Here is a 143,571-nt window from a genome sequence, read left to right on the forward strand (position 1 = left end):
GATTTGATCGGTTCAGTCATGAAGTAGTCGAAGCACCCATTTAGGTCCCAGAAGAAGATGATTTGACGAAATAATGGCCAATAAAGTCATGTATGATCAATACATCCACAATTCCTTTTTTAATGTACACAGAGACACTAAGAGGATTGCACTTTCACGGAAAGTCTCATTTATGAAAATGAAAAGCAAATAGCTAAATCTCCACTTTCACAGTTTCCCTTCTCATTCAAGCTCTGCGGGGAAACCGTTCGCATTGGGGCCGTAAAATGAAAAGACAAAAAGAACGTCGAATGTGTTTCCTGTATGAGAGATAGAAGGGTCGAGATGAAAAAAGTGAGTGAATGAGAGTTGCAAGTCACTGTCTTTACTACAAAGTGGACCCGCAAATCATTTTGTGATGAAGAGGAAAGTTCTGCCAAAAATTGATAAAAAGGGAAAACGCCGTTCGAAGCTGTGTAGAAACCGCCCATGAGTAAGTTGAGAATAAAGAAAAGGAAAGGCAAAATGATAAAATAAGACGAGGACCTAGCCGGTTAATACCTTAGGAAGTTTGGAGGTCCTCAAGCAACCCGGTCGTGCAATTCCATAAATTCCAGTGTGAATAGCCAGCCACTCGCGCGTTTCTCTTTTTTGTTGTTTTTGAGAGTCTGCGATGTTTCACACCGCCTTCTCTAATTATTGGTCACAACGTCTCAAAGTACCTTAACATTTTTCATGAATGTGGTGTATGGAATAAATGCAGTTTTTTCTCTGGGTTTCAGTACTTGCCAAGCCAAAGAAGTCTCGTTCGCTACAATACTTCTTAATAATGTGTGAGTATCCAAAAGTAGTCGCGAAATCTGAATGAGAATGGGACCTCCCAGGCATGAAATGTGAAAGGAAGGTGAACGAACGAGTGATGTCTGACAAGGACATGTTCGAAGAGAGAAAACATGTCTCTATGACTTTATTCCCAAGCAGTCGTTAACAAGAAGAGATAACGATCAGTGCCCATTGCAGCACTCCCCTCGCCTAAATGTGTCCACAGTTAAAGGTGGACGGCACGTGAGGGATTTTCAGCACAGAAAGAGATAGTAAGAAAGTAGGGAACTTGATGAAGCTGCAATATCCTCGAAAAAAACAACGGTAATACAATTTTTTTTACAAAAAGAAGATTGATTAGTTGCACCAGAACATTCCATAGCTCTACTAACGTACCCAAGCCAGCAAAATTGGCTCCAAAATTATGCTGCTTTCCAACCTATCTTTTCGTTCATAATGTACAGTATAAAGAGCCCAAGTGGGATCGGAAGATTCACTCGAGTACTGTGATTTCAATTAATATTCGTATTTGAAGTAAAATAGTCAACTTATCAGACGCCGTCGTTGATTTCGTGACAATTCAACGAATGTGTAGGATTTCAGTAACACATAAGGCTGACGACAACCAGACGATGCCTCCTCACGCTACGAATCTGTTAGCAGCTGCAATCCGGTCAAAATGACCCGACGTGTGGTACGTGGGCGATTGTGTTCGTGAGGATCCCTTTTGGGTCAGAATGGGATGCGAAGCCAAGCAAATGTTGCGCTTATTGTTGCCTATTCAATGGTGAATTAGATGGTGGTAGTTATGAGCGTCGTGTTACTGTAAGCGCATCCATTGACACACTTCGCTTGAAGTCTAGTCGTCTTGACAATATGGTACTAAGAGAGAGGAACTCTCCTTACTTCTTAAGGTAAAACTACTGAAAGTGGGTGAATCGACTCAAAATAAGCTATCAGTGGTATGATAGAGTCATAACGACATGAAGCACGGTGCAGTCGCGTAAGCGGCTGCGCTCGAAGCGGTGCGGTAGAAAAAGCGGTTGAAATCGAAGTAGGACCATTGCAAACTGCGGCGAAGAATGGTGCTAGCAAAGTTCCTCCCTCGATCCTAACCGCTGCGCTCCACCGCACCGCTTCAAGCTCAGCTGCTTACGCAACTGCACCGTGCTCCATCACATTATGACCCTACCAAATATATGTATACCGATTCAGAATAAGCATCAATTATGATCGTATTTACTTATTTATAGTAATGAAAGCCAAAAGAAGCAGTGGAAATTTCGTGTGAAAGCCACTTAACTTTGTACTAATCACTCGGCCGATGAACCAAGGCCAATGAATAAATCCGTTCTTGCAAAGGATTTAAGGAGATGATAGAAATGTTCTTGAAGCTCCATGAAGCTCGGCATCTCTCATCATTTTCCACTCCTTGAATCTCTTTCACTCGTGATATGATACTGTCATATCAGACCTTGATGATGCAGCTCAGCTTGCTGTTTGCACTCCGAGTGAGCGTAACTTCATTTAGAGGTTGAAAAGAATTGCGCTTCCAAAACGAGAAAGAAGACAAAAGAAGTGACAAAACTTGTTGGAACATTACAGAAAGAGGAATTCGGGACATGCATGCAAAGTGTTAAGGGGAACACTAGATATAAGCTGTAGACTCCTGGCTGCTGCGAGGAAGCCACAAACTTTGAAAAATACTTTTCGAATGATGAAACATGACATTTCTTTCCCTATAGTCGGATTATTTGGTGGTTGTTGTTTTAAATACTACTGTGTAGGAAAGCGGATAAATTTGAGGATTGTAGAGGTGGAAATGGCCAAGTGGAGGAATGAGACCGTCTCAATCACTGCTGTAAAAACACATCATTTTTGACCTGCTCGATTTAATATTCGAGAAAAGTCGCTGTTCAGCGCAGCTCTCCGAAACATTCTTGATCTACGGCAAGAGCTCGCACAGAATCACCAATTCGTCGCTTTTGCAAATCCTACAAGATTTGGCTTCCCTCCTGAACCGACTGTCGATGACGATTTCAATAATGTGCGGCAGCGTGAGGAAACGGAGAAGTGTTGGCAAGGTTCTTATCCTCCCTCTAAGGATTTCACTTATCAGGTTGTGGGTTTTGGCGGTGGGCTGGGAGACATCACTTTTCAGCAGCATTCGGGCGACTTCCGAAATACAGCAGTGCAGGTCGCATGTGACGGATACGCTCAAATGCCTCGCTGCGTCTGGCAGCACCATGTAGCAATCAGACTCGCATACTCGGCTCGCCATGCAATTCATTGAATGCAAAAGAGACGGTCCTAAACGGTGTAGCGTAATGTAATGTAGCGCGGTTGAAAGTCAAATCAACTACGATGAATTATAATCGATCAAATGATTTGCGGTATTTGCAGAAAGCAGCAGGAGGGGTACGGTCGAGACTAAAATTGGAACAGCAGTTCTTCAGGAAAAAATTTAGCCAAAGCTTATATGATTTAGCGAACGTATCCGTCTTTGAAGGCGGAGTTTGGAACCTTGTTCCTAGAAATGAAACAAATAAGTGGCAATGAATCGCGAAACACTTTCCACAAAAAAAGAGTACCAGAGGATACTCCCAGCAATGCACACACTTTCACACTCGCCTAGACGAGTCCACTGTTTCTAAATTTTTGTGGATTTTTCTGCTATTCTGGTTTTTATACGTGGAAATTACGTGTCGCAATTTACGTGATTGCTTAGATGGTCAAACATCGAAATTTTCTGTGAAGGGTTCCTTAACCACTAGAGAATGCAGATCTTCATGAAAGCAAATGATCTTTCAATGGTTCAATAGTTTTATAGTGCAGAAAAGACTTTCGAAACTGTATTTGAGATATTTGGATACGAAGTGAAGCTGCTACAGGTCCAAACTACAAGAGAACTCTTTTTCTCGTTTCCATACCGACGATGTTCTATGCTCAGTTGCAGTTTTGATACCGTAACGGGTGAATTTGTGTATTTGTAGTTACGTTCCATCCCATCACTCATAATGAGGAATTTCCCATGATGATGGCGATGTATGAAGTTTAACCATAGAAAACCAGATTTTTGTTCGAAAACAGTAAGAAAAGACCGTTAAAAACACGACGATTACCAAGAAAACTTTTGGCGAAGACGAACTCTCAAATGACAACCGTCGATTGACTCATGACCATCAGTTCGAATTACAGAAAGTTAATTTCCTATTTCCGTTGCCTGCTCGTCCTTTAAGATTACAGAAGTGCTTGAAAACAACACGTGAGTTCGACGAATCACCGTCTCTGCCGATAGTAACCGAACACGCCCTCACTGCCGGTGTGGGGATCGTTCTTTCCGTTTGAAAGTCTGTAATTTACTGCAACGAGAAGGTAAGTATGCAGACTGCACTATCCTTTTTCTGGGAGCAAATTAGAGCTCGTACAAGTCCATGAGGGATTAGGAAACGGCAGGCGAAGAAGGATAGTAAAGGCGCGAGGGGATATGCACTTAGTCAAGTCTTTACTTGAAGTAAAATTTCTCATCTTATTAGCAGCGCTTTCTATGTAAACAATTTTCAGTTATAAACCTCTGTCAAAAACCTCCGTTTGGTTGGGAATTATGTCCTCCAAAATATCTCAAGGATATTTATTACATGTCATTCGACTCAAGTGACATTCTGTAGCAATGCGGTGGTTCACCAGCCCCCCTAGTCGGTGCGCTTGGTCAGTTTGTTTTCCTGTTTGGGGTTCTTGCGTGCTGTATGTTTAGAAGAATATCGGAGCTTGGCAAAGAGAAGGCAGTCTGGTGGGATTTGGCATCAAAACCCTTGAAGGGTTTTGAGGCCTTTGGCTGCTCGCAGAGTTAAGAGGGGCTCGAACGCGCGGCTCTTAACTCTGCGGGGAGCCTTTGATAAAGACGAAGTTGTCGAAACAGAAGAAAGCATGAATCAGGTTCACAATGCAGGATTTGTCAAAATGAAGCAGCATGAAGAGTTCGACGGAAACGTTGCAATTTCACCCCTTTGCAAATTTTTCAGCAATTTGTTGAGAACGAAAGAAAATCAAGCGAATGTATGACGTTACGCCCTTTCGTAGTTATTTCTACAAAAAACAAACGATAAGTTTGCAAGGAGCTGGAGATGCATCAAACATCGTGACTACAGATTTTAGGATTTTTCAATCTTGCGTCGTTTTTTTTTTTAAATTTTATTTCTCTTCGTATTAAGTGTTTTTCTATGCATTACATACCAGTCTTAACTATTTTAAGTTGAATAATCTATGTTTGAGTAACATGTGCTGACGTAGAGTGGGATTTCCGAGCGGATCAAAATTTCTCTTCTTCTCTTTTTATTGGAGACCGACGTTGTCGAGAATGGCATTTTCGATCTGGATGATGTTTTTGCCGAAATAAAGCGACTGACGTTATCCAATCCACTCAGGATGCGCCACATTTACCTCAATTTAGAATCGTTTGAGGTTTACAAACATGTAATTAGCCTATATAGCGACTTGTAGGAGCAACCCGATGTATTCAGTCAGTGTTTTTGTTCTCCCAGACAAGTCAGATACCAATTTATTATTGAATAACTTATTATTCAATATACTGCAGAGGAATGAAGAGCTTGGCTGCACCAGGGCGGCTTCGAACTTCCGATCGATCGTGCAGACGCAGCGTAACCTCTTACAGACTGCGCTACACCCGTCCCTTCGGCAAAGCGGCATCAGCAACTTGGTCGAAAGTTGGGAGGAGGAAGTAAACAATAATGCACAATGAACAGTTGATTAAATTGTTATAATATTATAAATGATAATTGTGGTATTCTGTAAGGGAAAGTTTTATAAAAAGAGCTTTACGAACTCACGTTACAGTCCGGTAAAATTTCGTTCATTCATAGTACAAGAAGTATCTCCTTGGCTTTTTTTTTACGATTTACTGTAGGCAGGTGCTCAATATATAGTAGACAAAAATAGCGGCTAAGTTTTAATTGTTAGCAAATTAAATTGTCAAAGATTATAGACATTAGTGCGGTGCAGCTTTTGCAAGCACGCGAATAATACCTCACGAATGGAAATAGGCGATAATTAGCGATTTCATGTAACAATTTCTAGATAGATCTAATTGAAAAGAAGTACAGCTGCTCTGCACTACTATAAAGCACAATTTTCTAATTATGTAATGATAAAAAATCAAAAAGTGAAAACTTATTTGTCAGCATAACTACCCGTTTTGCACGCAATGAAAACTGAGCAGCTTTAACGGGATTCCCGGCAAACAAAAAACAACATTTAGTTGATGACTGTAGAGAGCGGAGTTCTTTCTTAGGAATAGCCATAAGGTCTTATTTGAGAGCAAGCTGGAGCTAACATCTAGTACATTCAAAGTGGGCAAATTTTTTTTAGAAAATCTGCTTTATGAGGGCACAAGGATGTTGATCAATTTGACATAGTGTATTACCGTAAAAGATCGGAAATATTATAGATAGAGTTCTGAAAAAATGTTATAGTGCTTCAGCAAGGAACGCAAACACAGCAGACATATTAGTAGACAGTTATGCGGAGTCATACCTAACATATCGCAACCACCTTATCTGATCTGTCATAGCCATTGTGGTTCTCCTGATCAGATCATGGGTGATCTTTGCTCATTGACCTTCTGCTTTGAATACGTCATGTATATCTTGTGGATGCGGTATTCCACGGTTTTTTCTATTCTGGAGGACTGGACATCCTTTTGAAGGAGTTTTCGGAAATCACCACAATCATTCCTTTTGAAATGATTTTACGAAGAAAAAACTAATTGTGTCACCAAAGCCAGGCACATTTTGCTCTAGCATATCGGCCACAGAACATTAATGTTATGTATCTTTTGAGGGTCGAAGATTCGCTGCAAGCACTTTTTTCAATGAAGGTTCTTCATTTGCACGTGTTCTTGAAATTCTCACAAGGATTCGCTAATACCGTATTCTTCTAAAATTACCTGTAATTATTCTACTCTTAGCATTTCAAATGAATTACAGAAATCTACTTTAATTGGCTACAGATTGTTGGGCTTGCATTTCCTATTGATGGACTAAAAATCACACACTAAAAAAAACTACGGAACGTGGTGGGTAATCCAAAAGGGCAAAAATAAAGGAAATCCGTTTTTATTCTGACCATCCTACCACTCCTAACAATTGATTCCATAATTATGAAAATGTGGAGGCAGCCCACTCTGAATTTTGCGCGCGAGGGAGAAGTCGAGGACAGATAAGGAAGCATGTGTGATTCAAGACAGATAATGTAGTAGATCAGGGGGAATGAACTCAGGAGAAAGAAGAACCGCTGTGAAGCACCGAAAAAAGTGTCCTATTTCGACGATGTTTACAGAACGTTCGAAAGCACGAAGGCGAAAACCTCGTCAAGCTGCGGAGTGTCCACGTAACCTAGACCAACGGGTAATCAATCATTCAATCATTCAATAATATAGTAGCTTTCGAAGGCATCGACGGGCGAAGATCTCATTCAGCGGCCAAACAGATTCGATTTCGAACCTAGAAAACGAATTCATGCTGTTCTCGCCGCAATGTCCGTGGGAGAGAATATATGAGGAAGGACAAAAAGAGGGTTCCTGATAGGGTGAAGTACTAAGCTAGCGGCGACAAAATAAGGAACATACGATAACTGCGACGAGTGGATTTAATTCATCTGAAGGAGACTGCTTGATCTCTCGCGATAACACAAAAAAGGCGCTGCAGCCTTATTACCACTATATATTCTATCATGTTATGTTTCTGACTGGAATGGACGTTTTCGACATGGATATTTCGTCAACTGTGAAGCTGAGAAATAAATCCGGCATTTGTCGCTGCTCCGACTTCCGGTATTGATGAAGAACTGTGGTCTTTCATACAATCCTTGATATATCAATCTTATATCTCCATGGTTATTGGTGCTTCAACACCGACCGGAAATTTCTTGCTATCACATTTGGTCAAGAAGGTTTGATTGCTACTTCCTCTCTTTTTTCGAAGCACACGTTTCTTTCCACCCAAATCCTGAATAGGGTCAAAACGTGCGCTTGTGGAGGGAGTAGCGCCAGTTCCGAAAATGAAGTGAAATATATGCCTCCGATATTCAAGAGCAGAAACACTTAGGAATTACAAAGGACTTGAGATATGTTTCTTCGGGATTTCCTTTTGGAGTGTGAACTTCCAAGGACGCAAACGTTCTCAGAGTTAAAGTGCATGCTCATGTATTTACGTAATTTTGAATATCAACACTTTACATAAGTCCGTCTGGCACAATATTCAAAATGACAATTTTTGCTGCCTTTATTTTTAAATGAATGACAGATACTACAAATGGAATTTGAAGTGAATGAAGTACTGGAATGTCAGCAAAGTGTGCGAAAGTTTCTTGAAAGTTGTGAAGCTCTTTCCGTAATTTCATCGTTAATTTAGCAGTATAAGTTGATCTACAATATTACCGTTGGGCCAAACACACAACAAAAACAATGCGATTTTTTCAACCGCGTTGGACAAGTATTTTGTTTTTATCACTCGCAAGTGAATTCCGGAAGAGGGACATTGGAGGTCCACGAAAAATATGGAAGAAAATTGTTGAAAGTAAAAGGAAGCATGTCGTCTTTTATTGGGTCAATCTCTATTTTGAAAGGTGAAGAATATCGCACGCACAGTTTGAGTAATCACCGAATCTCATGTCGAAATCCCCTTGAAACGCAAAACGCCAGCGAGATTGACGGCAGCACTTTAATTCACTTTAATGATACTTTAGTAGTAATTTTAGATCCCTATTCTTTCCAGATTGAATGTGCCCAAAATTTGTGGATGCGATATAATGTGACTGGCGCAATTTGAAATCAAGACATCCACATTGACCGAGATGAAGAACCTCATCTAAATGAAATTCTCTGAAATTTAATGTTCGGAAATAAATGCAGCATTGCGACTTATCCCAGCTATGATCTTCCGCAGTAATAAAGAGGAGGATTTGCTATGTGACCCTTACTGTATCACGCTCAGATTTTCTAAGTACTTTGTGTTCTTCTTGCATTAGTATGTAACACCAAAGGCGGGTGTACCGCAGCCGCTAAAAGGTTCCTCTGCGGCTGCACGATTGATCGATGCTTCGGAACCCTTCCGGTCCCAACCAAGACTCTCATCAATCCATGGTCGACGAATTGGTGCTAGACTTGTCCGGTAGGATAAAAACACTGACTTGACACATCGGCTAGCCCACGCAAATCATCGCAAGGTTGCATGCGCGTTCATAGACCTCAAGCGAATTCTAAATCCAAGTCAAGCGCGTGGGCGCATCCTTAAAGGGATTGATCAACGCCGTGCACTTTATCCTTTATTTAACTCCGGTAGGAACAGTTGTTATCACATTTTTCGAAAACACTATTTATATTTGCTGGTACATCTTCCAGAAGTGCAAAAGTTCGACTTTCCTTGAATCTTGGCATAGAGATTTCAACTTGTTGATAGTCGAATTTAAGCAACAGCCAAGATTGTTAACAAAATTTATTACGGCTAACGAGCTCCGAGCGGAGCGATAGCACCACGCGGATATCCGCTAGCATCACGGCGACGCGGCTACTAAGGCTCTGACGAAGGCGACAACGCCGAAACGTTAGCCGTAATAAATTTTGTTAACAATCTTGGCTGTTGCTTAAATTCGGCTATCAACTATTTATATTATTATTACTATTTATCAAAAACTTAAAAGTGTAACAAGCAAAACGTGCGGCTTCTTCCCTTTTCCGAGGTTCTTCTGTTCTTCAACTTCTAATGTTGTATATAATCTCTGGTTAAGCTGTGAAGATCCTGCGCAGCGTTCGTGCGAGCAAGTGAAACTTCGTACTTTGATTAAAAATATGTATTGACCTGCACGTGCATTCACAAATCTCATGCGATTCTGAATTGACGTCGTAGGCGTAAGCGCATAGGGGTTGACTCCAACATCATGCACGTTATCCTTTATTATTTTTAGAACTTGAAATCTATGAACTAAAATGTAGACGTGAGGTATCACACTTTACAATGAAGTAGGATCTTCCACTGACGCAACTGTTCTCCTGAATTAACACTTCAGCTGCTTGTTTACATGGATTTTACATAATAGCACACGGTTCACTACTTTCGAGCAAAAAATTTTTGTGCTGGAATGATCTAATCCTCTCCGTGTGATTAGAACGTTTCTAATGCGAAAAGACTCTTGCACTTTTCGGATGAACGCCGCAGTAGTTTCAGGGGCTCTTAAAACTTCTCATCAAAAATAAAGAAGAAGAATTAAGGGCACCTCGGCGCTAAGAAGCATACGGAAGATTTTGCAGTTGTCTTTAGTCATGCTGAAATCATCTCATGAAACTATTCCATCTCATTTTTTTTTCGATTCCTATACGAAGTACTCGTTCTAATCAGTATATGTATTGGATCATCCCATAAATAAAAAAAAGTGTTCTACAGTTCCTTCGTTTTTCAAAGTTAAGACCAAAATTTTTTGTTTATTCAAAGATACACCCCGTCCATCTACTGATTCCGAAAAAATTGCTTACATTAAAGATAACAACAAAAGGGATATACAACTGATTTGCGAGAGGACAACAAACCATGTTTCCTCTAAGATTCGACGAAATAAAATTCTTTACGCTGTCAGCAGACTTTACTAACTTCTGTCATTTGGAATGTTTCTTCTTTGTTACAGGATTTGGAACCGTTTATACGAGGACTATTGTCGGTTCCTACACAGGATCGTGCACCAATACTTCTTGGTTTAAGTGAATAAAGACCGAAAATACGAAAGCATACAATCGAAAACAGCTTACCTAGATCAGCTGTGTAGATCTATTCCTCCGTAGAAACGTAACAAATACGCGTACAATCTTATGAAATTGAAAAGAAATACAGAATGTGAAATTGTCTTACGTGATTAAACAACGAAAATAGGGTTGTGGACAGCGCTCGCGTGTGAGTTCGCGCGAACTCATTCCTTCGGCAGGAGCAAGTCGTCCAATATGTATGAAGGATCGAGTTACCGAATATTTTAGCTACCATCGCGACCAAGAACTACATACGACTCTATGAACAAACAATCATTCGTGTAATTGGCAACCAATAAGAAATAGAAAATTACATAGATGCGACCTGAAAGTATGGGATACAATCGCATTCGCAAATATGTAACGGTGGACAGGTACACCAAAACCACCTAAAAATATCGATTATCAGTGAACAGCTTCAAAATGTCAAAAATGTTGCGTGATGATTCTGCAAATCTTGAAAACTAACACATTTATTTGAGCACTGATACTTCGAGCAATCACTCATGGCTGTGCAGGAGTAGTACAGGAATTTGTAGGGATTTAGTCAGTGGTTCACTTGTTGAGGTTTCTATCCGACAATTACCTGTCTTGTATATGATTAACAACGCCAAAAAACCGCACAAATAATTAAAATAATAATATTGCGTCTCAATTAAATAATGACCACGCCGCATCGTTTTAGCATTAGACAGCAGTTTTTCTAAGAAAAGGGTAGTTTAGAAGCGGGTGGGTGTAGTGTAGCGGTTAGAGGTTCCGCTTCCTGCACGATCGATCGGAGGTTCGAATCCGCCTCAGTGCTTACAAAGCCCCTCACCGGGTCGGCTAGCCACCGCATTGTATAGGCCAGTTACGTGTTCGTAAACCTCAAACGATTCTAAATTTAGGTGAACGTGCGGGCGCATCCCAAGCGGATTGATTAGCGCCAGAAACTTCATCCTTTAACTTTATCCTTAATTTTAGGAGCTAATTTTGACCGTTTCTGGAATACGATCATGTAATTTGAAAAAAGTTTTCAACGTTAATAAACGTTGCTAAAAGCACCGTGGTGCAGTGCGGAAACTACAGATAAGATCTACAGTTCGAATTGTAGACTACGGAAACCCGGCTGGTTCCGCTCATTCTTTCCTATTCGTTATTTAAAAAAACTGCATGGAAACCAATTAAGACTATTGAGTACACACTACAATTAAGATTAGAAAAAATTAAACCGAAAACCAATTAAGCGCCATCGACAGCCTATCCATGTGGGAAGTGTTCCAACGTACGCCGCGGGGAACAGAGAAGGCCTACGGTTCGGTCAAACAAAAGTTGCCACGTCGTTCTTCTGTGTTTCGGTTTTTCACAAATTAATCATCTCAATCGTAATTATATCCATTGCGAATAACCTCAAAATCCGACGGATCTTTTCGAAATCAAAAGATGCGCGATTCAATACAGCGCTTTGATGCTTCGAAATCTGTTGATATTGAATGAACAGCTTGGTTTTTTTTTTTGCAACTGATCCATTTCAAGAAATAAGGCATCACGTACATACAGCAAATACGCATGTAAGAAAAGCCTGCGACCTACAGAATTTGATAGTTTTTTTTTAAACAGAACCATTTTCGGCGACAAAAAAAAACCCTTCTGAAAGTGACAGGAGGAACAGAAGGATTAGTGGTGAAAAATCATTTCTTCTCGGCTTACGTAGAATACTGTGCAGAAGTATCAGATCTGCCAAACATTAATTAGTTAAGTAAGTTCACTCATACAGCTGCAGCTCTACAGATAAGCACCATCATTGACCGCCCCTTAGGTTTTATTTTTTCTTTCAATGAAACCCCTATTGTGTAAATTAGCTCTCATATTGCAATTTGGGACAGAACTGAAATAGAACCAAATGTTGACATATTGCAAGAGAAAACAAACCGGGTATGATGAGAGAAGTAGGTTCTCTATCGGGGCTAGGTCCCACCTTTTGAAAGATTGTTTCAGAGTGCATCAAAAGCGAAATCCACGCTCAAGAGCAAGCTCTTAATAACTGCTGATGTAGAGTTCGGATAAAAAGGATAAAGTCACTGGCGTCTCAATCCACTCGGGATGCGCCAACGCGTTTTACTGGAATTCGTAATCGTTGAGGTTTTGGAACGCGTGTTGGCCTATATAATGACTTGCTTGGGCTAGGCGATGATCAAGTCAGTGTTTTGTCCTCTCAGACAAATCTGGTACCAATTTATCGACCCCGGAGGGATGAAAGGCTTGGTTTGCACTAGGGCGGTTTCGAACCCTAGACCGTGTGGCTACAACGGATCTCCAACCGACTGCGCCACACCCGCCCTGATATAGAGTTAGGACTGTTTAAATTACTGCACAATAGTACTTGCATAAAATCCTAGGAATGGAAATGTGTTGAAACAGGAAAAACTGCTCCCAGACATAAAAGTTTACGAGAAAGTTGTAAGCGGTCAGGAAGTATGAAGGCAAGATCCACAAACGCATGCGATTGTTTAGACATCTCAGAATGATGGCAAAAGCAATCTATCTCATCTGTGGACATATTTCAGAATCCGATCCCATGCCGCACCTAGTTGCATCCTGCTACTACCTACCTACTACCTTCACTACCTTACACATCATGAGGTTGGATGTAAACCTCAAAAAAAGGGGTCTTAAGGTTGTTTGGCCTTGTTAATGAAGTAATCACAAAAAAAACACTTATGTTTAAGAGCAACGGAAAAGCTCTGGATAAATTTAGACACGTACATGTCAGAGAATGATGTGCAACATAGGATTCTATTATGAGAGCGAAAACACACCCAAGTCAGTGTTCCCCAGTTGGCGGTCGTGCATTGCTAACAGCACCACCCAGCCGAGCAATTTCATCAAGAAATACAAAGCGATTGGCTCCGATCCTTATTCTTACTAACTTTGAAGCCAAGAACAACACTTTTCCAGATGGACCTGTGAGAATTGAGTACACGACCGTCAGCAGAAGAGACTTTGCTTGATTCTGTGCTACGTGCATCGTCATTTTCGCATCGGCGTACTCGTGTTTTGAAAAGGACTCCAAAGAAAATTGACGCTACGTTTATTTCAGATTTCAAGGCTGCTTCTCCGGAACTTCCTGAAAACCTACGTGATCTCACGAAGACCGTAAAAAATAGAAAAAAGGATCGAATATGTCTTACCTTTAGTACTATTTCACAAAAATCTGAACAAGAGAGAATTTTTGAAAATAAACAGTCATTATGTGCGCTCCTTTATCGTTTACGTTTACGTTCCTAATTCCACGTGAGTGCTAAATAGATGAGACGAGAAATGCTTCTAAATCAACGAAAATTGCAAACAATCCCGATCATCTTCATTACACTCTCAAACGCGCAGCACAAAACTGCATCCAAATGAGAATCACTTCCTGAGAACGCGAAGCATTAGTAGAGAGAATCACTTGCATTTACAAGACCAGTAGAAGCTTCCCATAGTCCATTCCTCCGCGATAGAGTCATGCATATCCTTTATGACGAGAAAACTTCTCAGGAAAAAGTGATTGAGTCGCTAGAGCGACCTTCACCGAAGAAGAAGATCGCATTAAATTTTGAATAGGTTATTCGGAAGAAGGGAGAAAGAGAAAAAAAAACATGACGACCTTCCTCGTACAAACGTGAAGTGCTCGCCATCCTCTTCCCGTGCGATCTTGTGGGAGAAGAGAGAAAGGTTCTCACGGTTAGCAAAACATCGAGAACTTCACGAAGGTGATTTTCATGTACAGAACCGTACGGATCAATCCCGCTCTTCTTGATTTTGCCGGAGATACTCACCCGACGTACGTGTAGTCAATAATTGAAATACTGCTTAGAGAAATTAGTATTACAATGAATACAAATTAAAGCTACAAAATTTTCTAACAAAAGATCAACAAGCAAAAGAACACGAAACTCTGATGACGAAGTCGCTATTTATAAAAGTGTGCTAAATTTTTGAAAGCCACACATTTACGTGCTAATTATGAAGATGATAAAACAATCAGTTTTAGAAGAGCATTATCAAGCAGTGCGAGAAAGATGCGATAGGTATGCTGCAAGACAGGTAGGAAGAGGAAAATACTTGGTAATAAATTCACTATAGCTTCGTTTAGGCAAAGACAAATACCAGGAATTTGGGAAGTCAGAAAAAAGGAGTTGGTAAGATATGGACATGGGTAAGATTTGAGAAATCGGAGAAAGGGAAGAAGGGAATAAAAATAACGTTTGAACCGAGTTCTACAGGTGAAAGCAGCCAACAACTGTTAGGTCGTTGTATTTATACGTCATTCTTTTGCTTTTCAGAAGAATCGTACAAAATGACGCGCAATGACGCCCAGATACAATCGCAGGAGTTCGGAGTAGCTGTTCGTTGTTTGCTGTTCGGTCTTCAATGTTCCGTTGCGCTTGAAAATCCTTGTTTTTATTCCCCTTGCCTTCGAGGATTGCTGTTGTCCAGCCTTCGGAATGACTAATCGCTAAACCACAACCACCCACTAATGGTAAGTAACGAGTAAAGAAACAGTAATATGTATACTTTTCTTCACCCGTATTTTTTGAGTTCTTCATTGTGTTTTGAGATCCTTAGAAAACATTTTAAGATGGAAGAGCTCTCAATTTATGGAAGTTCTCCCATGGAAGTTTCCTGGGTGTTACCTAGTATAGGTGCCATAACCAATAGAATGCAGAAATCGCGAAATGTTGGCCCAGCTGTGTTATGTTATGTCATGTTATGATCATTTGTCTTAACTTACTTTAAAAACTCCTCACACGTTAGGATGATTTTTTGATTGTGATCATCGAATTGTGCTAAAATAGCTTTGCTGAATGCTTTGTGCAAAACGCGGAAAAAGGTAACGACCTCAATTCACCTGGGCCGTCTTGGCGGGTCTTGAGAACTGACAGGTTGTCTCGTTGACACTCACTTGATGTTTTGCTCCTTCTGAAAATCGCCTCTAATCGCTTATCTCCAGAAATCGAGTGAAGAGGATCGTGAGTGTATTTAATAGTTGTGAAGTGAGACACATGAGACGCACCATATCGGCACTCATTGAATTGCGTGAAGAATCGAAGAGATTCAGATATAACTGAAAACAATTGTCTTCGATACGAAAGAGGAAGAACACTTCTAACTCCTCTCTTTCCTCTCCCCATAGTCATTGCGCCTGTGAAATTGTATATGGCCTTTTCAACCACAGACAGCAACAAAAGTAGTTTCCTTGTCTCCTGGGATATGAGAGTGTTGATTAGTTGTACCAGTTTCCGTCGATGACAGCAATTATATTAGGCTGATAAAAAATCCTGAATAAGACTTCATCCCATTTCAAGGACTTATATCACAATGAGATATCCATCTACGAAATAGTTCCCATGCCACTTATAGAATGGGTCCAACGATCCGACAACATTCCGACTCCTGCGGCCGAGCCATATGGCGGCGAAGAAGTGGCCCACCTTAATTCCGATTTCTGACTGATCGCTGAAGATATTTTTGTTGCATCGAGCTTGAAAACGATGCTTCAAGGCACGAAAAAGAAGGAAGTCGAAGGGAACTAGGACTGGGGAGTGAACAGCATGGGATAGCACTTCTCATCCGAGTTCGGCAATCTTCAAGTGGTCACCTTCGCAACATGATATTTTCATGAAATACATTTGGACATTGCAGGTGAATAGCATCGGCAAACTTTTGGAGCCGACTATCGTAAGCCAGTTTTAGTCTGGCATGCAAGGATTCGAGAGATAGCGCTTCCTGGGAATTCTGCCAACAATAGAACAGATTCTTTATCTAGATTAGTTCACTTTTTAGGTCTTTTTGAGGTCGTTTTCCATAGGGCAGTCACTAAAAGTCATGTTTGTTTGTGGTGCCAGTACCTAACTCTTCTCGCCAGCGACAATATCCTTGAGAAATTCGTTCCTGCGGGAAGAGAAGCATTGATTTTCACACAAACACGCACAATTATACTTGTGCTTTGTCCGAATCACGTAGTTCGTACGGCACCCATGTCGAGACATCTTTAGGCAAGAAAATGGTTCGCGGTGGTTTCCTGGTTGTACCCAGGTTTCGTAAAGTTTTCTGGCTGCACCCAGGTTTCGTAAACAAGTTACGAGTGACGGAATTGCCACCGCAGTCTCGTTGTCCAATTCAGTAGAGTATGAGGTATGCGCCCTAACGATGTTCCTCCGGAGCGGAAGCGCTGAGCAACGATGAACCGTTTGTTGAGATATGATGACCCTCTGAATGCTGGGCGGAGTTGCACGGTGGTGGTTCTTGGAACCTCCTACCATGTTCTAGAACGGAATTATTTAAACTGGTGCTATAAGAAATTCCAAAAAAAAATTCATTGAGGACCTCTCCGAAACCCAATATTTTGTCATTGACGCTTCCGATATTACGGTTAGAATTATCGCATGACGAACAGATAATTTCAAATCATACAGGGTGAATTGGAACGTGATCCGTGAAAAGGGGAAAAAATAGCTTTGTGGTTCAGTAGCATGGCTTCGCTGCCTGTGTGTGCCACATGAGACTAACAAAAATACATAGTGTTAAAGGTTTCACTCATCATCAGTTGTCCCCACAAAAATCATTCATGAGCGTTTTAATAAATCGCTCTATGTTGTTCTATGATTGTTGTAGAACTGGAAGACGTTCTCTCGTAAGTTTTTATTCATTCGCTCTAGATCCGTGTATACTCTTTTAAGCTTCTAAGCCGCACGAGTTCTACGTTCAGCAGCAGCCACGATAACGATTGTCGCATCGGCGAACCCGAAACCACTGACTCCAGTTGTCATTCGTAGGACGATTGCGACGATATCTAGAACAGAGGATTATTTGTGACTACCAGTTCCCATTAAAAAATGTTCTTGAAATTGTATTCATAAATTGATTGAATGAAAATTTTAATGTTTTTCTGTGCCACATCGTTTCCTAATCCGGTTTCTGTCTGTCATAGGACTTTACGAATCTCTCGCTTTTTAGGGTCCTACGACGAACTACCGAGATACCTTGTCCATTGGAATACCATGCCATGTCAGCATATTTATATTACATTACAAAATACATCTTTTTAAATTCACACAATATTATCCATAGTAAGATTCGAACGACATTAAGCACGGTAGCGACATGAGGTTGCGCAAGCGGCAGTGCTCGAAGCGCCATGGTGGAGCGCAGCGGTCAACATCGAGGCGGGACCATCGCAAACTGCAGAGAAGAATGCTGCTAGCGAGGGTCCCACCTCAATCCTAACCGCTACGCTCCACCGCACCGCTTCAAGCGCTCACGTTTACGCAACTGCACCGTGGTTCATGTCGTTTTAACACTACTATATGATATCTGCTACATATCATTCATAAGGGATAAAGGATAAAGTGTGTGGGGTCAAGGAATCTGCTTGGATACGCCACCACGTTCACTTCAATTCAGAATTTTCTAAGGTCTACGAACGTGTAATTGGCTTATACAATTACTTGCGGGGACTAGCCGAGCTGTGTCAAGTCAGCGCTTTTATCCTCCCAGACAAGTCTGTTACCAATTTATCGACCCCGGAGGGTGAAAGGCTTGGTGAACACTAGGCGGATTCGAACCTCTCCGATCGATCGTGCAGGAAGCGGAACCTCTAACCGCTACACTACACCCGCCTTTATATATGGCATATCATTCATGGTATGTTATTATGCCTTTTTTGCCTCTTTTGCTGATTTTTCAATTAGGATACCATCCCAATTCTATACGATAATATTGTAAGTTATATTACTTGTCGTGGTACTGGGCAAATGTTTAACTCAAGCACTTCGATTCTGAATACCCTACCTTCTCGTGACTAATATCGGCTCTTTCAAGATCAAACCGGCAGGGAGCTCGTTGTTAGCCAGACATTCATACAAATTCCACACCTAATTGAATGATTAGTGCATCTAAATTGATTCTGAAGAATTTTTTTACTTTCCGACTCACCTGTCCTCTCACAACTTTCATTTGATTGAATACCAAGTAGCGACTGTTTATGTGGCGGTGACGGAAAAGAATCTAAATGTTCTTGAAGGTTCACTCACTGGTAATGCAAAATTGTTTGAAGTTATAGATGGACAATGTCTTTGCAAGTTAAGAATTGGATATCTCAAAGGTGTACTCACGAGTTTTTAGGTTTTTAAGAGCTAGGGCTTCGCCGAAGTAGAAGAAGTCTGGATAAGAATTCCTACCTTGAGTTCATGGCACAGATCGTGAAGAAATGCTGGGTTAATTGATGATAACAGGTGATCACGAAGAACTTGATTCCACGGCTAAAAACGGATTTTTCTTGCATTTTCAATAAACATCTGACTTGTTTCGTTAGATTAGTGAGTGCAGAATTATTTCATCATTTTTGATAATTAATTGAGCGAAATGTGGCGTTGAGAAAGGTCATAGAGAAAATAAACTATTTTTTCTATGTAACTTGTAGTAAGGACTCCACACTTTACTACGGTACGAGGGCTGACCACTTGAAATATAGTGAAGAAGGTGCACAGCTACTAACTTCAGATCTCTCGTGCCTCCCCCAATCTTTTTTCATTAACATTCCATCATATTCCGATTTTATGTTACGGAAAATTGCTACTCATCAATTGTGCAAATAAACAAGCTGTGACGTTTGCTTCCTGTGACACACCCATTTCCCCTTTTTACGCAAACTGTCGCCGACCAGTGCTACCTTTCATAGGAAAGGAACCTTTTTTTTTATTAATCTTTTCGTAACGCGGTGCAATTTGGAAACTTTGTGTGTGCACTTTTTACGCTATAGAAAGTGTATGCCGAGCAAAAACGGTCCTTAGCGTTGACGTTTTTGAAAAAGCAGACGAGTAAACAGGGCCATTTATTGAACAGAGCGACTGCAGCTGATTTGACTGTTTCAAAGGCTTCACCCCACGAATCTGGGGTGGTGCGGGTTTCAAGTGAGTTATGCCTATACGGGTCGTAGACTGTAGGGATTCCTTCCATTTCACCCTAATTGCCGTAAAAAACGGTCCGGAAGATGCGGCGCGTGCACAAGACTGGCGCGCTCCAAGCGAACTCGACGTAGAAAATGGCGCCCCCTAACGCTCGAAGCTGCATCTTCCGTGCCGTTTTTCTGCGGCAATTAGGAAGAAATGGACGGAATCACCCTCTTCCTCATAATCTACGACCCCATATAGGCATAATCCACCTAAGCTCGCACCACCCCACATTCATGGGGTGATTTCTTTAAAAGAATGTTGGGAAGTTTGTAGACTTCCAACTAACAATCGCATTTCTATGGTGACCAAAACTGTGTTAGAAATAAAAACCATGAAGAAGAACTCTAAAAGTGGTTGATGACGAACCTGCTGTGCCCATCTGTATTCGGTCCACCGGAAAGGAAATGTTCTAAATCTGCTGACACATTCGGGATGCTTGACGGGAAAGGCGAGCCCGTTGTCGATAGCGGCCAATTCGATCACTTTCCCTGGCACATGGCTAAATGGATTTTATACTGAATGTTCTGACCAAGAAATGGGACGACACAGCATAAAAGTTGTTTTAACTTTAATTCTTAGTCTCCAAAGGCTACCAAATGTTCGAAAGAAATATGATTCTGTAGTCGAATTCAAAATCGAAATTATCATACAACAGTCCTTCCTGTTTCCGCAAGGGGTCAGTAAATGCAAGGAACGGATTTTCACAAGTGGTCACAGGGGTGTAAGTAAGTACATACCACTTAAATCCGTATTATGATGTGTCCATTTTGGCTTTCTATCTACACTGTCCATTTGTTGCACGTCTATACTCACCACGTATTTGTCGCGCTATTTTTTTGTCTTGTAACAAACCTTATGACAGCTCGTATAATGCACAACATGGAGAGGATAAGACGTCTGACGGTAATCAATCCGCTTGGGATGCGCGACAGCGTTCACGTCATTTCAGAATCGTTTGAAGTTTACGGACGTGCTTAGCCTCTACACTAGCCTAGCCTCCACACTGGCTTGCGGGGCTAGCCGATGCATTAAGTCAGTGCTTAGACAATTATGGTGCCAATTTATCAACCCCGGAGGGATAAAAAACTATGTTGATGCTAGGACGGTTTCAAACCATCCACCGATCTTGCAGTGGAACCTTTTGTCGACAGCGCTACACCAATCCTTAAAAGGCTACCACTTGATAAATATTTAAATAGAGATTTTGCGGAATGCATGGAAAAATGTGGCCCCAATTTCAGTCTCATAAAACTACTTTGTTCCTGAATGGAGGCGACGTCTAATCGGCACTGTTGTTCTGTTTCATAGATTGAAATTGCGCACTAATCTATTTCTACTTCTATTACTTCTCTTTGTGAACTACTCCAGATTTTCTTATGCTCCATTTCCTTCGTTTAAAGGCATCACCCCACGAATCTGAGGTGGTGCAGATTTCAGGTGGAGTATTCGTATATACGGAGATAAGAGAGGGGGGTGATTCCGTCCATTTCTTCCTAATTGGCGTAAAAAACGACCCGGAAGATACGGCTTCAGGCGTTTTGGCGCACTATTAGGAAGAAATGGACGGAATCACCTCCCTCTCCGTAGTCTCCCATCTCGTATACGAATACTCCACCTGAAATCTGCACCACCTCAGATTCGTGGGGTGATGCCTTTAAGCGAAAATCATGCCTTCTATACTAGATATTCTGCGCCGGTAAGCTCTATTCTAAAGAAGCAAAGCAAAACGTCCCTGCTTTACGCTTGTACGAGGACGCTTTCTGCAGGTCAACTTCAGATTGAAACTTTATTCGGTTTCTCCTTCTACCAATTGTCGGATATGGTGGTGTAACTCAATCTGTACAATAATCTGTTTAGCCGGACTCTAGATCTTTGATATAAGCAGAAAGAACATACCGTATTAAAAGATTGTCCATGTGTCTATCTGTGTTGCGTATTATGTAATCGAGCACGATCATTTTTTGAAACAGGTATTTGAATCTGAAACAAGATGTTTTTTAACTGCTTTACTGTTCCAACCAACAAACTCAAGAATGTGAGGACCCTCATAGATCCAGAACCTACGAAAAGAAGTTCCCATCAACTTCTCTTCATAGGTCCTGAACAAATTTTTCTATAACAGGACTAGTTCAGTGAATACAGCGAATGTGGACTTTTCCCATCCGCTGCTATTCACGCACTTAAAAGCATCACCCCACGAATCTGAGGTGGTGCGGATTTCAGGTGGAGTATTCGTATACGGGATCGTAGATTATGGAGAGAGGGTGATTCCGTTCATTTCTTCGTATATGCCTTAAAAATGGTTCGGATGATACGGCTTCGAGCGCTCCGGTGCGCTATTTTCTACAACGAGTTCGATTGGAGCGCGCCAGCCTTGCACATGCACGCCATCTTCCGGACCGTTTTTTACGGCAATTGGGAAGAATTGGACGGAATCACCCACCTCTCCATAATCTACGATCCCGTATACGAATACTCCACCTGAAATCCGTACCACCTCAGATCCGTGGGGTGAAGCCTTTAAAGTGCGAGATGTTGCTTCTTTGGCTATCCTTCTTTTCTTAAGCTCGTCTTTTCTCCATACAGTAGAGATGAAGTTTAAAAAAACTTCATGGTTTTCAGGAGTGATAACTTTTATAGGACTTTATGACTTTTTTCCAAATAACATAGTAGACTGCGCGGTATACAGTAGACTCGTCTCCTAACCTATCTTCTTCCTCCGCTGACAACAGTGTTGGATCATATTCCCATCGAGAAAACACTGCTTGCGCACTTTCATAGCCTTTCACGAAAAGCTGAAATATTATCTTGATCAGTGAATATATACACCTTTTCAGTGCACCGAAAACAATGGAGAATTCGAAAATTTTCAGCGAAAGCAAAGATTCGGAAAGATTTCACCTAATTTGCGCACCTGAAAGCTACCTTCCTTAGGTTTGATTTCGTAGCGACCACAGCAGCGGGAGTAGAAAAACGAAGGAGAAGCTATGCGAACCACTCTAGTTTTTGGCACTATGTGAAGCTAGAAACAAATATTAATATGTTAAGAGTAGTTATGACGGAAAAATTACAAAATCAAGATCGTGGAGAAGCACGGTCGCCTAACTTTGACTGAAATTTGAACATCTATATACAGAAACGTAGCCAAGAAACAGAAAAAAACAGGGAAGACGCAAGTTGGAAAGATTTAGAAGATTTATTTGACATAGTATAAGGAATTCTTGTCCTTCTAACTAACCGCACGGGATTTTGATTACCTACTTGGAACGTCTTCGAGCTTGGGTAGTCAAATATTGATTCTTATATAATACAAATACATCGTACACAAAAAAGAACGTATTAATTTAACAAGAGAAAGGTTCGCAAAGTAACGCAAGAAATGCAGATTAAATGAAACGGAAGAATGTTCTCATAGACAAGGTCATATACACGTTTCTCTTTATATGCGCTCTTAACTGCAGAGAGGATTTCAGAAGACGTTCCACAGAACAAAGAGATTCTCGTGAACAGTTCAATTCCAATGTTTAAAAATCATTTTCAGAAATGAAAATGAGAACAGTGAGGAATCACTCTAGAAGTTAAGTTGAAGGCATCACCCCACGAATATGAGGTGGTACGGATTTCAGGTGAAGTATTCTTATACGGAATGGGAGACTACGGAGAGAAGGGTGATTCCGTTCGTTTCTTCCCAATTGCCGTAAAAACGGACCGAAAGATACGGCGCGTGCACAAGGCTGGCGTGCTCCAACCGAACTCGTTGTAGAAAATAGCACACCGGAGCGCTCGATGCGGTATTTTCCGGGCAATTAGGAAGAAATGGACGGAATAACCCTTCTCTCCATAATCTACGATCCCGTATACGAATACTCCACCTGAAATCCGTACCAACCCAGATTCGTGGCATGCTGCCTTTGACTACCAAACTGCAGCTAAAAATAGAGACTGTGCTCTCCCCTATCTAGAACTAGCAAAATTGCTCACAAAACATGAACTACTGTGGAAAAATGAGCAATTTTTGGAAACTCCTTGGTTTTTGACCTTGGTCTGATCCTTGGTTGATTACAAATTAGATTTTCGAACCACCGACCTGAAGCATATCGTCGACTATGCTGGCTCCTGTCTCCGACAAATACCCATTATTTGGAATCAAACATGCTCTTCCAAAACAGCAGAAACAGAGCACCCTTAACGGCATTTTTAAAATCCAATTAAGCATTAACACTGCTACACATATACGAAGCACTCACGATTGGGAGAAATGTAAAAAATTGCAGAGAGAAAAATGTGATTTAAGTTCACAGGATGTTCGCTCGTCCCTTCTTTGTTCGTGACATCTTAGAAAATGCTTACCGGAAGCCAATAGTTCTGTTTGGTGTCTTGATGCGCATGTCACACAAAACAAGACTGCAGTCTCGTCATATGAGGGTTGAAGGCATCACTCCACGAATCTGAGGTGGTACGGATTGTATCCAGGCGGAGTATTCATATACGGGATGGGAGACTATGGAGAGGGGGTGATTCCGTCCATTTCTTCCTAATTGCCGTAAAAAACGGCCCGGAAGATACGGCTTCAAGCGTTCTAGCGCACTATTTTCTACAAGGAGTTCGACTGGAGCGCGCCAGCCTCATGCGTTTTAGTATTCGTATACGGGATAGGAGACTACGGATCCCTCCTCTCCCTAGTCTCCTATCCCGTATACGAATACTCCACCTGAAATCTGCACCACCTCAGATTCGTTGGGTGATGCCTTTAAAGTGTCTGGTGTTGGACGATCTCTTTGAAAACAATATATATATATATATATATATATATATATAGAGAGAGAGAGAGAGAGGGAGAAAAACGACTTTCATCGTTTTGAAATTGTAGAACATGACTAGACATGCGAAGCCGCCAACACAGTCGATGAAAGGCCCAATAAAAAAATTTCAGAGCTTGGCTGGCGCCCGGTTGCCCTTGCGCAGTACTCGCCAGACCTTACACCACCGGACCACCTTTTTTCGGCTAACTAAACATCATCTGCATTGATGAAGATTCGAAAAATACGACTTCAGTCAAAACAAGTTCAAGTCGAGTCTGGAAAAAGCAGTCGACTCCTTTTCTGCGTCGCAACCTCGTGAGTTCTGGCAAAGGGCATCAGTGGTTTCCCCAGCGAACGGCCGAAGGTTATAGTTGTCCACGGTGGATATATAGTTCCAATTGTTTTAAACAGAGCTGTAATTTCAAAAAAAAATTGGCGCAAGACTCTCCGAACAACCTAAGCCCTACACTTTACTAGTTGACAGTCTTATTTAAAGGTGCTGAAGTAGAAATCCGCCTGATCCGTCGAACATCAAAACTACTTTCATTCCTCAACAACGAGCATCAGGATAATGTGGACATAATCTTTCAGCGAACTCTTCGATTGAGATAGAGATGCAATAGAAAAAATTATCTTGGATGGAACGGAAATTTTTCAGGGCTCTCAGATTTTTGGAAAAATTCCAACCAATGCATCATCAATTGATGCCACAAATAAAGACTTTAGTTATTTTTGATTGTATTTATGTTTTCTCGTTTTGTCAACGAGATTAAAGGCAGCATACCACGAATTTGGGGTGGTACGGATTTCAGGTGGAGTATCCGTATAAGGAATCGTAGATTATGGAGATCGGGGTGGTTCCCTTCATCTCTCCCTGAATCACTGCAAGCAGCCAGCCCCTGAATGCTGTTTTGTACGATGCCTTTTGCAATTGCAGCTCGCCACAATTGCACGCGTAGCGTTTCTTACTGCCTATCGGAGCAGTCCGAATTGATTTTCGACGAATCGCAGAGCGGAGGCGGCGCAAGGGGTGGAGCGTTGCAATAGATGGCGTCGTATAAAACAGCATTCTGGAGGTGGCTGTCTGCAGTGATGCAGGGAGAGATGAGCGGAGCTACCCCCATCTCTATAATCTACGACCCCGTATATGGTATATGGTATATCCACCTTTCGACAACCTCGCCTTTATCCAAGACATGGTTCGAGCTTTTTTGATACAATGCATATCCCATCAGGCTCCTCCTCTCCCCTAGCCAAGCTTCGATATCGTTCTGTGTACACCACGCAAGAACTCCAAACAGGAGAGAACAAACTGACTAGCCTTACTGACTATCGGGGCTAGTGAGCCACTGCATCTCACAGAGTGGTAAATGGCAAGTGATATCTTCGCATCGTGCCGTATTTTACCGAAATGTTGTCTGGAGGGTACCCAGGAACTGCTTATGGGACAATCTTGTAGCTTACAGATTGTTACGAAAGAAATAAAGGCATTAGTAATAGATTAGTGCTCATTTTGGTTATTTATGTGAATTCCTGACTGAAATCCAGAATGCTTCCTGGCAGATATATTTTCTAGAAGAAAAAAGAAGAAATATTTGTTAATAAGTGATTGGAAGCTGAACTTTTGAATCATCTCAAAAGTAAATTCTAGATTTCCGACAGAAATCCATCCATGAATAACAGAAATGAGTGCTTATCAATTACTAATGAATTTATGCCGCTCGTGTCACTCTCTGGGCTATAAAATTGTCCCACATGCAGTTCCGTAACACCATCCAGATATCTCTACGTAAGGATAATGCACAGTGCGTAGATCTCATTCACCTTGGGACAATCTATAAGAGCGCGGTGGTTCACCAGCTTCGCTGAGTCAGTGAGATTGGTCAGTTTCTTTTTTTCCTTGGAGTCCTTGCGTAGTCTACTTAGATTGATAACGAGGCTTGGCAAAGATAGAGGAGGACTTTGATGGGATATACATGGAATCAAAGAACTTGAACCATTTTCAGGCTTTTTTAATGACGAATTTGTCGAAATATCAGCCCAATAATAAAGTTTCATCAAAACCTCGTTCCCATAACAAGAAAACATGAATACAGTTCCCAATCCCGAGAAGGAGAGATCACTTGGATATTGTGTAATCTGAAATCTAATAGACAATTGCCTGTGCTCACCTTTGGAAAAATTTTGGCCATTTGGGATTTAATGCCGCGAAAGGCTCTTCGTCAGAAGGCTTGAACACAGCAATATTCTCCAAATTTTCGTCTCGTATGAAATAAGAACCTCAAAATTTGAGTGTTTTCATGCGTTTCAAAACAGCTCGATTGCTGAGGTAACTTTTTATTTGGAATTTTGCGACGGATCATGTTTCCTGGTGTGCTTGTGGGCAGGAACACGGCACCGAACATTATAATGTATAAGTCAGGAAAGTGGATCGACGCCGAACATCGACAACTGCTCGGTAACTTTTGTAGAGTAAGATATGAGAAAGTTCAGTGCTTCCTGTGAGAAAAGGAGCTACATATAACGGCAGTTATGAGCGGTGTTTTACTTCTACTTCAGCAAGGTTGGCGCAGCCCACAGCCTCATTTTTTATAGGAAGTACAGTACATATATTTTACAAAGCAGCACTAAGAATGGATTTTTTTAATGTGTTTTCGTCCTCTCAGTGATGTGAGGACGATTTGAGGAGGAATGAGGATAAAACTGTTTCAAAAAATTGTCAATTCTTCACTTTCTAACTTATGCGTATCTGCAATACAACAATTATATGAATGTAATCCACGCGTTTACATAGCCATATGATGTGTTGTGCTCGACAGGTTTCGCCATAGGTGTGAGGGCATTTTTCTTGAGGAACTTCCTAGCCAGCCTCAAAGACAAACACGCACTCACACTTGCGAGGAGCGGCAAATAAGATCGAAGTAGTTATTGAAAATAAGCCATGTACTGTTACCACATAAGCCTTAATTAGCTCTCAGCTTTAATTGAAAATTTCTACCACCTACCTGAACTCCCAACGGGAATAAGAATGGGATGTATTCCCTGCTGAAGCGCCTTTTGAGCTTCCCAAAAAACATTTTTGAACTCCTCATCTCCGTATGGACTATAAGCAAGGAAGGTGGAAATTTTTGAATTGTATATGCATATATATCAAATTAGCACTTTAAAGTCTCCTTTGACAACGTAGTTTTTTACTTACTAGACATATCTAAGCAAATAAATCAATTAATAAAACAAAGAAAAATATTTCCCTTGAGATGTAAAACTGGCGGTGTTTGTAACTTGGCGAATCCACGAAAAATGTGAGTGACTTTATTAATGTTTCATAAGAATGTGTGTTTGGATGGTATCAAGATCCAATTGATTCTTGGAGATTTTGTGGCTTATACACATCGGCAACAGCATTGTTTATTTTACTTCTATGTAACACATTCGAAGAAATATTCACCTTAAAAAGAGCCAGATACGTCCATTTCTATTCCAAGTCTCCTCCTCTTCCTATTTCCTACCACTATTAGCTTTCTTTCTGTGTTGAGATCGCCAGTGTTCTCTTGCAGAAGAGGAAGAGGTATAGTTGAAAGAAGGAGAAAATAGTTCCCACCCTTCGCCCCGCCCCACGCTTTGTGCCGCCGTTTGTCTACTGGTTTCCTCCGCCGGGTTTAACGATAAAGGCGGAGACATGGTTATCAACTAGATCATTATAAAATCCTTGTTCTCATGAAATTTGTATGAGTCATTGGGGATTTTTTGTTTATGACAATGCGAAAACATTCTAACAAGCTCAAAGCCCATTCTCCATTTTGGTTTCAGTTGAAGCGTAAAAATCGCGTAAAAATCAAAAACAAAACATTAGCAGAATGAATAATGCACGAGGAAATTGTATTTCAACATCTCCTTAATGTACTGGCCTTTATTTTATTTCCAAATATGGTAGAATATTCATGGTTTTAATTCATTGTACAGGTGGCCCAGGGAAATTTGAATGTAGTAGCAGCCCGAGCGAGTCAGTATATAGGTGGGAATGGTATCGTTCAGTATGCAGCTACTTGCAATTTAGTAACTACGGACTAGTAGATCGGTGAACAACGTGCGTTTGCTACGAAGTCTCATCGCAGAAATGGTGATAGTGCGACAGCCACTCAAAGGGGAATTCCGACTTCATTACAGTTTAGGACGTCATACCTGCGGCTTGCTGTGACCAATTTGCTGCGTCATCACTGAATGGATGAATGAATGAATGAATGAATGAGTGAATGAGTGAATGAGTGAATGAATGAATGTTGAAATGGTGAAGAACCAGTATAAAAGTTATGAGAAAGTTCAGCCGTTAAACAGCAGCCACACTATTACCATTTCAGTAAAATGACTTCACAGCAAATGCTCGTTGTAAACCGATCCATGGGTCCATGATTACTAAATAACAGATGGTCGTTTTCTGGAAGATGCCCACCTATAAAGCAACTTTTCAGACTCGCCACTACTGCATTCAAAATTTTCAAAAAAAAACTACTACATTCAAAATTTTTTTAGGCCACCCTGTATCTGTCGGTCCACCTCTTTCGTCCATCCACATGTTGACAGCTCTTTATTACAACACAGGATCTCAAGCCAGAAATAAAACGAAAAAGTCCGGTTTTTTCCCAAAAATTTGGACGGAAACCGTTGTTAAACAACTGCGTTTGATAGAATTTACAATCAGTACCATTGATTTTCGCAGGAAAACTACTGCAAAACGTACTTGGGCCTTTCCGATACCACATATTCACAACTTTTCGCCTCTTCCGTTGACACAGATAAGAACGAATTTTCCTGCTGCGTATTTGTATGAACGACTGATTTGTGTGGCGAATTTTGTCGTATAGATTTTACTGTCATATGATTTGGAGCTGAAAAATCAATTACGATTGTCAGTTGTAAATAGCATACTGAGTATGTAACGTATTCTGAGCGAACTCCCGAGTTCCCGAAACCGCCTTGTTGTTTACCGTATTGAGGTAAATGTTGCAAATATTAACTTCTCTGTTCTGTTGCAAAGAACTACAGCTCACGAAATGTCAATGATGGCACCAATTACCTTTATCTCCTTCTTTAAACTCAAATTTTAGAAATTATTATTCCCCCTTAATGATGTCGAGAAGTTCCGTCAAATTTAAAGTGCAAATTGTCAGATTCCTATGCAATAGACAGAGATCTGACAAATAAGCAGAAAAAAAGCATCTGGAGAACTTCTTCATCGTAAACTCCGAATGTACCGAATGTATGCAACTGCTTGACTACGATTTGCCTTCAATTGGAGTAAAACAGTTGAAGAGGAAGTGCGCGAGTGTATTGGGGCAGAGATGTTATGCTCATCCGGCGCCCAACACTGTAGCATACATGGGAAAGCGATCCTTCTACACTTTCACTAATAAGAAAAATGGTGGCACTTCGTACCAAACATTTCATGTTTTACGCCGACGTTGCTAGAGTGACAGAATTTTAATTTCTCAAGCTATAGAGATTTTCCAAGCTCAGCTCTTCAGAACTGTGACATTAATGGTCCAATGGAACCATTTGACTTTACAAAAACAGAAAACACCTTCGTTTTGAAGAACAAACCTTCCGATTGCATTTTGATCATGGGCATAATTCGATGCGTCTATGATAAGTGCAATTTCAAATGCGTACAAAGCCAGATGTCCGGTTAAGACTTCAAACAAGTTGCAACAAACAGAAACGTATGCAAAGACGTATCTTTATATTGATTGCGACTTAGAGTTTTAGGTTTGTGATAGTTATAGTCGGGCCAAAACGACATGAAGCTAGGTGCATCTGGGTGAGCGACTGCGCTCGAAGAGAGAATTACTGCATGGTAAGAGGGACCATTGCGAACAGCAGCAATGAATGGTGATAAAGAGTCCCCCTTGATACTAACAGTTACACGTAAACGCACCGCTTCGACCGCTGCCATTTGCGTAATTCTACCAAGCTCCATGTCGCTTTGACCCGACTAGACCCAGTCAAGAAAAAGCGGGTCTTCGATTGCACTAAAATTGTTCTATAGGCCCCATTCAATCTGCATGAACGAGATTCTGCTTACTCAACCAATTCTTATCCGCTTCGAAAATACGGCCTTTCCGCCCGCGACCAGTTCTGCACTGGCCGGGTTTCATGTAGATCACCAGTGCCAAACGATTAACCATTGGTGGTGTCGTCTTCTCATACCGTATTTCTTACAGTTGTACATAACCAATACATCACTTGGATTATATTCTTTCTCGAAATATCGTTGACATTTGCTACTAGATCAGGTGAATGTGAAGAAGATATCAGTCCATTGCTACCACTAATTCCATTCCGCTGCGTCGCCTACTCAGCTATTCAGTACCAGTCGATTGAACTATCACCTCCAAGAATGGGAATGCAAGTTGATAGTTGAGAACCATCTATGTGTTCTAAGAATGTTTTTGGACTCCAAATCCAGCTTGATTCGAGAGTTTTGAAGTGAGCCCAGCCATCAAAAGAAGCCATTAGCCAATGTTTCAATTTAGTGTTTCTATTCTCCCAGATCAATTTGGCACCATCGACCTCGGAGGGATGAAGGGCTTGGTGAGCGTCAGGGCGGATTCGAACCTCCAATCGATTGTGTAGACAGCGAAAGTGTGAAGGGATCACTTCAGGACTTTGCTGAAGCGGCAAGCACCATCAGTTCCTCAACTTGGGCACGTTGATAAACCGGCATATGCGGTTAGCGAGGAACCACCGACCGAGTCGGAGGTTCTGGTCTGTATCCAAAAGATGAAAAATGGAAAATCTAGTGATGACGACGGGACCGGCACAGAAATGCTGAAATATCTTCCTCCGTCTGGGTTTTATGAGATGATAAAGTTCGTCCGTTCAATATGGATAGACGAAAGGATACGTGACTAGAGACACGTTATCATATATGCTCTCCACAAGAAGTTATCCGTCACGGACCCTAGGTATTATCGAGGAATCTCTTTGCTGCGTGTTATGTGCAAGGTATAGGAGCGGATTATCCTGGACCGACTCATTAAACATCGCGAAGAAACGACGCGCGACGAGCAAGCCGGCTTTCGTCCTGGCCGATCTACGATTGACCAGGTGTTCATCGTCAGGAGAGTGATCAAAATCTGGCAGCGGTATTCGAAGCCAATGCAATTAGCGTTTCTGGACTCTGAAGACGGTTTCGGCTATCCATCGCGGCTACGCGCTCCGCGCCGATGGAGTACCAGGAAAGCTCGTTTGCTAGCTTGATGACACGAATCAAGGAACAACCGCTGCAGTTCGAACGCCAGCCGGATGTACAACACCGCTCGAAGTGGTAACTGGATTAAGACAAGGAGCAGTGGCAGGACCCTGTTCACTTTCGCCACCGATGGCATTGTGCGAAGAACAGTGGATCAGTGTCCTGCCGATATCATTCTACCACCATCAGGGCGCCCCTTGACCGATCTCGAGTACGCCGAAGATGTTGCTATGTTCGCGGAATGCAGTACGAAATTTCAACATGTCGTCATCCTTTCGAAGCTGGCTGCAGTCTATGGACTACGTCTACTCCCAGATAAATACAAGCAGATGTGGATCTCTTCAAGGCTTCGAACGGGAGTCGGGGTGGACGAACAATCGATAGAAATCGATCGTCGATGAGTTCTGGTAACCTGAGCTGTAAGATGCAGAACAACGGCAGCTACAAGAAAGATATTCAGCAGAGATGCGCTAGGGCCATTTTCACATTCAACTCCTTAACGAAATGCCTGTGGTTGACTCCCATCACCAACAAAGTCAAGCTGCGAATCTACTTATCCGCAATTTGTCCCATCATACGTACAAACCTGAGACTTCGGCAGCACCATCTACGGTGATGGAAGTGGTAACGGAACGAAAGCTGCTTATACGGCTTCTTGGCTTCTTTTTGGCTTAGGGAATGCCACAATGAAGGTGTTTACGCAGAAATTGAGGTGGTATACCGGCGAATGACACGTGGATGATATCAACATCTTGCACTGCCATCGAAAGTGGCTACAGAAAATTGTCTTCTCTTCTTTGGTCGTATATTAAGGAGGCCGGCAGATCGTCTTGTTCAACGAGTTCTGAGAAGTTTGTCGGGTTCGAGCTGGATGTAGCCAACTGGCCGAAAACGGAAGAACTGGACTGAGGTATTGAGAGGGAATCTAGGGACACTCTGCGTAGATAGGCAGTTCAGGCGAGACGTAAAGTTTCGCAGAATATGGAATAGCGACGAATATATTGATTCTGTTAAAGCTCTCGCAGCAGATCGAGAAGGTTGGGCAGAGCTGTGTTCAAGGACGGCACACCTCGGTGAAGATGATCGTGTCAGGCGATGATACCAGCCCACAGATTAAGTCAAGTAATTCAGGACCATATTGAACTGAAAAATTGGACCGGATAAAAAGGTGGTTACATGAGTTCCCCTGTTGTTTATGTGATTTCCCATATGCTATGCGATGATGAATACATTGTAGGAACAGTTGGACCCCTATTTGTACGAATTAAAGGACACCTGGACGGCTGCGAGTGCGACATTAGATGGTCGTAGGGTGCGGCGTTATGACGGAAAAGATCGCGTAAAGCCCTGGATCTACTCCAAGAGCCCAAACATGAATAGCAAAGAGGGATACCTCTGTGACTTATTGGAAACTCGCACCCTATTTAAGGCAACTATTTGGTTGCGCTAGTCACCATGGGTATCTAGAAGCGGCAAAAGGGTCATCTGATCCTAAGCTGTGCGCTCCCATTTGTAGCTATGAACTCTAACAGTGTGCTTAGGATTTAATTTGTTGTGCTCGTTGGGCATTTGATCGGATCCGACACGTTCGTTTCCGTCTTTTCATGCTCTGAAGAAGGTGAATTCGCCGAAATGTTAGCCAGGAAGACAGGATTGTAACAACGTCGTGCACAAGTCAGCCTAAGAATATAAATATTTCCAGATTGAATTCAAGCTTACACTTTTCTGTCAAAAGTCTGGCTGTTTTAATGCTGGCGTCGTCATCGTGTTGATAAGCGGTTTGTGACTCTACTGCTACGTCACCACCAACTGAAAAGGATCCCTTCATTGTTGAGCAAAACCAATAATTCAGTCGATTTTTTGTAGCAATATACATGCATTTACTTTATTCTATAGTTGAAAGGTCATGCTGGTCAAAAAAGTTGTTATCTTTAGAGAGGGCTCACAATGTTTAGATTTTTTTTGGTGAAATCTTGCAAGGAAAAGTACGTTAATAAGACTAAGAAACGAACCGAGTGCCATAAATACACTATAAAAATGAAAAACCTAACAAGTCATTTGTTGTCGAAATAGGTCAATGTAAACAACCCTTATCCCTTTCTCCTTTGAGTAGAACTACATTGTCTTCGGGGAGCATTCCTTGAAAGCCGTCGACCAATGAATGAATGACTGGACTCATCAGCTCAGTTTTCACACATATTCACTTTCGTTGTAGAAAATCACATGAAGTAGAATTTGTGTCAACATAGAAATACAGGAATGTACGGAATTATAATTTCTGTGTTACAGAAATAAACTGACCTAATGTAACCCAATGTTAACTTACAATGTTTTACCGAGAAATGAAATCCAGAGATGTGTAGAACTTCTTCAGTACCTGTACGACATCCGTGGAATCGGGTCAAAACGACATGAATCATGAGTGTATTTGCTGTGCATTTGCGTACGCACTCGAAACGGCGCGGCGAAGGCAGCAGTTGGAACCGAGGCGGGACCGTTGCAAACTGCAGCGATGGTTGGTGCCAGCAATAGTTTCACACAACTCTTTGCCGTTACGCTTCACCGACGCGCTACGAGAAAAGTTGCGTACGCAACTGCATACGTGCCTCATGTCGTTTTGACTCTACCATAATATCATCGCTCTTATGGTGACTGATTTGTCTGTGTGTACGTTCACACATCTGTCAACTTCTACTCATACAGATTCAAATTTCAGTGCTATATAAGCTAATGTTTCCAGGAAGATAGACTTAGAATAAGTTTCTTCAAACAAAAAAAAAAGAAGTTCTGCAGAATTTTCATATTCCCTTAGTTTTTTGAAAGTTTTTGTATATTTTCCATCTGATTCACAAGTTTTTCATGGGAAATCAAGAATTCTTACATCTCAAAAATTGAACTCGGTTATGAGAAAAGCAAGAGTGCTGTGAAATGTGACTATCTTATCGCAACACTAAAAATTTTATTGCACATAAGAAATGTTCAAAATGCTAAGCGCAATGTTTTAGTGATCCCACTGAAGCATTTCTTACATTCCAAAGAGTATCTGGATGCTTAGAGTTAATAGCTCTCGTCACTTTAAAGTACAGACGGGTCGGGTGTGGCACAGTTGGTGAAAGGTTCCACTGTGACTGCACTGTCAATAGGTTGAAACCGTCCTAGTGCCAAGCAAACTTTTCAGTCGAGTTCGGGAGGATAAGAACACAGCCTTGGTACCTCGGCTAGCTTCTGTAGCTAGCCTCAATGTAGGCTCGATACGCGTTCGTAAACCTCATACGATCCTGAGTTGGAATGGACGCAATAACGAATCCAGAACGGATTAATTATCTCCAGTAACTTTATCCGTTGCCCTTTTCAAGTTACAGACATATGTCTTCTTGACGAACAAACTCATTATCGTCACCTTTCGTTTATTTTTCAACAACTTCCATAGTTTACATTTTACGTCGTTAATACAGTACGCACACATAGGATGCACCGTAAAGTGATTAGAATTGTAGAAAGAAACAGTAATAAAACAGTAAATGTTAAACGTGTTCCCAGACTTCTTGAATTATAGGACCATCAGTACGATGTAATCGAAATGTGCTAAATACTGCTCCAACAGAGTAGAAAAATGGACGGCACACGTAAATCACGGCTGTTGACCAGATGATGAGTATTTGAGCGAGTACGATTCTCACAAGAGTGAAAGTGGGCTGAAAAAAAAAACAAATCGTTGGTGTTACTTTCCGCTATCATTGATTGTATCGAGAATTATTTCAGTTATCTTGAAATGCATTCGATTCAACTTTGCTTAACATCGAAATCGAAGAGGTGTTAACAGTGCAATGCACACAGTACGGAACGTTTGAAAGCATGTACAGCCTTCAAAATCTGGTCGCACTACTATGTCTACAGTTACATATTCTTTGTCTGGAGTGAGCTTTCGCTAATTTCTAAGGATTCCTTTTCTGGATACTTCTCATGTCTCTGTATCTTTGCATCCTTAATTTACGCAGCAAGAATATAAATTTAAAATAATGCTTAAAGGGAAAACAACTGGCTTACATGGACCTTTTTGTAAAACCAAAATTTCAGAACGAAAAAAAAACGCCCATCCAGACTTTGATATACAACAAGATATCGACTATACCCTACAAGAAAAGTAGTGATTGATGATTTTTTTTTCACATCTTTCGGGTGAGGAATAAAATTCTATTCTGAGAATTGCCTTCAAACCTTCTCATTCGGTTTAGCTGAATTATTTATTTTAGGTGACAGCAAAAGGCAAAGATTTTGTCACCACCTCTGTCCTAAAAAAGGTAATCCTCAACCAACAAGAAATATCGTTGTTCTTCTCAACGAGTTCTTGACCCCATAAATCAAAAACAGATCGCGAAAATAGTCCTGTAGACTTTTGTTACAGGATGATACTGTTTTTGGAAAAGCAAAGCAAAGTATTTGCATGTAGATGAAAATATCATTTGTTAGAGTAAGATTAATCGCTAATTGATTCTTGTCACTTATTTTAGTTGCGGCTGTGGTCACTGAAACTTATCAAAAATTGCCAACAAACCTGAACAATCCATATCCTCGCAAAGGTGAACAAAGCGAAAACGAGTCCAGCAATGAACACGATGGGCAGACCAAGTATGAGAGTTAATATTTTGTAGCAATAGATCCGTGTTATTTCGAACACCTGAAAAAAAGCATCGCATAGCAATATTTGGTTCTATGACGCAGATAATACACATCTGGTCCAATGCTTCTTCTGCAATTCATACTAAGACGGTGGTTGTTTGGGTTTTTGTTGTTGCTTTCGGTGCTTGATTGGCAACAGTTTGACCAATATCTTCAGAGTTTTAAATCACGTCGCTGAGATCATAGTTCTCTTCAATTATGTAACATTAAATTAATCAGAAAGCAGAGGTACGCTAAACACTGAGGTCTGAGGCACTTCTCCAAAATTTTCTCGAGGGTGTTCAAATTCGCTGGTTCCGCTACTGCTCCGCTGAGTGGCAACGCGCTCCACTGTATCGTGAAGTGAATTACAAGAGCCGATTTGGATGAACAACAAATGGAGGGGAAAACTCAAGGGATAACAGTTAGAAAATCAAGTTGTGAGTAGAGTAACATGCGAAGTTTTCCTAAGCTTCAAATATTACCTTTTTGGAATCTTTATAGGACCTGGATACGGAATTGTTAAGATTTTATCACATCTTAAACTTCCTCGAATTAAATGAGTATAGTGGATCCAGAGGTGTGGCGAGAATCTTTCGTTTTAAGCATGTTTTGCAGTTTTTTTTTGAGCTTCTCAAAGCAGTCGTCCAGAGGACGATTTATAAAAGATACGGTAGGAGGAAACCAAGGAATGTAACGAAATTCAAGGAAACAGTTCTTCTTCACTCACTCTATAGCTACAGGTCCAGACGCAGGCAACACTGTGGTATTCCGGATCTGGCTCGGCAAAAATATCGAGAAATTTGACCTGAAATTATGGTGGTTGCTTCCCATCTTTTATCTTTTGGATCTTGGGATTTCATTAATTGGAGCTTGTTCTGTAGTTCGAAGCTTCAGGTGAATAAAATTTCAATAACTCGTTAAAAATTACTGAATGCTAACTACACAATGCTCAGTCAAAAATGAGTGAGTAAATTATAATTTCGGCTTTTTGTTTTTGAAAGCGTTTCGAACAAACCTTCAGGTCTTTATTCACGCCATTCCGGTCACGGTTCTCCAGATCCAGATGGTGGGCGATTACTTCTTTCGAACTGTCAAGGTTGAAGTCGAATGCTGTCTGAGGATTCTTTTCCTTCACTGTATGTTCTGGCATGGGCAGAGGTGTTTTCGGCTGCAACACATATATAGAATGTCATACTATGCAGTTGAACTGTAACATCAGGAAAAGGTCACATGGGTAGCAAAGTCCATGAAAATCATGCATAGAGGATACGGAGTCCTGTGTTTGCACGCACTTGCAGTAGTAGCGTCGCTAATGCTTTTGAATTGTAGATAATAATTTCGCGTTACTTAGTTTCACTACAGAATCCTTTTTTTTGTAGGGTGGGGGGTTTAAGAAAAAAATCAATAAAATGGTCAAAATTTTCCTTTTCTCTTGAACAGAGTAGTACGCGCGTGGCATGGAAACAGATTTTTTCCCCAATCCTCATTCAAGCTTCTATTTATATGGTGTGCTTTGACAATGCTACTACCGTAAATTCATTGGATTCTAAAATTAAAGTCCACTTTTTATGTAAAACTATATCCCCTAACCGGGAGCGTTGGTTTTTTTTAGAATCTACTCTTCTTTTCTCGAACGTACGTATCCATGCTCAAAGATATATCACAGGCATATCACGAAATTGATGATGTTGGGGCCTCTACGAGACAATACAGAGTTCGGGTTGTAGATCACGAGTATGAGTGTGGTCACGTTTATTTTCTTCTAATCGTCCCGAAAAATGGCGTGGGAAGCGGTCTTCGCTGCTACGAGGTACGTTGGAACGTGCCGCGTAGTAGCGAGCGAGCGGTCGACGATCAATGAGGTGCTTTCGGCGGACTATTCAAGTAAAGCCAATGAAGAGGCTGCTGAAGGACGTACAGCAAGGTGGCGCGTTCTTCCGTGCCGCATAGGAAGTAAGGCGGCCCCTACGCTGTTTTTCAGGGCGATTAGCGAGATTGAGAGTGCCCAAGTTCATGTTAGTAATAGAGAACTCAAACTCTTTATTGTCCCACAGAGACCTCGAGCCTCGATATCGTCATTTTCGTGATAGGCGCTGCCTTTAAAGGCAGCACTCACGATAAATAAATGTTTTCTGATTCATTGATTCTTTTGAGAACATTGAACCATCGGGACCGCAGCATTCGAGCCAGTAACTGTTACTTCCTTATCTCTTGCGAACAGTGATGGCTTTACTTCCCCATTGGTTTAGCTTCGTCAGAAATCTGCCCGTGATAGTTGCATTTTCGTTGGTCTTCTTCCTACAGTCACTAAATTCAAACTCTAATTAGTCTTGCGAATATGGTCTGATAAAGTCATTTTGCGTTATTTTTGTTTCTTGAAATTTTTAAAGATGATAAGAAAATAGCGGTGATATTACTAAAGAATGAACGAGAGGCACGAAAGAGACATCAGCTATCGTCTCATAGATTGATTTATATTGATTCGAACCCGATATCGTCGAGCCGCCGATCTCGTCCTGTACGCTCAGATCCTGCGTTCATTCTCATACTTGAGCTTCCAGAAGAAAAAGTAAACTATTGCTGTTTGTGGAATCTTTTTAAATCCACTGACATTCTTTGCATTTATAGGTCACACACATTGATCGTAGACGCTAAAATCAATCACTTTTTGCGAGTGAGTGCTGCCTTCAAAATCATTACGATATCACAACGGGCACATTCTCAATCCTTCTTTTTTTCGTTCCGATTCTTTCTTTTTTCTTATGCAGCCGAGTTGGGATTTTTTGTTTTGATATTTTCTATAATACTGTAACTAGGCCAACTAAAAACATTGTTTTTTTTTATCTACGATTCCATTTGCGTACTTCTCCTCTTTGCATGATTGATGGGTAGAAACAAAGGAAATAAGAAACGACAAAGAGTAGTCACTCGCACTTCCAAATAGAAATGAATTACATTAGGGCGGGGGCGGTTTGACTCGGCTGGCACTACATATTTCGCTTCCTCTGGCGCCGGCTGCACGTCGATCTGTGTCACCTGAAAAGCAACAACTCGCCAACTCTTCGCTGGAATCTCATCACTGCTCTGGAAGTGACTGTGTTACTTTCGTAGTTCTGGATACACTTTCGTAGCTTGCTTCTTCGTGTACTTCATTGACGTAATGGCTTGGAGAATTGTCGTTTTTTGAATGCCTTGGAGATATGGAACTGCCAGAACTTTTCCTGCTCATGTCTTTTGTTTCTGAAAAAAGAAATAATTTCTTACGAACGAAAAAACGACTTTCGGAGTTACGAAGAAAAACAATGATCAACAAACAAGAAAAACTTAAGACAAAGTGAAGAAATAATATATTGATCACTTTAGTTTCCATAAATTCTTCGCGTTTCGAGGATTTATTGCTTTAGATTGATGTCATGATACGCTCGAAGGCCGCTTTCAGTGCACAAATCGAAGAATTCCACGAATGACTGTCGAAGAAACATAGTTGCTACAGAGATATTCATTTCGTATCATTTTTGGAGATGGCTATAAGCTGTAAGTAATCTACAGTAATTCAAGAAATACTCAATTTTGAGTTGTATGTCGGATTTTTTTTTCATGCTAAAGCCATCTCCATCATTTAATTCATTGTTGCACGCTCCAGGTGATGAGCTAAACTTGTCTTCGCCCTTTTTCCTGAGTGTTTGAATCATTTCAATCGTGGGACTCTGCTTATCTATCCACAATAGATAACGTATCTCAGTCCTCACATTAAGTGCCAGTTTACAATTCTTTTCAGGACACACGTTCGATTAGAACGTACGCATAATGTGTGATTACGAAACGACAATTAATGTGCAACGTGTATTTGAATAGCATTAAAGGATAAATCCAATGGTTGTATTGGCATCGATGTGTTTAAAGGCATCACGCCATGGCGTTTTATGGATTTTCGTTAGAGTGTACCTATATCGGGTCGTAGATTATGAACAGAGTCCGCTCATCTCTCCCTGCATCACTGTAAACAGACGGTTCCGGAACGCTGTTTCTTACGACGTCCTCTATTGCGCCATCCTTGCGCCCCGCCCCCGCTTGCGATTCATCGAATGAAATGAGTTGCCCACCGAGGTGTCCGAGTGGAGGCGCGCCAGGGTGGCGCGCCAGGGTGGCGCGCTGCAATGGAGCATGTAGTAAGGAACCGCATTCCGAGAACGTCTGTTTACAGTGATACAGGGAAAGATAAGCGGAATAACCCCCCTGTATGCATAATCTGCGAGCCGACATAAGTATACTCCAACGAAAATCGATACCCTGCCAGATTCGTGGAGTGATGCTTTTGAGAAAACATAGAAATGTTAGATTAAGAGTATAAGATCGAGTTTGCCAAAGACAGTATGAGGCGCTGCAGTGAGGTTGCTTTGCTTAAAATGAGTTAAAGGCATCACCCCACGAATCTGACGTGGTGCAGATTTCAGATGGAGTATTCGTATACAGGATGGGAGACTACGGAGAGGAGGGTGATTCCGTCCATTTCTTCCTAATTGCCGTAAAAAACGGCCCGGAAGATACGGCTTCATTCGTTTTGGCGCACCATTTTGTACAAGAGGTTCGATTGGAGCGCGCCAGTCTTGTGCGGCGCCGCATCTTCCGGGCCGTTTTTTTACGGCAATTAACAAGAAATGGACGGAATCACCTTCCTCTCCGTAGTCTCCCATTCCGTATACGAATACTCCACCTGATATCTGCACCACCTCAGATTCGTGGGGTGATGCCTTTAAACAAATTTTGCTACGCAATGTGGTCGTCCAACTTTTATCCGTTTCGTTGAAAATACAAAACATCGACGGTTTTTGCTGTATTGCCCTGAGCCTAGTCAATTACAATACACGACATTATTGTTTTTCGCAAAAAAAGTGGCTTTCTGTTTCCAAACTTGGAATTGAAATGACAGGATAAGACTGCAAAGAACGAGCAGCGTTCGAAATTAGGTCAGGAAAACTTTTTATGTAAACATTAAAGGACATTTTCAACAACAACACAAACAATAACTGACAGGCAAATTTTGTGAAACTGTGCACGTTCTGGGAAATTGACCAGTTAGCCATTGATTTGATTAGTGGAGAAATTTACTGGTAAATTATCTGCTATTGTACATATGATCTCTACACTTCATGGAATGCTTTGAGACTCAGAAGATGAGACCGCACAAGACAGGGTCGGTAGAGAATACTCATTCTTTCTTCTTTTTCACTGCTCTAATCTTGTAATGGTAATTAATTACTTTTGTACTTTTACATGTATTAGTAATCGACTGCTTTCTTTACTTCACTGGTTTACTTGATAGTAGAATAGTTTACTCACTCAGCATATTCAAATAGCAAGTACATTCCAGCACGTCAAATGTAGACGTAGACTCAAGGGATGGAAATTCTTCTGCGGTAATAACCAGTTCAAATGTAAAAATAGAAAAATTTCATAATTTCATATAATCTTGTCGAGTCGAAGTTTGTGATTAGCTGGTATAGCATTGACGTATGACAGTATTAAGATGCTTCCTTAGCGTTATAACGAAAAGTTATCCATGAGAGCAAAGTAATTTCAGAGCGTTTTTTTCCTTTTTTCTACTGTGACCATGAATGAATTATAATTATAAGGCAATTGGTTTGCTTATTGTTTTGGTAAATATTATACATTGTAATATAATTAAGAATGAATTGAAATATAAGGTGTAAGGATGCAGCGGGGTGCAGAAATTATGGATATTATGGAAATGTTCTCAAAAATTCTTTATTTTGTGCATGACATTTGTACGAAAACGAAACGGTCACTTTAATTTTTTTAACCTCATCGATTAGGTTGAAGAGCTTATTATATATGTGAAGGTTTGAAATTGCAGTTAATTAGTACGATGATAAGTTCTGAATTAGTATATGAGTTGTGAGTGATTGATATTTTATGTAAGTACTATATATTTGAAGTATTTGTGATCATTACTATGATTCACCTTTATGGAATAAATCCTTCAGTTATGATTATCGTGGAAGCGCGATTAAAAAGAGAGCTTGAGGGTTTCGAAATATCCCGAGCACGCGGATGGAGCTCACGAGGACTGCTATCATCTCGTTAACTGATGCACTTTATTACATTAACAATATTTACACAACACTGCTGGCAACTGCTGCATTTGAAAAGATGACCCAATTAATTTAGAGTCTAATTCACAAAAGTGCAAAAGTGTTCAGAATTTGTCGAATGCTTCAAAGTCTTTAGAGTTTTCAATAAAATGAAAAAACAGCCCAAAGAAATTAGGAGAGTTGAGAAAGAAGACTAAGATTTAGTGAATTAAGCGACCAGTTTGTGGAGTTTTCACAAGCGTACATGGCGTCTGAGGAGGACGTGAAAGATAAGGACGATGCTCTGCATAGTCCTTACATTGCACTTTGTTTCTCCTAAGTATTAATGCAAAAAAAAATCAAATAAGGTTAAAATTACTTAATAAGGGAAATTAAGCAATTAAATTCCGATTATTATTGAAGGAAAAAGGGAGCTCACTGAAAGGTTCCTAGGAGCAATTATATGGGAAGTAGATCTTGCAAAAGAAATGGAGGAAAGAAATCTCAGCATATCTCACTATTTGTGGATTTGCATATCTAAATTAATGACGCCAAAAGTGACAATTTCGGGATCTCACAACGAGTAGATTGGAGTAGAGGTGTAGTTCACGCCCTTAGTGATGCAGATTAACGTGTGCGAAGGGGCCTTGCCTGATTCCATTCCCACATCGGTGCAACCTAATACAGAACTGAGCGAAATGCCGACCTCGCTGGCCTCTCGCGTTTGTGACCTTGCTTTTCAAGCACTGATACCAATTTGAGAACATTTACCTAAGTAACTAAAAAATCTTTCTTTAGATTACCTTAGAAAGCACGAACGTCTCTTGCAGATGTAAAAATTATCATCATTGTATGAAAAAACCAGTCATCGTGTCTCTACATAATAACTCTATATAACGGAACTAGGTCAATATAAGTAATGTCGATGATTACCTGAAAGCACCTTCTATGGCATAGCGATATCCGCAATCAAAAATCGTCACTGTTTCCGCCGTATTTCGCAAAGAAGAATGTTAAAACGACCATTGCTGGAAGATATCGTCTACGGACTATATATACCTGTGATCGACCGATTTCCTTCAAAGGTTGAGTCAAACCCAATCACTGGATCAGACGATGTTCCATCTCTCTTTCTCGCTTTGCCTCGATCCTCATGAAAATTCAGAATAGTAGCGATGAACACGGTTCTCCGCCCCCTCGTTCAAGCGGTCCATCCAATTTTATCTTCCTTGGCATATGCAGTGCCGGCTCTGTTCTTCTGTCTTCGACGTAGATTTGAACTTCGAATAGCCTCTTTCGTCTGCGTGAAGCGAGATGCTCCTGGCCTTTCATCTGAGCGGTCTGTGGCGCCAACCACGTCTTCTTTCTGCTTACAAAACGCCAAGGACTCCGAAGCATAGCTCGAAGCAGGTAGTACGGTGGTGTTAAAAAGGTAAGCACGGAGCCAGGTGTTCTTGGTCTTCTTCACTACATCCTCAATTCTTTTCTATGTTCCCTAAGACGCTCGTTTTCTCTTTTCGGATATTTTACACCTTTCATCAAAGTCGACCGCCATTGGTCTCGCCTGATTGATGCTTGGTGTATCAGATGAGTGTATCGCGGCAATTTTTACTTCAAGAGTATGATAATGTGCACGTGTTAAAAAGTTTTGATGGAGCAAATGATATAATCACTTACGCACGATTTAAATAAGCTGTATGGGGTTTGATTTCTTTATCAAAAGAAAAAAGAAAAACGGGGGTCTCCAAGTAAAATACTGACCCCTTTAAGAAGAAAACCATTGAATCTTCCATCAATGCCCAAGCTTCCTAGATATAGAAAAATAAACGAAAAAAAATTGCGAGGAAAAGAAAAATTTAGTTCTGTAGCCGAAATTCACAAAAAGTGCCACTAGTTCCAATTTTTATTGCTGTATTAAACGAATTCAGTCCACCGACTGAACATTTTCTAGAATTGCTCTCCATTAGATAGCTTGATATTCTAAAACTGAGAAGTTTGCTATGCGAAAGGGTCGCAAAAATGGAATAATGAAAACTTTGGGAGGCGTTCCAGGAAAGAATAATGAGACACAAAACAAACTTTCACGAATTTCACATGTAGTGAATGCAAAAATAGAAATTGAATGACCAAAAGTTAGTTCCAAGAGCAGTGAGAGGAAGCCAAGAATTTTTCATGACATTAGAAGCCGCCAAGGGTAGGAAAAGTTATCAAACCCGCAAGAAAGAAACAGCAGAAACGTTTCAAGGCAGCGAATGCTACAGAACAAGCTGAGAGAGACCAAGTACTTGTGCCCACACCCCGTTATCTTATCGGCCTCACGAAAGATTACACAAAGTTGTTGGTACAACAATCCTGTTCGCCAGAACTATAATTTTCCATAAAGACAAAAACGAATTTCTCACCAAGAAGAGAAAGACGGGAATCTTTCATTTGCATTTCAGTATTTGTTCGCTAATCTTGCTGAGATCAGTTAACCTCTGCCCAATTCATGAGTATTGCAGCTTTATATAGTTCTGAGTGACCATTTCAAGTTGTGTGAAAGGCATCACCCCACGAATCTGAGGTGGTACGGATTTTCGTTGGAGTATTCGTATACGGGGTCGTAGATTATGGGGAGGAGGGTGATCCCGTTCATTTCTTTTTAATTGCCGTAGAAAACGGCCCGGAAGATACGGCTTCGTGCGTAGCCAGCCCTGTGCGGCGCTGCATCTTCCGAGCCGTTTTTTACGGCAATTAGGAAGAATGCCGTAATTAGGAAGAACTCATGTTCTATTTACGCACCACGTACTGATAGTAAAACGATAAATCCTAAAGGGTGCCTCTGCGTATCAGGGATGAGCCAAGGCGTTTTACCACAATTACTAATCGTTGAGGTTAATCAACACGCACTGGCCCACACAATTACTTGCAGGACCAAACCATGTGTCAGATCAGTGTCTTTACCCTCCCTGACAAGCCTGGTACCAATCTATCACCTTCGAGATGATGAAGGGCTTGGTTGACGTCAGTGCGGTTTCGAACCATAGGTCGTCCAGTCAGTGCCGGACTTCTCACTGACTGCGCTACACCAATAAAACTCATTTTTGCAGAAACGTTCTGTTGTTGTTTCCGTTGTTTCTTGTTCCTAATTCTCTTTTCCCTTTTTGATATTTCAGTCTTTTTTTCCTGACGTTGACTGTAAGAAAATCTTAGTATTTCAAAAGTTGTTTGTGGGAAAATCCTTTGTTATGACCTTTCATTTGGAGATTTTGAGGCGAAAAAAAGTTCTATAAAAGAAAAGAATGGCACTCAAACATTCCGCAAAGTTCAGAAAATGCGCCAGGACACTTCGTTGCATTTTCTGACTGTTTTTTTGAAATGAAACGATGGAACATATGCATGAACCCAGTATTTCTCAGATTTGCCGTGCATGTTTGCACGACTCCGAATCCACGCAAAATCCATGCAAAACGTGAATTTAATAGTTTAGAAACTCACCTGCTGTGCTTCACTTTTTTAATTTGATAGATTTCCCGGCTTTTCGCAGAAAAATGATCTGCCAGAAAACTAGCATGTGAGGAAAGTTTTTAAAAAAATACCTTCTGACAACATTCCAAGCCCTACTTTTCCCTTTAATGAGAATCGTACACGAAATTCCGACAAACCATTTTTTTCACATCCAGTCGATCGTTAAAAACGTGTATTAGATTTTTCTCTGCAATTGTTTGTAATACAAAAGTTGGAGAGATGTTAAAGGATACGGTAATGAGTGTGGAAGGAAAGGCACACGTCAGCAATGATGTTAATGAAGAAGAACGCTGAAATGAATTAGATCCTCGAAATCAACATATAAAAGTCCTATCAATTATTTTGTATGATAGTTGTATCGAAAAGGCCAGGAAACTGTGTACGATATGCAGTTCAGACGAGCGGGCTGGGTGTGTTTGTCTGTCCCTTACGAGGCTAAAAAAAACAGAGAAACTAGGTACTCATTTAGACTGAAAACCGATGATTTATTGTAAAGGAGACTTGTCAACACTCACTAAAATACTCCGCATTGAAAGTCAACACATGTTTTATCAGAAGAAATTTTAAGCTGAGGTGCATAGATATAGCTTGTTCTGTCGTTTTCCCTGGTTTCGCGTCTCAAGCAGATGATAACGTGGTGATTAGTAACAAAAAGTGCATAGAATATTCGAAAACTCAAACTTAAACAACGTGTTGAACAGAAGAGAAGGAAATAAGAAAGATCCTATCTTTCCTTTCTCATGTTTCCTCGCACATCGACAGCTACATAGAAAAAGAGACAAACACGTATCTCATTTATTGATGTCGAGGGCATCGGAGTTTTCGTACCTTGTGAGCGAAGAAAGTGTAGTACAGAAGTACATCAAGAAAGAGTAACGTAACTAAAAGCATAGGTGTAGTACGATTTCAAAAGTGAATAGAAGTAGAGAACAGGGAACATTTTAAAATCATCTAGAATCGAAGAGGAACGCATGAAAATACTTCCTGAAAAGAATCAAAAGTTTAATGGATACGAGCTGTTGAAAGCCAAATCAAGGCTAGATTGTATCAGTCAAATGACAGAAGTGGAAAGAAATAGTAATAAACGACAAAACGCTGCACTCATACAGATGGGTCGGCAGATGGCGGCTGCACACTCATGTGCTTGCGGCGCAAACGACTAACCACCTGGGTAATATTTCGTTTTTCAAGGTTTGTTACCTGCAACTTAGTCAACGAATCAGAGTTTTCTCTTCTTTCAGACAATCCAGTACGATAGTCGCCAGTCGTCGAAGTCGTGTGTCGTCTATCTTTGAAATTGATTTGAAAGTCGCCTGTCGTATTTCTTCATGACTCTCGATTCATGTCACCTTAAAAAACATCATCAATTCTACTCACCAACATCAGCAGCTGGTGAATCAAAATTGGACGCGCTTTATGAGGAGCCTGAGAGTTTTATGAGGAATTCCACAACGAGAAATCCCACAGATTCATTGTCAGGGACTTTAAAGGCATCACCCCACGAATTTGAGGTGGTACGGATTTCAGATGGAATATTCGTATACGGCATAGTAGATTATGGAGAGATGGATGATTCCGTCTATTTCTTCCTTATTGCCGTAAGAAAAACTGTTGGAAGATGCGGCGCGTGCACAAGGCTGGCGCGCTTGAATCGAACTCGCTGTAAAAGGTAGCGCGCCGGAACCCTCGAAGCCGTATCTTCCGGGCCGTTTTTTATGGCAATTATTAAGAAATGGACGGAATCACCCGTCTCTCCATAATATGCGATCACGTATACGAATACTCCACCTGAAATCCGTATCACCTCAGATTCGTGGGGTGATGCCTTTAACGTAAAACTAGAAGGGGCTGAGAATGAGGAATACAGTACCGAAAAGTTTCAATTACAGGAACAGAACGAAAGCGAACGACAGCAACCCAAGAAAGCGGCAATCGCCTTCCCGGGCTACTGTCTGTCACTGGTCATTTCAACAAGGATTTTCTTTTCATGAAGAAAGATAATCGAGGGTGGACATTGACATCGGCCCGATTTCTCTTGCATTCTGTGAAATGACATACCTGGCATGGTATCAGTGTCGTTAGAAAACATAACGTCAGTCCGACTTACCTAATACTGGTATCCACAAAGGAGTTACATGAGCCAACTAAGCCGGCAAGACGGAAAAAGATTGTATGGTATCTACATCATCACCTGCGCTGGCGCTTCGGAAGCGACGGTTAATGATCTGGCGATGCAAGCAAAGAAAATCAAATATTATACAAGGTCATCATATTGACCGAGACGAAAGGACGCCACGTGCTAAATGATGGGTATGAAATGAAAACAAAGTTTTGTTGGTCCAGCATGAGCAAATCTACAAACAGTTGTAGTACAAGTGATGCAGGTAAATCAGAGCACCTACTTTTCTTATCGATGTGGATGTTAGATCTTTTTTTGTTCGCTTGCTATCACGAGCGTGATAACCTCCAATTTTTCTTGAGCCATTTTGCCTTATAATAACCTCTGTGGTCGATTATTCACTCTCTAACTTGAATTAACGCTGTATGGTGGCCGATTTTTAGTTTTCAGCTGCAATGATGATTCATCTACACAACGTTTTCCCCAGGCCGACCGGGAGTTTCTTTGCACTAGGATGTGCAGGACATCACAGTGGTTTATCTTACCTTCATTGAATCGTATAAACAGCTACAGAATGCACATTGTATCATCTTCGTGCTCTTCATTTCTAAGTGTTGCTTATCCTTTTACTCGCTCCCCTTTTCTGTTCTGTGCAACCTTTATCAATAATGCTGCTACTATTACCATTATCGGTTCGAAGGCATCACCCCACGAATCTGAAGATGCCGCGTGTGCACACGGCTGGCGCACTCCAATCGGACTTGTAGAAAATATCGCGCAGGAACGCTTTAAGCCGTACCTTCCGGGCAGTTTTTTACGGCAATTAGGAAGAAATGGACGGAATCACCCCCTTCACCATAGTCTCCCATCCCGTATACGAATACTCCATCTGAAACCCCGTACCACCTCAGATTCGTGTGGTGATGTCTCTAACTACCAAAGTTGGAGGGATTGCCGAATGAAGTTGCTAAGTATAACGTAGACAGATAGATAACGTCATCGGCGCATCAGGTGGCGGCGTAATTGCTTGCTCTCGCATTTTTAAAATATATCTGCATTAATCTTAGCCTTAATTAACGCTTCTTCTCCTTAATTATCCGTTTTATTGCATCCCTTGTATCCGAGGTCCTTTTTTTACAATCATCACTCTTTCATTAACATTTTAACTCTTCTCACTTAGTAGTTTTATTTAATTCACTTACCCCAATCTTTTCAAACTTTCTTTTTACATATACTACCGTCAATACTCTAATTTTCGTCAACTTTGACTATTTATTTTGCTGTAAGTTTCCTCTCAATCTTTTAACCCTCTGATTTATCCTCTTTTACCTTTTCTTTTCTTTTTGCGTGCCGTTGTGATTGATTGATTGGTTGGTTATATCGATATCCGCTTGGTAGGTCATAGTTAGATCAAATCATGCCTACTAAATCTACTCGTACTGCAGAAAGACAAACCCCTCTCTCGTCCCAAGCTACATCTGGTATTGAGACGCGAGCGGTAGAATCTTCCCAACCAATGGAACCGAACTACAGTGAAATGTCTGCATCTGACCTCATTAGCTCTATTGCTGAACGGAACAAAGACCCTGTTATAAGCAAAATGTTGGCAGTACTTGCTGAAAAAGTTAAAACGGATTTTGTCGAATAGTTGGAAGCGGACAAACGGTCGCGTAGCATAGTGATAAGTGGTCTGCCTGAGTCTGGGGGTTCCTCGTCCTCCTCTGAGAGGCTGGACGACCTTGAGGAGATTTTGCTCGCGCTTAATGTAAGCTGTCGCCCAATTGACCTGTATCGGATGGGAAAACCTAATCCTTCTCGTCCGCGCCTAGTAAAAGTTGTCCTCCCGTCCCAGTTCTACTGGCGTCGCGCCCTTGCTAATGCGCGTCTACTTCGAAGTGCTGGTTTTCCCTATGTTTATATACGCAGAAGTATGACACCCGATGAAAGTAAGCGTGAGTATGAACTAAGGCAGGAGGCACGAGAGCGTAACAAAGGTAAAAGTAAGCGAGAGTGGGTGGTCTACCGCGGCGAGCTGTGGCGCACCTCTGACATTAAGCGGAGAACGTCGGGAAACGAATAAAGCTGCACGGTGTCTCTTCAACATTAAAATCATATTTATTTAACGCACGTAGCCTAGTCAATAAAATTCATCTTTTGCAAATGTTTCTTTGTTTATATAAACCTGATCTAATTTTTACAAGTGAAACCTGGTTAAGCAGTAAAATCTTAGATTCTGAGCTGATTGGTAACCTATCCTACAATGTCTATCGTTCTGATCGGTCCATGAAAAGAGGAGGCGGAGTTTGTGTAATTGCTAAGACCTTTATAAGTGCCCAGATCGTTACTCCTAACTATGATCTGAAAGCTGACTTACTCTCCGCTGCTATTTTTTGCCCTGATAATATGTCGCAGCTTCGTTTCATACTTGTTTACCGACCACCAAATAGCTCTGCTGTTGATGATAAAAAGCTTGTAGAAGTACTCAGCGATCTTGCAGTTGTAAATCATCATCTAATCACTCTTGGCGACTTTAATCTGCATGCAGATTGGGTCAACTGGATAGCTTTTAACTCAGCTTCATCGCTTTATTTAGATTTCTTCTCTAATGCTGGGTTAGTTCAAAATGTGAATCTGCCTACCCACTCCGATAGAATTCTTGACATTATCCTTACCCCTAGCATTTATACTCTTGACGTCAAGCTTCTTCCGCCGCTAGCCTCATCCGACCACGCTATTATCCAATTTGATTCACCTGTAACTATGTCAGCACAAGGAATTCTTATGCCCAACTTTCTTCATGCTGACTACTCCTCTTTGAACAATTATTTTTCCGACGTTGATTGGTTTACTCTTTTTGATCAATACTCCTCATGTTCTGACATCTATTTCAGATTCTGTAAGAAGGTTTACGAGGGTTTGACCAAATTTGTTCATTTTCGATTCCCTCGCTCTTTTTCCTTGAAACTACCATGTCAACTGAAATCTTTGTACTCTCAGAAGCTACGTCTTTTTGAGGAGTTAAATGACCCCCTACGTAGTTCACTGTACAAGAAAGTATGTTCTGACATTGACTTCCATATGAGGAGATACCTTGCTTATCGGGAACGATGCTTATCGCGCAGAGAATCCATGAAGCCTTTCTATTTATACTTAAGGCATAGAATGAAGGCTAATGCATGGCCTCCGAGTCTCGTAGATCAGACAGGAGCCACCTATGTTACAGACGCTGATAAAGCTTAAGCTCTAGCTACACACATTTTGCAAATGTCTTTTCTTCAAACTGCAGCGATATCATTCCGGAAATTGTTGGCATAGCTCCTGTCCAACAGCAGTGCAGTAACTTGTTTTTCCACCCTAATGATATTTACAAACACCTAAAATCTCTTAAGCCGTCGGTTAGTGAAACGTATGATGGAATCCCACCTATTGTATATAAGGAGTGTGCTGCTACTTTATCTGCTCCTCTAGCTCACATCTTTAACATCTCATTATCATTAGGTGAAGTCCCACAAGTCTGGAAAAAGCCATTGTCACAGCCATTCCAAAGTCTCCAGGCACAAATTTACTGAATAATTACCGTCCTATTAGCTTACTACCAACGCCGGTGAAAGTAATGGAAAAAACAATCAGAGATGAACTTTTATCTTGGCTAAAAAAGTTTCATCTAATTCCCAATGAACAACATGGGTTTATTGCAGGCGCTTCGACATGTACTAACCTAATTGATAGTGTTTTTGACTGGTCTCTAGCTCTGAACCAAGGTAAATCGATAGATGTAGTATACATTGACCAGTCAAAAGCTTTCGATAAAGTATGCCACTCGAAACTAATTGCTAAACTCCATTACTTCGGAAAACGGAGCCATATCTTGGATTGGATGATCTCTTATTTTAACATGAGAAGTATGACAGTCAAAGTTGGCCATAGATACTCAACCAAATTCCCTTGCACAAGTGGAGTTCCACAATGTGGAGTCCTGTCCCCTCTCTTATTTCTTATCTACACAGTCGACCTACCAAGTGTGCTCAGAACTTCTCCGCTCGTGAAAGTCTAAATGTACGCTGATGACATTAAGATTTACGGCATCTATGATGATGAGAACTACCATGAAGTACGTACTGCACTTCAAACGTCACTAGCTAGGATGTCTGACTGGGCTTCTAAATGGGATTTGCACATTAACTATGACAAGTCCCTGGTTATGCGTTTAGGTAAAGGGGATGTGGCTGAGTATAGTATGAATGGAGTAACTCTTAACACATGTAAATCTGTAAGAAACTTAGGAATTTTTGTCGATGAGAACTTCAACTTCTCTGAACACATTGATCATGTTGTACGAAAAGCATACTCCTCCCTTTTTCGCCTTTTTCGGATTGCCCACACCAGTAATCCAACTATTCTTACTCGCTTATACAAATCGTTCGTCTTACCTCATCTTGAATATGGCCCTCATATTTGGAGCCCCTCAAAGAAGAAGCACATAGCGAAGCTCGAAAAGGTGCAAGATACTTTGTTCAGAAGAATGTCAGCAAATCTAACGGTGACTAGCTACAACGATCGTCTTAGAAAATTAGGTATGATCAGCTTGAAGAACAGACGTACATACTCCGAGTTGATCTTTTGTTTTCGAGTCCTCAGAAACGGAACCAACTTAACGCCCAGCAAATTTTGGTACTTTAGACCTTCTAGTGAAAGAACTGGCGGTTTCAACTTCTCTTGTTCTAAGACTTCACGCTTCTCTTATTCTAGCAACTTTCAGATGTCTGGTGTCATTTGCTCAGTATACGGACTGCTCATAGATTCCCACCATTAGTAGTTCTTAGTTGTTCACTATATCCCTCTTTTTATTGCCTTCCTTCTCATAAATCTATTCTTTTTTCAGCTAACTGTATGGCCAGTCCTCGCATCCTTCTGACGCATGGAGCCTAACTCGCTCACTGAAGCTCAGTCACTAACAAGAATACTAATATCTTTTGATTTGATCACTTTTTTTAAAATGTTCCGCCATGTCGCCTCTTCTCTGTACTATCTCTAAATAACCTTATCTTATCGACTTCCGCATCTTCTAGCTGGCTTGGTCTTGTCTAGATTGCGGTGGTTAGTCGTTTGAGGATCACGAAAGTTAGTGAACCCTCTTCGTTCAAGGTCTCTCGTCAGATTCGCCCTATATTGCAACGTGCTCCTTCTGGGGCTAAGTTGTTCGTATCCCTATATGTTAAACAAACCGTTAATGTTGAGCGTTCTGATAGGGGTGGGGGGGGGGGGGGCGAAAAGGACTGCGTCGGGCCCCACAAGCAATGAGTTTGCCGTCTTTTTCTTAACTATCCTGACATAGACAAATGTGTTTTTTTTCCTTTTTGGTGCACTATCTGTGTATGCGAATAAATAAATAAATAAATAAATAAAGTATCCCGCGTGGGATATCGAACAAGACACGTCAATGGCTGAAGTCATAATTCAAGTATCCCATTCAAGGACTCAACACACTTGCAAAGGAACTGTGGGACCGATTTTTTCCTTTCGTTCTTTAATGGTACAATCACTGAATACAGAGTTATGACAACTTGATCGAAATAATAAAGCGAAAGCATAGAACGTGTATTTACTTACTATTTTTAATTTATTTATTCAAAAGCGATTGACTAAGTCAGATTTGACCCTGCCTAAAGTAGATTTGACCCAAGGGTGCGGGGTTATTGGTTGATATACAGAAGTTGGGAATTACCTATTAGTGATATTGGTTGCTGGTATAAATTCCATCCAATTTAAAATTGTGAGTATCTCTTGAGAGCTAGTTATGAATTCCATTCTTCTGTTCACTGAAAAAGTCTTGTTTTGAATAATCTTTTTTATCCATAGCATTAGCCGACACTCTCAGATGGTATGGCACAGAAGGTACGGCATTTCGAATTCGAGCAAATGAGGTTCAAGAAAAGATAAAAGTGATTCTAGTGACTTCGTCGAACTCGCGATACTTGCGCCCAACGCATAGCTGTTTTGGAGTGAACGCTACCTCTTTGCTTGACATGTACGCTGTCTCCTTCCTTTATTTCACCTCGGTCGAGAATACCTTGCAATGACCAAGTTGAACGCACGCATGCCAACTTTTTTTTGCTCAGAGTGTACCAACGATTGATGGAGAGCTTTTCACAAACTCTGCTATACTGATAAAATAAGCGTTCGCAATAGCAATCTTTTAGCACTAGAAAAATATCTAGTCGATTCTCCAACGCCATAGTGACATGCTTTCAATCAGTAAGATTATCAGAAAATATTAGTGTCATCGGTAACGATCTAGAGGCACGGTATTTTCCGTTATGTTTGCTGCCAGAAATTCATTTTCATCAACTATATACATTTCTAAAGACTACCTCTCACTCACTTCCAGAACTTCGTAGGTATTTTTGAAGGGTTATGAAAAATAATATCATCCTTTATAATAACAGCATTTTTCTGTTAGTAGTTTGTTCACTATAGACGTGTATATAACAAAATTCCAGGAAGAGGTGAGGCGGATCTCGGGGCGTCGAGTTGGTGCGTCGGCGACGGAAAGCATTCAGCAGGGCTCTGCGGTATGGGATTGGCACACTTTGGATGAAGCAAATGAGACGCTCTAAACTGTTGTATGGCCGTCACAATTGCATGCAACCAAATGCACTGGTCCGTATGTCTACTCGATTCCAAGGTCCTTTCTTCAAAGTCTGGATGCTTGCATTCAAACAGCTGCTCAAATATATGGCTAATTGTTTAGGTAATCTAACCTGGCACCCCTACCTTTATCTGTATGATGACATCGTTCATGCCATTTCACATCTGCACATCGTTCTGTCTTTATTGCTGGGTAGAAAAACGAGAATTTCGTCAACTACTTCGGAATACGTTTTCAAATTGTTGCGCATCGAAGGAATATGGAAATAAAATCAAGTCTGAATACGCGTTAAATGTAGAATATTCAGAGACTCATGTGAAAATGTTTCCAAGAAGACATCGTTGCCCATCATTGTGTTTATCTCTAAAAAAAGAGTGGGAAGAAGTCTCGTTTCATAGGAATTTAATTCTTTCGCAGAATTTTACAACAAGGGCTCCTGCTTTAAGTTTTTATTGGTAACTGAAGGGGATCTAAGAGCACCACAGTCCGGTCCCGAATAATTTGTTTACCTCTTTCTCAAATAACGTATTAAGCTCCTAACATGGGTTTATAAGCGGCGGTTTCTAGTTGTACACAGACTCCTTTTTAGCAAGAAGAAGTACCTGGGCAGTAGCTCTCAAAAAAGGGAAGAACATGAGTGGCGAAATCACACTGGTAGACTTAAGTATCAACTACAAATGGTTGCAAGCCTGTGCACAATTATATAACGTTTGTAGAAATTGAGTTTCAATTGAATTTCACTTTCGATAATTTTGTTTATTCATTTATTTTCTTCTCTTGACATTAATGTGAGTGTAGTCATTCCATCTTTCCTCTTTTGCAGTATGTCATGCTTCTTTGGTGAATGTGATCAAAAACTCACGTTGCGAGATATGCTTTGTACGATGTTTGTCACTACTTCACCATGTTTCCTCATGTAAAATTAATATTGAAGTCGTAGAAGCATGGTATGTATAGAAAGTGAGGAGATTTCCCGACAACAAAAATTAACTCTCTCTCTACCAATATCGGAAGTAGCGGAAAGGAACGTAAGAAGTGCGTTGGATACCCTGGAACGTAATTATGACACCGAACGTCGAGAAATAACAGAAATCACCTTGATCACGTTGACTTCCGTTGATCTTCGACCTGGTCGTGCCGGCGCCAGTAATTCTTCCATTTGTCCCGATCCCGTGCCAGAGTGATAATTTTCTTTGAAGGACTTCGTGAAGAAATCTGACCATCGGGTCGGCTGTCTTCCTGCAGTGCGCTTAATATCGCGGAGAACCTAGTCGCCCACCGCTCTGGTCCAACGGTTGTCTTTAAAGCGCATCACGTGCCCGGCCCACCTTGTTTTACTTTCTTTGGCGAACAGACAATGAAGGAATAAAAAAAAACAAAAAAGTCCATTCCAAAAATGCATTCCACAGAAAAATGCACAAAATGTAAATGAGCATGTCTTGAATTTCAAAGCATTCCTTCTTACGCTGATCACATGTTGCAAAGGATTAGCTGCAAAGTTAGAACAAGCCTTTGGTCTCGCTTCAATGTTGGGTTCTTTTAGGTAGATTTTGAGACGTAGTCTCTAAGAATAGCAGAGAAGACGATAACAGCCCTGTAGAGCCAAGAATCAGGTGCTTCAGAAGAGCAAGAATAACCAGCTTCCACAACGACGCAACTTTTTACACAAGGAGACTCACGAAGTAAAACTGTACGAGGTAATTACAATTACTTTTCTTTCAAATATTACCATCAAGTTGCTTTACGTGTCATGTGCTTGTAAAGGTTTGGTTTTTTTTTTAAATCTCACATGTTTGAGTGCAACTGATTCATCTGATTTTTAGATTTGTGAAGGGCGTTTCGCGTTTTCGATGGGAAGTTTGGAAGCTCTACCTTGAAATTAAAAAACATAAAGTACGGGAAAAATGATCTTTGGGAATAAAAGGAACCATCATTTTCCTGAACGCTGCGCAAAGATGATGGTGATTTCAACCAATTCACCAGAATTCGTTTCATCTTTCACTTCACCCTTCGAAGCCCTTCCAGAAACACTCTTATCGTTACTATGGCAAGTGCTTGTCTATGTTTAACAGATGTTTTTCTCAACTGCTAATCCAAATTCAAACTCACATATCGATTTGCTAACTCCGATGAATGGGAGCCGGCAGATCAATAGTCGCTTGCGACTACGACATCGAAGACTACCTCTGTTGGTCTCAGACGACCTCTATCTGTAAAAACCGGCTTCTTTAGCCAATTCGATCAACTATCACCCCGTATCAACTTGTGCACATTGCTATAGTCTCTTCAACTTGTTCCAAGTATTTGTGTTGCCGCTCTCTAGAGACCTGTTACATTCTTGTGATGATTTCTACACTTCGTGCATTTTTGCGGGATAGAATATTAATCCTAAGAAAACACACAGACACTTCTTGGAAGAACTACTTAAGGAAACGTTTCATTGACTGGGTACTCTGAATGACGAAAGAGTACCAATTTTTCGCGATCAGCACCTCATTTCCGACCAGATTTTTGGAAATAAAAATAATCAAGCATAATCATTTCGAGTTCTCTAGCAAGTTGTTCCTTGCGTTTCGACTCCCATGCTATGCCAATGAGATGATATTTCATTATACGGTCTGCGTTTGGATATTGTTTCGCTCGCATTTCAAGCAGCTTTATTCTTGGACAGGTTCCAGAGGGGTTTTGCTTGATTAAATCTGACAGTTAGATGGTTCCGGTTTGTTGTAATGAACTTTTACGAAATGTCAGTATCACGTCACATATCACCATCCACTTTTTATGTGTTTAGATCCACTTCCCAACATCTGCTGCTTTTTAGCCATTGCCTTTATTTGCAATTTTCGCTCATTGGGAAGGATTTTAATGACTATCTTGAGTTTGCGGAAGAAATATAGGAAGTGGTGCTAAAGAAGGTGTAGAAATCCTAGTGGAACTTTGCACTTAGTGCGGGGAATGAAGAAACGGTTCTGGTTCAGATTTGGAAGATCTACATAATTTAGAAGCACCTTCTTCAAGAAAATAACCAGAAGTGGTACGGTTACAGAAATTGCCATGTGCATGGATAGTTTCTCAGTGTTGTGAATTCTTCTGAATTTCCTAGATGAGAACAGTTGGCTGTAGACCTATCTCGTCGCTAATTTGATGGATCTTCATAGATTTTGGAATTTTTTTTATAAGAATCTCCTTTTCCGTGACACTCTATTACATCCTAGTTTATAAACCATCGCAAAAACTTGCGTAGTTTGTCAAAGTGAGATCTTCGACGAGGCTTATCACTTCGAAAACTTGTTGAACAACTTCCACGGTTCCCGTGCAAAGGTTCAGGAGAGTTATCTCTCATCATTTCATTTCATCATCTACTTCACGCAAAGTTATGAGACTTCCCGATGTTTATCCTCACCACACCTCCTTGTGATTCAACACTTTTGGAGGAAGATCACCTCGACCTCCTCGATCTTCTTACTTCTTCGACTAACTCTCTTTACAACTGTTTTGTATGGTTCACTGCTGAATGCACACATGATTTCTTGTAAGGGCTAGCATCAACCCACGCTTGAACAACATGTTGCCTGGCTTCTTTGATTTACCATGCAAATCACTGGATGAATCTCACAAAGTGTTTGAAACCTCGTAGTTGTTCTGTCGATGATTTACGGTACCTGTTTGCTAGAAATCTATAAGTGGTCAGAACAGTTTGACTTGCCTCCTTTAGTTGGAAAAGAAGTGGCAACTGGAATACGCCGTTCTTTACTTTTTCTTTACAAAAAAACAATGGTAAATTGAAACTATGACACAAACAGCTCACTGTAATTCACCTAATGATGGTACTCTTTCTCTGTTCGCCTGAAAAATTCAAATATTTATCCCTTGAAATATGGTGGAGTTCTCACGAAACTTGTTTAAAATATCTTTGAAATTTCGACGACGGTCTCCCTACCTATAAAGTTATCTATTGCAGTTGTATTCAGCCCGATTCACTATTAGTTCCTCCTCTTCTTTCGGAATTCTGCGTCAGTCCATTGGCGTTTCGCTTCAGTCTTTTTTTAAAGGTTTCAAGAGTGCACACTGTTACAAATGTGTGGGGTACATAGCCGCTGCATCACTCAGCAGCAGTTCCTCTCAATCTTCCTCATTGCGCTCTACCACAAATATTACAGAAACGCTTGTAGAAGCACAGCGCTCAGCTACAGTAGACTGACGCAGAATTGGAAGGATAGAATGGATTCCAAAAGTGCTTTATAATATTCCACCTACATCTACAAATGGATATCCCTGATTCTTTGCCATGATTTACTTCAGCAAACTCGAGCAAGTCACAATAATTAACGAAAACCAAAATTTCTTTTCGCTTTAGTAGAAGTATCGAACTCAAGCTCAAAACTAGCCCTGTGCGATGCAGGAGGCGGTGGCCATCAGGGGCTTGGTATGCCTTGGGTCAGCTCAGTCACCCTTTAACAAGACTCGTCGTTCTTTGGAGTCGTACAATTTGCACGAAATCATATTCGTTGGACGAAATATTTAAGCTATATGTTATTTCAGATTCCAAAAGCACCAACTTATTTCTTTTTTAGTTTTCAAACAAAAGTGAGACACTCTTCGGGATACCGGGAAAAAGGTGATAATTCGATCTACAATCTAGCGATCAAAATTGATTCATGGAATCTATATTATTTTCTTTAAGGCTGACATATTCAGATTTTTCGGTTCGTTTTCCGTTTTTGCGCTTTCCACGTTAGAGTGTGCCGGTAATTGCTTCTCCTTTAAAAAAAATGCATCCAACGAGAGCAGTTTCACGACTCGCCTGTTAAAAAACTAAATGAATCGTAAATAACGGATGTGAAAGCTGTAGCTACGTGGTAGCGAGACCCACTTCAGTTAGTTTTTACTCAGATAATCGGTGTTTATCAGGCTAAACATTACGACATCGTTGATGTAATGCAATGCGATACGGGACGATACGGTCTCGCCAACAGTTGCTTGTTTTTCTAGTGAGATTTGTAAACATATTGCTTTCGAGAAACAGGTCGACATAATAAGTTGACTCATATTTTAGATGCAATTAGCATTGCAACAAAAAGACTTGTGCATACTTTTTGCTTGAAAGACAAGCCTCTGGTCTGTTCTTCATTTCTTTGCAATCTCTTGGTGGTACAAACACACACAAATTTCTGACCACTACTGGATTAGGTGCTTCAACGGGAAAGCTTTAAATAATAGGAAATAAACCAATATAGTAAGTATGTAATGAGAGACTTACTTTTCTTTCTTTACTAAAACTTCTCTAGTTCTAAATTAGGAAGAATGAAAGAAACTTGCCGAATACCTGATTGGTCGAAAATTGCAGTCTAAAGGCATCACTCCACGAATCTGAGGTGGTACGGATTTCAGGTGAATTATTCGTATACGAGGTGGGAGACTATGGAGAGGGGGGTGATACCGTTCGTTTCTTCCTAATTGCCGTAAAAAACGGCCCGGAAGATACGGCTTCAGGCACTGAAGAAAATACTTCTGGCGCACTATTTTCTACAGGGAGTTCGACTGGAGCGTGCCAGCCTTGTGTGGCGCCGCATCTTCCGGGCTGTTTTTTACGGCAATTAGGAAGAAATTGACGGAATCACCCCCTCTCCATAGTCTCCCATTCCGTATACGAATACTCCACCTGAAATCCGTACCACCTAAGATTCGTGGAGTGATGCCTTTAAGGAAAAGTTGAGATTTCCTGCAGTAAAACTACATAGCCGGACACTATTGGAAATTGTTACTGTTAGAAGAGCAAGGTGTCTAATATGAGATATTTAATATGTCCAAATTATTTAATATTTGAATAAAGTAAGAAACAGGTTTTCATCTCAAGACAAATTAATCCTACAAAATCGGAAGTCCGTCTCAAAGAACCCACACGAAGCAACTCCTTCCAAACAATGCCTGAAAAATAGGAGATGACCGATCTTTTGGAGAACTGATTATATTCGAAAGTCGGGAATGTGTAGCACTCAAAACCGATAATTAAAGAGTAACGGACAGGCAGCAGGTGTCTCCGTTGCACTACTGTAATATGGTGGATATAGTTCATTGCAAGGACAGCCTAGTGACGGAAAACAGTCAAGAACTAAGTTAAGTTAAGAACTGAGTCAGAATCACGATCCGTCAAGGGACTCTATTGAGAGAGTCAACAGTAGTAGTTACCGCTCAAAGCTTCTCTTCAACGTCTACAGGAAAGAACGGTCAGAATCCAATTCGGTGCAGGAAGCAGGCCACATTCTGCAGTTTACGAAGTGTGTCTCGTACCGAATATTGGTTGGTGCAAAAACAGTGGCTGTTTTCATGTGTAAGTATCTTCGTGAAGTGTTATTTGAATAAAATCTTTCACAAATGTGGTCATGACACATATCATTTGAAATGTTTGTTTACTCGATCAGTAGATGTCAAAGTTTTTATGTCTGAAATAGCGTCATATTTGTAGATGTTGTCAAGTCAATGTTGTTGAGAAATTCGCCGAACCCACCTATCGAGCTTCTTTACGTTTCTAATTTTCTTAAGATGGCGAACAACGGTTGAGTGGTCCACGTCGAGCAATTCAGCTACTTCTAGCGTTGTTTTACTCGTGTTAGCTTCAAATATTAGCCCCAATTGATTATTGTCAACTTGTGACCTTCGGCCGTGACCTGCGGCACCTTCGCGATAGAAATCGCTGTTGTGAAACTTTGGAACCATCTTCGCGCAGTGCATTCAGAAGCTGTATCATCACCGCTTTCATCGTACACCGGGTTTCTTCCTCGGTATTATGCTCAAGTTTGAACTCCTGCAGTGAAATAAGGTGAACTTCTCGTTCTGACAACATCTACAACTATGAGGCTATCTCTGATATAAAAGAAACAGTAAAAAAAACACCAATATCATTCGATCGAGTTAAAAAAAAACCTTTCAGATGATATATATATATATATATATATATACATCATAACCACATTTGTAAAAGAGTTTATTTGAATAAAACTTTACGAACCTAATCATACATGAAAACTACCACCGTTTTCGTACCAACTATTCTTGGTGAAACAAACCTAGCGCTTTCTTCACTCCACCGTATCCTCGCAGAAGTCGTTCGATAAAAATCAAAGAAGAATGCGTATCTGCGTTTTTTTTTTCTAGAATCTACTTTAGCAGTAAACAGCATCTATGTGTTCTTGTTTTGCCAACGAGATTTTGACGAAACTTCATTTATGGCCAAACTTTTCCTCGTCTTTGTAAAAGACCTGCAAATGGTTCGAGGTTTTCGATGTTATGCATGTCCCTTCAAACTGCTCCTCTATTTTTGCCACGCGTCGATGTCGTTGTAGTACACCACGCAAGAACTCCAAACAGGAAAACAAACTGTCCAATCTCACCTACTAGCGGGGCTAGTGAACCATTGTGTTTTTACAGATTGTCACCAATCAGATCTCATTTGCCTTAGGTGACAATCTGTAAGAAGGCGGTGGTTCAGTAGCCCCGCTAGTCGCTAAGACTGGTCACTTAATTTTCCTGTTTCCAGTTCTTATGTGGTGCACTTAAACCGACATCAAGGCCTGACAAAGTTAGAAGAGGAGTTTTACAGGCTATGCACGGCATCAAAAACCTCGAATCGTTTTCAGATAATTCATAAAGATGAGGTTGTCGAAACGTCTGGACAGGAATAAAGTTCAATCAAACCTCGTTGGCAGAACAAGAAAAGGTTGAGGAAAACGTAGGTCCAGTTCACCACGGGGAAGTTTCAGGAAGAGAGGGCTTGGAGATTATTTTAGCAGTATATTTCAAGAGTCTTTGCTAAAGTTGTTCCACAGAACTCGATTTTGCGGAACGATTGATGCCAAAACCCAATTTCAAGGAAGAAAATAATGGCAATTTTTTTAAAGAAAAAGTGTGAAAAAAACGCGAGTCGGGACTTCTCGTCTTTTGACGAACAATTCCCGTAGTCGCTGCGAGGATAGGAGATAAGTTGTTGAGTTGATTGGTCACAATGGGATATGTGAATATCGTGAATTGACTTCATCGTGATCGTTTGAGGTTCATGAGTGCCTTCACAGTGACTAGCCAAAGCTAACGGATATACCAACCAACTGTTTTCGTCCTCCTGGACAAGTCTGGTACAAACTTTTCGAGCGCGGACGTAGCCGCGGCCGTATTTCTTACGACTGTGCTACACAGCTCCACAGCTGTAAGGTTCAGAAGAGCAACCGCTGTTGCTATAAATGAAACCATTGTTCCTGAAGCTCGTGTATTCACAAACTTCTAAGTAGTTGCCTATTGTTCTACTTATCATTACGGTCGATCTTTTAATCTTCACAGATTAGCTTGTTTAGTTTTTCATCGATAGAGCAGGATACGGGGGAAGTCAGAACACGACTCCGCCTTCTTGAAGAGACCGCAGATATTAGGCCAGAAATTTGCGTCTTAGTGAGTGGGAGAATTTCTATCATCCCAGAGTTACTTCTCCAAAAGTTTTTTCTTACCTGTCCATCTTCATTTTTTGATCTTCTAGATGGAAGTGCCTTTCTTTGTCAATCCGTCGCTAGGATCATTATGACGTCGCTGACAAGCTTGGAAAATTATCGCTAAGTTAGGAACGCCATCTAAGCAAGGCGTAGTCGCTGCTCAAAAAATCTCCAAAGAGAACAATGTTAATAATTCCTGCTAATAAATGTAGCTACTGCCTTGAACACAAGAAAATATGAGTACGAAAAAGTAAAATAAAGACAGTAACAGTACAGTTTGGTAATGAATAAAAATACTGTGTGATAATATAAGTCGGATGGTGTAAGTACGAGGGCTAAGTTCTGCCGCCAGTGTGGCAATAAATGTGCTGCTAATATCGCAAACCCTCTTCCTAAAGCTGCGAAAAAGCCAGTAAAAATTTTGCACACTTCGTTATATTCAGTAGATTTATCTTCTTCCGACATGACATTAATCATAAGAAGCAAAAAACTCAGTGTGTTTGCGTAGTACTATACCATCTAAAAATAAAATCATCCCATATTTGATCAATTGTCAATTTTTTTTCTGTGAACAACAAATTAATCAAAACAAGTTTTAGGCCCTCAGACAGTTGAATGGTGAAGTCGATGGGGTTTTCTTTACTGCGCATCTATTGTCAAATTTAAGGCACACAGAAACCACAAAAACTTCTCAAGATTCTGATGACAAGAACATCAATACAGTCTTAGTGCAATGAAATGATCGAGAAATGAACAACGACACAGAATTTTAGATGCGAAAAATTTAGCACATATTGTATCCGTATCAAAAATGTATCAAAAAAAATATATGTATCAAAAATTGTCTTTCATAAATAATGCAAACATTATTCTTTCCAAATTAAGCCATTGTGAAAAATCATCGCAAAACCACTGTGAATCCTAGGTATACTCTCTCGCACTTTCTACGCTCCTCTTCCATCTTCCTGGCGTGCTTTCAACGCCTCTGTTTCGAAGTTCACTTGTTGCTGGTCGAAAATATTCCTCCACCGTTGTTTAGAAAACAACATTATTTGTTGGATGACCCATTACAACAAATATTTCACAGTATTCCTGTTTGACTCTTTTGTACAGAATTTAGTCTTCGCTTCAATTACCTCTTTCAATCCTACCACAAGGCAAAATTTATGAACAACATAGGGACAATGTGTAATATTTGAAATGAACAATAACTAATGAACATGATTTCTTGCTTTCTGCTTCTTTAAACAGTTGGACTAACTTTACACATACGCAGTATTATATTACACATACTTATCAATCTCTTAGAATAACCAACTTTTCGTCCTCCGCGTTCATTTCTTCAGCTAATGGACGAGTTCTTCGTCTACCAGATACTTCGTCAACTTTTCAGATGAGTCATCGGCGTCGGAATGTTTCGCTAATATTCCGTGCCTTGCTAGTCATTGCTACATTCTCGCATGGAATTGGAACATTTATCCCCTATTTTATTGGACCAAGATGTAAGTTTTCAAAGGGAGTCTATCACGAAACTGTCGTTGCGGGGTCTCTGAGGGCAAACATAGAGTTCGAGGTTGGATAACGAGCATGTATGTGGACCTCCTCCAATATCCCTAATCATCCTAAGAAAAATGGCGTGAAAAAGCGTTTGTTAGTACGATCACGGATGCAGCGCACGGCACGTGAAAATGCACTACTTTTGTGCACTTGTGCACGCGCTGCATCCGTGATCGAGCAGTCGAAGACTAACGAGGTCTATTTGGACAAAAACCTACGCATCGTCAGTTTCGTAATACGCTGCTTTTGAGCGGAACGACTTCTCTGTCTTGAAGGTAGTTGCTTTTCAAGGTAACAAAACGATCGTCACGTTGTATACGCATACTTGCATGGCTATAGTGGAAATAACTGTTGCTAGCATGTTATGAGTATAAAACAAGTAACAGCGCTCCGCAGAAATCAGAATTGACTGAAAATTTGACGCTTCTGCTTGTAAACAAGGTGGATCAAAATTCCTGGGAACCTTTTGAAGCTCGCCATCACGCAAGAGCTCTGTGCGGAAAACCTGCCTCTTTTTGAGTGATGGAGGTACGAACACTAGCTGAAAATTCTTCGTTAGATGCCTTTGAACGACGCAATTGGTGTTCTATGCGTCCCATAGTTTTCACAAAAGAACAGGTGGAATAAAGAAGGATAATAATTTTCTTCTTAGTCAGAGATGCATCTTTTGTTACTGATGAGATGAACGACGAACTATCAGAAATATGCGGACGATCGAGAAAATCCAACGAACGAGGGTATCCATGGGCTGTTTCAATTATGCTTAAGGTGTGTATTAAAATCCTGAGAAAATCTAGGAACTTATTTTCAATTAAATGAATATCGTCTGAGAGATCGGTGTCCTTTCTTTTCTTTTGAGATTCATTGCTATTGTAACACTGGTTTCACTGCAGAACGGTGTAAATCGACTAGGAGGTTCGATCATTTCGCCTTACCACATTCTCACTGTTGCTCATGGATTTATGTCATTTCATGGCGGTGACGAAACACCTTGTATGTAAGTGCATTGTGTTGAATTATTGAATTTTTCATTCTTATTTGAGAAGATGCGTCCATCACATGCTGTGTTGTTTATTTTGGGTTCAAAGGTAAATGATTGCTCATTATCCTAAGCTTTACTAAAGAAAATATAACAGGCTCCTTGCGTTGTTAAGTTATGTGTTATTAAGTGTTATCACAGTCTGAACGAGTGCACATTTGTTACCCCAAAGCTAACGATTTCATGAGGTTGAAGGAAGCGCATCCTGAAACTCATGATGTTGTGAAGTATGTTAAGGCAAATATTTGTTTTGGGTTGTAGATGTGACCGTCGCCCCCTCAATTCCCCCTTATCGCCCTAAAAAAACGGAATCGCTTCATTTCCTACGAGGTGCGTTGGAGGCAAACCACTCTTGTGCACGCTTCGGTTCCTTATTCATTGGCGTCGAATAGTCTGGAGAGGAGAACTCACTGATTCTCGACCGCTCGCTTGTAGACGCGACACAAGGTAGTTTTATGGACCTCGTAGGAGTAAACGCAGATTCCTATGCCGTTTTTAGGACGATCAGTGGAAATTGAGCAAGGCCGCACTCCACTCGAAATCTGTACTCCACGCTATAATTATATATATATATATATATATAGTTATTTATTTATTTATTTACTCGTCTATCTCTTTACAGCAACATCGTCAGTTTCGTGATACGCTGCCATTAACTCTTTAAGATCCACTATTCACTAAATCTTTTAGTTACTAAGGTTTTAACATTCTTTCTCTTTTTTTGTTTAAAATAATTTCTTACTAATTTCCTTCATTCGTTCAAAAACTTCCACTTGATCGCAAACTCTCCAACGAACTATGGAAATGGTAGAAACCCATGTTCATCATCTGTTCTCTGATCACGCACCATAGTGTACGGCAAATTACGAAAGAGCAAATTGTGTTCTCAGTGTTGTCAGCATGCCCTAAAAAAAGTTCGCACAGCAGACCAAACATGCGAGCGACTGTGACCTATTTCCTGGATCAGTTGACAATGTTGCAGACCCACAGTGTGACCAAAATTAATGACCTTTTGTAGAAAGAAAAATATATCTGCGGCAGATCTCGCACCATTTCAACAATTGCCCAGCAATTAGGGAATTTCGCAGCCTGTGGCCTCGGAAGACAAGTACACTCAATGGGACGATCTGGGACAAAGTCAAAACACTAAAAAAAGAGAATTTAAAGGCACAATACAAAACTAATGATATTAGGAACTCTCTCGGATAAAATAGGGCTAGGGATGTAGATAGCAGATATGTGCGTGAGAACACCCATTTTCTTCTGATTCCCCAGAGAAACGGCGTAGTATAACGACTCTGTCGACCAAATCCTCAAATTCCTATGAGGTACCTAGCTACGTGTAACGCATGCGAACATGGGTACGCGCGGCGAGTGGATAACAGATGGACCGCTGAGGCTGACTCTTCCATTCCCATAGGCAATCAAAGGGAACTGTCCGTGAGGGTGCTTACATTCGTGATCTGCACCCGCTACCCTATCTGACATGCTGTCTTTAGATATAGCCGGAGAGGGGATAAACGACATGAAACTCGGTGCAGTTGCGTAAGCGGCTGCACTCGAAGCGATGCGTTGGAGCTACCAGGTGAAGGCTCGTACTGCACTGACTAGCGGACCTAGCGGGTCCCACTTGGCTCAAAGCTACCTCACCGCTTCGAACGCAACCGTTTCCGCAACTGCATCAGGCTTCAGCTCGTCTTGACCTGACTACATGTGTTTCCGCTGTATGATGAATTTATTCGTGGACAGTTTGTTTGATGGCACTATATCCAGTTCAGATCTACTTATTCGCTGGAGCATGTCTATCCAGCTGTTTAAGTCTTACTGGATACTAGCCCAACATATTAATCTCACCGTATGCATTGTATACTGTCAAGCCAAAATGAAATGAATAGGATACGATGATGTTCGTCGACAGCGGTCAAGAAATTTGGGTTATGTCAGCCGATTGCATTACTGCGTTCATTACATGATCACATTTTTGTGAAGTCAGAGAGCCTTCCCAATACCCCATTCATCTCTTCCAAGGACATCTCACAACCAGTAATGTGGAACAATGTACCGAAATGCAAACAATCACCACGTGATCTGAAGTGTGGTCATGTTTGACTTTCAAAAATGTTTGAACAAATGAAAATTTGCTATCTCAAATGCGCCTTACTTTTTATTAGTTTAACGCTGCAAGCTACACGAAACAATCATTGGAAATTGTTTATATGTACATCTGGGCACATGATTTTTCTTCTGCAAGTCGGTGAAATATGAATATAAATATAAATATATATAGAAAGGATAAAGTCGCTGGCGTATTAATCCACTTGGGATGCGCCAACGCGTTTTACTGGAATTCGTAATCGTTGGGGTTTTGGAACGCGTGTTGGCCTATACAATGACTTGCGGGGGCCAGCCGATCATCAAGTCAGTGTTTTTATCTTCCCAAACAAGTCTGGCACTAATTTGTCGACCCCTGAGGGATGAGAGGCTTGGCTTGCACTAGGGCGGTTTCGAACCCTCGACCGTGTGGCTACAACGGACCCTTAGCCGACTGCGCCACACCCGCCCTATTAATATTTATATATAGGGTGGGAAATAATGATCTCCCACGTTTTAAAGCGTTAGCAAGAATGAAAATTACATCTACATAGGGAGAAATTGATTATATTTTTGAAAAGTACCGGAAATATCATCTTAGATACTGAGTTTTAAAATTCCTCCGCCACGCATAAGAATAGTTTGGCAATTTCTGGATAAAAGATGAGGATAATGTTTCTGGCATCAATCAGTCCGCTTGGGATGCACCACCACGTTCGCTTCAATTCAGAATCGCTTGAGGTTAACAAACGTGTAACTGACCTACAGAATGATTTGCGGGGGCTAGCCGATGTATCAAGTCTGTGTTCTTATCCTCCCAGACAAGTTTGGTGCCAATTTATCGACCCCGGAGGGAGGGCGGATTCGAACATCCAATTGATCGTGCTGACAAGTGAACTCTTCCCAACTGCGCCACACCCGCCCTAGTTATGCTTCATTCGACACATGATGAGTAGTGAAAATAGCATAGGCTAACCAACTGAATTACCCTAACCCTCCATCATAACTATAGCCCAATAGTGAATCCTACAAATGTAGGAGATCATCATGCACCACCCTCTGCTTGCAGTGGCTCTGGTTATACTAAAACAATCAGACATTTGAGTATGTATGAGCTGAATATCTTGCGCAGCTTTATACCGGAAGTTATCCATGTATCGCGGAGGTGCTGCTGTCCAGAACACTTCCAAAGCTGAACCTAAATAGTTCAAATGCCTAGAGGGAACGTGGAATCTCTGCTGACAACTTCCTGTCGATACGCTGAGCTGTCGGTCTTGTCGACTTGGGAGCACTCGGGTCGCTGGATGTCAATAGCCAGGCAGTTCATGCGAGACACTACGTCTCACATGCGGTGAAACAGTGGCGAACAGTGGCGAATGAATGCACCCCGTGCAGGCTCCTACTATAGATTGAGCAAGTTGGGCAAAGTTTTGTTCAAGAACTACTCGTTTTGACGAGGATGCGGGTATTTGCATCAGGTGCTAATCGATTAAGTCAAAATAAGTCGGTACACATAACTAATGCAGAAATGATAGCTAGTTGCTGCTCGTTTGAGAAGCTTTTTGATTCGAGATCTAGTGTTTTTCTTGACTGAGAGTGAATATGTGCTTATACTTTCACGCCCTCCATTACCCGATTTTTAGAATTAAAGAAGTTGGAACTAAAAAATCAGTTTAAAGAATCTCCTTAAAAAATCCTATTAAACTGAAGATACGCAACATTTTAGGCCTAAGAGTGGCTAGAATTGAAATAAAAAGTTTAGAAATGTGAAGAAGGAAGTTTGCTATTGGATAGAATCGGCAGCGGCAACATTGAGTTCGAGCTATGCATGTATTAAAATGACAAGAACCCATTTGTCATCAACAAGGATTTCTTTCTCTTTTTTTGTGAAAAGTTTCTTCCAGTAGCTTGAAGATTCCTCGTGCTCCTTTGACTGTCTGATACTGCATTTGTAGATCAAATTCTACATCGCTCCTACACTTCGCAGTAATACGCGCCTGCTGCTAGCGGCGTAAAGCCAATTACAACTTTCCCACTACCTTGATTGATTATCGAAATACTTATTCAGGACAAAATGAGCGTAAAAAACGTTTGAATCAACTCTCTAAGGATTCTGACGGCTGCCGAATTGTCAGACATATAGCAAAAATTTCACCTAAAAACCTAGCAGACACCCTAGTAGAAGAGATAGACCTTGTAGCAGCACTTTTGCAGAGTACTTCGTGCATTGACATGAAGCATTTCTTTTTCTCAAGTTAAGGATGACTATATATCGCTCTCTGGAAGAAATTCGATCGCGGAAGGTAGCCTACGGTGGAAAGTGCATCCGTGGAACAAGTGACTTCTTGCCAAACCACCCACGTTGCGTCAAACCAGATGTCACATTCAACAAGGTAACATTTATAAACACGAAATCGTACGATCACGTCCAGCATCCGCAGCACAATCCTATTTTTCTTCATCGGCACAAAGATTTATCACAGATAAGGAGTGTCCTGATCGACGAAACCTTCGTGATGGATGGATGTCATCGTGGACATGACTGGGCCATAATTGAATTAGAGTATAGGTGAGAACTTAACAGTCAACGCATTTTAAAAAAGAGACATTCTATGACCTCAGAATCGAGTTCTCGGAGAGGATAGTGCCTATATGCTTGCCACCTTTGCGTCCTTCGATTGACAAAGTGCTGACAATTGCCGGATGGGGGAGAAGCTACAGTAGGTCAACAAGCTTTGTACTTTTATGCAAGAGTTGAAATAATCGTGCTGCGGCACAATTAAACCTTGGAACGTAGTAAAGTGATCAGTTCATCAGTTTCGCTTAGTACTTTGGATCCTTGTTCAACCGATTACTTCTCCACATAAAATCCATTGGTGAGGGCTGGTACCGGAATATCCCCTCTGGTGCTGACTCCTAGGCGCGCTCTAACGTCATATAAACTAGAGCGGTTCCCGCGGCGTTTTCCACAATGATTAAGGTAAAACTATTCTGCATCCCGCAATTTGCATCCCTCTCTATAGATTCTCCCGCAAATTTCTTCATCACGTCAGATTCGCGGTATGCTACCCTTAAAAGGGTAAATATGCGAGAAAATCTTAAACTTGTTCCCCTTATTGTTGAGAAACTTGGGCGCAAGAAGATTTGCAGTATCGATATTATTTATTTCTCTATATACACGCTTCAGAGAGATTCCTGCTTGGATACGTCTGAGATTATATTTTGATAGCAACAGAAATAAGTAAATATTTGGTTTAGTCAGACTTACTTCCTTGAAATTCTTGGAACCGAGGTTCGATTCCGCCCTAATTCAAATCAAGCCCTTCATCCGTCCGGAGTCGATAGATTCGTAATAGACTTGTCTGAGAGGATAAAAACACTGACTTGACGCATCAGCCAGCCCCCGCAAGTCGTTGCATAGACCAGTTGCACGTTCGTAAACCTCGAACGATTCTGAATTGAGGTGAACGTGATGGCGCATCCCAAGCGGATTGATTAACGCCACACATTTCACCTTATCTCCTCCATCTTTTCAGAGTATCTTGATAACAATTCTTTTAGAAGTTTCTTTTTTTTTTTTTTTTTTTTGATCGGGTACTTCATCTCTACAACAGCTTTCTACTTTACCAAACGTTGATAGATTCTAGTAAGTGTACTTGAACTTTGTAATTAACAAAAACTTTTCGTCTTTGCAACCCAGGAAACGGCGTTGATAATTAGCTCTTGCACGTTCAGAGCAACTTTCTCCGTCTTACCCATATCTAAAACAAAGAAATTTGTTAACAGAAAGTATAGAACATGACAAAAGAAAGCAAAAAGAGAAAACAAAAGTATCGGAAGCAATAACGGGAGTGAGAAAGTACTGAACTTGTGTCTGCGCTGCTTCCTATACATCTCAAATTGCAGATTTTCTCTCTGCGGTTCCCGTTTTTTTTTAACGGAACTGAACTTAGTAGATCGTTTTCATCAATGTATACTAGATTTGACCAAAAACACCTGCTGAACTTTTTCCGCCACTGTAGATCGCATTTTCCTAGGCCAATAAACGCCTGATTTCATTTGGCAGGAGCATTGTCGTTGCAGGGAGGTTGCAGTTAGACTCTTATGCGCGGCCTCGACATCGGGTCATATTTACTGAAGACAATTTTCACATGCAGCAGACGCAGACAGCATTCTATTTGATTCGAATGCACTTGACTCTCATTGAGCTTGTGTGAATATCATCTGCACTTTAAAGACAGCATACCACGAATCTGAGGTGGTGCGGATTTCAGATGGAGTATCCGTAAACGGGGTCGTAGATTATGGAGAGGGAGGTAGTTCCGCTCATCTCTCCCTGCATCCCTGCAAGCAGCCGCCTCCAGAATGCTGTTTTGTACGGCGGCATCTATTGCAACGCTCCACCCCTTGTGCCTCTTCCGCCCTGCGATTCGTCGAAAAGCAACTCGGACTGCCCGATAGGCAGTAAGGGACGCCACGCGTGCAAGGGTGGCGCGCTGCAATAGAAGGCATCGTACAAAGCAGCATTCAGGGGCCGGCTGCTCGCAGTTATGCAGGGAGAGATGAGCGGAACCACCCCAGTCTCCATGATCTATGACCCCGTATACGGATACTCCACCTGGAATCCGTACCACCCCAGATTCGTGGTATGCTGCCTTTAAATGGTGACCAGAGTTTGACCTTGATTGTGAGCATTACCAACATTACGATAAGAAGTGCTCAATGGTGATCCGGATCGCAGCGGGAAGCATTATTCTTAAGCTCCTGAGCAAGTGTAGAAAGGTTAGACGGCTAAAAGAAATAAAGGTTCCGCCCCACAACCTATGGAAAAATCATATTTAAAATGACAAAACTTAACGACCTCAATGGTCAAATTAGTGGTTCAGAAGCGGAAAAAAGAAAATTTGGGGCCTCCACTACATTATAAGAAACTTTCTTTTTTAACAAAAAAAAAAACACTGGCTATGGAATGCACCAGACAAAACTGTAGCTTTCTGCTGTGGATAAAGCACTGTTACTAGCTCTTAATTTCAGTTTTCAATGAAAGCGGTCCTATGATACACGAGATTCCTATGATCATAGATTCAAAATGTGGAAGACCAGTGACGGACAAGGTTTCGCACTTTCTTCGATGTTCATCGAAGACTTGCCACTGATTTAATGGGAGCTATTTCAGCTTCCCTATGATGCACCAGATTATCTTTGTGCAACGTCGTTGAACACCAATGACTACTTCGCTCCAAGGACATGTCACGTTGGTTTATCGAATTAATTATTAGTTAATCTGATTAAATCACAATTAATCTGTTTGTTCTTTTCTGCAAGACACAACTATTCATTATTATTATTTATTATTTAGATATCACTTGACGTTATAGCAGTCCATATACATATTTGGAAGTATTCTAGGGCGATAGCGGGGCAGGAATGGAACAAATCGACGAACGTGGACGAAGTATTTTAATAGCTTTGACGTCGTTTGGAACAAAAGGATGTCCTTCAAATGAATTAGCAAGGTTGAAAACCATGTAGCATTTGAATTGCCGAGCGATTCTGTTTTCTTTTCAGATTTACACGAGTAAGTCACTACCTCCAACCGATCTGCACCTTCACAGGCATATGTTATTCTTATAATAAAAACGATTAGGAACATTAAGTGTAAATAGTTCATCTGAAGACTGTGGTCGAGATTATAGAGCATATCCTTAGCAATGCTCACTCCAATGCTACACGTTGTCGTGGGAACACAAATATGCACACGAATTTTAAGTTTAAGAAAACTTGAACACAACTAAAACTGGCTTGAAAACTGCAAATGAATACTGTCAATAGAGTTTGTGTATGCATATGCTTTCTTAGATTCATAGCTGTATAAATCAGCTTAGTCACCATCGCAAAAAGAAAAAGAAGGAAGCTTTGTGCTTTGCATTAGAATTTACATTTGCATTGGTACCACGAAAGACTAAAGTGAACACAAAGTCGATATTTGGAATGAGAGCTAACAAGTGTTTTTTTTCACAAATCTGTAGTATATTCTATCTAACAGATAGCTAGGTTCTCACCGGGAAAAACAGGATTGGTATATGCGTAATCTGAGCGTTTTTTATGCTTCAAACTCAAATTTGGACAATTACCCTTTATTGATACAAAGCAGAGGAATTACAAGCACAACTGTTATGGAACATTCAGGCGATAATCCAGTGCAGTATGCTGAAGCGAATAAGTATCATGAAGGAGTAACAGCAGAAATAAAGCAGAGTGTGAAATGGGCTAATAGAATGCTGCGAGCCTTGATCTGCGAGAACGCTTTGAATGAGGAATAAATACTTGTAGACGAGTTACATATGGTCCAAACTTCTTTGTCTGAACTCTCAATCTCATTCTCAACATCTCCCAATCTCAATATGCTCGAATACCTTTGCGCAGCAAACGTGCTAACTGCGCGAGAGTGCAACTCTCACAGATTGCTTGTTATTCGAATGCTCTGTCTGTGCATTCTCAAGCAAGAATGCACTAGATTTTGCTCTTTTATTTTGATGCTCTGTGATCACGTCCAGCTAAAGTCTGAACGTCCGGCTAAGGCCGAACTCCAGACTTTTTGTGCTGTTCACTTCGACCGCCTCCACTGATCAATATTGAAGATAGTGGCATTCTCGCTATAGTTAAACTTGTATTGTTTTAAAACCCCTTTCTTACTTTTTTCTTCAAAAATTTGAGCATTAATGGGAGAGTTTGTAGCAACCAAATGAGGCAGTACCACATTTAAAGAGTATCCGAACTTGATTTTACACATATGCTCCTTCAAAATCGCCACAATTTGAAAACATTATTCGAAGTATTTGTTTTCCTTCTCTTTCACAGCAACCATTACCAGAAAATGTGTGATGTGCCAACATGAAGTGACACGAGCGTGATCATCTGATACTGATAAAGATAAGGTTCTACGCAAGATCACGTAAATTGTCTGCAATTAAAGCATTAGCTATTTAAGAAGATTTAAGAAGCTGTTTGCGATTTCAATTCCAATTTCTGAAGAAACAGTCCAATGGTCTCTAATGATGGAGGAAACGTGATAGAAATAGACATATGGGGGACTAAATAGAGGTGAGATGCAACACATGTTTCGTCTCATTCCCTTTTTCACAAATTCACTTGGAGTGTTGTAGGGTACTATGGTCACGCCGCGCACCAATCCGACGCCGCCGTGGGATCCGTCTGGTTCTCTTTTTTTGGAATTTCACACAGAGAGACAGACACACACACTGACGGACGCATTATTATATACAAGGCATGCCCTTTGGCCACCTCAATAAACGTCTTCATTTAGGCTTTACATTCCATTTACGATTCAAAAAAAGTTCACTTTTATGAGCTACGTGCCGTCTGGTGTTCTCTAACATTGTCCAGACACCTGTACTTAAAAATACTGGAAAGTGTGCAGATCATGTCAACTTTGGGTGGCAGTCTGTTAGAATGCAGTGGTTCACCAGTCCCACTAGTAGGTGGGGCTGGTAAGTTTGTTTTCCTGTCTGGAATTTTTTCGCAGTGTTCCTGGGAGGATATCGAGGTTCCTAACCAAAAAATAGTAATCTACAAGCTGAAGATTGTTACGTCTTCACACGTGGGAAATACGGAACGAAACCAGCCCCCTCACTGTCTTCTCGAAAAGCAAATGCGATAGCTGCATTCTAGTCTTTCTAATATCGTTTTTTGACTGCCAGTCTGAAAGCTAAAGCTGGACACCAGACTTTTTGTGATGTGCGCTTCGACCACCTTCACTGATAGAAATCAAATATAGTGACATCTTCATGGAATCAAACTTCTATTTTTTCTAACGACTGGTATATATATATATATATATATATATATATATATATACCTGCTTAGTCCGTGTGTGTGTTTGTCTGTGTGTCACGAAAATACTCCTTAATGATGTAAAACTCCGCACCGGTGAGGAACCATCGCCATGCACCTGATGAGCGAGCACTCTACCTTTTCACCATTGTCCAAATATATAAATATGTATGTTTGCTTTGATGAGGCAAAATAGTTTCTCTCATATGTTAGTGAGGGTAAATAAAGTCTTATGTGAATGTGTACTTCCAAATTTGCAAACTATCATGCTATACAATAACGAGCTTATTCTGTCACGTGTGTGCGGCTGTGTGTGTCTCAGTCACGAAATTCCAAAAAGAGAGGGAGACGAATACCATGGCGTCGGATTGGTGCGCAGGAGCCCCAAGGCGATAAAATGGGTTTCCATGGTCCCTTCGCATATCTATTTCTCAGCATGTCTCCTGATGCTGCTAACATTTTTTCAAAAAGAGGAAACACACGTGCGAACGGTTGATCAAATAAAATACATAGTAGCCAACAGTTTACGCGATCTTACGTATTTTTATCACTACGATAGTGATATTCATGTCTTTTTAGGTTAGCACATCATACTTTTTTTTAATAGTTGAGAACGGAGGAAACTCATACTTTGATAAAGTTTCCAAGTTGTGGAGATTTGAGAGAAGCATAGATGTAAAGTCAAGTTTGATTGTTCTGCTGAAGCTGAATAGAACTGAAGCGCTTAGGGAAAAATCATAAAATCTTACATCTACGCTTAAATTTTCGGGTGAAAAAATTTAAGAGAGCGTTGATACAAAAAGGCAACTCTAATTTTACAAAAAATGTCGGTATTGTTATCTCTTATTGATCGGTGAAGGCGAGCGAAGCAAACACCAAAAAAAAAAGTCTGAAGTCCGGACTGAAGGAAAGACGGAAGGCCAGACTTCAGACTTCTTGTAATGCTCGTTCGTTCGCCTCCGGGAATAAATGAAAATTGAAAGTAGGACACATTCTCCAATTTCTATTTGAAACTAGTGCGCTTCCTAAGTCAAGCCTAGACATGGACAACGTAGCTCTAAACTCTGTTGTTCTAAACTATCTTTGATAACGTTCAAAGACGCTTCGCTGCTCCAAGCAAAATTGTACCTGTTATTTACAGTCAACTGTCAATGTGAAGACTCGAATACTTGGATGAATATGACGCATTATAACTTGATAAACATTTAAAAGGTAATGAGAATTTGTATTCAGTACTAGGAGAACGTAAGAGGCAGAATTCATCGCCATCTTAGCTTACATATTTACGGAAAATTCAAATTATTGAAGATCCGCCTATCCATTAAGGCATTTTGGTGAGAGTCGCAGTGAGAAGTGCACCTACTATTAGTGGGCGGCTTATTGTTATCTATTATTACTTTATTAAAACCTCATTAAAACGGTCAGGATAAGATAGATTTCTGAGTAGCCGTTCTATCTCTCGTTACTTATTGACATAAGTGAGATTTTCGCATAGAGCGTAAACGAATTAAATGAGCATATTTCTCATCCGACAATGAAAAATCCCCATATTATTGCACAAAACAAAGGAACTTTGACGTCACTGCTATGCAAAAAAGTACATACACGATTGGAAATCGGTATAAAAACAGTACTAAGTGGGCTGCTTTTCCTTTTCTGAATAAGACGTTCGCAGTAAATTTCACGAAGTTCACCTTTGCAGAATTGTAGGGACAGATTCTGATTACATTTGAGCAGAACTTTTTGTCTTAAACTTCCTTAATTTTCTTTAGAACCTAGCTGAGCAAAGTGGTAATTTTTTCCCCTATTTTTGGATTATTTTCAATTAGCTCTAGAGAGAAATACTAAACCTACAAAGGAAAAAATTTGCAGTTAGGGATTTTAATTGTTGCTCTATCAAAATATACCGACGGAATTTCACTTGCAATACCGTACTGGAAGAAATGCAAAAATTCGCACTCCTGGTTGCGCATCAAAATGCTTATGTTCGAACAAATTCCAATCACTCAGCTATTATCTTATAATAAACTTATTCTCTTCGGAATATGTGACAGTGGAGGACCTTTTCCTGTTCCTTTTCGCTCTCGCATAAGTTAAAGGGAAACCAAGAAATTTGCTAAAATACCCAAAATTTTTTTCCGAAAAACTAGATGACCTCCGGGAACGTCAATTTAATTATAATAAAAAGTAAACCTTTCTCTACAGAACGCTCCCTTAAAGGCATCACCCCACGAATCTAAGGTGGTACCGATTTCAGGTGGAGTATTCTTATACGCGGTAGTAGATTGTGGAGAGAGAGGTGATTCCGTCCATTTCTTCCTTATTGCCGTAAAAAAACGGCCTGGAAGATGCGGCGCGTGCACAAAGCTGGCGCGCTCCAATCAAACTCCTTGTAGAAAATAGTGATGCCTTTAACTGTCTTTTTGTTTTTTTCCGGCAGTAAGTTACAAATGTTTATTTCAACCTACCAAAAGTCGCACCTGTCCTGCACTCGTTCCCAATCACTGTCGGCGGTCATCTCTAATACCACCTCCAAATCGCGTGCAAATGCTGTAAATTTGTTTTTATTTGGCTGTGCTTAAGTTTATCCTTCCATTTAATTTTATTTCAGATTGTTTATTAATTTTTAAATATTATTCATTGCATTTGATTCTTTGCTCGATTTCGTAGACTTGAGCGTTTCCCGTTTACACAGAGTCGACAGGCAGTTCAAGCGAGACGGCAGTCTCCCAGACTATGGAATAGTGACGAAAGGATGGTTCTGGTGCTTCTGCTATAGATCGAGAACGTTGGGCAGAGCTATGTTCGGAGACCGTACGTATCAAGGAAGTTGTGGGCAATTATTCACTGTTATAGAGAAATTCTAGAATAAGTTGTAACATCAAGCTTTCACCGAGACTTTCTAAAACTGATTCTCTATAGAGCATTTTCTTTTCTTTTCGTAATCTACTTCTTTAAATCTTTCTAGCGCTGGGTACAGAGCAGATTTGTGAAACCATACATTTTTCTGTAGCGCGATAATTCCATTTTGAAGCTCCTTTCTTCTTCTGCTGAAAAATATCATGAGATTTCATTAATTAGTTGAAATTGATTGAATTAACCACATGCAGGATCCACACTGAGGATTTCATTTGATAGCACCAATAGGGCCTACATTTGCTACATTTGGATTTACATTCTCGATTTGTGCATATTTTTGACATTTGTGTCCATATTTGGATGACATGACAATGCTAGGTTATTTTCAATTTCAACAACGGACAAAATCCTAATAACTGTGAACTCTTTTTACCAAGCTTCCATACGTAAACGTGGAGGAAACAAGAGGACATGCAAGAAAGTACACACAATTAAAACAAATAAGATCTCAAATTAACAGTGTGGTAAACCAAGCGCTTTCAAGTAACTTTGGCACTCTTCATCGAAAAGTTTGCCGAGCTGCTCCCAAGCCTTCTTCTGTTCATTAGTAAGCGATCCTCGGGACGCAAGAAAGTTTACCCAGACAGTGAAGAAAGCCTGAAATTTTTTGTTTTTCCTGAAGCCCAAATGTGGGAAAGTGTTCTTCAACATTATCTTAGAAAAGTGAATACTTATACGAATTTAATTCCTATCTGATTACTTTGATTCCGCATTAGATGCAAAGATATATTTAAGTATACTCTCTGTGCACATACGTGCCACCTTACCAAAGCATTTAGCAGCAAAGTTCAAATCCCTCGCAACAACTCTCCATTCCGCCATTCTGAGCTGCCAGACATCGTCGAATTTCAATTGGTCGCCAATTCAGCCGAATCAAAAGTCGAGAATGCCTGGCAGTTTTAGGCATTCTAGGATGAGGAAGGAACAGCAACCAATGGACTTTGTGCTATATGACGCTGTAAATCGAGAAAGTTGGGAAAAGCTATTTCGGTTCAGGTGAACACATCTCGACGAAGAATAGCAGCTACAAGCAACCTTGTCAAGAGGTAATATCAGCCCGCCATTATGGAATGGTCAAGTAAGTCAAAAAATTATAAAATAGGAAACGCACGCTCCAGTACTCAGGCTCCATCTTGAATGGGCGGTGTTTGTTGACCATTTCGCGACTGTATGCACGGAATGTCGGCTCCTAAAAGAGCTTCATGCAGTGGATGCCGATAAAACAGTGCAAGACTCACATCGTCGATGGTGTCTGCAAGGACGTAGACGCCAACAAGAATACGTTGACCCTGTTTATCGAATCTCAAAAACAAGTCTTTTGAGGTTTTATTTGATGTTATTTTATTACTTCTATAATCGTGTGACAAATAAATGAAAAGAAATAAACTGTTTTTTTTTTCAGGATTTTAGATTTTTAAGAATTTTTGATCCATTGTGTTGTCGCAAAAGTCTCGATGCATTTTTGAAATTAATAGAATCATTTTCTTCTATGTTATTGTTATGTCATTTTATGGGGCTGCGTATACGAGTCTGATTGCTACCTGCATGCGGTGGCCCTGCTTTAGCTAAACGCAATCAGGCGTTCGAATGTACGCATTGGGAACGTATGAGTTATATATCCTGCACTGTTATAAGGCGAAAGCTTCCCATAAATTGCAAAAAGGTGCTGTCGTCCAGCATACCGCCAAAACCCATTACCTGAAAGGTCAACTGCCTGAAGGGAGCATGGAATCTTTGGCAACAACCATTCGTTTCGCCACGCTGAATTGCCGAACACTATCGAGTGAACTTCAACAACCCGCTCTATCCAGACGTCTGCGATATCTTTGTGTGCCTTTTGCTGCACTGCAGGAAACACGCATGAGAAATCGGCCTGTTATCAGCATCGAAAATTACACCATATACTGCGGCGATGCTGATGAGAACAAAGTAGGTGGCTGCGCGATAGCTGTGAGGAACGATTTCAGCAACCTGGTTGAGGAATTTGGCTCAACGTCGTCTAGATGCGCCTTTCTACGACTGCGGGATCGCAGAGGACGTAAACTCTGGATCGTAAGTGCTCACGCACCTACGAAAACCGCTGAGGACAACAGTAAGGACGCCTTCTATGATGAACTCAATGCGTTAATGTCTAAAATACCAAGCCAGCAGGTGGTCATTGTCGGAATCGGCGCAAATGCGAAGATGGGACTTGAACAGCAATCCGATGTGCTAGGAAAATGGTACTATGCAGCAGAGCGCACGTCGGACAACGGTGACCGTCTGGTCGACTTGTGCGAACAGACGGGCCTCATCATCACTTCCACGTTTAAGAGGAATCATCGACGCCATCAGCTCACGTGGCAGGGGTCAATCCTTTTAACGCCTGAAGAGCAGCGCAAGCGGAAGATGAAGACTCTTAAGCTTTAGCTCGACTATATTCTGGCGAGGAACATTCCTCAGTCAGATATCCGAAAATCTAGAACTTTTTGGGACGTCGCGTTCGACTCTGACCACCGCCCAGTTCTTCTCAGCTTTAAGATACGATTCCATAAGGAAAACCGAGGAGTTCCTCTTCAACCGAAAATCGACATGGCAGGTCTGAAAGACGATGAATGCAGAACAAAATTCCGCCAACGCGTGTCTATTCATGTTGGAGTACGGACCAGGAACAAGCTTCGCGATGCGGATTCCTTCACAAAGTGCATCCAGGACGCTGCAAGGGAAACGCTCCCGGTTCTATTGTAGCGGAAGAAGTTTGCCTTTGCATCTGCGGAAACAAAATCCACATACAATTCTGTATGTGTCGCGCGCAGCACTGGTGACTTCAACCAGGAAAAGCGTCTTAGAAGGAAGCTGCGTCGTCAAGTGCAACAAGACCGCGATAACGAGTGGACGTCAAGAGCGATGAAATTTGAGAAGGCGTGGGAGGACAGGAACCCGCGGGAAGCCTATACTAGAAGAGTATAGCGGTAAAATGAAGAGATATTCTCCTGTCCTCAACACTGCCAATGGAGTAGCTTTCGGTGAAGCAACCCTTCCATTTAGGAGGGAACACTTCAATACCTTGCTGAACCGGCAAGCACCGTCAGCTCCTAAACTCAAACACGTTCGTAGGCCTACATATGCGGTTAACGAGGAGCCACCGACCGAGTCGGAGGTTCTAGTCTGTATTCAAAAAATGAAGAATGGAAAATCTGGAGAAGATGACAGGATTAGCGCAGAAATGCTAAAATATCTCTCTCCGTGTGGGATTCATGAGATGACAAAGATCATCCGTTCAATAAGAAATAGACGAAATTTAATTTTCAATTCAAGAAATTCAATAGACGAAAGGATACTTGATTCGTGGAGACACACTATCATAATTCCCCTCCATAAGAAGTTATCCGTTATCCTGGACTGACTCATTAAACATCGCGAAGAAACAACGCGCGACGAGCAGGCTGGCTTTCGTCCTGGCCGATCTACCGACTGACAGGTGTTCATCGTCAGGAGCGTGATCGAAATCTGGCAGCGGTATTCGAAGCCAACGCAACTGGCGTTTCTGGACTTTGAAGCCGCGTTCGACTCTCACCGAGGCCGTCTTCTCAACGCGCTGAGCGCCGATGGAGTACCAGGAAAGTTCGTTCGCTTGCTTAATGACATGAATTAACGAACAACTGCTGCAGTTCGAGCACCAGCCGGATGTACAACACCGTTTGAAGTGGTAACTGGAGTAAGACAAGGGACAGTGGCAGGACCCTTCCTGTTCAATTTCGCCATCGACGACATTATGCGAAGAACAGTCGACCAGTGTCTTGCCGACATTCTCTTAGCACTATCAGGATGCCCCTTGACTGATCTCGAGTACGCCGACGATGTTTTTATATTCGCGGAAAGCAGTACGAAACTTCAACATGTTGTCAACCTTGTATCGAAGCTGGCTGCAGCCTATGGACTACGCCTACGCCCTGATAAATGCAAGCAGATGTGGATGTCTTCGAGACCTCGAACGGGAATCAGGGTGAACGGACAACCGATAGAACTCGTCGATGAGTTCTGTTATCTGGGCTGTACGCTGAAGAACAACGGCAGCTACGAGAGAGATGTTCAGCAAAGATGCGTAAGGCCACTTCTGCATTTAACTCAAAAAATGGCTGTGGTCGACCCCCATCACCAACGAAGCTGTGAGTCCACCTATCCGCAATTTGCATCATCATGATGTACGGATCGGAGACTTGGGCAACACTATGAACGGTTGTGGAGAGGCTTGACTGCAAGGAGCAAAAGCTGTTTAGACGGCTACTTGGCTACATTCGGCCTAAGGTATGCTACAATGAAGATCTTTACGAAGAAATTGATGTGGTATACCGGCGGATGACACGCGGAGGACATCAACATCTTGCACCACCTAAGTGGCTAAAGTAAATCGTCTTCGCTTCTTAGGTCATATATTAGGGCGACCGGCAGATGGCCTTGTTCAACGAGTTCTAAGGAGTTTGTCTGGTTCGAGCTGGAAGAAGCCACATGGCCTAAAACGGAAGAACTGCACTGAGATGTTGAGAGGATCTGAGGATACTCGGCGTCGATAGGCAGCATAGGCGAGACGTAAGGTTTCCCAGAATGTGGATTAATGACGAATGGATTGATTCTGTGAGTGGATTGATTCTCGCAGAAGATCGAGAAGGTTGGCCAGAGCTCAAGGACGGCACACCTCGGCGAATATGCAGGCATTTTTTTTTATCGTCAGACGATAGCATCAGCCCTCCGATTAAGTCAAGCTAACAGAAGTAAAATTGACCGAAATGGTTCCGACCTGAGCGATTATCAGAAGAAGATCTGAGCATCATCAATGAAATATTTAAAAGGATGAACAGATATCTGACTGCGCAATTTCGTCTATTTTCAGATCCATTATTTGGCGAAATCCAGAAAATCCTAACTAAAAAAATTATCACTAGGTTGTCGGAAAAGTAATGGCATATTTTTGTAAGTTTTTTCAAAAGCCATTCATTCACGTGAAGAACAAAGACCAATGCAATGATACTTTGCCCGTTTTGTTTGAAGACCTTTCACCATCTTTGAATGAGCTTCAAAATTTTCACCCTCATTGAGGAAAGCTGTAAATCAGCACCTTACTCAGTTTTTGCCGATAAAGACAAATCCATCTATGAACGAGGAATTTTTGAAGCTCACTCTAAGATGGTAAAAGGTTATCAAACAAACTGAGCGATAAATAACTGTTTGATCTTTGTCCTTTGTATAAACAAATGACCTCTGAAAAACATAGGAAAAGTCCGTCCCAACTCCTCCGACAACCTAAAAAGCACGAAAAAATGCGCCTATTCGACAATCCTGTCTTCACTTCCTACGGAAGTAACAAGTGTTGTTAGAAGTGGAAAAGTGCTTCACCTAACGCTAAACTAGGCCTTCATTTTCTTTCTATGCATCAAGACAGAAGCCGCACCATTCGTTTCTCAAAAAAATGCTGTCGTTTTCTCTTCGGAAACATCCCATTTGGATGCACATAAATTTCTGCGTGTGTTCTACAGTAAACTGACACTATCATTTCAGAAAATGATTGTACATTTAAAGGATTTCAGGTACTTACAAATGAGAAGAACGGGAATAAAATCAACATAAAGTTCATTCACGCTTCTAACCTCTCACTTTTTTGCACGTCATCTGCGGTGAAAGACTCAGCGCCTTTGAAGTACTGCCGGAGATTGGGATAATGTGTGAACATACTGTTGGAAATTATGCAATGTTATGCTATGAACAAATTAAAATACTACAAAAATTATCCAACTATTTGTAGAAATCCTTTCCATTCTGGATTTCCTTCGGTCCCTTTCCGATTGGAACGAGTTCCAAAGACTGCTTGACAAGTTTCTTCACCTCAGCAGGAGACAGCATGTTGGTCCCTTCCAGTCAAAAGTGATATAACTGACTAGCCTTTGGATAATTAAATAGTTCATGAATGACAAAAAACCCTTGATAACTATGACTGCAAAGATTCGATGCTACGTGAAAAACGTTAACATGTACGGAGATAGTGAAAAAAAGCCTACAGAGAAATACCAAATCAAAACTTTCATCCAGGACGTGAAGCATGAAGTGATTCTATTGAATGGAAAGACAAAAAAAGCACACGTTTTTGTCAAGGATTTATACAGGAGATTTAGTTCATCTAACTGCAACAAGTCTGGAGTGTAAAAATAAACAAAAATTTTCAAAGTAATTGATGAAGTGAAGCTACACATGCAGAAAAATGAAACGATGTTGGGGTTCGGGATGGGTGCTCCAATGTACTTGCTCCCAAGCACCGAGGAAGAGCCCCACTGTCTCTTGGTGGAGCCCCACTGTCTCTTGGTGGACGACATGGTGCAGAGCGAGAAGAATCTCTTCTACCGTTATATCCTAGTTAAATAAGTGCTTGATCAACCAGTACGCCCATCTGCTCTCTTTGAAGTGCAGAAGAACCTGTTTAAAATTGATGTGGATTTTGTTGACTGCAAACAATTGAACACTGGCAATACTTCCTGTCATGGCTAAAAAAGAGCTGAAGTGGAGGAACGCAAAGCGCACTGACTATTTTTCTCTTCGTTTTTGAGTAAGTGTATGCACCATAATTGTGGTACAAAGACCGGTTTTCGAACGTCTGTGTGAACCCTAATTACGCTGCGAAAAACATTCGAAGACACCTTAATTCTAATGATAAGGAGGTTTGAGAAAATCAAACGGAATTAAACAACTCTCGTTTCATCAGAGAAGCGTGACTCAGAAACATGTCCAGATCTCGCCCTTATCCTTCAAATGGATCACAATTATGATTAGCGATTGGTGTTTGCTGTATGCGTGTGTGTGTATCCGTGGCGGTGTCCGTCACCGGCCGACGAGATGATCCCATTATTTTCATGCGGGTGAAATTGAAAAAAATGGAAAAGGAGGATGAATATAATCACTCCGCTTACTAAACATATCCACTAAATGACATAAGGGGGCAAGACAATCTCTACCAGCCGGCTGCATACTGTCGGGATAAAACGCGTCGTATCGGAGTGACGCATGGCGTTGACCCCTCTCCACAGAGTACGACAAACCCTTCAAAGCTCATCTCTCCTTGCTTTTCTTTTTTTTTGTGCCATACTTCATGGGTTTCGTAGTCTTAGGAAAGTACTTTTGCATTAGTTTTTTGTTTGTTTTGCTGTTAGGATCTCTCTGAGATTTTGTTCTGTAGGGACTAGATTTCTCTTTTGTTTCTTGATGTAATGTACGTGGCTAGCGTTTTTTTGATCGTGGTCGTACTGAAAAAACCGCTCAAATGGGAGCTAACTATACATAAAAATGTGTCAGAAATCAAAAAATGGGTCAAAAATAAGAAAAAAAAAACAAATCAAAAATAAGTCAGAAATCCAACTCCTTCGAAATGGATCAATTGAGGAAATGCTATGGCATCGGAATAAACTATAATGCTTAAGAAAATGTTTTACTAGTTTTACAATTTATGTTACTAAGGAAGTTTGTGATGCACCATACACGAAAATACTACTGGAATTAGTTCCTTACAAATTGGGGACTTGGAGGCACCCTAGAAGCACAACGAAGGGATAATGGAGGATTTCGCTCTGATAAGGTAGTCTTATCCATTAACTAATATGCAAAAAAGGATGAAAAAACGCAAAAGCTGAATAAAAGTTGTTGCTTCTGCTCACCGTATTCTGGAGAGCCCGAAGCGGCGCGGTGCACCGCTGCCGCTTACGCAACTGCACCATGGTTCATATAGTTTTGGTCCTATTTGTGTTTTATGAATACCGGGCACTACTGTACTGTGGCACCAATCAATCGATGTGAAGCGGCACTTGAACTTCTGGGATTGTAAACACAAGATCCTGCCCACGAACGGCGCTAATTACTAATAACGTAACTCACGTTTTCATATGTGTCGCATGTGCTCGTATTTGTCATATCAATCCTAACAAATTAACGATTCCTAGGAACGATGATGAAAAAAAAAAAACAAAACGAAATAAAGACCAAACTCAGAAGCGAATGTTAGGAAGAAGCTCTGTTTCGGAATCTAAGCTATGATATCGTTAATGGATGCTTCCAAACATCACCATTATTATGCAAAGCTAGTCTTGAGCATAATATCTGAAGAGGTCAAAGAATTGAGGTAGGTGGACTGATAAAAGCAGACCGTACTCTTCAAGGCATCTCAACACTGGAGACTAAGGCTCGCTTCATGGAAGAGGTTTTGAGTGCAGTGAGTACAAACTTTTTGAATATTCTTCGAAAAGAGCCTCCATTTTGGCGTGCACCGTTTCAATGATTGCTAAATCGAGTGAAGTAAAAACAAATTCAGCGATGTTTCTAAACAGTATGACTCATTCCCTGTATGAACAGCATTTCAGAGGTATTGATAGAAACCTTTCTTCCGATTTCTAAAACTATATAAGTTCTTCAGCCAAGTCTTTTCATTTTAAAATTCTTAGATCAATGTTTATTTAATACAGAAGCGACCTATAACCCTAAGAAGTTTCCCTTATTTATTTCTCACCCACCATATTTGTTTAAAATGTAATTGCGAAATCTTATGAAAGAAAGGCCATTTCCGAGTGAATAGTTTGGGGTGGTGAGTAAGAAGCGGCTATTAGTTGAATAAATGTCAGAACATTCTAGGATTCACATCAACAAAAAAAAAAGCCACTGGATTATTATTCTAATAGGGAAACTATGTGTCATATCCTGTGCAGTCCTCGGGAAAACCGCAATTTTGAAGCAAATAGGCGTCAGTAATTTCTAAAGGGAGAGAGAAATTGCAGTTTGTACGGCTCAGACGATATTTCGAAACACATAGCAGACATCCAATTCCCTTCATTTTCTAAAAAAGTAACAAAATTCACTTTCGCCATGGCGATCCCCACACACCTTCCTCCAACTCCGTTTTCCCATTATGAGAAGTGTTTCCTATCGCTAAACTAATGGTCCCACAAATAGTGTGACAACTCTTCTTTATAACCTCCTCTATGGAAATGGAAATGAAAACAAGTTCCAAATATAAGCCTTTTACTTCGTTCTATTTTTCAACATTAAACGACTATAGCAGCTGTACAAAACAATATCGTTAATAATGTATGTGGTTCATTTCACACTAACAAGTTGTAGTAGGATTAGATCTGGCAACTGGTAAAAGTGTAGATTTGTGCTTAGGATATTTTATGTTGGAGTCAGATGGAAGTGAGAAATCTTGAGCACTTTTTCAACTTGGTCTATATTTATCTATCGGCGCAAAAACAACCTCAAGTACTGTACTGGAAAATGAGAAGATCGTCAACAGTTGAAAGCATGAGATCATCAAATGCTTCATGTTTGACCTCGTCAAAATTAATGGTGACTTTGTCAATGAGTCAGTCAGTCAGTCTTTTTCTGACTGCTTCTAGTCTTTCGTACCCCTTCGCTGATGACTGGAAATTGAGTGTAGCGGCATTTTCCGAAAAACGTAATTTGTATTTTTCTAACTACGCTTCTTTCGTTCATTCGTTTTGGAAATTTAACCATTCCCGAAATTATCATGAATTGAAGTGACGATGTCATGGTCCTCTTCCTAATTTCGTGAGTACTAAATTTGAAGAGTATTCAAACTTGATTTTACACCTAAGTATATCCCATCGATTACGTAAAAATTTGAAAGCATAATTCAAAGCAGGAGTTTTTCTTTTCTTTCTCTTCAGCAATTAGGGAATAATGTGCTCACATGAAATAACATGAACGTCACGTTCGTACTGATAAAGATAATGTTCCCCCTCAGATCACGTAAACTGCTAGCTGCTATTTATGCAGTCGGTTTCATTTGTGTCTGTCCAGTTCCTGAAGAAAGTATGCTGGCAACCTGACCAGAATGGAAGTCAAACGCAACACAGCAGCTTTCATGGCCATAAAATGGTTCATGAAGTTTCGTTTACTTCTTGACAAATTCACTTGGAATCACTGCGAGGTACTACATCACCGCGACGGCGTAGGAGCATATTAACCATTTTGTCGTTTAGGCGCCCATTAGCCCCGTTCCACCCATTCTGGGGTCAGCGCACCAGTTACACGCTCTGAGATCCACCCACCCCATTTTACATCGCTTTACGTCGCTTTTACATCGCTTTGCGGCGACGACGTATGAATTGGACGCCATGGGACCCGTCTCTCTTCATTTTATCGCTTTGCAGCGCCAGCACACCTATCTAACGCCCTTTGGGATGCCTCACCGCGTTATGAAATTTCGTTCTATACACACAAAGATAAGGACAGATGGCAGAATAAACCCGTTATTATATAGCATAATCATGATGGCTTACTTGACTTAATTGGCTGAGTGGTGTAGATTACCCGCACTTTCGCCGAATGTGTCGTCCTTAAACAACAGCTCTGCTCAACCTTCTCGATCTTCTGGGAAAGCTTGCACTGAATCAATCCATTCGTCGCTGTTCAGCGAAACCTTACGTCTCGCCTGAACTGCCAGGTCCTCTTTTACCACCTCAGTCCCAAACTTCCGTTTTCGGCTAGGTGGCTTCTTTCAGCTCAAACACGACAAACTCCTTACCTTAATATATGAGCAAAGAGGCGAAGACAGTTTACTTTAGCCATTTTCGATGGCGGTGCAAGATGTTGATATCCCTCACGTGTCATTCGCCGTTATACCACATCAGTTTCTGCGTAAAGATCTTCATTTAGGCATACCCTAGGCCAAAAGTAGCCAAGAAGCCCTCTAAGCAGTTTTCGTTCCGTGCAATCAAGCCTCTCCATGACCGTAGATGGTGCTGCCCAAGTCTTTGATCCATAAATACTGATTGAGCGAATTGTGGATAGGTAAACTCGCAGCTTGACTTCGTTGGTAAGAGGGGTTGACCAAAGGGGTTTCGTTAAGGATTTAAGTGCAGAAATAACCTTAGCGCATCTTTGCTGAACATCGTTCTCGTAGCTGCCATTATTCTTCGGCGTACAGCCCAGGTAACAGAACTCATCAACGAGTTCAGTCCGTTGTCCGTCCACCCTGATTCCCGGGGTTCGAGGTCTCGAAGAGACCCATATCTGTTTCCATTTATCTGGGCGTAGACGTGGTCCGTAGGCTGCAGCCATCTTTGATACAAGGTTGATTGTACTGCTTTTCCGAAATATAACAGCAATGTCAACGTACTAGAAATAGGTCAACGGGCCTCTTGACGGTGCTAGAATGATATGATGGTAGAACAGTGACTTACTGTTCTTCGCATAATCGCAGGGCCTATTTTGTTCAATTTCACCATCACATAATGTTCGATGTTGAAATTGAACAAGATGGGTCCTGCCACTACCTTTTGTGTTTTTCCAGTTATCATCTCAAACGGTGTTTTACATCTGGCTGGGGTTCGAACTGCAGCTGTTGTTCGTTGAATCATGTCATAAAGAAAGCGAACGAACTTTCCTGGTACTCCATTGCAGCAAAGCACTTCAAGAAGACGGCTTTGATGAGGAGAGTCGAAAGCGGCTTCAAAGTCCAGAAACATTAATCATTCTCCTGACGATAAACAGTACGTCAATACTAGATCGGACAGGACGAAAGACAGCTTGCTCGTTGCACGTCATTCATTCGCGTTTTTTTAACTCGATTGAAGAGAATCCGCTCATTAACCTTATGATAGCGTATTAGGGTCCTTTCGTCTATCCATACTGAACGGATGATCTTTGTCATTTCACGAATCCCAGACGGAGGAAGATATTTCAGCATTTTTGCGCTTATACTCTCGTCTCCACCAGATTTTCCATTTTCATGTTTTGAATACAGACTAGAACCGAACTCCGACTCGGTCAGTGGTTCCTCGTTATCCACATATGACGGCCTACGAATGTGTTCGTGTTCAGGAGCAGATGAAAGCTGCCGGTTCAGCAAGGTATTGAAGTGATCTCTCCAAGTTGTAAGGTTTGCTTCACCGACAGGCATGGGAGTGTCGAGGACTGGAGAACATCTTTTCATTTTGCCACAATACTGTTCTAGTAAAACATACGCTTACCGTGAGTTCTAATCCTCCCACGCCTTTTCAAACTCCGCCCTCCACGTCATTGGTTTTCGCTCGTCTTTTTGCAGGTGGTAACTTCTTCTTCTTTATTCTCAGACGATTTTCTTAGCTGAAATCACCAGTGGCTCGGACGGGAAGGAATTATACGTGGGTTTTGTTTCGGCAGATGCAAAGGCAAAATTCTTCCGCGGCCATAGAACAGGGTGCGTTTTCCTTAGAGCGTCCTGAATGCACATTGTGATGGAATCCGCATCGCTAGGCTTCTTCCTGTTCCGTACTCCATCATGAATAGCCACACGTTGGCGGAAGTTCGTTCTGCACTCTTCGTGTTTTAGACCTGTCATATCAAAAAAAAAATATTTGAATCCATCTAAAACTACTGGCCTGGCGAGCGCATCTGAAGGGGTTGCCGTATTGTCCTTAGTTACTTTGAAGTTCAGTCCTCACGGAGATTATTAACCATCCTAAGTCAACTTACATATCCATGTAACCACGATCGCTTTGTGTGTATCCGTTAAACCATTTGTATTGCATCTATGCGGCTGTAGCCCTTTGCCACTTGCCTCTATTATTATATTGATGCTATAAATACAAGTTATCTGTGACCACGACGTGCTATATAATAAGCAGAATCAGAGGAACGCTTTCGAGACATAGGCGAGGAGATAGGAGGATGCGACAGTAGCCTCGGGACCCTCAAAATGAGTGCTCGAAGCAGGAACCTGGACGAGCACTCATGTAGTTATGGAAGGGGATAAAACGACCGCTCTTGTGTCCTAGTCCAGTGTAAGCCCTTCAGGATCCAAGCAGTCGTACCCCCTCTTACTCGCAATGCTCGCAGTTTTCCAAGGAGCGGAATATCACCGGATAGTTTTTTATGCCAGGAAAATTGTGTAGGTCGAGTCATAGTCTGAAAGAAATTGCTGCTTACTAGTATTTTTTTTACTTCATTCTGAAACAAACAATGTTATAGCTCCCACTGCCTGACAGTGCACAAAGAGCAGTAATGAGTACTCTGGTTCGTGATTCGATTTCGTAGCTTTTCAATATCGATTGCGTTGTCAGTTCCGTGGAGCTTCAGAAAATTATGTCCGAATTCCAGAGTTTATTATTAGAGTGTTCCAAGAATTCTAAAGTTTACTATGGATGGAGCAACTGTAACGCAGTCAGTAAGAGGTTCGCCGTGATTGCAAGATTAGGCACACGTTCGTAAACCACAAACGACTCCGAATTTAAGTGATCGCGTTGGCATATCCCAATTGGATTGATTAATGCCAAACATTTCACCTTTTACACACTTATCACATTATTATTTCTGAGTTTCTGAGTCTTGATGAAACATGACCCTTCAACATTGAAACTCACTTAATGACTCTTCTATACCCTTCAACACCATCTGACCAAGAGTCGGTACTTTGGGAGAATAAGTTTCCATGTGCGACTTTCGATAAACCTCGGCATGTAAGTGCTTCAATAATTGTTTTCTTTAGTAGAGCCGTACACGAGGTTGTTATAATCCTTTATTCGTGGCTAACGTTTCGGCAATATCGCCTTCTTCAGAGCCTAAAAGGGGTGAAATCGAACGTGACTAATCCGATCAAACGCCTTATCCGCCCAACAAAGAAAGTCCTACGTTAACCGTTGGGCCTCATAGCTACCAGTGGAAGAAAACATCGTACCTTAGGATCAGCTGACTATCCTGCCACTGCTAGATACCTGATGTGAGGTGACTAGCACAATCAAATATCAGCCTTAAATAAGGAGCGAGTTCCAGCGTAATGGAGAGGCATTCCTCCTTGCGATTCATATTTGGACTCTTGGAGTGGATCCAAAAAGCCTCTAGAGCCTTGCGCGCCGCAATGCTAGTTTCGCGCGCCAAAATCGTGATCTTAACTTCAAAATCCGTTGGGCCTCATGGGCGTTTGATCGGATTAGTCACGTTCGATTTCACCCCTTTCAGGCTCTGAAGAAGGCGATATTGCCGAAACGTTAGCCACGAATAAAAGATTATAACAACCTCGTGTACGGCTCTACTAAAAAAAACAATTATTTGGGAGAATAATTATCGCTGTCACAATTAATAAGGCTTGTTAAACCATTACTTGTTGTATTGCAGCTGGTGGTGCCACCTGTTTTCCATGTAATTAATAGAGAACACTTCTAATAATTTGTTACCATCTTATTAATTTATGATATAAGTAGTATTACTTTGTAGTGGATACTTTTGAAGTTTTGCGGTTAGTTCTGATAATATTATAACCAGAAAGCGTTGCATCAAAAAGTTCAAAAACAAAACCTTTCTACAATGTGCGCCATAATTATTGCAAAAAAAAAGTATTCAAGTCGTCTAGAGCAAAAATGTAACAATTTTGAGAAACCAACGAAGTAACAATATTTATCACTCTATTGTAAAACAAAAACAACATTAAACTTCGAAAATACCTCCTTTGATCGATACAGGCCTTGAGGCGTTTCGGGAAGCCATCGACTGTGACACGTAAGAATAGCGTTCGAGCTCGTCCCATCCCTTCTCGAAGACTTTCTTGAAGAATCCACAGAGCGATGAGGTTTTGAGCAGAGTTTTGCTTTCAAAATCGACCAGACCCTACAGTCCATCGAATTCAAATCCGGGGCCGCTCGTCAAAGCTGATCAATTCGGATAACCCAGTTGCCAGTTGGTAGGCTTGCCCCAGTTTTGCTCAACCCTTGCCTTGTGAATTGGGGCTCCGTCCTCCTGGTAGGGCGGTTTCAAATTGAACATTAGCTCAGGGTAGCAATCTAATGCTTGATGCCCATTGCTCGTGACATTCACTGTACCAAGCGAGCAGGGGTCCATGCGAATTCTTTCGTGTGCTTTTCTGAGGTTGCTCGTGGTCACAGATACAGGTCTTCCTCGTCCAAATCGATCATCTCTGCTTCATAGGTCCTTTCAGAGTCGAATGTATTGATGGATAACACTTTGATGTACTACAAGACGTTGGTGAATCCCGAAAAGCCTTGGTGATGAAGCTCAATGATTGGAAATGATCAAATTAGCATAATAAAAACAAGAAGAGCAGAGATAAAGGCAGAGGCTCAGAAGAAGAGGCCAATTTGTCCGCGCATACGCTTTCGCTATAATTATGGCGCACATTGCAGAAAAAGAGTTAGCGTCCGTTGTGGTCATAAGAAACTTCTGGAAGTTTGTTATTTCTGTTGTCTGTGTCATTTTATTTTCTATGCTTTAAGTTATTGGCTGTAGCGCATTACACAGTGACCCCCTATATACAAGATAATCGTTTTGGTTTCGTGAGAGTTACCGAGTTCTTCGAATGTTAGTCAGGAAAGATGAAAACTTCTCCCTGTTACTGACACATCGGAGATGAGACTTGAGTCGTTCACGAGCAAGAACCACTGACAAATGACTTCTTTTCTGAAGGCGCCCTTGAAGGAAAAACGAAAACAAGTTTAATTGTAATGACAAAGAGTCAGCATGGAAAAGGTTCATTTATTATTGGCATTCCTGGCACCGTAAATTGTGAACTTTTTTTCAGAAACGAGTGTTGAGAGAAGAAAAGAACTATCACATCACACATATTAAAACCAAGGTAAACTTCGCTGGACATCATTAATGCCAAATAATTACTTGCCATCATTTTCACAAAAGCCTCACAAATGCTGCTCAACAGTTATAGTTTGAAGTCGGCTCATTTTTTTCTTGCAGTCACTCTATTCATCTTTTCGTGTGATTGCTCGCTTATACCGTCCAGATTGAAGTTCTGCGTGGAAATTTCTTCAGTCCTCCATATCTATATCCTCTATACCCTCGTGTGCAACATTGTTGATAACCTTCAAATTTCTGACAAACTATTTTTCGAAAGGGGTCGCTTTCAAAAGAGAGCCTGTTGACATTACGGAATCGAAACCGGTATCAGACAAAAGGTGTGATCTTAAATCAAATTTTCATCTCCTGAATGCAACAAACAATGTTAATTCTTTAGTTTATTTCTGGCTGTCTTGTTTCTGTGGACTCTTTTTGCTACAAAAGGTAGTTTCTTTTTGGTTCTGCTGACTCTGAAGATCACGTAATTATTATATTAGCGCTGTTTCAATCGCAGTCTTCTCCACAACTATTTGGATTTTTTGTTTATTTTCAAAGGCTGGACGGACATCCTCCGCGTTACGTAGGAAAATGGAGAACTTGATAGAGTTTAAAAGATTCTGTTTCATTGCTTCTATCTGAGGTGGATATTTTCTTCTTTCTTAGGTAAATGTTTAAAATGATTACTAAAGTATAGCATTATGTATTATGTTACCTTCTCCTGTTCTTTTCTCATCCATAGCGGTAAACAAAATTTCACATAGGATAATTTAAAAGTTTCTTCTGCCTTCTTACAATATGCTAAAGTTCTTTATTTCAAGTGTTAGTTCATTGCCGCAATTTTTCTGATACAAATGTCAGGTCACACCTATATGCAGTTTTCACCGTACGTCACCTTGTACAACTTCAGATTTCAGTATTCCTGAACCTTCCTCGTTCGACGATCTTCAATGTCTGCTTAGGAAATAGCCTCTTGTAAAAAAAATGAAGTTAAAATACAAAACAAATATGTGTTTTGGGATCACGGATCTGCCTTAAACTGAGACGGAGGAAACCGAGGAATGTGACGACGATCTGCACATACAATGCATGTATCTGGTGGACGGACTCCTTGTTCTGCAGTGCTAAGATACCCTTGTATCCTATATGTCGGCCAAAACCCTGCAGTCAACTGTGAGATGCAAGGCGGGTGGTTTGGAGTCGTCTCCAAGAATTATTCTTCGTTTGCCTTGAGGACGCGACGTTTTCTTTCCCCACGAAACCAGTGGGGCTATGGCCGTGCAACCCGTGCGTTTCAAAATCGCACGCAAGATGCAGTAACAATAGAGTTTTCTCGAAAGAAAGCCTGGCAGGGCAACGCGAAGAAGGACGCAGTTGCAAAAGTCATCTAGGTCGCCGAAGCCGAGGACTGCGATGACGACCTGCACATACAATGCATGTACGCTGACATGGGAAGAAGCCATTGAAGAGTCAATGATGCCTCTTCCTGTTCTGACCAACGCTTGTGAGACTGCTACGAACTTTTAATCAAATCCATAAAGCACACTCTAAATAGCGAATAGCGCATAGCTACCCTCCAATAACGCTTGACGACTACATTCCGCAATAATCTGACAAGGAATGAGCCTCCTTTTGAAATATTAGTAATGGTTATTTTCGAATATTCTTTCAGATCCGACTGACGACTTTCAATTGCTAAAAAAAAAAAACTTTTTCTAAGCATCATCAGCGTGTAAATATCACGTAATCAAGAAAACATACAGTAAGGTATATGTGATTACAAACAAAAAAATGGGATGGCTAACAATGTGGTAAACCAAGGGATGTCAAGTGACTTTGGCACTCTTCGTTGAACACTTTCCCGAGTTGTTCCCACGCCTTCTTCTGCTCATCCGAAACTGATCCACGAGACGCAAGGAAGTTCACCAGCACGGTGAAAAAAGCCTAGAAATTTTCGTTTCTGTAAAATCCGAAATCCGAGTGAAAGTTTTTAATTTCTAAAATGAAAGCACAAACACTCCACAGTTCAGGGTCCATCTTGTATTGACGATGTCTGTTGACGGTTTCACGAGCATATGCACGGAATGTCATGTCCTAAACACTCTCAGGTAGTGAATTGTGAAACTAGAAATGCAGAATCGCAAACTGTCACGATACTCACGTCATCGAATGTATCTGCAAGGATGTGCACTGCAAGAAGAATACGCTGACCTTGCTTTTCGAACCTACAAGAAAGAGGTTTTCAGTAGAACGTAATATCAGGTTATGTCAAACTAATGAGTTCAGGGTTACGGAAAAAAATAATGATGCGAAGAGCTTATCTCGCACAATCATTCCTTAATATAACAGAAAAAGTAAAAAAAAAGTTTATTTGGAATTCATAAACGAAATAGTGACTTGCTTAGCAGAAGCCATGCATGAGAGCAATAATTTTGACTATATGTGTATGACCATGAGGTATTCGAAATTCTCCGTTATCTGTTTTCTAAAGTAACACGGACTGTTAGAACTATTTTTCATTCTCTTAAGACGGAACTCTTTTCTCGAAATCCTCTGCAACAGATACATGAAAATGTCTTCAAAGTTTGTTAAAGACTTCAAACGTTAGAAGGCAGCATACAACATACCTAATTGGCTATCTTGGAATCTCTCCACCCCAAATTACTCCTAATCATCCTAAAAAACGACGATGGAAACCGCTTTCGAATTCGTTCTTCCCTACAAGACAACTTATAATGTCCCTTCCGTTTACACGCCTACTCTTTCAGCAGCCTATCCCTTGTCTTTGCTTCTGTAGGCTGCTGGGAAATCTCATTGAACACCGTCTACTGGTTCGTTCGGCGCACGTTCAGGACTGAAGTGTTGCATGGTGCTTCGTTGGGAAATTCTTACTCGAAGACCATTTTCTACCCCGTTTTTTAGAACTTTCAGGGGGAATTGAGCATGAACACACTCACACTCATAATCTGCACGCGTAATCCTATTTTTTCATGAGAGATCCCAACATCGTCAATTTCGAGGTGCCTTTGAGGAAATCTTAACTGTGACTGTTCTTTTATTTTGTCTAAAACTGCAGCTGGTAACCATTTACTTGCGCAGAAGTGAAATTATCACAGAATTTCATTCAAAGTACTTACCTCTCACTTTTTTCCACATCATCTGCTGTGAAGGATTCAGCACCTTTGAAATAGCGGCGGAGATCAGGATGGTTAGTGAACATGCTGTTATGGATTTTAGTTGGAAATATTACGAAAGTATGAAGTTTTAATGTAGATAAAAACCTACTATTTGTAGAACTCCTTTCCATTCTGGAGCTCGCTTGGTCCTTTTCCGATTTTTGCGAGTTCTAGAGATTGCTTGGCGTGCTTCTTTACTTCAGCGGTGGGTAGCATGGTAACTGTGCAGTAACGAATGATTTAACTTGAATATCGTTGACTCAATAGTTCGTAAAAACGCAATGACGAAACTTGGCTGACATAGCTTGGCTTTGAGAACATTTAGGACGTAAAAGTGACAAAGCCACTACCGTCATTCAAAGTGCAAAACGTGAAGTAATGTCTTGAAAAAAGAGTAGAAAAAAGGCGTATGAAAATTGTTCGTCGAAGACAATGACAAAAAAAAAAACTCAAATGAAACGGAAACAATTTTCGAAAAGCTACTCCAGAGAGGAAATTAGTAAAAATTATGTCACGAAAAAATAAAGATATTGTTAGAGTGTTTTGCTTAATAAATATTCCTCCGCTGAGCACCATTGTTCACTGAAGGGTTAGAGGGTGAAAGAATTCGTGAAGAGATTTAGCAGGTTTTGTGGACGGCGCAACATTACACGCAGGTGAACAAGAATAAGTGGAGAGGAGGAGAGCGTAAATCGGAGCCTCTTCGGTCTTTCCGGTTCCTGAACGCCTCATACTTCACTAATTACGGCATGGACGGCAACTCAGTGAAATTGTTCGACGAAAAGATCGCGAAAAGCGGACTCAGAGCGAAAACCGCTTTTTTGAATCAGGAAAGATCATGCGAACTCGACTACCATTCCACACTTTGCTCCTATTCATCAAATGAGTATCAGAATATTCTACTACCGATACTATGATACTACTGAGGACCTACTACAAATCAGAAAACCTCGTTATTTTGTGCCTTTTTTTGAAACAAACACAGAAATGGATAAGTTTTAACCTTTGAGCTACCAGAATTAAACGGTGAGTTTTCACAGAAAAAAAATAAACAAAAGAACTCAGCCAATCATCCGTCATCCGTGGTATGTAGTCAGTCATACAAATAGTACGAATTTTGCTGTATAAACCTAAGTTCTAGAGGGCGGAAATGGAAGGAAGGGAAGTGAAAGTCTATTGGAATGAAGCAAGAGAAATTTGGGGAATGAAGATGTGGACGTTCTAGACTTAAAACATTTTTTGTTCTAATTTTGAAGAATAAAGGAAGCGTAGAGCTTTGTATCATTCGCTAAATAATCCCGATAATCTATGAATTTCTCAAACGTGACCGTGATCCCAACCTATTTATCACTCGCGGAGTTGAAGAAATTTTTGGAGAGATCATATCGTGCCTTATCCTATCTGTATTGTTATAAATGGAAGTTTGAGAACCAAATGGTCTTTGTTTTGGTACACAAAAGGCTTTTCAACGAAAATTTTGAGCCATTAGAAATTTTCAGCGAGTCCATAGCCATGCTTAAGTCGCTTTTGTATCGCAAGCGTTTAAAACTGAGCAACCGAGGAATCATGAACGTAAATGGAAGTCATAATGATAGACGCAGCACCTCCTCTTTTGACATTAACACACGTAGAGGTCAATGCCTCATGTTTGGTGTGTAATAAAAGCAGGCACCGCACCAAAGCAATCAACAGATCGAGGTGAACTAGTATTGCAACATAGTGCCTCGTAAACACATTTCCTGTCCTCAAGCGGCGCTAATTAACGGCGTGATAGGTAGCAATCAGCCGGTTTGTCACATACGTTTCCTCGCCAACCAACTAATGATGTGCTAGTTTTATGGTGGTTACTCATAAAATCCCGCCACTGAACAGGGTTAGGCGAAGAGAAGAAAGATTTGAGAAAGTTTAGAAATCGCTGCAGATGGAAAAAAAGGATTGCATGGAAGAGTGTTTTGTTGTAAGGCTGAAAGCTACACAAAGATTGCTGTTTTCTGAAGTTTTATCGTCGCAAACGCCGATTCTGGACGCCTTAAGAATATTGTGAGACTGAGAAAATCAGGGTTGTCAGGTTTCCATGTGAGGGACCTCAGACTATACCTCAGGGCCACGAAAACACACAAGTAATAAAAAATGAAGGTAGAATTCAGAACAACAATTGTTCTCACGATTTTTTCTTGCAGACATCTAAACAGAATCGCTAATGAAAAAATGAGTGCCTTTCAAATTATTTCAAATTATACCATACCTCTCGCTTCTTTGCTTATACCCTCTTACGTGCATACGTATGTTACATGAGGTGCGCAAATACAAACTTCAAAGAGTTTATTCCAATTTTCTGATAAAAAACTGCGTGTGCATAGATGAAATCATCAAGAAATGTTGATTCGGAGGAATTTTTAAAAATAAGATCTTCAGTTTCGCGAAAAAGTTAGGTAAACTTGAAAGTTATGAAGACAAGAAGGACAGATATATCTATCCGGATGGATTCATCTCTTTTAATGTTTGAATTCCATTTTCATTTAAAAACATTAAAGGAAATTGGAGCTATGAAGTGAGCTTTGCCAATGTGAAAATCTCAGAGAAGGGCACTCCTATCCACACTTTGATTACATAAGGTTAGAACTGGAGACGAGTGAAGGAAGAAAGCAATCTCTACTCACAAATATGGAGGTTTTCCTTGAAAGAAAGAGCAAAAGTTACCCCATTTTTAAAACCTTGAAGAGCAGATAATTCTTTCCGCAATTATCTTTCCTCAAGGATCTAAAAGCATTTCACTCTGACTTTTATGATTAACTATTCTGTGGATGTGCCGTTAATTCCTATTTGTTTCAAGTATAATTATGTCAATGTTGAAAGAGAACAGGAGGATCGCCTCGCAGTGGGGTAAGATGCCTGGCGGACACTTCTGAAGCCGCGTTAGATGCCTGCGCTATGGGTGGCCGGGATCAGGGGTAGAAATATTGGATTTCACAAATGAAGTCGATGTCCTTCGATGGATAGTTTCCCCTTCAAATGAAATGTTCTCCAAGAGCCACGGAAATCAGGCATTAGTAAAAACATTAAAATTTTTCTCTCACTTTGGCTTGCTGAAATCCGCGTTTCAACTTTCATAGTTTGCTGATTTCGATGTATCGTCTCAGAGTGGTGAAAGGGTTCTACAACACAACCAATTTTTGAAACTAAAACATTAAGCACAGACCGCCGAAAGCTACTCAAAAATTAGAGTAAACGATGAAATAGAGCGACGTTGTGTATTTGATCTTGAAAAAGCCTCGTATTTTTTGGAGACGAAACTAAAAAATCGTACAGTTGTCGAAAATGAATAGTTCTCTGATAGAATTCCGTACAACTCTTTTGTGACTGTTTTTTTTTGTTTTAGCTATTTTAGAAGTCCCTTATATGCATATGAATGGGTTACCAAAATGTTCCCACAATGCCTATTTTATGAATGTCTAACTATAAATTCACGTTTCTCGCACTTTGGTAGCAACAAATGTCAAATATTCTCAAGTCGCAATTATCTCTGAGTTTGATCTAATAATTTAGAGGCGCTGGTAATTCAGAACATAAGTGTTTTTATAAAAGTATTTCAACCCTCAAAATAAGCTGGGTCTCATCACAACGAGTCGATTGATGTCCACAAGTAATGATATAGAGCAATAAGGATTGAGGAAAAAGGAAATTACGGAGAAAAAAGTCTAGTAGTTGTTGAAATTGTGCATCATTGACTTGAAATATGATCATGAAAAGAATTTTCTTGCAACCAACAGAGATATCACATTCACCGCATTTTGAAAGCAGTTTTTCCTATCAAAATTTTCTAGAATATGTCAAGTTCTCGATCTTTCATTGCTCAGTACAAGTAATGTTATGCAGTCAAACTCGTCCTGAAAATCTTTGTCTTTTACGAGAACAGAAGTAGAAACAAACTTTCATAATCAGAAAAAGGATGTGGCATATTAGGAAACATTTAGATTGTGCGATGGATGCTTCAACATCGTTGCAAGTCAAGCAAGAATTGTCATTCCTTCAGAAATGCTATATCACAGAAATAAGAAGGAAATTATTTGCATACCTAAAACATATTCTGAAGCAGTCTTTCACAACTACTCCTGACATTTCTTCTTCAATTCAGTAATAATCAATCTCAACTTGCAGTCAAATGAGGTTTTTTCCCAAAATCAACCGGTGGTCAACTTCCTGTGGCCAAACATTGATTCCCTCCATTGGGACATTTTTGCTCGATAGGTTTTGTGCGAGATTAACTAAGCTCATGAAGTCCAGACTCTATCTTTCGCAGTCTCTGATCAACAAAAAAAGTTACATGTAAAAAATGGTCTTGTGGGAACTGAATTAGCTCTACATTGGGAAAAATTATTTCTTTCTCTTTAACTTCGCTGTTTTGTGTACCCTGAAAAGATCACGTGGTAAATCAGAGCATAGATGAAACGAAATTTTTTATACAGTAAGTGGAAAATGTTATGTGGGTATGAAAGAACTATGTAGAAGTCTACAATCCCGAGAAGTCATGAACAAAAACCTGCGTCGTGAACATATATTTTAATGCTAATGTATTAAAAATTAGATGTGAATACCACTGGTCTCTTGCAGAGAAAAGACTTTGCATAAGACTTCCTTTGTAATAATCACACAGAAAGTGGAGTAGCTCCGGATTCTACTTCACTAAAAAACAGCATCAATGACTACAGTGGGAAAAGTCAAAGACCAAGAAGATACTCAACGCATGCGTCCAACCCTTTCTCCTATTTATATAAGTGGATGTGACCAAGGTCACTGTAACGTTTGTTTCATCGCTGACAGTTTTTTTTTCTGGTTCTGATGTGGTTCTGGCGAGTATGGTAAAGTCAAGGCTACGAGAAATAGGCGACATTTCATGCATTACTAGGCGGCACGCGAGGAGAGAGAGCATCAACGCACAGTGATCATGGAACTTTGTGAAAAAAAAAGAGTTTTTGTCGCATTGTTAGCTGATAGCACGTAGAAATACGGTTCCACAATTCCCTATAATCCCCTGCTTTACACGAGAATGAATGATTGACCATGGAGACGTCAATCATTCATTTCGTTTAAAAAAATACTCGTTAGAGGCTTGGAAACCAATCATTAACAGAACTGTCGTTAAAAATCGATTCCCTCCAACCAGAGAGCGCCTGTTCGTCACCATAAAAGCGCAGCATACTATCAAGAGCTTTTCTTTCAAATGTTTCCGATAAATATCACAGAAATTGACCAAAACCAAGTCCTAATGTCCGTTGTCCCAGTATCCTAGTATCCAGAAACAACATAACAATAAAGCGAACTTCAGCCTGACCATTACTACTGAAGTTATCTCTCTTATCAACCGCTTTATCAACAAACTCAACAATCGCATTTATCAAAAAAACTCACTGGAGTTTTTGCCAGAGTCTTTCTTTTTTACTTGCAATCAATTAGTGATTAGAAAGCGCTTCAGAAGATAATACATCTTCTCACGTATCTCGAGTCTTTTTTCTTCCTTCTGAAGTATATGTGAAAAAATAAGAGAAAGGAGCGTTTCATCGTCTGCACTAGAGGAGATCCTCGACTACAAAAAACTGGAAGATTATATGCTGTGATGTGATGTGCAAAGTGTTGCATAAAGTTACTCCGAGATGTTGAAATTTGTTCCAGAAAACCGGTACGGCGTTTTGAAAATTCACCCATATATTCGAATACAGTGACTAAGTGCAAAATTTCTCCTTTTTGGACCGTCTGGTTCTCTCAAGCTTTAGATGAGAACAATCCAAAAAAAGTCCAAAAACTTCAAATTTTGTCATTATTTCTTTGTCAGCAATGTTGAACAGAGAGGGTCCCACCACGGCCTCTTGCCTCACTCCAGTTTCCACTTGAACTTGTAGTACATCGAGCTGGTGTTCAAACCGCAGCAGTACTTCTTCAATTCATGTCGTTTATTAGGCGAATTTTCCAGGAACTCCACCGGCACATTGAGAAGACGACCTCTGTGAGGAAAGTCGAAAGTGGCATCGAAGTCCAAAAAAGCTAACTGTAGAGGCTTCGAATACCGCTGCTACACTTCAATGACTCTCCTCACAATAAATACTTGATCAGTCGTCGATCAACTAGGCCAAAAGCCGGCTTGCTCGTCACGGGTGGTTTCTTCGCGATGTCGGACTAGTAGATCCAGGAGGATCCGCAGCAGAACATTGCACATTACACGCAGCATTGATATTCCTGGTTAATTCCTGGGTCCCGTGACGGATAGATTCTTGTGGAGAGGAATTAAAATAGCGTGTCGCCACGAATCAAGCATTCTTTCGTCAATCCATATGGAACGGATGACCATCGTCATCTTACGAATCCCATAAGGAGGAAGAGATTTCAGCAGCACTAATTCCGCCAGATTTTCCATTCTTCTTTTATTGAATACACACCAGAACCTCCGACTCCGTCGGTGAACCCTGAAACAATGAAGTAAATATAGTGCATTATAAATATTAGAGTGTTCGGAAAGTAATGCCCATTTTGATACGACAACTTCAAATAGACATATCTTAACTCAAAATGAAATTTATTAGTCAGAGTAGGAACCATCATAGGTCCAGCGAATATGTTAAGTATGAAAGAGTCTCGTAGCCCAACTGGTTCGGTTTCTGCGGGGTTGATTGTGCAACGTGTGGGCAAGCGTTGTCGTGTGATAGTACAGGACCTTTTCTTTTGTTCAATACTGGCTACACACGTCAAGTTTTCGGTGCATTTCGTCCAGGTCCTGGCAGTACTACTCTGCAGTGATGGTTTCGTTGGGACTTAGGAAGCTGTAATGGATCACACCGGCTGCAGCAAACTGTCAACATGATATTCCTCGGGTTCAGCCATTGTGCAGATCATTTTCGTCGTAAAGTATCCACTTCTCATCGCACAAAACGATCCGATTCAGGAATGACTGATTTTTGTTACGAAGAATGAGTGCAGATGAGAGTTCAAGACGGTGCATCCTCTAACTCTCGCTCAACTCATGAGGTACCCACTTGTGCAGGCTCTTCGATTTTCCAATTCCTCAGCAAAAATGTTGGGCAAAAACGTGATGCACGACACTCCAATTTCTAGAACGACCTCTCGAACAGAAACTCTCGAATCTGCTTCAACCAAATACCTTAATCGGACGTGGTCAAGCTTCGATGGTCGAACTTCGCGCTCAGTATCTTCAAGGCTTTCAAATCCACTACGAAATTTAGTGAACCACCGCGTCACCAAACGTGATTAGTAGTACCTTTTCCGAAACAGATTGATGTCAGAAGTCGTCTCCGTCGCGTTTGGACCAAGTTTGTGTTGGAACAAGAACATCGTTCAAAGTTGTACTTTGTCAACGTGGTATAGAAATACCTCTAAAAATTTTAAAATCAAATCAGGGGCGAAACCTATCTTATATTTGAATAGAGCAAAGAACGCGCTTTAAAACTTTTCAACATTTCAACTTTTGAATATTTTCATGGCAAGTGGACAATTAATAATTCAAACAGATCACTAAAGTCGACCTGGTGAAAACGGACATTATTTTCCTAACAACGCTATAATACGTATAATAGAAGTTGTGAAGATAATGAACTAAAAAACAAAGCGTTTCAAATGCACTGGCATTCGGCGCTTCGGCACAAGTAAAAATTTTGGTTCACCTAAGAATTTAACTTCCTGTCATAGCCATCAAACTTTAGCATTACAAACTTCTGTATTACTATCAAACCATTCCGAACGTCCGGCTAACGTCGGAGATCAGATTTATTCTGGTGTGCGCTTCGTCCCCCTTCACTGAACAACAGAAATTAAATGTAATGGAATTCTTCGAGAAACTAAATTTGTATTTTTTATGACGCTTTTTTCGTTTCTTCATTCTAGAAAATCTAAGCATTAACGAAATGATAATGGATTCAAGTGATTTCATGGTCCCGTAACTGAGTGCGTCGGTACTACATTTGGAGAGTATTCAATCTTGATTTTACAGCTACATATTTCTTCAATACCGTAAAAATTTTGAAACACAATTTGAAAAATGGATTTCCTTCTCTTTCTCCTAAACAGTTAAAGCAGAATAATGTGCCGACATGAAAAGACGTGAACGTTATCATCGGGCTGATAAACATAAGGTTCAACTTCAGATAATGTAAACTGTTAGCTGTTATTTAAGCAGCCGGTTTCATTCGTATTTTCAATTTCCGAAGCAAGGATGTTACCGACCTGGTGAGGCAAACGTGTAGGGAAATAGTCATGCGGAACAGTATATAGGGGTGAAAAGCAGCAGCAGCTTTCATGCCCACAACGTTTCGCTTACTTCTTAGTAAATCCACTTCAAGTTTTTGTGCAGTGCTACTGCTAGCGGCCCGTGGGACACGTCTAAGTCACATCGCCGTTTTCTGGTGCGTATGTATTCATCCTGAATTTGACGATTTCACATTTCTCACTCGTTCCTGCTAAACCGGAATAGTCTAATTATATTCCACGTGAACGAAAATAGTCAGCACCTTGTTGCCGGAAAAGTTTTCCTCTCAAACAAGAATGAGAATTTTTGAAAAAAATTGTTTGTTTTAAAATATTTGTTCACTAGAAAGAAAATAAAATTTTATTGAGCTTCAATAGTCAATTGTGCCACCATTGTTTTTCATCACATCCTATTATGTCCATCAGCCTATTATGCATACTGTTGACAAGGTTTTGGATCAAGTTGTCGTCGATGATTTCCCATGCATTTGATATCGCTACCTTCACCTTTTCAACGGTACCGAACTGTCTGTTGTTCGAGTAAACATGTCAAACCACTCTCCCTCACATGTTCTCCTTAGGGTTACGGTCAGAAGAGCACGCCGGCCAGTCTATTACTACAATGTGATGTCGCTGGACCCAATCTTTGGTTGACACATGAACTGCAGCGTTATCTTGCTGCAGAACGTGTGCCGGCCCTCTTCTAACTCTCAAATAAGGGAGAAAGCTGGACTGGAGCACACCTTCAAACTTCAGACTATCCATTCGCGATGACGGAAATGCAAGCTGCAACTTTCCGCTACCGCAGAAGCCGGGCCATGTCATCAATGAACCGGCTCCGAAGTTCCGGCGCGAGAAAACCATGTGTGCTTTACGCAGATCTCTCCATTAATGTCGGAATCTCTCCGAATCATCCAGATTAAACTTCTTCTCGTCCCTGTAGATAACCTGAAGCTGTAAGCTACTGAAACCCACGTCGACTTACCAGAGAAACCCACATCGTTCCACTGTATTCCCATATTCTTGCGCGCAAATTCTGATCTCGCCTGCTTATGGAATTCGGTAAGACGAGGGGATTTCTGCATAGCCTATCTGCTGAATTTCTGCTTTGACCTGATGGACCGCCAAATTTTTGCCCTTGAGACATTAAGGCTAGTTTTGGAGCGAATTTGGTTGACGGTCCACGTCGAGCTGAATGTCATGCGCGTCACACGAGCAAGGTCAAGAACAGGTGCAAATCGGTAGCCATGAGGGTTTTAGAGGTAACGGTTGACGCATCCGTGCGGACGATCTGACGAGTAATGCCTCAGTTTGTCAATCTGGCAACCTTAAAGGCATCAGCCCACGAATCTGAGGTGGTACGGATTTCAGGTGGGTTATGCTTATACGGAGTCGTAGATTATGGAGAGAAGGGTGATCCCGTCCATTCTATTTGCCGTAAAAAACGGCACGGAGTATAAGGCTTCGGGCGTTCCAGCGCGCTATTTTCCACAAGGAATCCAATCGGAGCGCGCCAGCCTTGTGCACGCGCCGCATCTTCCGGGCTATTTTTCACGGCAATTAGGAAGAAATGGACGGGATCACCCCCCTCTCCATAATCTACCATCCTGTATACGAATACTCCACCTGCAATCCGTATTACCTCAGATTCGTGGGGTGATGCCTTTAACGTATCACCAGGGTCAAGCGTGCGTTGAGAATTTCTCAACAGGGGTCGTAAGAGGGGTGTCGGAGAATGAGGGGGTCGTAAGGCTTGACAGCAGAGGAGAAAAAATGAAGAGAGCAAGGAGAAAAAGACAAGGGGACTCTCGACATCATACAAACTCATAATAAGACGTAATGAGTCATTGGGGTCTGCCAGTCGCTGAGTCAATTACTATCTAGCATGATATGAAAAGGTAAAAGAAATAAAATTAGAGGACAAAATTAAAATGGATCGTTTCGCCTCTACCTAGACGATCCATATTAGAACTAGCTTTTCTTGAGGCTCCTCAGTAGGTGAGGAAGGCTAGTCCTAACCAAACAATATATAAACAAATTCAAATTAATAAAACAATATAAAAATATATTAACAAATTCAATTTTTGATAAATAAGAATCCAAATTATAATTTAATATTTTTGATACTCAGTTACGCAGCCTAAACCTGTCCTTTAAAAATTGTCATTAGAGCACATTATTTTCCAAACAAGTGGATTGGAAGAATTAGTACATAATAAATAGTATAAAGACGACCTACAAGAATTGATACTAAGAAGAGTAATTCTATAGTTGGAAACTAATTAAGTATCAATAAGAACTAAATGTATGTATATTGAATTTGATGTGATATATAAATACCTTTACATTAATTGAGATGTCAACCTTATGTCTATAGTAATTATGATGCTTAGCCCAAATAGTATAAAAATATAAAAATAAAGGAATATTGAAGTATGTAAGTCATCAATCATTAATAATAATCACCTTGATCACCTTGACTCCCGTTGATCTTCGAACTGGTCGAGCGGGCGCCAGTAATTCTTCCATTTGTCCCGATCGCGTGCCAGAGTAGCCCAGTGGTTCCTCCTTTCGCGTGGGACACGAAGAGCATCATATTTTTCTTTCAAGGACTTCGTGAAGAAATCTGACCATCTTGTCGGCGGTCTTCCTGTAGTGCGCTTAATATCGCGGGGAACCCAGTCGCTCACGGCTCTGGTCCAACGGTTGTCATTAAAGCGCATCACGTGTCCGGCCCACCTTATTTTACTTTCCTTGGCAAACGCGGCGGCGTCTCTAATCTTCGATCGCTGACGTAGGAGAGAACTTCGAATCCCGTCCCTCACTTGCGTGAAACGGGATACTCCTAGCATCACTCTCTCAATGGCGCGTTCAATGACGCTCACCGCGTTTTCTTCCTGCTTGCGAAATGCCCAGGTTTCCGAAGCATAGGTCAAAGCAGGAAGTACGGTGGTGTTGAAGAGGTGAGCACGGAGCCGGGTGTTCCTGGTCTTCTTCACTACATCCTCGATGCTCTTGTACGCTCCCCAAGCCGCTCGTCTCCTCCTGCCCAGCTCGGGGGTCAGGTCGTTCATCATGTTCAGTTCCCGACCCAGATAAACGTAGCTGGTGCATTCGGATATGTTCGTTCCGTTGAGCGTGAATGGGGCATCCGAGACCCATCCGTTCCGCATGAACATCGTCTTTTGTAGATTCAGCTGAAGACCGATGCATCCACATGTTTCGTCGAATTCGGTCAGCATTCGTTCCGCTTGGCTGATGCTAGGTGTTATCAGTACGATGTCATCAGCAAAGCGCAAATGGTGTAGCTGCCGACCATCAACCTTCACTCCCATGTCGTCCCATTCCAACTTTCGCATTGCGTTCTCCAGGGTGGCTGTGAATATTTTGGGTGAAATTGTATCACCCTGTCGGACCCCCCTCTTCACGTCAATGATGATGTTCTTGTAGAATGGCGAAATTCCGGTCGTGAAGTTACTGTACAACTCTTGAAGTACCTTTATATATTGAGTAGGGACGCCTTGGTTGTCCAAGGCTTCCACGACCGCTTCCGTCTCAACCGAGTCGAAAGCCTTCTTTAAGTCGATGAAGGTGAGACAGAGCGGCATCTTGTACTCTCGTGATACCTCGATGAGTTTCGAAACAGTGTGAATGTGGTCAATCGTGCTGAATCCTTTTCGAAACCCTGCTTGCTCGCATGGCTGTCCTTCATCCAAGACTTTTTCAATCCTATTGAGAATTACTCTTGTAAAGAGCTTGTAGATGACGGACAGTAGGCAGATTGGGCGATAGTTGCCGATGTCATGTGGATCTCCCTTTTTATACAACAACACGGTCTTGCTGGTCTTCCACTGTTTAGGAACCTTGCATTCCGACAGATAACGTGTAAAGAGCCTCGCCAGGGTGTTGATGAGTACTGGCGGAAGGCTCTTCAGGTGTTCTGGTCTTATTCTGTCGGGACCGGGTGCCGTACGATTTCTTACCGACATGATAGCATGTCGTATTTCGGACGGGAGAACCTCTGGAATGACTTGTCCATCTTCCCTCAGATGGTGAGGAGGCAAGTGGACATGGCTGTCGAAGAGATCAGAGTAGAAGTCGTAGATGATTTTCTCCATCCCCCTTCTCGATGTAATGGCTGTTCCTTTTGGGTTCCGGAGAGCAGTCATCCTCGTCTTGCGACTGACGAAGTCTCGACGGGCATAGCGGATGCTTTTCCCCGCCTCTGCAGCTTCAGCCAGCACTTCTGCTCTTCTCTCTTTAAGATCTTCCTTTATCGCCTCTCGGCAAAGCCTTGCGAGCTCGGACGTGAGTTCTTGGTTCCCTGCGGCTCGTGCTGCTCCACGCTGGCGTATCAGCTCAAGAGTTTCAAGAGACAGACGCCTCTTGGTGGTTTTAAAACTCTCAGCCTTCTTCGCGCAGTCGTGAAGGTGTTCGACAAGCCGGTCATATTCCTCGTCGATGTTGTCCATTGCAGAATCTTCCCAAAAGCCGGCTAGCGTAGCGAAGAGATCCCAGTTGATGGTAGTCCTGGGATTTCTCTCTCTGAACTTGGCGGCTTTCTCTGCTCTCCTTGTGAAGGAAAATCTTCCTCGGAGGAGGCGATGGTCCGATCCCGTATAGAACTTTGGTACAACACCGACGTCCGTCAGGCAGAACCTTTTATTGACGATGATGTGGTCTACTTCATTACGGTACCCTCCACCGGGTGACTCCCACGTCCAGCGTAGAAAAGAGGGCTTCTGGAATTGCGAGTTCTCATGGATGGTCTTAGTCGTCATGATGAACTCGGAGAGCCTCTCTCCCTGGTCATTCCATTGTAGGCCGTGGGTCCCGATGTGAAGTTCCTCCGGCGTTCTTCTTGGGCCAACCTTAGCGTTGAAATCGCCAACTATGACCTTGTAGAAGGCATGATCTTCTTGGTAGAACTTCTCCAGGTCCATATAGAAAGCTTCGACTTCTTCTTCTTCGTAGCTTGATGTTGGAGCGTAAACGACGAAGATAGTCAAAGCTGGTATTGGGCCACATCTTCTCATCCGCAGACGTCCGATTCGGGTCGTAAGTTGTTCAAAAGAGTCGATGTTCTTTGCCATACTCGTGTTGACGAGGACGCCAACTCCACCAACACCTCTACTGTCGCATGTTCCTAAGAACAGTTCTTCTCCAGTTTCATATACGGCGTTGAGAGGGTGACGTCGTCTCGTCTCGGTCAGTCCGATGACGTCGTACTTGATCTTCTTGGCTTGCATCATCAGATCTTCGATGGCCGCTTCCGATGCAAGCGTACGTGCGTTATAAGTACAGATCGCCATCCTAGTCCTTTTCCGTTTTGGTAGCCTACATGACTCCTGCAACCCCGTCCTACCTGGCGCTACCGTACCAGGCTTTCCTCCGGAATCAGGAGACTCTTTTCTATTACTGTGTTTTGCTTAAAAATTTTAAAACCCATGGGCAGGTTGCAAGCCTCTAGTCCCATGAGTTTCTGGGAGAAATTTCGTTCTCCCGGTGTGGACATGTGGAGCTTATTTGTTGGAGGCGACTCCAAACCGCCTCCCTTGCACCTCCCAGTCACTTGATTGCAGGCTTTTGGCCGGACCGACGTGCGGGATACAAGGATGTCATGAGTCAGTCCTGGCTCAACAGAAACAGGGAGTCCATCCCCTGAATCCACCTGCGTCTCTGGGCAAGCGCAAGGTCGCTTTTGGTCCGCGTTTAGCCCCCTATCCGCCACCCGGGGACGCGCCACGTAGCCTCGCGACTAACCGGCTGTGATCCCTCTAGTGAGGGAGATCCGTGGTAATAATAATAATAGAACTATCTAATAACTACATCCTATGCATTAATTGCCATGCTGTACATGTCCATTAATTACCTCATTAATGAATTTATTAATACGCTTGATATCATCTGTTAGTCCGTACTTATAGAGAATAGCTTTGTTTTTATACAAACATTTGAAAATACCAGTGTATATAAAGTTATTTATGAATAATTATTATCTAATAGTTGGATTTTCATTTCTATAAGCTTATTAGTTAAAAATTCTATATTGGAGCAAACATTAGAGATCCTTAGTGTCTCTGTATAAATAGTCGCAATCTTAACATGTTCTGAAGTGTTAGAATTAGCATGTGGAAGCCTAATGACATGAAAATTAAAGGAGTCAGTTTTGTTATATAGTTTAGTTGAAATTTTATTATTTTTTATCATAACACTTATATCCAAGAAATCACAATAATGTTGATCGGAATGTGTCTTTTTAATTTGTAGGATATTGTTATAGACTTTATTAGGAATATGATTAATTGTATTTTCTTCATAGTTATGAATTATAAGTAAATCATCCATATATCTATAAGGAATAAAAACATCCTTATTATTCTTTTTAATACCTTTAGAATACATATTTAAATTCCATATTAGCCAGGGTAATATCCGCTAATAGAGGGCTAAAATTACCACCTTGAGGAACATCTTGCTTTTGTTTATATACTGTTTCTCCAAAAATGCAATAGCTATTATTTAAGAGATAATCAATGTTATATATAATATCTTTGATATGATAAAGCTTGCAATTTTGGTAGGAGGTTTCACTGGTATAAAATACTTTGTTTCCTTTAACCGCAACGTAAGATTTGTTAGCGTTTTTGAAACATAGATTTAAAAATTCAATAATATTATTAAGAACAACTGCATGTTTCAAATTAGTAAACATATCCGTAAAATCTGCTGAAGAAACTTTCAAATTACTACCTTTGATGTTGACAAGATCTTGCGAAATATTAATGTTATCAATTGACCAATATGTTTTAATAGTATGATTTCTACTGTTAATGACACTATTGTAGTTAATGAAGTGTCTCTTAAGATACTTGAAAATTGTAAGTAGTTCAACGGATAAAGGTTTAAGACTACTCTTCTGTGCGCCAGTAATATATCTAAACTTAATCGGATTTTTATGTACTTTAGAAATAGCATAAATGTTGGATAAAGTCCCATTTTCAATAATTTTTAATTTATTTTCCAAGCAGAAGAACTTATGTTTTAATATTATTGCATTTTTATTATTTTGAGGAAGATATTCATAGGTTTTATTTGTATTATTATATATCAAAATGTTTCTGGAAATGTCGTAATGAAGCCCCATTTCATTCATTAGTATACTAATATAATATTTTTTACAAATTATTCCATAATTATTACTAGCTTTATCTAAAGGACAAAAGACGAAATTTTTTTGGTATATATTAAGTATTTTAATTGGTATACTTTCCAAATCCCCTTCTAAATTGTACCTATTAAGAAGTGGCTTAAATCTTTTTCTAAATTCTATTTTAAATTGTTTGCGTATTTTAGTTAAATTTTTTTTAAAATTTACCTCTGAAGTATTATATTTTCTTTTGAAAATTTTGATAACATTTTCAACTGTTTTATTATAGGCATTGATAATGTTAATTTTATTTGTCTCTATTTTATTCCTGTACTTAGTCCCTTTTTGTAGTAAATACCTTAGATTATCTCCTTTTATTATGTTTGCATCTCCAGTAATAATGTGATTATGAAATTCATTAATATATGGTATATATAGAGGATTAGCACAAATACATGGTTCATTAATAAGTTTAATAATCAAATCTTTATCAAGCTGTTTTATTATGTTATTATAATTAAAAACTAGGCTAGAAACTGGTTTGTTATATTTATAAATTATCCTTATAGGAATATATTTCATGTTTGTGTTATCATTACGTGACAATGCTCTAATGGTATTAGAGTTAAATATTTTATAAAAATTTATTCTATCAAATATATTGCTATCAAAGGGCATCACTGCGTTAATAAAATCTTTTTTAGACCTAGTTGTTTCAAACGCATTGCTTTTGAAATTTGCCAGTAAGCAAAGTACATATAATTTAACTTTATTGTTAACATTGTTAAGGAAATCAATGTCAAGTGATAACTTTATTAAATTTTTGATATTAGATTTATTCATACTTTTTATAATATTATAAATTTTAGTTGGAGAAATTTTTGTAGAATCAGTTTCAGATATATATTTAATTAAATTATCTACTGTGGTCTTATTATTGTCACTGGTTTTATTTTTTCGATTACCCCTATTGATTCTTTCTTTGGTTATTTTAAGTGAAAAATAAGGGTTTTTATTATTAATTAACAATGGATTGCTAATGTTGGAAATATTACCATAACCCTTATTGTTATCGTTTAAGCCAAACGGAAATGGTGTCATCAATAATTTAATCCAGAAGAGTTCTTTATCCAAAATTATTGTTTTATTGGTATTTTCCTCCATACTATCTAAAATAGAAACTGTAAAACTTTTACCGCATTTGTGGTAGTGCTCGTACTGTGTAGTATGTTTTTTTATAATTATTAATATAATATATATGTTCTTTGATTCTATTTTTAAAAGCTCTATTTGCAATACCAACATATTGTAAACTACAAGTATCGCAAGTGATGCAGTAAACTACATTTTTTGTAGTACAATTAGTGAAAGGAGATTTATATGTACCAATCTTATAGTTAGTCACACTTGAGACAACATAATTATTAAAGTCAATTAATTGACAAAGAGAGCAGTTATCCCTACGTGCTGACCCTTTATTCACGTTGCCAAAATTATTGATGGTATACTGACCAGGCCTTATTTTGCTTTTAATCAACCTGAAACAGTTATAGTAATTAGCAGAGTTTAGCGAAGTTGTTTTTGACCTGTATCTAAACGTATGGGTGGTCCTGCCCAAACGTAGAGAGGGGTATCCCTGAGGTTCAGTAGGTTTGCTACTAGGGGTTGGCACTCCCTATTTTGTTCCTTGATGGAACGACTAATACTGGAGTCACGGAAAATTAACCCCTCTTGCCATTTTCCGCTTGTATTACCCATCAGTATTAATCCCTATTTTTAGTAGGAGGTATGGCCCTCCTAATTGAGTTGAGTGAATGGTAATAGGATTATATCTAAATCCAAATAATATGAAAACTAATTACAGTGACCTGATATGTGACCTATAACAAGTTAAAGGGTCAATACATGTAGGCACATCTTAGTCAATCTACGAAAATACCGTAGTATTATTACCGTATCTATCAGAATTACCTAAAAAATTTTTTTAGGCCAATTGTTAATTACGCGTTTAATTGGATGTAATGTCTCTTTGTTCAGAGTTTTCTTAATATAGTTTTTTATTTTTCTTTTTCTTTCATTAATGTGAATTCTATTATTATATATTGTGATCATCATATCTTATTATTTTATTTAGATATGACTAACGTGCGATTTATGATAAACCTATCTATAAAATATCAATATATTAAAATATTGTAATTTCAGAAAAAATCGTCGTTAAAGGCAAGATAAAACGCAAATGGCACTTGCGCAGGTAACAATTAATGAAAATGCTCTTAATTTAGACATAAGAGTACATTTTAGAAAGCAGGATTCGACTTCGAGAACATAGACCCTTCGTTGAGATTGGCTGCTCACCAAGAGCAAGTGAATAAAAGAGTGTTGTCTGAGTATATACGGATTGTAGGTGTTCCCATTGTTGAGAAAGTCGGAGTACGCAAACTCGTTTTAAAGTTTCTAAATGAAATAGTAAGGTAACGTATTAATACATTGTTTGAAAAAGAGTTAGTTTTAATTCACTATGAATATACTTATTTATGTATCAAAATCAAAATGATACAAATCCCTTAACATGGCCAACATCGACTGGAAACAATCTCAGCACAAGTTCTTTTAGGGTAATCAATAAGTTAATTATAGTAATTTGATCAATGTGGTAATCATATTTAAATTATTAATTTTTTAGGTGAAAATGTCCGACCCTTTTTGGCAATTCTTTATAAATGAAGGAAGAAAAAGGCTGATGGACTACAACCGGAAAGAGAAGAGCAACGTAAGAGTGATCCGGGATCAAACCATTCCAATGTCGGATCTAGAGAATTTAAGGTAACATCTAATAAATATACTAGTATATACATATATTCACATATACTCTCATATAGGTATTTGCACGCTATGTAGAGACTTGTACATTTTATATCAATGAAGATATTAAATTAAAAAAATTTTTAGTCTTTACTTGCGAAAGAAAATAAAGCAACATTATCAATCCAAAAAGGCCGTTCCCCCTGAAATGTCAGTTAAAAATGGATATATCACGATAACGTCAAGTAGTGGAGAACGAAAGGTAATATAAATAAGTTATGGTCAATACAGCAAAACACAATATCTAAAAATACTTCTATTCTAGAGGATGAGAGCAACTGAACTTGCGGTAATGCTAGGATGGGAGTATAATGACTGGCAGTGTATATGCATTAGAAAATTATTAACAAATACGGAAAAGAATCTAGCGGTAAGTATCAATATAAACTCTACTAGACTAATAAATTAATAATTAAATATTTGATTATAAGACGGCAAACTCACTTGGGGATCCATGTCCATCGAGGAATTTAAAGCTATAGAATGTTGCGATAAGGAGGCTGAAAACACAGCTCAGGTATGGATGCAGATATGCATTATGAAATAAAGTAAAGGTTCCTGTAAAATTAGACTTTTGAGAAAAAAATGTTATGCTATAGTCTATTTTGCATTATAGTAGATATGACGAACGTCGTATATGTAATAATGCTCCATATACAGATAGAAATTGCTAAATTAATATTGCTTATTACAGAAATTGTCTGCCAATACAGAAGTAGCTACTGTGGATAAGGTCAGAAAACGTGCCCTAGCAAAAATTGATGAAGAAGGGGAGAATATACCACCTAAGTGTAAGCCTAAATTAAATATCAGAGAATAGCTGTTCAATAACGATGAGGACTCTGTTGTTATATGGATACAAAAAGAAATCGTAACAAGTTAAATAAAGTTAAATTCCTGATGTGTCATGTAGTCGTATTATATAACTAATAAGAGAAAGAACGCGTCAACGAGGCGCAAGACCACTGGTCCGAAAATCACCACTGGTGACTGCGGAAAATTTCCTCTCAAGTAGAGTAGTATAATGACAATCCCGCAAAGCGCAGACTAGCTTTTGAGAGAACCAAACACCCACAGAGATCAAAACTTGCAGACAAGGGCTTTCCTCAATGCTCTATTCAAATATGGCTCTGAATTTTCCGTAAATACCGCGATACAGTAGTCTAGCAACGAGAAGAAAAAGCGAAAGTTCAGTTTCTTTGGCTGCGCGTCAAAATCTGAATGGCTTCGAACTAAGCCAGAGTACATTTTCATTTTCTTCCGATTTGGGCTAACCGCTAAAATGACATCTAAATAACACACATATGCGGTGTTTTTATATTCTTCTCAGCAATTCTTTTCGGGTTTTGCAAAAAATCAAGATTTCGGCGGAGATCGCACCATTCGCCGTCTGTTCTCCCGTTCAATGAGAGAAATTGTGCGTAGGAAGCGAAAAAATAGTGAGGAAATCTTTTTAGAATGCGTTCTGTCTAGGTATTAGTTGTTTTTTCCACTTCACAAAAATGAAAATCTTCCGGCAGGAATCGAACTCTTAACCGGTCGTTTTCATAGACGATGAGTAAAATTGTGTGCAAATAGTATAAATAAGATGAAACTGGTTTCAAAATGTTTTCTCTGTCGTTCTCAGCTGTTTTCGCATTTTGCAAAATACTGATTGCGGTGGGAATCAAACTCTTGACCGTTTGTTATCAATGTCAAAAGATAAATTGTGTAGTCGAGTGCACGTTGAGAGGTTTCTCAGCTTTTCAAGTTATATGTACACATATGTAGTGATACACTTCTAATTATATCAGTGGGTCAGTTTAATTCTCCTGGAGGGTTTTCCTGCTGGAGGGTAGGGTGAAGGATCGTCTTCAGGAGGGATTTGTTCCAGATACACGCTTGATGCTGTTTTTGAGGAATTCATACCTTAGTCCTATTCCTTAAGAAACCATATCTTCGAATATACAGTGTCCTTCACTGTTTAAGGTTTGGACCCCAAAACGATCAGTACTTTTCTAAATACAAAATTCGAATTGTCTTGACTTTGATTCCTTGGTTCTCTGTGATTTTACTGCCCGGATAGAACCATTCGAACGACACCATAACAGATTTAGTGCAGTGATGATGCAGTAACTAATTAAACTATGTATTGAAGGAGGAGACATTATCCAGTTTTGTTTATTATGGCCATATTATTTTGAAATGTTCTGATGACCTCATGAGAAGTAATTTTATCGAGTAAAGCGGCAAATAAGATCTGTAGGGCGAACCTTGCATGCCCTCCAAAAACCCATGCATGATTACGATCAAGAATGAGCCTCCTGGTGAACTGACCTGTGGTTACTTTGATAGGTTAGTGTAGATTTCGTCTTCTTTCAGATTCGATTGGCGGCTTTCAATTGCTATAAAATCTTTTTTTTTTCTAAGCATCATCAGCATTGTAATGTCAAATAACAAAAGGACATGCAGTAAGGTACACATGATTATAGACAAAAGAATGGGATGGTTAACAATGTGGTAAACCAAGGGATTTCAAGTGACTTTGGCACTCTTCGTTAAACACTTTCGCGAGTTGTTCCCACGCCTTCTTCTGTTCTTCCGAAACCGAACCACGAGACGCAAGGAAGTTCACCAGAACAGTGAAAAAAGTCTAGAAATTCTTGCTTCTGTAAAATCCGAAATCCGAAACAAGTGGAAGTTTTTAATTTCCAAAAATAAAAACACAAACACTCCACAGTTCAGGTTCCATCTTGAACTGACTATGTTTGTTGACGGTTTCACGAGCATATGCACGGAATGTCATGTCCTAAACACTCTCAGGTAGTGAATTGTGAAACTAAAAATGCAGAATCGCAAACTGTCACGATACTCACGTCATCGAATGTGTCTGCAAGGATGTGCACTGCAAGAAGAATACGCTGACCTTGCTTTTCGAACCTACAAGAAAGAGGTTTTCAGTGGAACTTAATATCAGGTTATGTCAAACTAATGAGTTCAGGGTTACGGAAAAAATGATGATGCAAAGAGCTATTCTCGCACAGTTATTCCTTAATATAGAAGAAAAAGTAAAAAAAAAGTTTATTTGGAATTCATAAACGAAATAGTGACTTGCTTAGCAGAAGCCATGCATGAGAGCAATAATTTTGACTATATGTGTATGACCATGAGGTATTCGAAATTCTCCGTTATCTGTTTTCTAAAGTAACATGGACTGTAAGAATTATTTTTCATTCTCTTAAGACGGAACTCTTTTCTCGAAATCCTCTGCAACAGATACATGAAAATGTCTTCAAAGTTTGTTAAAGACTTCAAACGTTAGAAGGCAGCATACAACATACCTAATTGGCTATCTTGGAATCTCTCCACCCCAAATTACTCCTAATCATCCTAAAAAACGACGATGGAAACCGCTTTCGAATTCGTTCTTCCCTACAAGACAACTTATAATGTCCCTTCCGTTTACACGCCTACTCTTTCAGCAGCCTATCCCTTGTCTTTGCTTCTGTAGGCTGCTGGGAAATCTCATTGAACACCGTCTACTGGTTCGTTCGGCGCACGTTCAGGACTGAAGTGTTGCATGGTGCTTCGTTGGGAAATTCTTACTCGAAGACCATTTTCTACCCCGTTTTTTAGAACTTTCAGGGGGAATTGAGCATGAACACACTCACACTCATAATCTGCACGCGTAATCCTATTTTTTCATGAGAGATCCCAACATCGTCAATTTCGAGGTGCCTTTGAGGAAATCTTAACTGTGACTGTTCTTTTATTTTGTCTAAAACTGCAGCTGGTAACCATTTACTTGCGCAGAAGTGAAATTATCACAGAATTTCATTCAAAGTACTTACCTCTCACTTTTTTCCACGTCATCTGCTGAGAAGGCTTCAGCACCTTTGAAATAACGGCGGAGATTGGGATAGTTGGTGAACATGCTGTTGTATTTTTTAACTGGAATTATTACAAACCAACCAAACTCGAGTGTATTTGAAAACCTACTATTCGTAAAACTCTTTTCCGTTATGAAGCTCGCTTGGTCCTTTTCCGATTTTTGCGAGTTCTAGAGATTGCCTGGCGTGCTTCTTTACTTCAGCGGTGGGCATCATGGTAACTGTGCAGTAACGAATGGTTTAATTTGAATATCGTTGACTCAATAGTTCGTAAAAACGCAATGACGAAACTTGGCTGACATAAACGCGTTGAGAACATTTAGGACGTAAAAGTGATAAAGCCACTGCTGTCATTCACACTTTAAAATGTCAAGTAATGTCTTGAAAAAAGAGCAGAAAAAAGACGTGTGAAAATTGTTCGTCGAAAACAGTGACAAGAAAAAACCTCAAATGAAACGCAAACAAACTTCGAGGAGGAAAACAAACCACCCCGGAGAGGAAATTGGTAAAAACTACGTTACGATAATCATGATCATGATCATCATATATGATAACGAGCTTAGTCCGTGTGTGTGTGTGTGTGTGTGTGTGTGTGTGTGTGTGTGTGTGTGTGTGTGTGTGTGTGTGTGTGTGTGTGTGTGTGTGTGTGTGTGTGTGTGTGTGTGTGTGTGTGTGTGTGTGTATGTGTGTGTGTGTGTGTGTGTGTGTGTGTGTGTGTGTGTGTGTGTGTGTGTGTGTGTGTGTGTGTGTGTGTGTGTGTGTGTGTGTGTGTGTGTGTGTGTGTGTGTGTGTGTGTGTGTGTGTCGCCGGCGCCGAGTTGCTGCCTCGAAGCCAGAAAGTTATAAAATGGGATGCGACGGGTCCCACGGCGTCGGATTGATGCGCCGGCGCCAGGTAGCTACAAAATGGTGACGGCTCCCGCGGCGTCAAAATGGTGCGCAATAACTTCGTGTGCATGACGCAAAAGATAGATGGTTGCAGCCGTTTCATAAACGTTACCACTGGGCGCTTTGCTTTTCACCTTTATGACTCCTACGCGTGTCTATTTCCTTCTTCATTCACCTCAGGTTGGTAGCATGCCGTTCTTAGAAAGTGGAAACACGCATGCAAACGGCTGCTCAAATAGTAGCAAGATGTTTATGTGATCTGACGTGGAACGTTATCTTTACTAGTAGGATGATGTCTTTCACGTCATTTTATGCTAAAACATCATTCTTTGATAACCGTTTGTAGAAAACAGGGGGAAAATCAATATTTCGCATGATACTTTTAAATTTTGTCTATAATATATTGATGGGGAGTGTTTGAAGCTGAAGTTCGAATGTTCTCCAAATGTAGAATTGACGCGTTTAGAAAGAAGACTATAAAATCTTTCGCTTATAGTCATAATATGAAAAAGGAAGAAAGATTGTTGAAGATACACAAGTCCAATTTCATAGAAAACCTCACTAATATTAATTTTCGTTGATCAGTGAAGGCGATCGAAGCAAACACCACAGAAGGTCCGAAGTCCGGCTTTAGCTGGACGTTCAGACTGGTATAAAGATATTGTGGAAACGTTTTGCTTAAATAGATGTTCCTTTGCTCAGTGCGACTGTTTACGGAAGGGTTAGAGGTTGAAAGAATTCGTGAAGGGATTTAGCAGGTTTTGTGAACGGCGCAACATTACACGCAGTGGAAAAAGAAAAGGTGGAGAGGGAGAGCGTGAAGCGCAGCCTCCCTCTCTGGTCTCCGGTTCCTGAACGCCTTTTACTTCACTAATTATGGTAAGGAAAGCAACTCATTGGAACTACTGGACCTAGCGAAAAGCGGACTCACAACAAAAATCATTTGCCTTTTGTGATCACATAAGGTCAAATGAACTCGACAACCATTCCAGATCTTGGTCCATTTCATCCCAACTACTGGACACCCACTACAAATCAGGAAATCTCGTTTTCGTGCTTGGGTTTTTAAAAACGAGCGCTAAAGGAAACAAGGTTCAACTTTTGAGCTGCCGATATTGAACAAACAAACAATGAATTAACAATCTCAAAATCAACCTTTGTAAAAGCGAGGTTGTCGAAACGTCAAGTCACTAGTAAAGTTTCAGCAAACCTCAAAGCACAAAAAGATAACATAAATCCAGCAAACGGTGAACTTTCATATAAGAAAGAAAAAAAAACGAAGACCCCCACCAAACATCTGTCATCTGTGATATGCGGTTAGTCATACAAATAATGCAAATTTTTTAACTACATAAATTCAAGTCTGAGATGGACGAGATGGAAGATTCGCAAGAAAAACATTGAAAGTTTATCAGAAAGATGAAAGGGAGTTCCAGGGAATGAGGAGATGTATGTTCTCAAAAGTTCTATTTGTCTCAATTTTAAAAAGTAAAGGGAGTGCATAATATCGCATTATTTGTAGGCTTATCCACTGTCCCTCCATTATTCCAGACATTTCTTCACCAGTTCAGCATTTAGCCATCTTAAATTTGCGGCCAAATGATGTTTTTCCCCCAAGATCAAGTAGTGTTCAACTTGCTATGACCAAACATGATTCCCGTTGTTGGGAGATTTTTGCTCGATAAGTTTGGTGCAAAATTAACTTAGCTCATGAAGTCCAGAAAGGTGGCTGTTGCGGAGTCGGTAAGAGGTTCCACTGTCTACACAATCGATTGGAGATTCGAATCCGCTCTGATGTTCACCAACGCCTTCATCCCTCCGTGGTCGAGAAATTGGTATGATTTGTCTGCGAGGATAAAACACTGACTTGACTCATCGGCTAGCCCCCGCAAGTCATTGTATAGGCCAATTACACGTTCGTAAACCTCAAACGATTCTGAACTGAGGTGGACATGGTTTCCCATCCCAAGCAGATCGATTAACGCCAGACACTTTATATTTTGTTTCTTTTATAAAGTCCAGACTCTATCTTTCGTTGTATCTATGATCAGCAACCACCTTGTTTGATCGGTAAAAAATGGTCTTGTAGGAACTGAACTAGCTCTACCTTGGGGAAAATTATTTTTTTCTCTTAAACTTCATTGTTTTGTGTACCTTAAAAAGATCATGTGGTAAATCAGAGCATCAACAAAACAAACTCTTATGAGCATGAAGTAGCTTTTTTTAAAACTTAAACGCAGTAGAAGGCAAGAGTTCTGAAACGGATGCGCCTTGCTGAAGAACCTTTCAAAATCTTTCCAGTAGATTCCTTTGTACAGTAAGTGGGAAATGTTAGTGTTATATGGGTATGAAAGATTCTACTTTACTAAAAACGGAACAGCAGTCACGACTGCAGTAGGAAAAGTCAAAGACCAAGAAGATACTCAACACATGCGTCCAACTCTTCGCTCCTATTTATATAAGTGGATGTGACCAAGGTCACTGTAACGTTTGTTTCATCGGTGACAGTCTTTTTTTCCTGGTCCTGATGGATTTCTCTCTTATGGTAAAGTCAAAACTACGAGAATGGGCGACGTTGGATGCATCACTAGGCGGGACGGGAGAAGAGAGCATCAACGCACAGTAATCATGGAATTTTATGAAAAATAAAGATTTTTGTCGCATCCTTAGTTGATGGCCTCAATGTGGACCTAAAATTCCGGTTCGCAATTCTCTACCAATGCCCAGTTTTAAACAAGAATGAATGATTGACATCGCAGACGTCAATCCTTCATTTTGTTTAAAACTCGATGGGGGCTTGAAAATCCATCCATTATTAACAGAACTGGGTTCAAAGTCGATTCCCTCTTACATGAGAGCACCTTTCCGGATTCTTTGCCATAAGAGCACAGCAAAGCGTCAGATATGGTTTTGATATTTGGAGTCCTTCAAAGAAGAAGTACATAGCAAATCTCGAAAAGGTGCAGGAGACATTTACCTGCAAGTTGTTCAAAAGACTGTCAACAGACCTAGCAACCTGAAGGTTTGAGGAAAAGACGTACACACGCCAACTTGGTCTTAGCTTTTCGAGCCCTAAAAAACGAAACCAAGTTAACGCCCAGCTAATATTGGCACATCAGGCCTATAAGCGAAAAAACAGGTGGTTCCAACTTATATTACGCAAAAAGTCAACGTAGAAACTTTGCTCTGATGTTCAACAACTTCTGTAGAACTGCAAGATGGTTGGAACTCTTACCTCGTGATGTTTTTAGAACCGGACACAGTAGAATATTCAAAATTAGCTTGTTGAATAGTGATGATTGACCGCATGTTCTCTTATTCTGTTACGCAACTTTAAGATGTCAGATGCCATTTCCACAACATATGAACTGTTGCAGGTTTCCACCAATGATACCTCTTAGTTGGTTATCACATTTCTTTTTTTTCGATCTTTCCCTATACTTATTTCTGTTTTCAGCTAACTGCGTGGCCACTTCTCTCTTTCTTCCGACCTTTAAAGCTCAAGTTTCTGAAGCTCATCCACCAACAAAGATACTACTATCTCGCGGGTATATCTTTTTTTTTTAATTTGCACGGAAGTTGGTGAACCTTCTTGTTCAAGGTCTCGCGTCGTATTCGCTTAGTATCCCAACGCGCCTCTCCCTCTTTGGGCTAGATTTGTCGTCTAATGCCTGATACGCCTGACTGACTGCGCCAAATTTCACTGACAACAACGTTGCCAATTTGTCTTTTTTAAAATGTTCTCAGTAAGACAGAAGTGTTTTTGTTGGTGGCGTATGTGAATAAATGCATAAAAAATAAAAAAGGTTTTTACTTATCATTTGCTCCTCGGCTAATTTTGGAGCGTTTTTTTTCGAAACACGTGTAATTTCCAATGCGTTGAACTGGCAGCAACCGATAAATGTCGCAGGAAAGTTGGAGGAGTAGGAGAAAAAGAAGAAGAAAAAAGGAAGAGGAAGGCAGGAGAGGGGTTAAATTTGAAAGGGTCGTGTCCCATACCCTGCTCGGAATAGTTCGCTGAAATGCTTAATGCGTGAGCAATGTAATGTGATGGGTCAAATTTATGACGATAAACAAAAAGTTGAAAAAAAAATTGATCGAGAAGTTTTTGAAAACGCAGCTAAAGTGTCCATTATTCTTTTTATATTGTTATTCGAATTTGGGCACATCTTCCACGTAAATTTGCCGTGGGTGTCAAACATGCTGATTTTTTTTTGAGAACAAATAACATTGTGAGTTCTCAAGTTCTCAACCTTCTTCTCAGGTTCTGAGTTCTCAGCCATCGACCTAATGTGAAATTTGAGGAGAACCTTTTATTTTGGCCCATACTAATAAAGAGGATCTAGGATCTAAGATGAAAAAAAATCCGTGCAATTAATGCGTATGTGCTATCGTCCGAATTGTAGTATTTTAGTGCACTGACCCTAAAGAACGACTACATCGCACTTTGAGGTCAGCGCACTACCCTGCAACTCTTCTAAAAGCATCATTTAGAAAGATTTTGGATGTTAGATTCTTTCTATTAGCTGGGTGGCAGCGTTTCCCTCAAGTGGTGCGCTGTACTTTGGGGTGAGCGCACAACAGCGCTATAATTCGCACCCTCGAGGTCATTTTTTAGCCAAGGCTGCACATACCTGCGCAATGGTCACTGTTCAGTTCACGTACACATCAAGCGTAACTTCGTTTTGACCTTGCAGACGCCATTCACCATGTAAATGCTGCAACTTAGAAAAAAATCCTACCAAAGACTAAGTGGTAGTTACTTTTTCTGTCACACTTTAACCATTCACTATCACTGCTGCCCAAACTGGGACAATAATGTGCAACCAGCAAGCGGTATGGTTTGACATTTGTCCAGTTGGGAAGATATAGTACTTTCTACAGAACTGTATGTTCAACTTTTATTTTTTTAATTTGGAATACTGCATTCACCTGCCCTTCCCTCAAAATTTTTGATATCAAAGAAAAGACGAGAGATGAAGCACTTTATGACTGTGAAGGAAGGAAATTCACATGAAGAACATCGCTCACTTTTCTTGTGTTCCTTTTCCAACACAATGGGTGGTCCGCGCTCGACAGTCTATAGTCCTTGACAGTGTTTTTTAGGATTACACAGCGTAAGACAGAAAGGATGGTGCAGCGTTCAAATAAGAAGGAAAAGAAGATGACAAAGTATGTGGACAAGAATAACGTCCTGGCGAGTTCATATCTGATAGATTATGGTACTTTCTCTTTTTTTCTCTCTGAATATGATTGAGATCAGTTATTTAACCAGTTTGTCAACTTCCTCCAGTAATGTCAGATATTCAAAAGATCATTGGTTAGTGACAAGACAAGAAGATTATGTGCTTTTAATGGAGTGACCACCAAAGTCCTGTTAACCGTACTTTTTTTTTACCACGGTAGTGTTTTACAGAATAGAAAAAAAGGGTCGTTTTTTGCCTTTCTTGGCATTCAGCATATTGCACCGACGGCCCCATTTAGCCATAATTTGTAAATCCACTTCAAAAAAATCTAAGAGGTTTCTTCGAGTAGCTGAACCTTGAAGAGTGCATTTTTTTCTCGAAATAAGAACTTCATTCTATCTCTTGTGCAAATTGCTTCAGCTCTATATTTTAACCTTTCGCTTGTAGAAATGAAGTAAGAATAGCTACTAATTTTGAAATATTCTTTAAAAGTCAAGGATGAAAGATAATTTGCTCAGCGTTGATTAATTCCTTAAAGATGGCTCCAGAATCTTCCTAGATTTATGGACGCGTAATCACCCTACCCAGCGACTTCTGGAGGCCAACCAATGTATCAAGTCAGTGTTCCCTTAAACTCCCTTTTGGATCGCTCTGGTTGCCACTTCATTAGAGTTGAAATTGAAAAAAGTCTGGAAAGTATATTTAAAGATCAAGGAAATTATTTGCTACGTTCACGCGTGGCTGAGTGGCTTCCGGACAAATACGGTTGATAAGGGCGTCTCAAGCGTACACTTATCACGAGACAGCGGTTGGGCGTTCTGGTACATTTACGGGTGCGTGGGTTCAAATGACATTCCGTGCAACTTTTGCAAGAAGTCTCAAAAAAAGGTGTAAGTGGAAGTTGGAAACTCACTCTTTAACAATGAAGCGTGACTGAATTCTTTGCTGTCTGTTAGGTAAGCAAGGAACTGCTGCGTCGGATAGTTAAAGGATAGGAAGGGCTTCTCAAGCGGCACCTTTTCTATGTATGTTTGGATCAAAATGGTTGGTCCTCGAAACGGTTCTAGCCTTGCTGCAGTATAGTTGAGTCAAAACGGCATGGAGTGCGAATAGTTGCATAAAAGGTTCCGCTCGAAGCGGAACGATGGAGTGTAGGGGTTGGGACCGTGTAAGAATCCTTGCTACCGCCACCCACAACCACACATACCTAAAACCACAGAAAGTCTGAAGTCCGGCTTTAACATTAGGCTTTATCAGACATTCAGACTGGTGTGTACACATGAGTGCAAGTGTTGTGCACATATGTCCATATATATACATGTGTGTGCAGCAACGTGCAGCTTCAAAATCTAAAAGTGCTCAACTCAGAGAAATGAGCAATGGCGTGGAGTCCGCAGTTCTTATTTTTGGTTGAAATTCCAACCCAAGTACGTCAACTATGTGCCTAGTAGGAGCGTGGAATCTTTGGTAACTACTCTTCGTTTCGTTAGGATGAACTGTAGGACATTGTCGCCCTGAAATACTCGGATCACTCAGGCAGTGCAAGCTGGACACCCTGTCTCGCGGGATGTGGAGCAGTGAAGAATGGATGGATTCTATACGAGCTCTTAAGTGAGACAATAATACCAGCCCAGCGATTGAGTCAAGTAAGTGAAGGGAAAACCCTAGGTTTTCTGTCCCTCCAGTCATTTTGGTTTACAAATGTAAGCATCGGAACTGTGCGAACTGATAGGGTTGGAGGACAACGGGTAAACATGTGCTTGCCGGACTTAGGTTTGTTATCGAAAACAGCGTAACAAATCGAAGTAATGGATTTACTAATAGTAAGTGATTTCGAGATGGTCATGATTGTAGAGAAAGAGGTTGCAAAGTTGTGCGATGAAGTGCTAAGCACACTGAAAGTGAATGAGTAAAGGGTTTTCAAGAGTTCGAGGGGAAATGAACAGTGAATGTGACAAGATATTGACATTTTTCGTAAGATCGTGAATTTGTCAGTTGCAGCGTGAATCAAAAAATGAAAAAGCTACAGAATTATGCATCAAACTGCGAGCTGATCCAAAAGAGTTGAGGATCCAGAAGTGCAGTCGATTACAAGTGAAAAGAAAAGAAAATGATTACGGAACTGGCTTGGCTAGTGTTGGATGAAATTCAAAGGAAGTTCAAAAAAACCTCCCAAAATTAGCATTAATTCCAACCTCAATAAAGTAATCATATAGCGATTACATACATTCAAACCGGATTATTTTCACAAAGAAACCTCCAAAATTTCAGAAATAAACACCTTAGATTGGATGATCTCATGATGAGTCTAAAATTTTAATTCTAATTTCATACTCTCCTTCATTTTCAAAAGTCCCCTTCAATCTTCATCTTAGTCTTTCAACGTATCCCTTTCAAAAATCTCCCTCACACTTTGATTTAAGAAACAAAAACAACTCCATCATCTGCGGGCGGTGATTCAAGTAGTTGGAATAGAGGGAGTCGAACGTGCAAAAGTCATTCGTATGTATAGCATGATTTCTAACCGATAGACTCATGCTCTCACTGCTCTCATTTTCGCGAACTCGGGCCTGTGAGAGACTCTCACGTCTCTTATTTCCGCTGATTGGATCAAAAAAACTAAGAACAAAGAATATTGTAGAAGGCACATTACAACCAATGACATTTTCGCACTCTCACGGGAATCGTTAACATTGTTCAGGGAAAAATGTCGGAAGAAGAGAAGATGAAACAAAATGTTCATTGCCTCATCTTTGCAGAATTCAATTTTCTTTTAAGACGCATAATTTTTGACTTTGCAGACCTAAGTAAAAGATGATTGTCCAATGATTCCAAGTACTTCAAGTACTCAAGACGCGCCAAAATTGAAAACGTGAATTCTGAGGTTCCAATACTACGAAAACGATTTTCTAGAGTTTTTTTTTCAGAAACTAAGGTTTTAGCAATCCAGAGAATGGTGTCGTGGTCAAGAAGATGGGATCTACATTTGAATTTTTCCAAAACAGTGGCGTTGGATTCCAGAGAGGCTTCGTGAATTCCCTACTTATTCAACAATTCTTCCAATTCAACAAGTCTTCAATATCAAGAACACGATCGAGATTTTGGGATAATAATTGATGAATCGTTTGACTTCTCCACTCATTTTGATTTAGTCACCAGAAAAGCGCTGTCGTCTCTTTTTATAATATTGAGGAACGTGCACGGTAAGAAACCTGACCTACTAATACTTCTTTACAAAACATATATTTAGCCACATCTAGAGCACGCCAGTCCAGTGTGGCGTCCGTTCTTGAAGGAGGATTTCAAAAAGTTGGAAAAAATATAACAAATATTTACTAGGCTGGTTTATTATAGATGCTTCGCCGATCCGGGTTACCCTGAAACACTTCTTTCCTGTAAAATTCGACTTAACACTATAGATTTAAAGGGTTTGAAGTACAAATGAAAAGTCAACTACTTAGTTTTGGCTTTGATATCTAGCAAATGGAATTTAAGCTAAAGACAAGCAAGTATTGGATTTTCCGACCAACAAGCAGTAGAACAGCAAGCTTCAATTTGCATTACTTTAAACTCAGACGAAAACTTATTAACTATGTTCAATTACTGTTTCTGCAGAGTTGCACGTTGGATTAATTTACTTCCTGCTGAAATTATATTTAGCCCAAGCTCGAAGATATTCAAAAATAGGCTATCCAATGGGGGTTGAATGTCTTTTCCATTCTAGGTATGAACGAGGCCTAAACATTCGCTGTTTCAGAGACGTCAAGCAAATTCCTTCTCTAACAACTATCACCATAAGCATAGGGTTGATAAGTGGTTCTAACTCACAGTTTTAGTTTTTTTTTTTCTGCTGTCATTTTATGACAGTAGCTGGCTGGAAATCTGCCTTGATAAGCTCTTTTTCAGAATCGCCTTCACGATTGGTCCTTATTCTCTCCTAGTGGTGGTTAGCCGTTCAAAGATAGCAAAGTTAGTGAGCCCTTCCGCTTGTGATCCCTCCACCCGTTCGCTCAGGGTCCGTGTCGGACTCGTCCGCTCTGGGTTAAGTTGGTCACCCGAACCGTGGTAACCACTCATTTACGATTACGATTTATTCCCACTTACATTCGTATATGTACAGAATTTAGCAGTAGTATATATATTTATGGTATTTATTTATTTAGCAGTATTTAATGGTTTCTGAATAAGGAGTTATTTTCGATATAGGGAGGGTTTTCAATATTTCGGCTCATACCAGGTTGACTAAAACCAGCGAGCGGTTATAAAACTATTAATAGAATCTGATAATCTCAGTTCGCCAAAACAACAACAAAGACGATTTTTCAGGAATTGTTGTCGCGATAAATTGTTTATGAAAACTATGAAAGGGAAAAAAGAAGAATAAACTGATTATGGAGAAGGAGAATTATTTCTAATCCATCTACAACCAGTTTTAATGGTTTCCGTTTAGGTGCAGAAGATTTCCCACCATGCCGGGGATCACCCAAGTCCTGTTCGCATATCCTCTTTCTGTTATTTTCACTAAATGTTTGTGAGTAACAATCAAATCCGTTCAGTCCGCTGAACACGAATTTTCATCGATTTTCTAAAGTCAGTGTGATACACCTCTTATTTTTTCTAATGTCGAACATATAATATATAGTATAATAATATATTATATATCATATAATTGTATATAATATATAACAATATGCAAATATGCACATACTAACTTGGCGAGTGCCAGCTAGGAAACTTTCACCAAAAGGAAACAAAAGGAGGCTTTAAAAATAGATTAAAAAATAAATATTCATAAAAATGTAAATATGTGCATAAAATGTGAATGTAAATACATCCATACATGGAAAGTGAAAGCGAGTAATAGCCGAAAGATCGTTGTTGTCTATTTAATTTAATTGATATTTAATTTAGTACAATTTTCCACGCTGCACACATCGCTCTCTTGCTATTTTTGCCTTCATTCAGCAGAAAAAACTCTTGAACACCACGGAAGTGGTATCATTCTAGTACAGTAAATGTAAATTTTATAGCACTCGGGGTGAGAACACATCTCTTGATTTTGAACTACGAATGCAACATATGGGACTATAATAGGTAGTAGTTATTAACGTAAGGATCTTTGCTGAGTTACGATCATGAGTAATTTGAGAAAACGTTTGTCTTTCATGATTACACATATGTAGGCAGTCATCGGCTTGACAAAAAACCAGACTTGTTCGAGGTTTTCCCTATAGTCCCATATGTTCCAGATAACTGTCAAGTATTTTCCAAACTCGCAGTAATAATGGTTACAAAGCCATTTTTTATCGAATGAAGTAAAACCTCAAATGTACAGCCCTTGTTTGCGACCAATTCCATCGGGATTGAAATGAGCTTGAAAATAAAAAAGTTTTGTGCATAGTTTCTAATGACCATCGGACACACTTCAATCAATATATTTCCAAGAACGTTACTCTCACTAATGTGAAGTCATTGTCCGAGTCTCCTTCTGTTGAAAAAACTTGCTTTTACAAAAGAACAGTCCTTCCTAAAATTGGTGGAAAGAGACAACGTGTTTCCAGTTTTAAGCGAGCATAACACTTCACTACAGAGCTATAATTTTTATTTACCGTCGTGATTGTATACAAATAAGTGTTTTTTTCAACAAATGTTCGCTCACTCAGTCAACCTCTTGTGAGGGAGAGAGAAGGAAATTTTGCGGAATGAGGAACAAACACTACGAAAAAAATGCGAACCTTTGAATCTACCGTAGTTTTCACTGCTAGTATCTGTCACAATAAAGACTAAAACTGAAGACTGTCCTGTTTTCCTTCAAACACGTGGTAACTCTTGAATATACTCACACAATAAACATCAAACTGTCAAAAAATGAGACGCCATCAAAGTTTATTCTTAGAAACAAAAAATGTTCGCATAGTGTGTTGAAATATGCGAGTTTCATTGCTATCATTGCACTGTCTCTGTTTTCCGCTACTGGCAGTACAGAACTTGAATGCGTATCTAAATTTTTATTTTCAATTATTTCATTTTTTCTATCTCTTTATATTTTCACATCACTTTATTCTCATATGTTTTTTCATTTCAATTTACAGAGTTTTAGTGCGTATTTCTCTACAAAAACATCGGCGAGAACAAAAACAAAAAGCGAATTTTCCACTTTGAAAAATTGCATTACATTTAACTTGCTAGCTGTGAGGACTGTTTTGCATTCGCTTATCTATTGAAGGAAGAATGAATTCCTTTTACGCGTTTTTTTAATGAACAAACGAAAAAAAAGCTACATCTCATAAATAGAAGAGGAACGTTTGAAGCAAAGTGGAGCGACAGAGAATGGCATTTTTCATCGAATAATTTTGCTTTTGTACTCCTTTGTTCTAGAGTACTCCTTCAACGGCCAAAGCGAATTCCTAATCAGATGATTGAATTTTGTGAATCTTTTAAATCGACTTCGGCATGACGTGACGGAGATATAAGGATTTCTTGGAAATTTCTACGGAAGTGCTTTGCCCTTTGAACTCTGCGATACGGTATCTCACAATTCACAGCAGATTTGAGGCACACAAAGCAACACCATCAAATTAGCGGAAGTTATACAATTAAGACAATAATTTTTGTTGAAAAAATAAACGAAAACGATTGAAATGATTTCTTCTATGCTTAGATGAACTGTATATGATAAGAATGCAGACTTGATTCGGTAACTGAGCGAGCTGACGAAGAGGTTTCCGCGTACAACAAAATCAGATTTTTTGGATGGCTTGCATCGTTCTCCTTACTAGTTTACAGTGCACCAAAAATGCATACGTATGAGCATACTTTTTAACCGGTCAGGAAGCTGGGCGAGGCAGCTGAAGAGCCACGACGCAGTCTGGAAAGAGTGGTCCCCCGAGAAAACGTAAGTATCTATGGAATAGGAAGTTGAAATCGTGGAAAGATGGGGTAACTCTAGTCCCACCCTTCAAAAAAAGTTTTTTTTGCTGCATCAAACTCACATACTAATGTTTTGAAGCGCTATTCCCAACGTGGCTTGTACAGTTCAGAGCAACAAAATAAAAATTTTGTATAAACAGGATAGAGTCATGTGAAGGCAAAAATAGCAAGAAACCGAGTACAGCATGAGAAATTGCACTAAATAGACAATGGAAATCTTTCCGCTATTACTCACTTTTACTTTCCATGTATACATGTATTTACATTCATATTTTATGCATGTATTTACATTTTCGTGAATATTTGTTTTTTTGATCTATTTTTATAGCTTTCTTTTTTCCTTTGGTGACAGATTCTTAGCTGTCACTCGCCAAATTAGTATGTGCATATTATATGTTATATAAAGGATAAAAGGATAAAGTGTCTGGCGTTAATCAACCCGCTTGGGATGCGCCCCCACGTTCACTTCAATTCAGAATCGTTTGAGGTTTACGAACGTGTAACTGGCCTATACAATGACTTACGGGGGCCAGCCGATGATCAAGTCAGTGTTTTTATCCTCCCAGACAAATCTGGTACCAATTTATCGACCCCGGAGGGATGAAAGGCTTGCTCTGCAGTAGAGCGGTCTCGAACCACCGACTTCGTGGCTACATCGGACCTCTAGCCGACTGCGCCACACCCCGACGGAACAGAGCCTTTTCGACACGTTCAGTTTTTTTGCGACAAATCTACGTGATAAGGCTGCAAGAGCTGCCTGTGAAATTTGTGATGTGTATGGAGAACTTCGAATAAGGCATAAAAAATTCAAAGTACAAAAAACCTGAAAGAAACAAGTAGCACAGATAGCACAGGAAATCTGCTGCACAATGATAGGAAGTTGTTTTAAACGATGGGGAGAACACTGGGTAGTAGAATTTGTTGGTTAAATTGCACTAATTTTTCTTTCTTTCCAAAAAAACAACTGGAAAAAATTCTCTGCCAACCTGTGGCGGTTGGATAAACCGGTGTGTGACCCTTTTTGAGATCAAAATTTCCAAGGCGAAGCGCGAAGACAAACGGTGAGCACCGTTTCCAAGCATTTTTCTTTTTCCAAATGCAACACCTTCCAATCCAATCGTATCTCGGCTCCAGAAACTCCAGAAGCTCCTTAACGTCTGTATGAAATGGAAAGAAACAAGTGGTGTCAAGAATGCTTCGTTTTGTCCGCTTGACACTCGACGTTAATGATTTGAAAAAAAAAGGAATCAATAGATCTAAAATGTCAGAGTGGAAGCACATCGTAATGTTTGAAATTCTCTTTCGAACGACACTGGTCACATTGAACATACTTTTTGTTATTATGTGCATTTTTCAGTATAAAAAAATCGATCACGACTTATTCTTCAACCTATTATTCTCGGTTAAGAAATTCACAAAAGGCATCTGGTCCTTTTCAGGAAATGATGTAGAAATTCCAATGATTTACTCGGCCTTACTGTGCTAATGATCTGCAGAAGAAGGAAACCATTACGTTTTCTCACATCTTCGAAGACACACTCTTTTATGAGTTCAGTTTGCGAAATTGTGCAAGGAATTTCTCATCAAGACCACTAGAATCACTGTGGTAGCGGTGAGCGAAAAGTCATAGAAAAAATATCAGTTGTTACATTGCAGGCATGTGAAAGCTCTAAAATGTTGTTAAACAAAAATTATTGTCTTAACTGTACTACTTCCGCAAATTTGATGGTGTTGGTTTGCGTGCCTCAAATCTGCTGTGAATTGTGAGATACCGTATCGCAGAGTTCAAAGGGCAAAGCACTTCCGTAGAAATTTCCAAGAAATCCTTATATCTCCGTCACGTCATGCCGAAGTCGATTTAAAAGTTTCACAAAATTCAATCATGTGATTGGGAATTCGCTTTGGCCGTTGAAGGAGTACTCTAGAACAAAGGAGTACAAAAGCAAAATTATTCGATGAAAAATGCCATTCTCTGTCGCTCCACTTTGCTTCAAACGTTCCTCTTCTATTTATGAGGTGTAGCTTTTTTTTCGTTTGTTCATTAAAAAAACGCGTAAAAGGAATTCATTCTTCCTTCAATAGATAAGCGAATGCAAAACAGTCCTCACAGCTAGCAAGTTAAATGTAATGCAATTTTTCAAAGTGGAAAATTCGCTTTTTGTTTTTGGTCTCGCAGATGTTTTTGTAGAGAAATACGCACTAAAACTCTGTAAATTGAAATGAAAAAACATATGAGAATAAAGTGATGTGAAAATATAAAGAGATAGAAAAAATGAAATAATTGAAAATAAAAATTTAGATACGCATTCAAGTTCTGTACTGCCACTAGCGGAAAACAGAGACAGTGCAATGATAGCAATGAAACTCGCGTATTTCAACATACTATGCGAACATTTTTTGTTTCTAAGAATAAACTTTGATGACGTCTCATTTTTTGACAGTTTGATGTTTATTGTGTGAGTATATTCAAGAGTTACCACGTGGTTGAAGGAAAACAGGACAGTCTTCAGTTTTAGTCTTTATTGTGACAGATACTAGCAGTGAAAACTACGGTAGATTCAAAGGTTCGCATTTTTTCGTAGTGTTTGTTCCTCATTCCGCAAAATTTCCTTCTCTCTCCCTCACAAGAGGTTGACTGAGTGAGCGAACATTAGTTGAAAAAAACACTTAGGCGTTATTTGTATACAATCACGACGGTAAATAAAAATTATAGCTCCGTAGTGAAGTTTTATGCTCGCTTAAAACTGGAAACACGTTGTCTCTTTCCACTAAGCAGAAATTCACAACACAGCTTTTTTTCTGATATAGTTTAACCGAAACTCACAAATACGAGCTTATAAATGGAAAAAGAACAGGATAAATGTAAGGACAGAGACAAAATGATGCGAATAGGATATGCGCCCTTACGGTTTCGATTTAAAGGCGTAAAAGTGGAATGACAAACACATAGAGGACTATCAGAGGTAGAGAAACTCCGGTTTTATATTCAACAAACACAGAAGTAATGATTTGAGAAACTAACATTTCAAGGGACAGTTGTGTAGATAACGCTACAGATTATTACTTCCCAAATTTCCACGCTCAAACTAAAAAATGAGTTAAGAGCGCAGACAATCAAAGACGACTTCATAAAATGGCTGCTCACTACTTTTTACTTTTGATTTCGTGTTTATTATGTTATGTTTATTATTATTATTATTATGTTTATTATGTTTATTTTATGTAGTAGTTTGTTGTGCTCGCCTTGAAGAAAGTTGAAAATAAACACCAATAAAGCGGCAAGATGAAGATCTGCTAGATGTCTTAGTTCCTTTAATGAACCTTCGCAGAACCAACGCCGTCAGCAGGCGTACCTAGCCGTCCTCGTACCGGCGGAGATCTACCGACATAAGTGGACATACAGTAAAGAGCGCTATAATAAAGTAAAGGCGAACTATCTGGCCAATCTGCTTCGGATGCGCCGTAGCGTTCACTTCAATTCAGAGTCGTTTGACGTTTACGAACGTGTCTAATGCCATGTCTAACCTAACCTAGCTTGCGGGGGCTAGCCGATGTATCAGGTCAGTGCTTTTCCATTCCCAGAAAAATTTGATCCCAATTCATCGACCCCGGAGGGAAGAAAGACTTGCTTAGCACTAGTGCGGTTTCGAACCATCGGTCAATTGTGCAGACACAGCAAGATCCTCTTAATGACTGCGCTATACCCATCTCTGACTTCTAGTTTTGAGCGCTACATCATCGACCACAAAAGAGTTTCGTTTTGAGGTTTTTTGAGGCAAAAGGTTTTGCAAATTTGGACCTCTGTGGTTCCCATTATCGTCTAGTAGGTGTGACGGAGAATGGTCTGCTCATACTCGTACGTCCACATTGTCTGCTTCAACGATAATGACCAAATTAGCCTCCTCAGAATAGGGTACAAAACCCTGGGCATTTAAGTAGCTACTGCATTTGTAACCCACAGCAACAGTAGGTGAATGAGATGTTAAAATGATCGACTGCCACGCGGCGATTCTCAGTTCGATTCCTGGAGCATTAGCGAATTTTCTGCATCTGAGTATGACCGTTTGTAAGCGTTTCGACTACTTCACTTTCTGAATGGCCAATCGAATGAATTATTCGAATTATTGCAGTAGTGTCACTGAACTTGATATTTTTCAGCAGCTGAACTAGAAGTTAATCTTTATAACAAGTAATGTGCGAAAAGAATTAGTTAAACAACATGCATTAGGAATAATTTCACTCTTAATTCTAATTTTACTCTTTTACTGAGACGAAGTAGGTGACACGGAGTACTGTGGAATCCAAACGGAAGCCAGGCAGCGATTTGTTGAAAATCCTTGAATTAACATTCGAGAAAAAGAGAAACAACAGCTGTTGGGTGTTAATGTCATAGCGAATTGCTTCGAAATCCTCACATAAACATTTATTTGTATTTAGCCAAATATAAGTGAACGTTTATTTTCCAGATACAGTTTCAATAGTCTCTTTAAAGGCAGTGTATGCCACAAAATCTCCATCGTTGGATTCCCTCCACAAATAGATGGCGGTGGGTCCCAACTATGAGCGTGACTACGCTCAACTCCACATAGTAATCCTGAGAAATACGTGATGAACACTCTTTGTTATTCCCGTCCCTCCTACGATGCAACTTTTTACGCGATAGAACGGGTACAAGTTCTCCCGTAGTCCAACGATCGCAATCGAATTAACGTAACTAATTAATTAGTTAACTAATGTAACGTAAGCGGACGCTCTAGAACCTGTACCTGTTCTACTACTTGTAATAGGTTGTATCGTAAGGGGCTGGGTGGACTACTAAGGAGAGTTGAGCGTAATCGCCTGCATGTCCCTCTACTACACCTCTACCCCTATCTACTCGTGAGGAGGTCCCAATATCTGCAGTGCCGCTCTCTTTCAAATGCGAGTATTTCAGCACAAACCAGACCAGTCCAGTACAATCGGATCTTGTTTCTCAATGTCGCTAATTAGAAGCACCTAAGCTCCTATGGCAAACAATTTGCAGTCTCTAACAATATTTTCAACCAATTGCAGAATAAAATACTAACGCACAAATGAGAATAGGAGAAAGTTAGAAAAGAAACGTCGTGAGTCGCAGTGTGCTTAGCGAAATAAAATTGAAATTACGTCGCAGTGTGCTTAGCGAAATAAAATTATCATCAAATTCAATGTCTTCTTTGAAACAAGGCTACGAAGCGTCCATGCAGAAAACCTTCCAATCTAAGCAAAACAAGGCAAGGAAATAAATCAAGGGGAAATTATCCTGAGGCGTCATTTGTTAAAGTGCGTGTTGTAAGGAGGAGTTTGAAAGGTAGAAAACGGCAGAAAGCTAGCAAATAAGAATCAAAATAGTGCCTAAAAACGCTCCCGATGAAGCTCAATGACCGAAGAGTGTTTGGAGCGCTTGACCACGACTATATATTTTTGTATTTATTTTATTACTTTTTTAAAAATTTATTTCATTTATTTTATTTTATCTTTTTTTTTAATAACAACGATATATTTTCATACTTGAATGGCATAGAGGTTGAAAGATGAGATCGAACATGACTACAAACTAGATGACCGTGAGCCTTACTCGATGGCATTACAATAAAGGTCTTGAATCCACTATGTACGAGTCACATGGTTAGGAAAAATACCTCTAAACGGCATCGACCATTAGGGCAACTGGGATCGAAGGAAGTAGATTCACATGACTTCCCTTCTCCATCGAGGTGTTTCTTGTCGCAAGTCAGAAATGGATGTCCTCTCTTTTCGTCTATATTCGAGCAAACTGAAACGTCAGTAGTAAAATTATGTTTTTAATATTCTCTTGGTATTGAATAAGAAGAGAACCAAGAATCTAGTTATCTTTTACGTAAAATAGCTGTCGGTAGCAGGTACGGATCAACTCCACCTATAAATACAAGTGACAAAACGAGCACGTTTCCAAAATAAACTTTGTTCTTGAAAAAACGCTTTTCTTAGTACATTTCGGGTGCGGGACAAGAGGTACCCGTGAAAACCGGCTGACCGCTCCTGACCTCCCTTCAGCACCGCGCTCCTCCGCGTAATTACGACTGCCGCTCCACCAGCTATACATTCTCCACGACCGCCTGAGATCACTTACACCCCGCCTACCTATTGCTCTCTGATCAACGCCGCGCGCGACGTTCGCGCTGCGACGAAGCGGTAGATAGTGCGAATTTTGGAGAGGGAGTGAAGAACGAATTGCCGCAGCGAATTCTGATTTACGGATATAGTAAACTAAACGCATATTATTGGGAATAAAAGAGAAGAAGTAGATCCTTCTATCCAATGTAACTTTACATAAGTAAAAATTATCTCAAAAAGATGCTCCAGGGAAAAGAATAACATGCATATACTTCCACACATCTTATAATTTAACACATTTCATGCCCTATGTCTTCGATATAAACTAGCAGTGCATAAGTATTTGTTTGTCACGATGCCATTCAGTGAATTCGTGTTCAGCTTCAACTGCAGCAGCTATAATAACAGTAAATTTATGCGCTTATTACTTTGTATACATTCTTTGAACTCCTTTCTACATTTTACCTTTTCAAAATTTTACATAGATATAATGTTTATGTAAAGCAAGTATTGAAATATGCCAATATTTGACATATTTCAATACTTGCTTGTACGTTTTATACAGTTTTATATAATAGAAATTTGAAATTGTATGGTTCTTCAAACTTCTTTCAACAGCGTTTTATCGCTTCATTTCTATCTATTCCCTGCATAAAATCAATATGGCAGGTTAGGTGTATTAGTTGCGAACAGAGGCCTTTGTATCTTCGAGATATACCTTTAGGTACTGTGTATGTCTGCGAGGCATTATTCGCGCCTAGTTAATCGTTGGATGCCAGTTTTATCCAGCTATATAAGAAAGAAGATTAGAAAGCGAAAAAAAAGTAAAGAAGATAGCATAGCACCAATCAATGGTACATTTTTTGAAACATCTCTTGCATTCCCAGAGATGAATGAGTGCTTTTCACCTAACAAGTCGAGGCAGGATAATTTCATTTTTCACTCGCATTTCAAAATGGCATGTCCCTTATACAAAGCTCTTTCATTCTTTCCTTCTTTTATATTAACTAACAAGCACATTTTATGTAGACCTTCGAACAACATCTAACACCAGGTACTTTCCTTTCCGTTCGATTTTAAAAGCGCATCATAAGAGCTGTAAGCGCGGCGGAAAAAAAATTGCCGTAAGAGTGGCAGACGCGGCGAAATGGGTGGGGAGGGTGGCGTGGGCGGGGCGTCTTGAAGACGCAGCACAAGAGGAGCAACCAGGCTACTGTAGCGATCATGACGGTATCAGGAGACGCGCGGTGCAATTAACGACGCTCATCAGCCTCCTGGATACGCGGCGGCACATCATACGGGTACCTCTTGACCGTTCCCCGGGACTACCGTGAGCTGCAGCGAAGGGCGGTGGTAGCAAGGGTCCTCACTCCTAACCTCCAACATCCTAACCGTTACTCTCCACCGCACCGCTTCGAGTGCAACCGCTCACGCAACTGCACCGTTTTTCATGTCGTTTTGGCTCTACTATATGACACCGTGGTACCCACAGGGTGATCCACTACAACGGACTCGATTTCAATGGCGTGGAAACCAGGCATTGCAGCGCTCAACGCTCCAAGTTCTTTTGAAACCACGCGAGGGATCCAAAATGACAAACAGAAAGGAATTCCTTTCTACTAAAGGGTGGTGTTCGACTTGCGTTAATAATTCTATCATCTATCTGGTGGGAAACTAATTCGTAGCCTTTTTCGAACTAGAAAATCCACGTAGAAGTAAGAATTATTGACGAAGTGCCATAGAATTTCTGTTAGAGAATTTATTGTTGTGGAAGATGATGTTGCTTTAGTCTTTAATTTTGACGCTTATTTTTCTTCTGTGGCAAGTGTAAAACGCCTACTGAAGATGGAATTTTTTACAACCTTAGCAGCTAGTGGTGGGCATATGTGAATTAGATGGCGCGAGCAATTTTGCATGACTGTACCATCTTCACGAAACAGGTCATGGTATTGATTGTATTTTTTTTTCAAACAACATATCCAGCGCAAGCACAACATAGCAATATTACTAAAATAATCCCGTAAATAAGTACCCGTAAATAATCCAAACACCAAAGATCCGTCCTCCGTTTGCTTATAGCAAAAGGGTCTTCGATAAAGAACAAAAGATCTTCAAGTTGGAAAATTATTTAAAATTACAATTAGACAGTAACAAAGCACCAAAGCAGTTTTTCCCAAATGGCACCTGAATGATTTCTGCAGCGATTCGATTTTGTTATGTAGCTTCGTATACTATCACACGGTAATATGATACCATTATATCATTGACAAATTTTGAGTACCGTACTCTTGCTTTGGACATTTCTCATCACAAAAGAAATCAACACAAAAAGTCCGAGTGAATTAAAATTACGCCAATCTGTTTTTGAGAAACATTAAATGGATATAAATTTACATGCACGAATATATAAATGTAGCACAAAAAGGTTGCAGTTGTTGGCTTCTGGTTATGGATTTGAAGTTCATGGCAATGTATTTCAAAATCAAATATTTCTACCAATATATTTTCACTTGCACTGAGCAGAGGAAAGCTCCGGATTTCTTTCTAAGGCTCTTTTTCACGCTGTTTTCATTTCCTTTTCTCCTTAGTTTATTTGAGGCCGAACTTGCAATGAACACTCAAAGCATCTTTACTCCAGTTTGTCGTCTTTCCGTCTGGGCTGCGTTGCTCTGTTTAATACTTTTTCGACCGATCGCTGCTCTAGAAAGGAGAGACAGATGAAAATCTCGTTGTGAATGATCGCTTCCATAGTGCGTTCGCAGTGCCCTAGATTCCTCAAGTTAAAAAAGCCGATGCCCTGCCTACAAAGGAGCACCAATAACTACAGTGTGCCTACCATGTTGTGTTGTGTTTGCTCACGGAAAACGTTGAAAATGCCCTGCCTACAAAGGAGCACCAATAACTACAGTGTGCCTACCGTAACTGTATAAGAATAAAGCGATTTCCTTCCGAACATCATCAGTGTTTCAATGTGTGTTGTACAATTATTTATGTCGCCCATTTCTCTTACCGTAAGATTGCAGAAAGCAACCTGTATGGTGCAAATATGAGTAAAGTCGGGTCAAAACGACATGAAGCACGGACAGTTGCGCTAGAGGCTGCGCTCGAAGCGCTGGGGTGGAGACAGCGGTTGAAATCGAGGTGGGGCCATGGCGAAATGCAGAGATGGGTGGCGGTAGCGAGGATCCTTGCCGATCCCAAATGCTCGATACGGCGCTCCACCGCGCCGCTTCGAGCACAGCTTCGAGCACCGCTTGCGCAACTGTCCGTGCTTCATGTCGTTTTGACTCTACTATACTTCAGCATGGGCAGAACCATTTCAAAGAGTCGTATGTGATTTTCTAACGTTGTCCTTCAAAATCCTTAATTTCCAACTCAAGAAAATTCACCACAAGCTGCTTGTAGTGGGCCCCATCTAAATCCACTTAAACGGCTGCGCGGGCGGTCGCGTAACGGCAGGCTGGCTCGCTACTGGCTCTTATGTATCTGCGGTTCCGTCACATGCGTGAGAGCCTGTGATTGCGAAAATTCGTCGTGAACTCGAATCGGCGATAGAAGTCTTCTAACTGCTATCAAAGCAACGGAAAGAATCTTCCTTCTATTACCTGCAAGTTCAACAACAGAACAGATCTCTACATTTAAAAATGGTGGTGGTATGGAACAAAGGAATGTTTCTAAAGCTAGTATGGTAGCATAAGAGCATAGAAATTACCAATACTTGCTCATGTTGTGTTGTGTTTGCTCACGGAAAACGTTGAAAATAGGATATTGTTGCAAAGAACCAGGGAAAAGCTCGAGAATCTCTGAAAACCTTCATCTACGCTGCCTGTTCTCATGTATCTAAATTCTCATGATCAATTTTTGTGAACCTTCACAGAGCGTACGACTTGACTGGTGTTTAACGTTGAAATGGTAATACCAATTCATTTGTTTATATTTTTCAGATACTATCTGATGACCACTTTAAATAAGTTTTGCTTTATATTTGTGTTAACCATCTTTTTCATTCAACTTGTTTTAGGTGGTTCATCCTCGAATCATTATAGACCGCAAGAGACATGTTTGTCCATAAAAGCATATTATAGATAGCGATTCAGCAAGCATCTTCCAGACATCTGCACAATTCAAGTCCACATATTTTTGAAAAGACAGACGAGAAAGAAACCTACGAAAAAAAAAGTATTTCTGAGAGCGAGATCAAAGGGCTAGCTGCAAGCAAACAACGTTTAGATGTAGCAAAAGGGATATGCTGAAAATTGCGGAAGTAAGAATTACCTAAGTCCCTGCCAAACTCAATGCCACATGTCACAACGTCAAGTTCTAACCAACACTGTCAGCTTTACACACATCTCAGTAACCTGAAATGGAGTGTGCAAACTATTAGATAAACGTTAGTATCCATGGAAGACACATATGTTATGTTTGCTCACATTGGAAGAAGTACTAGAAACAACAACTTAATGAAGCTGTGGTAGGTAACAGTAAACAACAGAATTGGTCATGCTCCCCTATTCACTCTTCAAGTTCTAAATTCTTTTCATTCAAATCAGAACGAATTCGTACACATGCCTTTAAAGGCACCACCCCACGAATCTGGGGTGGATCGGATTTCCGGTGGAGTATTCGTATACGGGATCGTAGATTATGGAGAGACGAGTAATTCCGTTCATTTCCTCCTAATTGCCGCAAAACGGCCCGGAAGATACAGCTTCGGACGTCCTGGTGCACTATTTTCTACAAGGAGTTCGACTGGAGCGCGCCAGCCTTGTGCACGTGCCGCATCTTCCGGGCCGTTTTTTACGGCAATTAGGAATAAATAGATGAAATGCGTACCACCTCAAACTCATGTGGTGATGCCTTTAAATGAGCTCCAGGTCCGCTAGAGAGCCACGACCCAGCGCGCGCCAAACTTATGGGGCAGCTGCCCCGCGACCGCCCGCGCACCCGTTTAA

The 143,571-nt window shown here is 40.4% G+C and overlaps 16 protein-coding genes across 24 annotated transcripts; 6 read left to right on the forward strand and 10 right to left on the reverse strand.

The window, feature by feature from the left end:
* Positions 1 to 17,338: 17,338 nt before the first annotated feature.
* Positions 17,339 to 33,660, reverse strand: RB195_014964 (uncharacterized protein; the record flags this gene model as incomplete). Of its 4 annotated transcripts, XM_064205460.1 has the most annotated exons (15): positions 17,339 to 17,426; positions 18,425 to 18,507; positions 18,569 to 18,640; positions 18,814 to 18,894; positions 19,954 to 20,086; positions 21,395 to 21,424; positions 21,484 to 21,567; positions 22,294 to 22,382; positions 22,502 to 22,609; positions 23,675 to 23,771; positions 26,561 to 26,669; positions 27,395 to 27,492; positions 29,128 to 29,275; positions 33,358 to 33,447; positions 33,651 to 33,660. In XM_064205460.1, 15 exons carry the CDS (start codon positions 33,658 to 33,660, stop codon positions 17,339 to 17,341), a joined length of 1,320 nt encoding a protein of 439 aa, XP_064061339.1. The 4 variants fall into 4 exon arrangements, with proteins under 4 accessions (XP_064061339.1, XP_064061338.1, XP_064061340.1 ...); XM_064205459.1 differs by lacking the exon at positions 21,395 to 21,424; XM_064205458.1 differs by lacking the exons at positions 17,339 to 17,426; positions 18,425 to 18,507; positions 18,569 to 18,640; positions 18,814 to 18,894; positions 19,954 to 20,086 and having other exon boundaries at positions 21,391 to 21,424.
* A 1,502-nt stretch (positions 33,661 to 35,162) lies between these two features.
* RB195_014965 (uncharacterized protein) lies at positions 35,163 to 39,529 on the reverse strand (the record flags this gene model as incomplete). The annotated part of the gene is made up of 6 exons (XM_013449592.2): positions 35,163 to 35,333; positions 36,194 to 36,316; positions 37,028 to 37,105; positions 37,316 to 37,468; positions 39,256 to 39,336; positions 39,404 to 39,529. 6 exons carry the CDS (start codon positions 39,527 to 39,529, stop codon positions 35,163 to 35,165), a joined length of 732 nt encoding a protein of 243 aa, XP_013305046.2.
* Positions 39,530 to 43,593: 4,064 nt separating this feature from the next.
* Positions 43,594 to 45,473, reverse strand: RB195_014966 (uncharacterized protein; the record flags this gene model as incomplete). The annotated part of the gene is made up of 2 exons (XM_064205461.1): positions 43,594 to 43,866; positions 45,336 to 45,473. The coding sequence occupies 2 exons, from the start codon at positions 45,471 to 45,473 to the stop codon at positions 43,594 to 43,596; spliced, it is 411 nt and encodes a 136-aa protein (XP_064061342.1).
* A 3,962-nt stretch (positions 45,474 to 49,435) lies between these two features.
* On the forward strand, positions 49,436 to 49,666 carry RB195_014967 (uncharacterized protein; the record flags this gene model as incomplete). Its single annotated transcript, XM_064205462.1, has 1 exon — positions 49,436 to 49,666. One exon carries the CDS (start codon positions 49,436 to 49,438, stop codon positions 49,664 to 49,666), a length of 231 nt encoding a protein of 76 aa, XP_064061343.1.
* Positions 49,667 to 50,301: 635 nt separating this feature from the next.
* RB195_014968 (uncharacterized protein) lies at positions 50,302 to 51,258 on the forward strand (the record flags this gene model as incomplete). The annotated part of the gene is made up of 1 exon (XM_064205463.1): positions 50,302 to 51,258. The coding sequence occupies one exon, from the start codon at positions 50,302 to 50,304 to the stop codon at positions 51,256 to 51,258; it is 957 nt and encodes a 318-aa protein (XP_064061344.1).
* An 814-nt stretch (positions 51,259 to 52,072) lies between these two features.
* Positions 52,073 to 52,947, forward strand: RB195_014969 (uncharacterized protein; the record flags this gene model as incomplete). Its single annotated transcript, XM_064205464.1, has 2 exons — positions 52,073 to 52,592; positions 52,901 to 52,947. 2 exons carry the CDS (start codon positions 52,073 to 52,075, stop codon positions 52,945 to 52,947), a joined length of 567 nt encoding a protein of 188 aa, XP_064061345.1.
* An 11,590-nt stretch (positions 52,948 to 64,537) lies between these two features.
* Positions 64,538 to 74,154, forward strand: RB195_014970 (uncharacterized protein; the record flags this gene model as incomplete). The annotated part of the gene is made up of 11 exons (XM_064205465.1): positions 64,538 to 64,646; positions 65,354 to 65,469; positions 65,595 to 65,698; positions 70,092 to 70,224; positions 70,315 to 70,400; positions 70,454 to 70,551; positions 72,866 to 72,945; positions 73,008 to 73,085; positions 73,241 to 73,347; positions 73,400 to 73,452; positions 74,021 to 74,154. 11 exons carry the CDS (start codon positions 64,538 to 64,540, stop codon positions 74,152 to 74,154), a joined length of 1,098 nt encoding a protein of 365 aa, XP_064061346.1.
* Positions 74,155 to 79,057: 4,903 nt separating this feature from the next.
* RB195_014971 (uncharacterized protein) lies at positions 79,058 to 84,481 on the reverse strand (the record flags this gene model as incomplete). The annotated part of the gene is made up of 5 exons (XM_064205466.1): positions 79,058 to 79,201; positions 79,716 to 79,793; positions 79,843 to 79,906; positions 84,229 to 84,312; positions 84,375 to 84,481. The coding sequence occupies 5 exons, from the start codon at positions 84,479 to 84,481 to the stop codon at positions 79,058 to 79,060; spliced, it is 477 nt and encodes a 158-aa protein (XP_064061347.1).
* Positions 84,482 to 89,251: 4,770 nt separating this feature from the next.
* RB195_014972 (uncharacterized protein) lies at positions 89,252 to 90,102 on the reverse strand (the record flags this gene model as incomplete). The annotated part of the gene is made up of 2 exons (XM_064205467.1): positions 89,252 to 89,752; positions 89,818 to 90,102. 2 exons carry the CDS (start codon positions 90,100 to 90,102, stop codon positions 89,252 to 89,254), a joined length of 786 nt encoding a protein of 261 aa, XP_064061348.1.
* A 35-nt stretch (positions 90,103 to 90,137) lies between these two features.
* RB195_014973 (uncharacterized protein) lies at positions 90,138 to 90,569 on the reverse strand (the record flags this gene model as incomplete). The annotated part of the gene is made up of 1 exon (XM_064205468.1): positions 90,138 to 90,569. One exon carries the CDS (start codon positions 90,567 to 90,569, stop codon positions 90,138 to 90,140), a length of 432 nt encoding a protein of 143 aa, XP_064061349.1.
* Positions 90,535 to 94,796, forward strand: RB195_014974 (uncharacterized protein; the record flags this gene model as incomplete). 4 transcript variants are annotated; one of them, XM_064205471.1, is made up of 8 exons in its annotated part: positions 90,535 to 90,607; positions 90,681 to 90,683; positions 90,722 to 90,759; positions 94,146 to 94,199; positions 94,316 to 94,355; positions 94,473 to 94,533; positions 94,593 to 94,639; positions 94,751 to 94,779. In XM_064205471.1, the coding sequence occupies 8 exons, from the start codon at positions 90,535 to 90,537 to the stop codon at positions 94,777 to 94,779; spliced, it is 345 nt and encodes a 114-aa protein (XP_064061350.1). The 4 variants fall into 4 exon arrangements, with proteins under 4 accessions (XP_064061350.1, XP_064061351.1, XP_064061353.1 ...); XM_064205472.1 differs by lacking the exons at positions 90,535 to 90,607; positions 90,681 to 90,683; positions 90,722 to 90,759 and adding an exon at positions 94,085 to 94,093 and having other exon boundaries at positions 94,693 to 94,796; XM_064205470.1 differs by lacking the exons at positions 90,535 to 90,607; positions 90,681 to 90,683; positions 90,722 to 90,759 and adding an exon at positions 94,085 to 94,093.
* RB195_014975 (uncharacterized protein) lies at positions 92,123 to 93,448 on the reverse strand (the record flags this gene model as incomplete). The annotated part of the gene is made up of 3 exons (XM_064205473.1): positions 92,123 to 92,175; positions 93,055 to 93,217; positions 93,317 to 93,448. The coding sequence occupies 3 exons, from the start codon at positions 93,446 to 93,448 to the stop codon at positions 92,123 to 92,125; spliced, it is 348 nt and encodes a 115-aa protein (XP_064061352.1).
* A 1,196-nt stretch (positions 94,797 to 95,992) lies between the features above and the next one.
* RB195_014976 (uncharacterized protein) lies at positions 95,993 to 106,703 on the reverse strand (the record flags this gene model as incomplete). 2 transcript variants are annotated; one of them, XM_064205474.1, is made up of 6 exons in its annotated part: positions 95,993 to 96,136; positions 96,209 to 96,286; positions 96,354 to 96,417; positions 97,330 to 97,413; positions 97,478 to 97,589; positions 106,604 to 106,703. In XM_064205474.1, 6 exons carry the CDS (start codon positions 106,701 to 106,703, stop codon positions 95,993 to 95,995), a joined length of 582 nt encoding a protein of 193 aa, XP_064061355.1. The 2 variants fall into 2 exon arrangements, with proteins under 2 accessions (XP_064061355.1, XP_013305040.2); XM_013449586.2 differs by lacking the exon at positions 106,604 to 106,703 and having other exon boundaries at positions 97,478 to 97,584.
* Positions 106,704 to 108,089: 1,386 nt separating this feature from the next.
* On the reverse strand, positions 108,090 to 110,930 carry RB195_014977 (uncharacterized protein; the record flags this gene model as incomplete). 2 transcript variants are annotated; one of them, XM_064205475.1, is made up of 1 exon in its annotated part: positions 108,090 to 110,930. In XM_064205475.1, one exon carries the CDS (start codon positions 110,928 to 110,930, stop codon positions 108,090 to 108,092), a length of 2,841 nt encoding a protein of 946 aa, XP_064061356.1. The 2 variants fall into 2 exon arrangements, with proteins under 2 accessions (XP_064061356.1, XP_064061357.1); XM_064205476.1 differs by having other exon boundaries at positions 108,090 to 110,090.
* Positions 110,931 to 115,007: 4,077 nt separating this feature from the next.
* RB195_014978 (uncharacterized protein) lies at positions 115,008 to 116,453 on the forward strand (the record flags this gene model as incomplete). The annotated part of the gene is made up of 6 exons (XM_064205477.1): positions 115,008 to 115,022; positions 115,073 to 115,171; positions 115,455 to 115,594; positions 115,721 to 115,835; positions 115,899 to 116,003; positions 116,328 to 116,453. The coding sequence occupies 6 exons, from the start codon at positions 115,008 to 115,010 to the stop codon at positions 116,451 to 116,453; spliced, it is 600 nt and encodes a 199-aa protein (XP_064061358.1).
* Positions 116,454 to 118,121: 1,668 nt separating this feature from the next.
* RB195_014979 (uncharacterized protein) lies at positions 118,122 to 119,718 on the reverse strand (the record flags this gene model as incomplete). The annotated part of the gene is made up of 5 exons (XM_013449585.2): positions 118,122 to 118,265; positions 118,344 to 118,421; positions 118,489 to 118,552; positions 119,464 to 119,547; positions 119,612 to 119,718. 5 exons carry the CDS (start codon positions 119,716 to 119,718, stop codon positions 118,122 to 118,124), a joined length of 477 nt encoding a protein of 158 aa, XP_013305039.2.
* Positions 119,719 to 143,571: the final 23,853 nt, after the last annotated feature.

The sequence above is a fragment of the Necator americanus genome, chromosome V (assembly GCF_031761385.1).
Source record: "Necator americanus strain Aroian chromosome V, whole genome shotgun sequence".
Taxonomy (NCBI): domain Eukaryota; kingdom Metazoa; phylum Nematoda; class Chromadorea; order Rhabditida; family Ancylostomatidae; genus Necator; species Necator americanus.